The sequence below is a fragment of the Camelina sativa genome, chromosome 3, assembly GCF_030686135.1.
Source record: "Camelina sativa cultivar CO46 ecotype springtype chromosome 3, ASM3068613v1".
In the NCBI taxonomy this organism is placed as follows: Eukaryota; Viridiplantae; Streptophyta; class Magnoliopsida; order Brassicales; family Brassicaceae; genus Camelina; species Camelina sativa.
The window spans coordinates 13192932-13328582 of record NC_141882.1 but is presented as its reverse complement, the minus strand read 5'-3'; the positions used below and the strand labels follow the sequence as shown (position 1 = coordinate 13328582).

Below are 135651 nucleotides of genomic sequence, written 5' to 3'. Positions count from 1 at the left end.
AAATTTTGTTCATATGAGACAAGAGTTACTAACCCATGCCAGGGATATGGTGTTCATCAACGATCTCAAGATTCTTGAATGTATAACCAAGGAAATTTACATCTTTGGATGAGATCATCTGTGAATAAGTTTGTAAATAACTAGTTAGAATGGTAGAACTCGATTGCATATGTACATGCAAAAAAAAAACAAAAGGAAAAATTCTATACCTTTCTCCAAGGGCCAGACTTAGAAGATGTTTGACAAGTAGATGGCACCTGAAAATTAAAATATTAATCGATATTTCGCATAGCCAAGAAAGCAAAAACAAGGGTTGAGAATTATAAGAAAAAAGAAGTGTAGATGGTAATGATTAATGAACAAACCTCGTCAAACTTTTCAAAGTTTTGGGTATCAAGTTCATGCTTCACTTGTGGTATATATGGAGCATTTGACTCATATAATCGTTCCCATTCTATTCCTCTAAACCAAGGGTGTCCCTGTAATGGGAAAGCAGATCAGACATCTAACGCACATTTCATTCTAGACTTCAGCTTTTTTCTTGAAATAAAAAGAATGATGTTTAAGTACTTTAATTTCATGAACTCCTTTGGTTCCGAGCCTCTGTTCGACATTGCAGAGCAGTCTTCGGATGAGATCTTTTACCTCGATTGAGAGCTTGGCTTCATCAGGAAATTTCAAGCAGGTTTTCCAGTTTACAATCTGCAGAGATAAACTGAGCAATTGTTTGATATACTAGTCAAGCGCAGTAGGGATAGGTCTGCCATACCCATACAACAGGTTACCAAAACATAGTTCAAAACATATACACTAGTCAGATTAATCGATAGGCTAATTTTGAGGTTAATCCTCAGCACTCATTAAAATTCTTATATTAAACTGGGCAATAAAGTACTAGAAGGATATTAAAGCCAATATATGCATACCTTTCTACATGTTGCCAAAGGCTCTTCAGAGTAGAATGGCGGAAACCCCACGAGCATCTCGAACATGATTGCTCCAAGGGACCACCTATTTGAAAACAGTTTTTAGAATGTTAGCTGAATAAATTATAATGTACAGTGTAAAACACACAACACAAGGGTTAAGATCATCACTAACCAGTCACACTCCATTCCATACCCTTTCTTCAAAAGCACCTCAGGGGCAATGTAATCGGGAGTTCCTACTGTAGAAAAAGCCTGAACGGTACACGAAAAAGCCATCTTATTATGTTAGGACTATATGGAAAGGGTCCTATAAATAACTAAAATAGGACAAGACAAAAGAGATTTAAGGCAAATTAGACTTTTTCCATAGACGAATAAAAGGTTTATATAACTTCCTTTTCTAAGTAACATAAAAATATCCTTTTCACTTCATTCCCAGTTAGAAAAGAATCGTTCTTTACGGAATATTTCAGAAGAAATTCAGGTGTAACAGAACAGCAACCACGGAAAGATAGAGATAAGTGAATCTAGGCCATCCATACCAGGGTCCTTCTGTTTTGTTGCCAATGTAAGAGCTGTTCCTGCTGAGTTCGCCTAGGTGCAGAAGGAGGCTTGGAGTGTCTGTCATGTTCTGCTGCAGGCTTTGTATTCCTTTCAACAAGCTCCGCCTTGAAATCTGGAAAATTTTTGCTTTCCAAAGACTTGCTCAATCCAAAATCCGAAAGCTTGATATGGCCGTTACGAGTAATCAATAAATTATCAGGCTTTATATCTCTGAAAAATCAAAGGAGGAAACTAGAGTTAAAATTATCACAAACATATCAACTGAAAGCTAATTAACAAGCACTGTAGGAAGCACAAAATATAATACTATCTACAAAGATCCAACATTATCATGTCAATATAAGATGCCAAAATGGACAACAGAACAATGTGAAAAGATTCAAGTGCCAGTGGTTAGAACCTGTGGACGTAATTATGCTTATGGATAGACTCAATAGCCAGGATTGTCTGTGCAACATAAAACCGAGTCTCATCTTCCCGTAAGGTATCTTTTCGCATCAGAAGTGTCATCATATCACCTCCAGGGAGGTATTCCATAATAAGATACAAATGCTCATCATCTTGGAAGGAATAACAAAGCTTGACGATGAATGGACTATCGACTTCTGCAAGCACATTTCTTTCAGCTTTAACATGTTCCACCTGATATTTACGGCATAAAGGGATAAGTGTATTTTCACAGATGTTAATGATTGACTAATATAATCACAAGGGAACTCTTGGATTTGTAGAAATGCAATAAAACAGTGCATTACCTGTCCTCTTCGAAGCATCTCGGATTTCTTTAGCTTTTTCATTGCATACACGCTGCCAGTAGTTTTTTCCTTGCAAATTCTCACCTGAACAGAAACAAAATATATCAAATCAATACACCACTAAGATCACTACCGCCAACGGAAGCTTTGTTTTATAGAGACAGAAGAATAAGAGAGGCAATCACAAAAGGGCGTGAACAGATATACCTCCCCGAAAGCACCCCTGCCAATGATGCTCAGCAGTTCAAAGTCATCAACCCCCATTTTCTGTCTTTGTAGACGCATATACTCGATTTCCTTTTTCTCAAAATTCTTTAGTATATTCATTTTGTCTTCAACAGGAACATCAGCATCAGCTAGGTTTTGTTCCAAGATGCTCCGACTGTAATCAAGAGCAAGCTGATATCAGAGGGTTTAATCTAAACCAGTAAACCAATGCCTCGTCTAGAAAACAAAGTCAGAACTCACAGCAAAAAAAATTAACATTGGCGTCACAGGGTCACAAGTAAGAATCCAGAGAACGTACCGCTCTTTTCTTTCCTGAAGACTCTTCTTCTGAGTTTTATAATGATTCTCGATATACTGTTTTGCTGCAGCAACTCTCTGTTTAGTAGCATTAGATGGTGCATCATTCATAGGTGGTCTGCCAAGATTCCTCACATTATTACCCTCTTGTCCTTTTTTAGTAGGACTAGATTTATCAGGTTTCTGCTGCCGTATCTGGAACCAACTCCTTGTAGAATCCGTTGCCATTTCAAAAGCCAATATATAAAACTCAGATGTAGATCACAACACTATACACTTCATAAAACCTGCAGGAAAATCAAAAACCCCAAAATGCTTCAAAACAAAAATCAAATTCATCAAAGTTCGAGCTACACAAATAGATTGCATCCGATAGCAGAAGTTCAAATTTTTAATCTTACAACGCAGGTCAAGTTCCAAAAAAAGATTATAACTTTTCACTTCAACATCTCATAAATCGAGTCTAATCAATCATCACTCTACATAGATACACATACATCTAGTTCTGGATTGTGGATTAGTATATATACACGCATGCATTCGAATCAAAACTTGCTTATAATAAAAAATGAAAAAACATCAGAAATCAAACTAAGATAAAAGGATAGTTACAGACTCAAATCCGAAACAGGTTACGACTTACGAACGAACCAGGCGGGATTGACCAAGAAGAACACGAAAAGTCAAACTATTCGCAAACAAAATGTTTTAAAAAAAAAAACTCGATCGGAGAATCACAAATTTTTTCGAGAAGGATCAAAGAAACTTACATTTACAAAACAACAAATCAGACGTTTTTTAGTTTTTAGCTCTTTTGGCTCTAATTCGAACAATCGAAGTCTCTTGCTTACACGCATTCACTTCGAAACGGAAATTAAATTTAATTATAAAAGATCTCAACAAAACAAAAAATAAATAAAAAAGGAGAGCAAAACGGATTACAAACTAATAACGTTTCTGGGTAAAGGGTATTTTGGTCAATAGTTATTTAAATCTGGAAGCAGTAATCGCCGTTAAAAGTTATTATTTACCAGTCACGATGACTGTATTACTTGATAAAATGTAAAAACCGACACCGGTAAACTGGTTTTTAACTATTCCCGGGTAGTAACCGGCTCATTTCAATGGGGAAACGGATGACACGTGTCTATAATCTGTTGGATTTGTTTGTCGACCCGAAACGTGACAGCACGATCGTACGGAGTGGCTTTCAACGGGGTTGCTGACGTCATCCCGCGCGGATTGGATCAATTAATAACGCGTTTTATTGGTAAAGACAAAGATCGTCACCGTTCGTATGTAAGACACGTGTGAAGAAGGGAAGCACAGATTAGAACTATTGGGCAATGTAAAGGCCCATTCAGTAATAGAACGGAGTCCACTGGGCCGGAATTAGATCATAGTTGGTGTTAATTGAACAAATCGAAATGTATGGGGTCTTTTTATGCATAACTTGTTTAATTTTTTGGTTTTGATTATTTCACACTTCAGTTTTCTCTATTTTGCGGATCTGTGAGATCTAGAGGAAGAAGAAGAAGGAAGACAATGGCATCCATGGCAGGACCAGATCATCTCTTCAATCTGAGAAACCTTTTTTACGTGGGTGCTTATCAAGCTGCGATCAACAACAGCGAGATCCCTAATCTCTCCCAGGAAGATATCGTCGAGCGAGACTGTCTCGTTCATCGCGCTTACATTGCTCTCGGTAGCTATCAGGTTTTGGCCTCTCTGCTCTCCAACTTTTCGATTTGGATTTCAATTTGTGCTGATCATTTAGTGATTTACGTTTTTTTTTTTCTTTTTCAAATTTCGTCTTCGTAGCTTGTCATCAGTGAGATCGACGAAGCGGCTGCTACTCCTCTGCAGGCAGTGAAGCTCCTTGCTATGTATCTATCGAGTCCTGAAAATAAGGTAATTCTGGAGATTTTGAGATGTTTTCGATTCATGTTCTTCTGAGACGTTTACTTAGCGGAATCTAAGATTAATGTTTTTGCTTATAGTTAGTGATATGCATTGTTTGAATCTGTGATTTTGAATAGGAATCAACCATTGCAAGCTTGAGGGAATGGTTGGCTGATCCAACTGTAGGAAACAATGCTACTATTCGGTTGATTGCTGGTACTATATTCATGCATGAGGAAGACTATAGCGAGGCTCTCAAGCATACTCATTCTGGAGGAACCATGGATCTGTATGCTTTTTTTCCTTTTTGGTTGGATCTTGTCTTGGTGATTTTTAAGCTCTTACCATTACTCGGTAGCTGATTGTTGTTTCTGCATATTTGTAGGCATGCTTTGAATGTTCAGATATTCATAAAGATGCATAGAACAGATTATGCTGAGAAACAGCTGAGAGTGATGCAACAGATTGATGAAGACCACACACTCTCTCAACTCGCGAGCGCATGGTTGAACTTGGCCGTTGTATGATATGAATATCTACTTCTTCTTGTTTTCCATATAGTTTTGAGAAAGATTGTTAATGTGTTTGCTAATGTTAAACTGTTGTATGATCTTAGGGGGGTTCCAAGATACAGGAAGCGTATCTAATCTTCCAGGATTTCTCTGAGAAGTACCCAATGACAAGCTTGATCTTGAACGGTAAGGCAGTTTCTTGTATGCATATGGGTAATTTTGAAGAGGCTGAGACTCTACTACTTGAAGCACTCAACAAGGTCAGTGATGAACCTACTTTTTCTTACCTTAAAATATGTATCGACGCAATCCATTTCTTAATATCATGTCACCAGATTTGCTGCACTTGCTTTATCAACTATGTGTATACTATAAAACTCCTTACAAGAAGTCTTACACTTCTCAACTATTCGTTTGATTGGAAAATGGATAAGTTTGAAAACAAAGATGTTTATGCTCATTGCAGGATGCTAAAGACCCAGAAACTCTTGCAAACCTAGTTGTATGCAGTCTTCATGTCGGAAAATCGTCTTCGCGCTACCTAAAGTAAAAATATTCATGACCGTATGTTAAAATTTGCATAACTATGAATCACATCAGTGTAAGCTGACTTATACCTCCAATTCCAATCTTTTTTGCAGCCAGCTGAAACTTTCACATCCTGAACATGTCCTTGTGAAGCGAATAGCATCAGCTGAAGATAACTTCGAGAGAGCACTTCAATCTTTCGCCTGAAAGTTCCTCAAATCCCATGGAATCCATAAGCTTTATAATCTACCAGACGAACATCATTATCTTACAAACTTTGTCTTGAAATTATCATATATGAACAGTTTTCCGGGTGTGTTGCATTTAACTTTGATTTCTCATTGAAGCTTTTGTTGTCATTGAGTTTCGAATCCAACAAAACTAGGGATTTTGTTCCTTCAAATCCAGGACCTCCATAACTTAATGAGACAAAAGTCATACTTGTGAGAACAAAAATACACAAAGACAGCTACATCCAATGTTTGAGATAAAAAAAAAAGAGCCAGTGAAGCTTATATTATTAAGACTAATAAATAAATATCGAGAGAGAGGTACATGTAATAATGAACGGCTGCTTCCTAAAAGAACCTAAAGCCATTACAAAATGAATATCAATCAAAATTAAATCTCATCATGTGATCTCATTTTTTAATAGTATGGATAATATATCTTATGTTATATTTATATATATGAAACATCATCATCTCCTACGCTTCTGCTCAGATACCCCATCTGGAATCAAAATCTCCATCCATCAAACTATAGGAATGAACAAAGTCAGTAAGCCGAGACCGATGAGGTTAAACCGTAGCCATTACGGTGCAGCTTCTGCCATCTCCACGCAGTCTCAAGACTCTGTTTGAGATTAGTGTGCTTAGCTGTCCAATTGAGTTCCTTCCTGATCTTGCTTGGGTCACTGTAAACCTCGGCGTAATCACCTGCACGTCTAGGCAAGTACTCGATCTTGATCTCAACACCAGTTGCTTTCTTGCACGCTTCAACAAACTCTTTCACCGAGCTACCTACTCAAACACACACAGCAAAAAGAAACACTCTTTAAATCCAATTGCTAAACAGCATGATTTTTCCTCAGTGCAGTACTAATGTACGCCAAAAGTCAATACTAATACCTTTCCCGGTACCAACATTGTAGATTCCGACTTTGCGGGGTTTTGCCTTTTGAAGAGCTTTAACATGAGCATCAACCAAGTCAGTGACATCAATGTAATCACGTACACAAGTTCCATCACCTGTTTTGTAGTCTGTTCCTTTGATCTGGGGATGAAAAAGAAAAGTTCAATGAAGGTCAATGATTAGAGAAGACTGAAAAGCTTATACCCACGTGAATATAACAAGTAGACTATTTTAAATCTTTGCTTTAATAAAGGAAACTCAAGAATCAGTTGTCTCAATTATGTATTTTGCTCAGCTGGTAAACTACTTATCAGCTTTTTGGCAAACAGTTTTAAACATGTTCTACAGCATGTGCCATCCCCTAAATATACCAAAAACAAAAGACAGAACTTTTCGGACAAAGAATCTAATAGTGCCAACCTGTGATGACTGTCCAAAGAATAAAAGAGTCAAGAAGACCCTGTCCAGAACTGAAAGTGAAGCTCCGAGAAAACATGATTAACTTCAGAAAAAGTTCCTGAGTTGAAGAAAGTGATTACCTGTAGGCCAGGCATGATACCACGTGCTGCATCAAAGCAAGCACCGGAGATGCGTCCATGCTCTCGCAGCTCAGGCCTTGGGGCTTCACCCAATCTGCCCTCTGGATCGGATCCAATCACATTGAAATATCTGGATGTTAGTAGAAAAAGAACCTTGTCAATCTCAGGGAAAGTTAAGATGAAAATGCATAATACCACTAGATAAACTTAGAAGAGTATCAATAAAACCAACCTTAAGATCATAACTGCCATATCTGAGTTTTTCGAGAAATCCAAAATGATATCTTCTGCCATCTTTTTAGCCTTGCCATATGGATTGATTGGCACCTGAATTGACAGTGTTTTGGGAGTTAGAGAGCATAGAAGAAGAACCGTGGCTATAAACAGTTGACAAACAAAATTTCACCTGTGGAGTTTCCTCTGTAATCGGCATAACATCAGGCTCCCCATACGTTGCACAAGTGCTTGAATATATCAAAGTCTTTACTCCATGAGCAGCCATTGTCTCTAATACAACCAAAGTGTTTGATGTAATATTGTGATAATACCTGAATTGGCAGAACACAAAGTTACTTGTTTCAGATTCAGTCATATATTTCCCACAGGGAAAAGTTGCTCAATGTACTCACTTAAGAGGGAATTGTGTGCTTTCCCTAACATATGCAACAGCAGCAAAATGCATCACAGCGTCAAAGGCGTTTTCTGTGAATATCTTATTAACAGCCTTTGCATCTCCAAGATCAGCATAAATAAATTGAAGCCTTCCAGGTTCAGGAAAGAGTTCTTGCAAAATCTTGACTGCGCCAAGATTCCCACGTGATAGATTGTCCTGTTAAACAGAAAGATATTTACTTAATTGTGATAATCGACATTTACAATAACGCTGAACAAAGTAACATGAATCCATGTAAGCCAAAGAAAGCTACCACAATGGTCACTCGGTATGATTCCTTTAGAAGCCTTAGAGCTGCATGTGAACCGATATACCCAGCACCACCAGTGACTAAAACATGTGTAACCCCTGGCTCATGTAGAGAAAACTGCAAACACATAACAAAAAAATGAAAGAAACTTGAGCAAAATTTCACCAGTAACATCTTTCTTTCTCTAAAAACTCAAGAAAAGGACATGCTCAAGGAGTTATACCACGCTCGGAGTATTGAATGTAGGAGATTGCTTGAGCATGAAAATGCACAAGGCTGTAAGAGAAGCTGTCAAAAGAATCTTTCCCAAGTAATTGTTTTTCTTCTTAGGGTCTGCATAATCCAGTCCTGTATTCCCAAAATCACCAAGATCTGTATGTTAATATATGCATCCAAATTATATAATAAAAACCACAAAAGATTCAAACTTTGAAGCTCCAAACCCCCAAAAAAACCTCAATTATATCATCCACCAACCTTAAGTTTCATATTAAATTCTCAAAATTCCAGAGCTAACTGAAAATGAAATTAACCATTTTTTCCCAAAGTGAAATCAATAGTAAGAATAAAGAGTAATTATATCACCTCCAAGAGACATAGATCTGTTTTGCCTCCCTTGGCTTCTTGCTCGACCAAAATTAAACATATTGAATCACTTAAAGCTCGCCGGAAACAAACACTAGATGTAAAGTTGATTCAGCAACGCCCTAAATCACCTGCAAAAGCAAAAGACCAAACTTTTCATTACATTCCACGAAAATACCCAAAAAAAAAAAAAAAAAAAAAAAAAAAAAAAAAAAAAAACTGAAAACTATCTCAAGATTACAATTTTAACTGTAAAAGAACACAAACATAGACTGCAAAGGAGGAAATGAAAAGTTGAGATAACATAGATGAGAGGATGATTCACCCTGAGAAAACCTTAGAATTTAACTGAAGAGAAGCTACAAGGCAACTTAAAGATGAGAGAAGCTTCAAAAACAATTTGCCGGAAACCTTATTTGAAATAAAACACTTGGGAATTGTATTAAAAAAATTAAAAAACCCCCAGATTGGGAAACTCTTGTCGGAGCAATGTCGGTCCCATGACAAATGACAAATGCAGAGATAAAAAAAAAAAAAAAAAAAACAATAAAGACTAACCCAAAGTGAAAATTCACCAACGAAAAGATCCTGATTTCATCAAAACTCAAAGAGAGTGAAATAGAAAACCGTATGAGAGATATAGTAACTCATAAGAAGAAGCAGAAACGGAAGAAGAAGAAGTAAATAAAACGTAGTGTGGATAAATTATGCCATAAATCAAGATTTTTTTTAATATATAAATAAGAGGGACCTATAAAGAAACGGACATGGAAGAAGAAAACAAAAGAGAGAGGGGGGGCATTAATGGCGGCTCACGTGTATCAACAGCAGCAGGGCTTTGTGTGTGCAGAGAGCAGAGAGAACAGAGACGAACCAACCACAATTCGAGGAAGATGATAAGCGAAAAGAGAGAAAGAGAGAAAAAGGATTCGAATTTTCTTTGTGGGTTCTGTGGAAAGATTCAATTTTTATCAGAGAGAGAGAGAGAGAGAGAGAGAGAGAGAGGAAACGTATGATGAAGAAAGAGAGTAGTAATAGTGCGTGCGACCTCGATCGAAGGCGCGTTCCGGTGAGGGGCGACGAAGAGAGAGAGATGGCGGAAATTTCTCGGTTAATAAGAAAACAAATAAAGTAATGAGAGGAATTACGAAGATATTAAAAAAATGTATATGTTTGACTTTTATGTCAGCTTTTTTTTTGTCTTTCTCTTTAGATTCTTTTGCTATCAACATGACATGTAGCAAGAATGATGGCGCAGGCCAGTTATTACTTTTATTTGTATTTTTTAAAAAAAATTAAAACTTTTAATTCCACCGGTTTAATTTTATATTTACATTAAATATTGTGCATAGTGGTTTATATCATCACTTGGTATGAGTTTTTTTGGACCAAATTCAAGTGGTCATACATAATTCACGAATCACGATGTTACGATACTTCTCTTTTGATAATGATTGTGATGTCAGATCTTGATATATGTTGACGGTTCCAAGTATTCTTTTGGTTGAATGTTCATTACACATTTTTCATAGTATAAATGGTTTTTTTCATGGGTAAAATGTGGTATGATTAAGTTCTGTTGTTTGAAGAATAGTATAGATGATTGAGAGATGTAACAAACAATACGGGGGTCGATTGTAAGTTATGATGAAAACCGAACTTTGTCAAATCAGACGTTCAAAAAATATTTTGTTATCGAAATGTACCAAAAAAAAGTTGAAAAAAAAACTGTGACCAGAGAGAAATCACGAGACTTCTTGCTCCCCATTCATTTACATTTTTCTAGCTTAACTTACTTTTTAAAAGTTTAAAACATATTGTAATTTTATTATTAGACAATAAAAAACAAAAAAAGAATTCTAATAAAATATTTGTGTACTACAACAGAATGTGATCTAAAGTTTGTAGTTGAAACAAAATGTGTGTTAACATATGAAACGAAGTAAAAAAAAAAAAAAAGATCTTTCAAAATATGTGAACAAATACTGCTATTTTGCATTATAGTATGGAAATTTATTATTGGTTGTAAGATTTGGTAGTATTGAAAATAACAATACATTAAGCAAATAGATACAATTGAAAGGGTTATTGTCTGGGGAAGAGCTAGCTTTTTTAGGGGAGAGGGGAAAAGCACGATCAGCCAATAGGATTGTCGCACTTGTTGCGGCTACGATAACTCTGCGTGGAGTGGAGACCAACAACTCCTTCGTGCTGACATGTCGGCCAGATTTTTGTTTTTTAGTAATTTTTGTGACTTAACAAATTAATATGGAATGGTAAACATATTATTGTTGTTCTGAATTCTGATATATTATCTATGTATCGTTTAATCTGTTTACATTACATATTGTTATTTCTGGAACCAGTTTAAAATGGTTTTGTGGTCACACTTTACAAATTACCAATCTAAAATGGGAACATTCTTGTTTGTCTATGTATCACAATTTTTACCATCTTTAAGTGTTAATTTTCTTATTGTTCTTTTTTTTTTTTAATCACAAGCTAAATAAATTTCAAACATTTCTTGATTGTTGTTGGTTGATAATAGTTATTAAATAAAAATATAATATTAATTTAAGGACTATTTGTATATAATTCAATACATTATATGCCAGATTGCCAACTTAGAAATAGAGAAAGTAGATTTTAAGATTCGTTTTATTAAAAAGAAAATTTGGGAATGAGACGACGTGTAATAATAAAGTTTTTGGCAATAATAGCCAAACAAAGCATGTGTAATTAAGAAGAATTCATGTCACATTTACGGTCACCATGAGTGAAAAAACAAGTATACATTTTATGCTCCGATTATGATACAACAACGATATAAACAGAATCATTTACCATCTGATCTTTTTAATACAATCTTAAGAAATGAAAAACCAACAATTAGACTGTGACTAGAATTTTCAATATTAGTCGTTACTACAACGAAAATAAGTTTTTCTTTCTTCATGAAGTCGATGTATAATAATCAAAGTCGAATTCAAGCGATGAAACATATATTTAATATTTGTTTTTGATCACCTGAAACAAATTTAATATACTGTATGTCGCAAGCTACAAAATAATAGCCCAAAAAATTTGTGTCATATATATATATATATTTATTTATTTATAGTTCTTTTCTTTAGATTAGTTATTCAAAAAATAATTGTTCTTCTATCCACCAATTTTAGTAACAAAAAGAAAATTATGTGTTGAAAAAACCTAAAAGAAATGTGTTGTCTTATTCACATAATTTATTTCTTAAGAAATGTAAAGAATATATATATATATATATACCTTTGGTTTGTTTTAATATAAATGTTTGTGAAACAAAAATGATTTTAAAGAAATACTTAAAGGCAGAAAAGATCAGTAAAAACAACAAAAATGAATGTCAGAATCAGAATAGGGTCCAATACAAACATGGCATGATTACATGATATAGCGCCACGTACACATGTTTTGGTGTTGGCTTTTTGAAAAAAAATATCTTAACCCGACATCGTACGATGTGAACCGGCCTTCTCCCCTAACGTAACCCAATTGTAAATGCGCTGTCTCCTCTTCTCCCTCCCTTCTATTTGTCGGTTACGTTACAACTTTTGAACTCAAAAAAATATCTCACGATTTTGATTTGTGAAACCGTATTGGTGTGTATTCCACATTTTGGTGATCTTTTGTTTCTTTTTTTTTTTTATGCAGTTTAGTTACCATATTAATAATTCAAACCAAACCATGGAAAGAAAGATTGAAAAAAAAAAAAAAACATTATATATGTGAGATATTCTTCTTTTGCAAACTCACTTTAAAAACGATAAAAACTGAAAATTCCTGTTATCACTTTGTGGATATATAGAAGAATAATAATCAAAAAATTATCGTATGTCCAATAGTTACAAATCAAATTATAAAAAATGATTAAAAGCTCTTTTACAATATCTATTTGTCGCTTAGTGGTGATGATAGATGTGTTTACCCACCTGTTCTAACATGCTCAACTCTCTTATATTAAAATTGTTTGGCATCGCTTTATTTTTATCTAATTAGTCCGAATATATCAAATCATCACCACACATGCATTTTTGATGATAGATGCATGTAATGCATACATATATATTCAAAAGAAATAGCTTTGAATTGGATCTAGTAAACTAATTTTCTGGTGATTAATGAAATCAGAAAGTAATAAGTTTATGTGTGTTTGACTTCATTACATTAGACAAAGTTTGTTATTGCATTTTTATGAAGCAAAGCGACCATGCACGTTGACTCTCTTATAATAGTATCGTTCTTCGTCTACCATACAATTACATGATACATTCCACCTTCTCTAATTATATTTTGTTTATTTTTTGAAAAAATTATAAAATTAGCTCTGCGACATGCAATTTTTCTATTTCTTCACGTCTCCTTTTGACTAAATTAGTCCTTTTGGGTGGCTTGAGATTACAACGCACACTTTATCCCCTTCACGTACGTTCCAAAATTAAACAATTATTTCTGAGTTTGATGTTTTTGTGTTGTTCATTTAAGCTACGTGAATCCACTCGGTCGTACGTGTTTCAAAAGCTTAACGTAAGTTCGAATGATTGAAAGTAGGTAAAGTCATTATATTACCCTTCTCCCTAAGCATTTCCTATCTTTAAAGAAAACAGAACATGCCTTTGTTTTTAACTTTAGATTCACAAAGAATTAACTTACAACAAAACTTGTGTTCTGTTTCTTTACAAACTCTTTACAAGAAGTCAATAGATTCCCCAAAATTGAATCCGAAGACTCACTTCTCGAACCCAAGCGTCTGTTCACATCGTCCATTAACCTCAAAACTGAATCTTGCTCAAACCGGGACAAGACCCTGGACCATGCTGAAGTTGAAAATGCACGTAACTCTGTCTCCTCAATTTTGCCACTAAGGTCAGCAAGAGATGATATAGCCGACATATGATCGCCTTTCTCGAGTTTCCTAAGGAATCTTTCTTTAATTAGAGGTGATGGCGGGATTCTTTTACTTCGTCTCATGTGTTCCCATGTCGCTTCCATCACTTCCTCCTGATCACAAACAGACACACAAGTGAGAGGTTGATCAGACAAGATGATAACATAAGTCAAAATGTTTCAACTTGTCTCATTTTGGTTTGTTTTTTACCTTTCCTGCTCTGCTCGCTTCAAGTACAATTCTGAGATGGCGTTTCGCATTGAAATGGTATCCGTGACGCAACATCTCCCGATACGCATAACCGAAATCATCCCACTTCTCTTGTTCAGCACAAGCGTCTAGCATCGTGTTGAATGTGTACGTGTCTGGCAACACTCTTGATTCGAAATCCGAGCTGCTTTGTATATGATTTCCGTCTTCTGACATCTTCTGGAAAAGTTCCCTCGCTTCTTCAAACAACCCGCCTTGTAGATAACCTTTTAGCATTATGTTGCAAGTGACTAGGTTCGGGCTGCAGATCTTCTTCATGTGATCGTAAATGTAAGCTGCATTCTTGACGTTTCCCGAGTCGATGCATGCTTGGATCAGGCCAGTGTAAGTCACCACGAGAGGTTTATTTGCAACTCTACATATCTTATTCAGCTGACATTGGATTGTATGATCAAGATCAGCTTTTAAAATCAAATTCTCAATAAGCTTAATTAAGGACTACAGGATTTTCAAAAATTTACCATATCGAGCCCTTCACTACACCGTCCTGCGCTACAAAGACAGCGAGCAAGGTCGTAGTAAAGAGCAGCTGATCCAACAATACCACGGCTTTCCATATCCTCAACCGTATGTATGGCCTCATCGGTTTTACTTTCTTTCCATAGAGTATTAACAAGAACTGATCACAGGTACAAATGGTCACTCTTCAGTAAGGGAATTCAAATACTAATAATCTAAAGGAAAAGAACATTGATTTCACAAAAATACCTCTATATGCTAGAGCATTAGGGATAGAAGATTTCTGCATCTTCCTGAAGAATTCATGAACTAAATTGTACTTCTCACATGCTAACATCACCTGCTTAGACAAAGTTACAGATCCACTACTCAATAGTGTTGATATGCAATATTGATTGGTATGAGAAGAAGAGATATTTTACCTCCATAACGAGGCCATAGGTTACAGGAGAAGGTTTTTGCCCTCGTTGCTTCAACTGTTGCAAGACCCAGAATGCTCCTTCCCATTGCTTTCGTTGAACACATGCATTGAGCACCTGTGGTTAGATGTCAAGCATTCACATCAGTCAAGTGACTTTGTGTTTCCAAGAATAAGTGTAGGCTATATATATTTTAAATTACTGACCGCATTATAAACAACAACGTCTGGTTCAAGCCGCGGATCCCATTTTTCAAGTGTTGTTGGCTTGAACTTCTTTTTCGGTGGAGATCGCATTACGTCAATCACATGGAAGAGTTCCTTGATATGCCCAGCTTGTCCAAGTGTGACTGCAATTGAACGGTATGCTACCATATCCGGATATGATGAAATTTGTAACTAGCGAAGAAAGCAAAAAGATTAACTCAGATTATATCAAAAGCAACAAGAACACATACAAGCATGGCAGACGGGTTATACCAGCATAGCGTGGAATACATTGAGAGCTTCCACAGGCCTCCTTGATTTACCAAGAACGTTCAGTGCTGTTGTATAGACGATTCTGGATCCAAAATGGTAAATTTTTTGGGTCAGTTTTACGTCTTTGAATAGAGACTCTGGACTTCTATATGTTAAATCAAACGGGCTACCAATGCAAAATATCCACAGCTCACTTTTAGAATAGTCAGTAAAATATTTAATTTACCTTAGCTTGTTCGATTTGTAACGGTCTTGCCTTTGAATCCACTCGATGACTTGAAGAACTCGTCTCCAGTTTCCTAGTTTTCCTAGAAAGTGGATCAGTCTCATTACAGTGTAATCGGTATATCTGATTTTTGCACTCCGTATCGCCTTGGAAAACAACCACTCAGGCATATTGATGTCTGCACCATTTAACCTAGCGAAATAAACTTCCTTAACATAAAATTCAGCTGAATGTGATAATAATTGCATGAGAAATGGACTAATCCCACCCCCTAATTTCAGTACACTAGAACATAACCAAATCAAACTCCAATATTTACCTCAAATTCTTTTCTTCTATGTAATCTAAGAACTTGAACTAAATCTAGATAATAGCATAAACACATACACTTTTGCTAACTTCTCGATTCTGTCTTCCATTTCGACTCGTGAAGTAGCTGGCTTGTCCACTATGTCACTGGACTCATCGGAAAACTTAAAGGCAGGAGTTTCATTGGCAAACAAGCTATCATCATCATTATCTCTTTTAGCACCAATGCTCCTGGTTCTACTCAATTTGCTACTTCTCAATTCATGCCTCTCGTTGGCTAATCTCTCAATTCGCCTTTCTTCAGCAAAGAGATCCAATCCATCTCCTTTAGAACTTCTCTCGATCCCTCTCGATGTATCATGAAAATGCTGATACCTCACCATCTCCTGCTTTGGATTCTGCCTCCTGAAACTCTCATCTTCTGACACAGTTACTAAAGATTCTCCACTCCTAGTCCATCTTGCATCTTTGGCTACTCTCTGAACTCTCCTTTCTTCAACAACAAGATCCAAGTCGCCAACTTTGGAACCTCTCTCAATCCCTCTCGATGTACTAGAGGAACGGTGATACTCCTGCTTAGAGTACCTTCCACTGAAACTCTCATCGTCTTGCGCAGCCACTGATGGCTCAACACTCTTAGTCCATCTTGCATCTTTGGCTATTCTCTGAACTCTCCTTTCTTCAACAACAATATCCAATTCACCAAATTTGGCACCTCTCGATGTATCAGAGGAACGGTGATACTCCTGTTTAGAGTACCTTCTGCTAAAGCTCTCATCTTCTTGCGCAGACACTGAAGATTCACCACTCTTAGTCCATCTTGTATCTTTGGCTATTCTCTGAACTCTCCTTTCTTCAACAACAAGATCCAATTCATCAACTTTAGAACCTCTCTCAATCCCTCTCGATGTACCAGAGGAACGGTGATACTCCTGCTTCGAGTAACTTCTCCTAAAGCTCTCATCTCGTGGCACAGTCACTGAAGATTCACCACTCTTACTCCACTTCCCATCTTTGATTACTCTATAAATTCCACTTTCTTTATTCCTATTGACACCTCTCTCATTACCTTTATCACTTACCATCTCCTGCCTTGAGTATCTCCTCCTGAAACTCTCATCCTTCAGCTCCCCACTCTTACTCCTAACACCTTTCACATCCGAATCAACACTGTCACCTTTCCCACCTCCACCATCGTCATCCTCAACTTTTAATCTGTCCAATTTCTTCCTCTTCCTCGCTGTTTTAACCGATTCCATTACTTGCAGGTACTGATCAAAACTGGGTTTGAATTCAAAACCTCCATCCCCTGACTTTTGCAAACCTACCTCCTTCGTGTTCAAGTTCAAGCAGAACATTACCTTTGACATCGATTTCAGACGAACGACTCGTCGGCAATTATAGTAGCCCGGCTGAGGAAACATCGGGTTCAAGAAAAAATTCCGACTTTCATCTAAAAACGAAGCCTTTACCAAGGCATTCGTCGAAATCATCACCGCCATTTTTGTAATCTTCACTAAAAGCTCAACTGATTTTATCAGAGGCAACCGTGTCGTTGAACCCTTATCGGCTATCGTCAACGTCCGACGTGGCTTGACAAATAAAACTACGTGACGTTTCTATATACTCAAAACTAACGCCGCGTAGTTTTTTTTATTTATAAGGAAACGGGATGATGTCTATTACTGGGCGTTATCTTTTTGTATCTCATATTCTTACATTTGTTAAAAGTTTCATACTTTATTTATGTTCATTGCTTAATTCAACTGTTCTTGTCTTTCAACCATCTTTGTGTTTCCATTACAAGGATGAAGGATCCAATGCTAGTGAACGAAAGCAATTATATACCATAAAAGAAGTGACTTTTTTAGGTGTTGATATGAGTTGAAACCAACAGAAGATGATAGTGGGTGAATTAGTGACTATAGAATCCACTATGTTCTTGCTAAGAAAAGGGGTTTCAAGGGTTAAAACAATGATGTAAAGGGAGTTTAATGAGTCATGACTCGTGTTAATTAAAAGGTTAAAAAGTATAAGTTGGACCTACTTCTTTTGATGTGGTGAAAATCATTGCTTTATAGCTTTTTTTTTCTTCCTCATCTCATGTGTGTGTTACTAGAATTAAAGCTCACACAGCTTATTCTCGATCGTTGTCGCAGATCATTAAGAAAAAAGTCACAAAACTTAAATCTTTCGTTTTATTTGTTCATATGCTGCCGACTGCCGAGGGATGAATCTATTTTGGTCTTAATCGTTCTAGATAAATCCGTTACGGTGCCATTGGCTTTGGTGTAGTGGCCGAAAATGGTCAAAGAAGGGTCACGGATGCTTTTGTTAAGGAGAGAACAAAAGCGACTTCTCATAGAATATCTTACCGTTGGAAAATACAACCAAACGTCACCTAAAAGATAAAAGACAAACCAAAGAATTTAAAGTACCAAAAGACTCAAACTTTTTAGATATAAACACTTTCACTTGTTTCATAACCCATTAAGCAGGACATCAAAACGCAACCTTTTGATTAATGGTAGTACAATTGTGCAAAATCAACAAGAAGTGGGGTTTTGGAATTTTGTTTTTTTTTCTCCTACTTATGTGTATGTGTGCCAAATAAATGCATATATTTTTAATTGTTTCATATAAAAACACTTGAGAATGGACCAAAAATGAAATAAAAGACAACAAAGATGATCATTTTTTATATAGTATATTAGTAGAGTAAGTTAGGGTGCTACACAGATGCATTATAAAGCATAAACACACTTGGAAACAATAAGAAACTACAAGTGAGAAGAAGTTAAAAGTCTTCCACCGATCTTTGCAGTTTGCATTAATAATAAAAACATTCAGAAACCGAGAACCGCTTTTTTCTTCCTTCTTCCAGCCAAAAGTACTCTGAGACCATTGGACTCTCTAAAACCCTCTCTTCTTAACTCTCTCTTTCTCTCTCTTCTTCCTTCTCTGCTTCTTCTGAGATACGCTTCTCTACTCTACTCCCATGGAGCACTAATGGGTCTCTGCAATTTCCACTCTTTTCCTCTTTTTCTCTGAGAATTTCAGCTTAAAGAGTCATGGATGAGTCTTATCTAGTGCGTTTCGTGTTTCTGCTCTGTTTGGTTTCGTCCTCTGTGTTATGTTTGGATGACTCTGACCAAAACGCAACCGCTTCTTCTGCTGTTTACATTGTCACTCTCAAGGACCGTCCATCTGTTCATTTATCCGGCAGAGAAACGACGAGTAGCTCCAAACACAGCCTTACCGCTTCTTCTTCCTCCCAAGTTTACAGAACATTGTATGTCAAAAAAATTACTTTCTCTTTTTTACTCTTCAAAGTTTCAATCTTTATCACAATTTCGTGGAATCGCTGTTGATTTTTTGCGGGAGGGTTTGGTCTTTTTTCTTAATAGTCATAGGCCGACATATGTTGAAACTTGAGATTTTTCCAATTTTGGGTCCCAGATTACTTGTCTCTTATGTTCTTTGGTCTTTTCCTGAAAGTGTCAACGGATATAAAGGCATGCCTGTTGAATTGGTGCTCCAAGCTGTAACCTTTATGCCCTAATTGATGATCCTAATCTCTTTATTTATACATATAGGAACCGAAGCGCTTCTATTATTAGAGTTCATGATTCGTTGTTGAGAAAAGTATTGAGAAAGGAGAATTATCTTAAGCTGTACAGTTACCACTATCTCATTAATGGGTTTTCAGCTGTTCTTACCCAAAAACAGGTACTCACATTGTCTTAGGAACAATATATTAATGTCCAAATGTTAATTGTTTTGAGCTTATGAGTTTGAAAACCGGGGTTTTCTTGTTTAGGCTGATAGACTTGCGGCTAGGGAAGAAGTGGACAATCTAGTTCTGGATTTTTCGGTTGAGAAAGCAACTACTCATACACCACAGTTCTTAGGTTTGCCTCGTGGAGCTTGGCTCCGTGATGGAGGCTATGAGTATGCAGGGGAAGGAGTAGTTATAGGGTTTATTGATACTGGAATTGATCCCACTCATCCTAGTTTCAGTGACAAAATCCCGGGGCATACATATTCGATCCCTCCTCGGTTTACTGGCGTCTGTGAAGTTACCATTGGTTTCCCTCCCGGTTCTTGCAATAGGAAACTCATTGGAGCACGCCATTTTGCTGAGTCTGCTCTCAGTAGAGGAGTCTTGAATTCAACTCAGGACGATGCTTCGCCATTTGATGGTGAAGGGCATGGCACGTAAGTGTATATAACTCACTCAGATGCTGTGATTAATTAATTAACTGCCATATGGTTAAGTCTGATATTGGTTGATTTGTTCAGGCACACAGCTTCTGTTGCAGCTGGTAATCACGGGATCCCGGTGGTAGTTGCCGGTCATCACCTTGGAAATGCTAGTGGGATGGCTCCTCGTGCTCAGTAAGTCAATACCACAAAATGATATTCACTTTGGAAACAACTCGTTGAAAATTGAAGTCTTGTCTTTTCTTGTTAGTATTGCTGTTTATAAGGCATTGTATAAGAGGTTTGGAGGCTTTGCTGCAGATATCATTGCAGCAATAGATCAGGTAACTAAACTAAAAATGTTACCTTTGTAAGACTAACTTTGATGAACCTTTTTAACAAAAAAATATTTGACATGATTATGGATGTTTTCTTTTTTTCAGGCGGCTCAAGATGGAGTTGACATAATAAACCTATCAATCACACCAAACAGACGTCCTCCTGGTATTGCTACATTCTTCAACCCGATCGATATGGCATTGTTTTCAGCTGTGAAAGCTGGGATCTTTGTAGTGCAAGCAGCTGGAAACACAGGACCAGCTCCTAAGAGCATGTCTTCCTTCAGTCCATGGATCTTTACAGTAGGAGCTACATCTCATGATAGAGTATATACTAACTCGATAATCCTAGGAAATAATGTCACTGTTCCTGGAGTTGGACTGGCATGTAAGTCCATCTTTGTTTATAACTTTGCTTCTCTTTTGATATCCTCCTCGACATGACCTTACCGTTTCTCATTTTTTTTGTAATTAGCTGGTACAAAAACAATGCACAAACTTATTTTAGCTACACATGCGCTTCGCAATGGTACAACTGTTATGGATGCTATATATGTTGGAGAATGCCAAGATGCAAGTAGCTTCGATCAGAAGCTGGTGCAGGGAAAGATCCTTGTTTGCAGTTATACTGTCCGATTCATATTAGGTGTCTCAACCATCAAACAAGCCTTAATAACAGCTAAGAACTTAACAGCAGCAGGCCTTGTCTTCTATATAGATCCGTCCGCCACTGGTTTTCAGATGACTTCAACTCCAATGGATATCCCGGGAATTTTAATATCCTCATCTCAAGATTCTCAGGTATATTCAAAATCTTAAACTGCCAAGTTACACTCTGAACAGGAATGTAACTTAGCTCTTCCTGTGGTTTACATGCAGGCTTTACTTCGGTACTACAACTCTTCTCTGTTGAGGGAAAATGGTTCAGGCAAAATTGTTGGATCTGCGTCAGCTGCGAGAATTGTTGGTGGCATGAAACCTACCTATGGCATTGCAGCTCCTAAGGTCATGTACTTCTCTGCTAGGGGACCTGACCCAGAAGATGATTCTTTCGTTGATGCTGATATAATGAAACCCAATATAGTAGCTCCAGGAAACGCGATATGGGGCGCTTGGAGTCCTCTTGGTATTGGTACAACCGATTTTGAAGGTACACATATCCTCATTTCATTTTTCCTTATAAGATATCTCATTCTGTGTTTCTTGTAGTTTTGAGCACTTAACTCTGCGGTATTCAGGTGAGAGATTCGCGATGGAATCGGGGACAAGCATGTCTGCTCCACATGTAGCAGGTATTGCGGCGCTCATCAAGCAGAAGTTCCCACATTTCACTCCTGCAGCCATTGCATCCGCACTTTCAACAACAGCTTCTCTATCAGACAGAAAGGGTCAGCATATAATGGCACAACGCACTGTCTTAAACCCGGACATTAGTCAGTCCCCTGCAACACCTTTCGATATGGGTAGTGGATTTGTCAATGCAACTGCAGCTCTTGACCCTGGTTTGATTTTTGACATAGGTAGATGCTCTCTTTAACCCCCAAATGCTCAGTTTCTTCTTTACCTTGAGAGCATATAATAAGAGATCAACAACTGATATGAAATGTTGCTGCAAATGTTAGGTTACAATGAATACATGAAGTTTCTCTGTGGCATCAACGGATCATCTCCGGTTGTTCTCAATTACACCGGTGAAAGCTGCTCGGCGTACAACTCCTCCCTTGCAGCCTCTGACTTGAACCTACCCTCAGTCACAATAGCTAAGCTCGTTGGTACTCGAACAGTCCTAAGATGGGTCACTAATATTGCAACCACGGCTACAAACGAAACATATACAGTCGGTTGGAAGGCACCGGACTCAGTCTCCGTTAAGGTCTCACCTGCCAAGTTTACAATCGGAAACGGGCAGACACGGGTCTTGAGTATTGTCCTTGGAGCAATGAAGAATGTTTCGATGGCGAGTTTTGGGAGAATTGGAATGTTTGGAGATAGAGGTCACGTTGTTAACATTCCGGTGGCAGTCATTTACAAGATTGCTGTCTGAAAGAGTAGGTTGTTGTTATATGCAGAGTTTTTTATTAGTGTGATGATGAAACAAAAACTTGAAAGAGTTGATATTGTTTTGGAGATTAGTTAATGTATGTTTTTGTGCATTGCTTAAAAAGCGTTAGAGAGATTTTGTAGTTTGTAAATGTGTTTGGAATGATGAATTTTGTTGAATTATATCTAATCCACTCTTTTGATTCTTTGTTTCTGAAGAGGTTTCTTGTTGAATCTTGAGCTTTGTTTCCGGGAGTAACAGACACTGAATATAAATACACGGGGTATTTTCGTCATTTACTTTTAAATATATAAAGAAGAGTTAAAAAGTTATTTCGAGGGTTTCGCGGATCTACCGAACTTGTCTATCTGTTCTTCCTCTGCCTCCTTAGCCCACACAGAGAAGAAGAAGAGGACGTTGGAGAATCACACAAGCTTAACCCTTTTTCGTTTTCCCTCTCCTCTCTCCCGGTTTGGAATAAATTTTTGAAAATTTGGTGAAATTTGCTATCTTCTGGTACCTGAGGCTGCGTAGCTAAAGTGAAGCAGAGCGAGTACAATTTGATCATCGTTGTGAGTTGTCTAAACTCTTTTTTTTTTTTTTATAGTGGAATTTGGTTTTCGATTTCAACGCAAGGCGTTCGTTTCCTGGCTTAGAAGTAAAAATTGTTAGGATTCGTTATCCCCGATTGTAAAAAATCTGTTTACTTTTCTACTCTGCGCATTGTGATGGATTGTTATGTTCATCATTAGTAGGTGAAATTTAAGGACATTTTTTTCTTTTCGTTCGTAGGTAATGGGAGCACAAGAAGTTCTGAGTATTCCTTTCTGCTCAAATCCTGTTGACAACACTGAATATAGTGACACACAGTTGGTGCATGCCGTTAGAAAAGCGCTTGCATCTGTCCAAAATGTGAGTATTGCAGAGATGTTGATTCTTACAAGCACAAAGTGTGTATATATGCGTGTTTGTGTTCTTTAAAAGTGTTTTCATTTCTCAAATCCAGGGGGACACCGACCATTATACTCAGCTTATTGGAATGATGATGTACCCTAAATATTCTGATTTCGATTCAGTGGTGCAGCTTGAGGTGTGTTCTTTTCCTTCCTTATATGACAATCAATTCTTGTTTTGAGTTTGTCGTTGCTAAAAAATATCTTCGTTTTGCAGACACTCTTGAAAGCTCTATCAGGGTCTGTTGCTTGCATAGATGTAGTTCACCATAGAGATCTTCTTTCTACTGTAAAGTTCTTGTTTTTTTTTTGCATCAGCTTATAGTTGAATTCATATATTTTTAATCGTTGTTTGAGACAAGGGCCTTCTACCCATCCTCTGAATTTAATCCCATTTATTGTGAATAGATTTTTACAATGAGCTTGTGGGATCACAGACCTAACGTTATGGATGCATTGGTGGACTTAATCATATCACTGGTACACAGCTCAGCCGCTACCCCTCATTTCAATGAATATATATAATCTAGTTGAAGAGATTAACATTTTGTGCTTTTGTTGTTTTCCCATCATTAGGCCGTTACTAGTGGGAAATATCTGGACCTTTGTTTGAATATGCTCGTAAGTAATTTCTTTCCACCTCCTTCTGTGACGGATGAAAAGAAGCAGGAAGTTCGTTTGCGGGTGCATGAAGCCCTTCACAAGATTTCTTATCTAATTCCTCTTGCTCCCTCGAAATTAGCGCCTATACTTGCGCAGAGAATGCCTAAAATTCACATTAAGGACCAGGACTCTGTAAGTTTTTTTTTTTGGGTTAAAATATAGACAATGTAACAGTGAGTTTATATTGGCGGTAAACAAATTCAGAACTATCTTATTTTCTTGTAGTTGATAGTGACATGGACATATGTGGATAACCTGTTGAAGTTGGAGAGTAGCCCAATCGGAAAAGTTGTTGGCAGCATGATTTTTATGGTGGTGATGGAGAGGTTGCGAGATTTGGATGTAAGTAGATGTAAATTTGTTTATACAAATGTTGCCAGTTAGTTAAAGTGAATGATATGCTAAAGCATCTTTGTAGTTGGAAAGTGGATCGGATGATATTCTCCAAGATGACTCTAATATAGGCATGTTTGATATGGAACTTGAATATGCAGTTGAAAGCACTATGAATGAAGGAGACGAGGTAATTTTTGCTATCTATGCAGAATTCCCAAACATGACTCTATATAGTAATGATCGAGAGTTGCTAGATTACAAGGTGCCATTTTTTAACTGTGTAATGTTGGACATGACCTCTGCTTTCCTGGTGTTAGCCATCATTTATAAATTTGATACCTTTTACAGTTTCCACTGGGGGCTCTATATCAAAATGCTTCACATGGAAATGTAGTCTCTGATCTATTGGACAAATTGATGGACCTAGCTTTTGAACATCTCAATTTCTGTCATAACACTGGTCGTTTGGATGAGGTATGGCACCAAATGGTACTTCATCAACATATTTTTTTCTTTCCTTTGTGGTAGATTTATTAATCTATTGGTGGTTCTGTTTTTCATTTTGACGTAGGTTTTTGAAATCCTCTTTGAGTCGTTTGAGAACTATATTCTGAACACGTGCAAAACAAAATTTTCACAGGTAGGAATCAAAGCTATCACCTTAGATACTATAAAGTTCGTCATTGTAGGCTTTGTAGCACTCTAGTTGATTCTCGGCATTAGACTCACTTTACTTACATCTGCAGTTTCTGATGTTCTATGCGTGCTCGCTAGATCCTGAAAATTGTGGTGTAAAATTTGCCAGTAAGCTGTTGGAGATATATCTCTCCAGCAACAAAACTCGACTTAATAGGCGAGTTCATCTTATTCTTTGTGGTTAAGGTTACTCTGCATGATAATACTCTTTCTAATCACCACTTGTATATGCTTTTGTTTTCTCCCTGTACTTTTTAACAGGATGAGTGCAGTGTCTTATCTAGCTAGCTACTTGTCTCGTGGAAAGTTTTTGCCTCCTTCTTTTGTTGCTACCATGTTGAAAAGGTACAAAGAGAGATTGTTAAAACCGGAAAAAATGTAATTGTTTGATCTGATTAAGTTTCACTTTTGCTGAAATCCTAGATTGGTGGACGAGTGTGCGGAATATTGCAGAACATGCAACGATGGTATGAAGCCTAAAGCACACCAAGTGTTTTATTCTGGATGTCAGGTATAATTCAAGTTTAAGACCATCTTATGACTTTTTATTCCATAAGAAATCTTCTGTTTTATTATTGACGTCTCTAGTTACTAATCCTTTTTAATATTCTTACCCTTACCAGAAGCTTATGGGCGTTTGGAATCATGTATAACTTAAAGTTGTTACTATTCTTTGATTGTAGGCAATCTTGTATGTCCTATGTTTCCGTATGAGATCCATCCTAGACATTCCTCGCTTTCAGTCGCTGCTTACACCATTGGAGTCAACTTTATGTCACAAACTAAACCCATTGATGGTGACTAACACTTAATGATTTTCTTCTCATAGCTCAACTGTTATTTTTAAGTGGTCTTAACTCCCAAGAATCAAATGCATTAAGCTTGAACCTTTCGTTTTGTTTGTGAACAGGTGTGCCATCCGTCTGTAGTTTCCGAGTTCCTTAAACAAGCGAAAGCTGGTGGTCTGTTTGTTGTCTCAGAAGCCTTCAATTTCAATGACCTACAGGAGTCTGAGCTCTCTCGTGCTTTTGGAAGCTTTGAAAGGCTTGAGCCGTTTAGCCCGTACTTGTTGAAAATGTCTAGCAGGTTTACTCTCTTTACCCTTGATATGAGAGAATCTTTTACAAGTTTCTTGACTCACTGGATGAATTTGATGCAAATTCTAGTGCATATATCTTAATTACAGTCTTGAAATGACATTCAAGTCATTGAAAATTATGTTTCTCTATGATAAAATTAAAGTAGTTGCATTGCATAGGTTTTACTCTCTTTCTCACACGTTTTTTCTTGTCAATTATAGACTAGAAGATCTTATCTCCCGGCACTTCAACGTCTGGTCAATGCCGAAAACGACTTGTGACGAAGATGATGAGGTCATAGTGAATGAAGATGGAGAGACTGAGGAGGACTGGGACGATGAAGATGAACTTGATAAGGAGATGTCTACTCCTAAATACTCTTTCATGCGAGACACAGAGAGGCTCTTGAAGATGCCTTCAAGAATCATACCATCCACTAGTCCTCCTGAATCCTTCTTAATGTAGTAGAGAGAAGATGGAATGCAATTTTGCAAATTAGGTTTCTTATTACAATTTCTTAGCTAGATTGTGAAGTCTACAAAATAAAAGAAGCTGGGATAATCATAATCATCCATGTGGTTTTGTAGCAAAATTTTGAAGAACATCTATGAAGTATTATTGGTTTAACTCAAACTAATTAATCTTTTGATACGGTTACCGAACTTAATTTGGTTCAATTATAAGCTGATATGGCCTTTAATTTGGTTTACTTTTGTCTCTTAATTTTTGTAAATGTCCCGCAATGGTTCGAGGTAAACCGGGAAATGTCCCTCCGATTTAGACCGGTCCGTGAACCAGGTGACCCAATCTTTCCTCTTTAACCTCGCTACTACCTCTCTTGTAGCTTTCTTCTTACTTTGTTTAATTCAGCAAAAACCCTAAGAGAATCTATCTCTCAGCTTCGCTTCACTGTCAAGCTCGACACTTTTTGAGAAAAAGATGCCTCCGAAAGCCAAAGCTAAAGATGCAGGTCCCGTCGAGAGGCCTATTCTTGGCCGCTTCTCTTCTCACCTCAAGATCGGAATTGTAATTCTTCATCTTTGCTTTTTTTCATTAGAGTCATTTCGAATGGTGAATAGAAGATTTGCTCATCGCAATACTTTTTCATCCATAAAAAGTGTGTTTTTTTTTATTTCATTTTCTGAGTTTTGCTTGGTGGAGATCTATTAACTCATACAGAGGAGTATTGCTTGTTTCGTTGTTTCTGTAACTGTGTTCTTGTAGATGGTTAATCCATTTTTTCTTAGAAACTGCTTCTTTGATATAGTGATTAAGTTTGATTGTAAAATTCATGGTTGATATGATGATGATGATAATGTTGAGAATTCATGTCTTGTAACTCACCATGGGCTTTTCTTTGTTTGTGGCATCTAACAGGTTGGATTGCCAAATGTTGGGAAATCTACTCTTTTCAACACTCTTACAAAGCTTTCAATTCCAGCTGAGAATTTCCCCTTTTGTACCATTGAGCCTAATGAGGCACGTGTGAACATCCCTGATGAGAGGTTCGATTGGCTTTGCCAAACGTTAAAGCCAAAGAGTGAGGTAAGTTTTGTAGCTTTAGTTCATGACTTGCTGTTACGCAAGAGATTTTACTACCTGGATTTACTCCCATGAATGGGGCATGTTGTTCAAGCTGACTTCTGTCTATTGTGAATACCTCCAGGTTCCAGCTTTCTTGGAAATTCATGACATTGCTGGGCTTGTTAGAGGAGCTCATGAAGGACAGGGACTTGGAAACAACTTCTTGTCCCATATTCGTGCTGTTGATGGAATCTTCCACGTTTTACGTATGATTTTCCCTCTTTTTTTCCTTACTCTTAGTGCCACCTTAGTTTTTAGTGTGATGCATGGTTGAAATTAGACTGCCCATATGCTTCTTCTGTATTGAGTTCCTAAAGGAGAGACTGGTTAAAAAAATTTGTATTTTTTTCTTCTCATTTGTTCCTGAACTATAGATTTTTTTTTTTTATTATGGTTGTTGATAATAATATATCTTGGCAATTCTATTGTGGTGAGTGACTTTTTGATTGAACATATGCAGGTGCTTTTGAAGATGCTGATATTATCCATGTCGATGATATCGTTGATCCTGTTAGAGATTTGGAGACCATTACTGAAGAGTTGCGGCTAAAGGTAAACGAAATCTCTAACAGATATTGACTGGGATATCTCTGAACTCGTGAAATCCATGTTGTTATTCATTCATCCATTGTTGTTTTGGTTTCATACTGAATTCTTTGGTGGAAATTTAGGATATTGAATTCGTTGGAAAGAAGATTGATGATGTCGAGAAGAGCATGAAGAGGAGCAATGACAAGCAGCTAAAAATAGAACTTGAGCTCCTGCAAAAGGTATGCTTATAACTTGACAAACATGCAGTCTTGTTCTGTGAATGTTATTGGTCATCAACTATCTATTGGCCGAAATATGACTGTACCTCTCTGGTATAGGTAAAAGCTTGGCTGGAAGATGGAAAAGATGTCCGTTTTGGGGACTGGAAAACAGCTGATATCGAGATTTTGAACACTTTCCAATTGCTTTCTGCAAAGCCCGTTGTTTACTTGGTGAGTAGTCTTGAATCTTGATCTCTTTTTGTGACTATCGTTTCTATTGATCCCTAGGTTTTCATGTTTATTTCAACTAAATGTCTCATCTCAGCGTAAGAATTATAAAGGCAAGTTGTTTGTTATGATAACTGTTTGCTCCTCAAATTTAATTTACAGATTAATATGAATGAGAGAGACTATCAGAGGAAGAAAAACAAGTTCTTGCCGAAGATTCATGCCTGGTACTAATATATACCCTTCACAAACTATGTTAAATAATAAGTAAAAACATTTTTCCTCTCTGTTGCTGCAAAAGTTTCTTTATGGCTGTGTGCTGACACATTTACTTACTTCTCCTAACTAAATGTTTCATCGTTATGTAGGGTTCAAGAACACGGTGGTGATACTATGATTCCTTTCAGTGGCGTTTTTGAAAGGACTCTTGCTGATATGCCCCCAGATGAAGCAGCAAAGTATTGTGAGGAGAACAAACTGCAAAGGTTAGTAATAAAAGAATGTCATTAAGATGATTTTGAAAGGATCTTGCTGATATGCCTTCCTGGAAAGGAATAGTTGCTCATGAAGATGATTTTCTTCATGAACCTGTTAATTTGAATCTAATGGTCATTGCTGCTGTGACAGTGCTCTTCCGAGGATCATCAAAACTGGATTTTCAGCCATTAACCTCATATATTTCTTTACAGCAGGGCCTGATGAGGTATTAACAATTCCACTTTACCTTACATGGCTTCACCCCATACTTTAATTTCTATTTCTCTGGAATTTTCTTCGAAGCATTATATTTCTATATGTTTCTATAGTGTGTCGTCAGTGTAAAGTGTCAAGTAAGGTACATTTGCTGGAATTTGATAGTTTATAAATACATCTATCAATGATATTTTGATTTTCAGGTTAAGTGCTGGCAAATCAGACGTCAGTCAAAGGCTCCACAAGCTGCAGGGGCCATTCATACTGATTTTGAGAGAGGATTTATTTGTGCTGAGGTTGCCTTCTCGTTTCTCTTGAATCTTGGTCAATTCACTATTTTATATATCCATTTCCCTCGGCGTTTTGATGATTTGTTATGTTAAATAGTTTATAAATTCTGTATTATATTCAAATTCATCTTTGTATTGATTTACTAGTAACGGTTTGGATCTATGCAGACCTGTGGATATCAAAGCAGAATCCTAATACAAACCATATATAGAGTCATCAATTTCAGAAACAAATCAATTGTTTACCTGATTTTTCTACTTAAAATTCGATGTGATTTATTCTATTGTTGTTGATATCACAGGTCATGAAATTCGAGGATCTCAAGGAACTCGGCAATGAACCTGCAGTCAAGGTACTTGTCTATAACTCCTTTTCCTCTTAAAACAGACATGAAAGTGTTAAGGAAATTCTCCACCATGTGATATAATCCTGGTTGAAGATGGCATGGTTAAATTGATCGCTTGTTGATGAAAATTCTATATGGTTCACTGCGTTAACACTTAAGTCTAATTTACCATCCTTTCAACTAATGCAGGCTGCAGGAAAGTACAGACAGGAGGGGAAAACATATGTTGTTCAGGACGGGGATATCATTTTCTTCAAGTTCAATGTTTCTGGTGGTGGGAAGAAATGAGACCCATCTCTCTACCTATTCGCGGTATTCTCTCTGGATCTGAAAGCTTTATCCAGTTCCGAGAGAGGAACCGAACTGTATTTTCTGTTCTGAAAGTTACAGTTTTTGAGTGTATTTTCTTTACCAAACAAAAAAAGTATTTTGTAACTCTTGTTCGGTTGTTCCTTTTACTTTTCAGCTTAGCTAAGACATGTCTTTTACCTTGAGACAGAGCATTAAGCCTACTATATCGTTTACAACTCTTTCAATAAGTTTTTCTCCACTTTTTCAAAAATGTCTGTGATATAGGGCACATGTATCTTCTGTTGAAAGTGGAATGCGTTGAAGAAACCCTAATCAGTTAATCATACAAACCAGTCTATCATGGCTCTCGTTCAGAGACTAAAAGGAAACAAGTGAAGAAAATGAGAAACAAAATCAATACCTTAAAGAATAATTATATTTGCAAATGTCACGATATTACAAGCTCCAATACTAAGAGCTCATGAATAGAAAGATCATATAACAAATTAAAACAAAAGAACAAAAGAATTATTTTGGCGTTGGTCAAACCAATTGCTCCCTCTACGCTAAGTTGTGAAGAGTTGATCCTGTTTGGCTCTTTTCAGTTTCTGAGGAATCTTGATTGGAACAAGCTTGAAGAGTAAAGCTCTCTGGCGTTTCTTCTAAAGCTTGGTGCTCGAAAACGAGTTTTCTCCATTCTGTTTGCGCAGCCAAGCTTCATGAAGTTGCAAAACATACTCCAAGCTCCACAATACTTCTCCCATCATTGGCCTGTTCTTCCCTTCATCTGCTAAGCATTTCTCTGCTATCTCCCCGTACTTCTCCAACGATTCAGGACTATAGATTCCCCTCAGATTTGGGTCGATGATGGACTCGAGAGATCTCTGTTTTTGCCAGCTTAAAGCCCATTCCGCAAGGTTGATCTGGTCTTTAGGCAAAGTCGGGTTTATAACAGCTCGAGCACAAACAGCTTCGAACAACACAACACCAAAAGAGTAAACATCTGACTTCTCTGTCAACTGTTGCCTTCTAAAGTACTCAGGATCAAGATACCCGAAACTTCCTTTCACAGCTGTACTGACATGAGTATGGTCCATGGACGGTCCAGCTTTCGACAGCCCAAAATCAGACATCTTTGCCACAAAGTTCTCATCTAGTAATATGTTTGTTGTCTTGACATCTCTGTGAATGATTCCTCTCTCAGAGCCTGTGTGAAGGTAATGCAATCCTCGCGCAGAGCCTATACAAGCTTCAAGACGTTGCTTCCATGATAACGGAGGAAGGTTGCTTCCAAAAAGATGACTCCTCAGAGTTCCATTTGCCATGTATTCATAAACCAAGATCATCTCATTGTGCTCATCGCAGAACCCGATCAATGACACAAGATGCCTATGCCTAAGTCTTGAGAGCATCACGATCTCGGTTTCAAATTCAGCAAGTCCTTGCTGAGAATGTGGGGTGGCTCGTTTTATAGCTATGAGAGTTCCATCTTCAAGCTCTCCTCTGTAGACCTTACCAAACCCTCCAACTCCAATAGCTAAACCATCATCAAAGTTCTTGGTAGCTGCACGAATCTCAGCTAGTGTAAACTTCCTACCCATTGTAGATGCCGCAAGAGTGTTCAGTCTCAGCGAGCCTCCCGTTGCTTTGGCGTTTGCAGTACTGTTATTAACATGCAAGAACAATGGACGCCACCCGGGAGGATTGTTTTTGGACTCATTTGCTTTGTTTCGCCTTTTCTTGCAGAAACATACTACCAAGATTCCCAAGAACATGACAAAGATGATAGTCGCTACACCAGCACCAACACTGATCCAAATAATCCTCATCTTTGAGTCATCTACCGAGTGACCAGTCGAATCAAACCTGATGAGATGAGCAAGATTCCCATTCTTGCTGAGCTTGAAAATCTCAAGACCACTCAGAAGAGCATCAGTTCCAGAAGCACCAACAGATGTGTCAGGTCCGAGTTGAATCCAGAGAATGTCGTTCTTAGAGGAGACCGGATCAAAGTAATCTTGATATATACCTTTGTTCTTCCCTCCCGCGTGAGCAAATATATCAAAGTTACCAGCAGCCGTCTGGTTGTTTATGTATATCCTAAATATCCTCTGATTCTGCTTATCAACAACAAGCTCGCAGAAATGAAGCCTCACCAAGTAGTCGAAATTAGGATCCACTTCAAATTTCCAAGATATGTTGAACCGTTTCTCCAAGACTTCAGTGTTCGTCATCGTCCTAGCAGTTTCATAAACAAGAAGAGGAGCCACAGGCGATTCATTAGGAAAAGCATATGTGATATTTGAGCTGTTCGTGACATCTACACCAGCGTTCTCAATCACCATGTAGCTTGAATCTGTTTCCCATGTTCTATATAGCTTAAGATCTTGGCTTGGACCTAGCTTAGGACCACCAACGTTTAGCCTATACATAGTTTCGATCCCTCGTCCGCCCAAACCAAGCTCCACTTCGCTTCCACCCACTTTAGTAACTGATTCCTTGAAAAGCTTATCATCAACAGGAACTATCTCAATAGCATTGACAAACCCGAAAGACCCTTTCTGCGGCAAGAAACTTAAAACCAGTTCCCCCTGTCCGATAGGTAAAATAAACTCTTTAACCAAGGAAGAGGCAGTAGCATTGTGACTAGAGCTTTGCAAGATTATATTTTTATGCGCGATCTCTCCAGGGATGTTGATGTCACGCATCAGTCTCAGACCATCTGCATAGACGCTGAAAGAAGACTCATTCACATTGTGGTTCTCAATGGCGAAAGGGCTGAAATGGAGCCTGACAAAGTAATTCCCATGAGTTATACCTTCAAATGTGTAGTTTAACACAGTCTCGAAGACAAGAGCAGTCTTATATAACTCAGAACTTGGTTTCGAAGTGGATGCAGCAGTAGTAGTAGTAGTAGTGGCATCAAATCCTTGCAAGGTCAAACTCTTGTTGGGAGATAAATCACCAACCCATGTTCTTCCATCTACTTCAGTTGTAGTATTTGAGCCACAATCTACAAGGAAACTCTTGGACTGAGCTTCTCCATAGCCAACAACACAAGTGAAGACTATTAACACACATATAACAACTACCAGAATTTTTTTCCTTAGCTTCGACATAGCCACTCAAAGAACCCTAAAATCTCTCTGTAACTCGATCACAGCTACTTAATCTTACCAAGAGACAACGATGTTCAACTATAGAAACTCCTAACTAGCTCCTCCAGGAAACAGGGATTTTCCCAAATGTGTGTAGATTGTTTTTTACTCTTCTCTGTGTAAACTAGCCTCCACCAGAAAATTTCAGAGAAGTAGCAAGAGGATCAAAACGAGTCTCTCACAAGTTGCAGCTTTTTTGGCAAATCAATTTTCAAAAAATGCTGAAAATTTCTTGACAAGAAGGCAATGCAAAGTTAACAAAACAACCCAAAGATCCCAAATTGTGTGCCCCTTTTGTAGTAAACAATCCAATAAGCTGCTAGATCTGAAAGACAGAAGAAAGAGTTCACAAGAAGTAGTAGAAAGAACAAAAGTAAGAATCTTTCAGTGGAAAAAAAAACAAACAAAATGGAGATGGAATCAAATAGAGGAAATGAGAAAAACCAAGAAGAACACAAAGACGTTGGCTTGAACAAAAGAGGCAAAGGAAATTTGAGGGAGAAAGAAGCAGAGAAAGCTGATAGCGTTGTTATCTGGACAGAGAAGAAACGATGAACATGGGTTGTTTTGTTGGAACAGATTGGAAAAGAGAGAAAGAAAGAATAAACCTTTCTTTAAATATTTGTTTTTTTTTTAATATATTTATGAGGGCAAGTGATTCTCTTCTTTTTATTATATATCCTATGATCATGATTAATTAAAGTGATTTGTGTGTTGCTTCTTGTTTGTTTGTTTGTTTGTTCCATTTACCGAAGAGGTTAAGTACCAAGAACCGCATCACCCACCACCATTCTTCTATTTTCTTGGCACTTTGAAACTGATAGCACTCATGTGCCAACATATACTAAAAAACATGTAATCTATATATAATAACAATCTGAATAAATGCGACCAACAATTGTGTTTTCGTATTTTTTGGACATTTTCTTAAAAGTCGTAATGATTTATTAAAATTGTTTATTTATTGGGATATCCATATCTTTTGAAATATCTATATATATATATATATATATATGTTTGTTTGAACTGTTTTCATTTTTTGCAATGATACAAAACAATATAAATTTTCAATCTCAATTATTCTCTAGCATTTATTCTTTTAAAAGTAAAGAAAATCATCCAATTCTTGATTTAACAAAAGATTTTTGGAATGATGAATCTAATTTACAACTTTTAGTTAATTTTAAATATAAAAATTTAATAAAAATTGTTAGAGTTTTTTTCCAACAGTTAGATGGATTATATAGTGGGTTTTTGAATTTGACCTTTTCAATATGGTAATAAAGATGTCTTCTATTTAAAAGCAGTTTATGTCAAAGATCAAATCATATCTCCCACATATGTCAAGTATATGATTCGATTATATCTTCTAAACATGTCAACTGTATATTCTGTAATTATATCATACGCTTGCTAACCAAGCCATCTCCGTGTATATAAGTTGTACAAGTCGTTCATAATAAAATCATCAATCTCTACTAACTTATATGGTATCAGAGCTTTCGCTCTGGACCTAAAAATCTCATCTTCCTTCTCTGTTTTTCCCTTTTCCATTTGTCCTCTTTTTCTCTTACGCATCATGTCTTCGTCAAACACAAGCTCCCAAAGTCCAGAGGTTGCTGCCTCTACCGAGGTCGTTCCTCTCGCCAACACCTCGCTGCTTAACATCAACATGGCCAATGTGACCAAACTCACCGCCTCCAACTACCTCATGTGGAGCCGTCAAGTCCAGGCTTTACTCGATGGATACGATCTGGTTTCCTTCCTCGATGTTGCCTGTGTCAAACAAGATCCAACAATCACTAAAGATGGCGTTACTTCGCCTAACCCAGCTCTCACCGTATGGAATCGCCAAGATAAGCTGATCTACAACGCTCTCCTTGGTGCCATCTCCACATATGTTCAACCTCTCCTCTCTCGCGCGTCCACCACTGCTGAGATCTGGGCCACTTTGGTCACCACCTATGCTAATCCAAGCAGGGGTCATTGTAATGACCCTCACCAAGGGCAAAAATCCCAAAATAAAAATTAGAAGAAATGGACCAGAAAAGACTTAAAAAGAAAGAAGAAGTAAAACAAAGAAGAACGACCGGAAGAAGTCCGGGGAAATATTCGTGAGTCGGAGAATGGCCGAGCCAAGACTGGAGTGACCGGAGGTGCGATCGAGGCCTTAAGACCGACCAAAAATTAACGGTTTATGCGGAAATGGCATCCGCGGAAGAGACAGTTAAGTACCGAGCAAGAAGACCGAGACGTCCGAGAGATGTCCGGGTGATGTCCGAGAAAAGATCGAGATGTCCGAGAAAAATCGAGATGTCCAAGAGATGGTCGAGGAGATTGTGAGAAGTCCGGACATGATCGAGAAAACTGTCCGAGAGACCGAGAGAAGTTGTCCGAGAATTGCTGGGAAGCGTCGAAGACGACAGACGAAGGATCAAATTTTTCGGGAAAACTTTTATTTCCTTAGAATTTCGACCAATCAAATTTCATGCACAAATAATATGGAGATAGTGGAGATTAAATTAATCAAATGGAGACTAGTGGGAATTATTTAATCAAGAGGAGATAGTGGAGCTTAGTGGAGGATTAAAGAATTCAAGAAAGAATTAATGGAAATCAAGGTGGCAATTCGACATTCTCACAAGTGTTAAGCCATGCTCTAATAGCAACTAAGGAAGAGTGAGCACTCTTCATGCACTGGCCAATTCCACCGCCCAAACTCTCTTTAAATAGAGCTTCACTCTTCTCATTTTCGCTGAAGGCACAAAGGGGTAAGGAGAGAAAAACAAGAGAAAGATCGAGAGAGAGAATCGAGAAGAGACGCTGCTTGTGTCGAAGAAAAGAAGTTATTTGCGATCAGGAGAAAACCAAGAAGCGAGACGCGGTTTTTGATCGAGTAGAGACGAGAGTGAATCAGTGCTTGCGGACGAGAGCGAGATGCATTCTGACGTGAAGACTCTCTGATCCGTGGTGCGGTGAAGTCCGGTTATCATCGATGGTGAAAGGTGAGTTCTGCGGTAATGCATGTAGAGTAGATGCATGTAGTTTCGGTTTAAATTTGATGCATGCAAATATGGTAGGATTCAAGTTAGAATCACCATGTGAAGATGAACAAGTTGCATGATAAATAATTCGGACTCACTCACTAATTTGGTTAAAGGGTTGCATGCATGATCGAACCTAGAGGATTTTGTGAGTAATAATTATTGCTTAAAATCGGTTCCATGCATGATTAAATGAGTAAGATATTTTGCATGTTATTGCACAGTATTGAGTAAGGTTAGTTGCATGCATGATTAAATTGGTAAAGTTCATTTGAATTATTATCGCATAAATTCGTGGGAGGTTAGCTTAAATGCTTAAACGAATTTTAAAGGATTTAATTGGTTAACTCAAATGAACTTGCATGCTTAATTGAACTAAGAGGATTTAAGAGATTAAATCAAATGGCCTAGCATGCGTAATTTGGACTTAAGGATTTAAGACGGTTAAATCAATTTGGTAGCATGCATATTAGAACTTGTTGCAATAATTTTGCTTAAGTTGCTTAATATAGGTTGCATGCATGTGGAATAATCTTAAGTTGCTTGATTTGTGTTTCTTGCTCCTTGTTGATTATTGCATGTCGTATTCTTGCGTGATTTCATGTTTTTTTGCGTGATTTATCACTGCTTGAATTATTGTGTGTTTTATTTTAGCTTAGCCTCCTGAATTTGTTTCTCGAGTCTTAGCTAGAATAGTGTGTCGATCTTCTGTTCCAAATGCGGATGTCACGCGTGAGTTCTCGACGAATACTCGCGTGGAACAATGTCACGGCTAGCTAGCTACTAGCGTGACCGCTACATGACGATGTAGCATATTTGTGGGCTCGTGATGGTGACCTTTGTGGTCTCGGCATAGGAAGTGTTGTGGAACGGAACAAATTATCGAGGGCCCTTAGGTGAAAAGAGTCTAGGGTATTTCAAGTATTTCCTTGTTGTATTCTAGATGTCTTTGTGTGGTTGATAAGTGAAGGAGTCTAGAGTAGTACAAGTGTTTCTTGTTTATTCTAGTCGTCCTTGCGAGTCGTGTAGAGTTAAGAGTCTAAAGTTTCTTTAGTCGTCTTTCTCTGTGAGTAGCGAGTCTAGATCATTCGAGTCGATTTGTAGTGATGTAACCTCTCTCGCTTGTTTGTTGCGTTGCTTTGGTTACTTGATTTGATTACTCGCTTGCTTGCTTGTTTTCTTTGCTTGCCGGGGTAGTCGGGTTGGGGAAGTAGAATCCTGTTTAGGAGAAAGGGGTGCCCAGGCTCACTGAGTAATCTTAGATTACTCATGATATCTTTTTGTCTTGCAGGAAAGCCTAAGTGAGTCTAGAGCTGGAGCAAACATTAGGGTACCGGATAGGGTTTTTCTGTGTTCTTTGTAAACCCTATATTTTCATAAGTGATTTATGATAAATTATCCGACTATCTTTATATATTGCTTTAATGGTTTTCGGGAAAAAGCATGGCAAGTTTGCAAATGGTACTCGGCCTTGTCCGGGTCAACACAACGCACCAGGCCGCCAGGGTTGCAAAGTCTAAGTAGTCTCGGTTGCGGGTGGAATTGTGCTAGGGAGGACCGGTTGGGAAGTCTGCAGTTTCCGTCCCTCGACTGGATCGCCTCGGTACAATTCCGCATTGTGGCGTCTCGGCGCCGTCCGATGGCCTCCGTGGTCATAGAACAGTTCGGGGGTGTTACAGCCATGTTCGTCAACTCAAGCAAAAACTAGATGGTTGGAAGAAAGGTTCACGCACCATTGCGGAATACTTTCAGGGTCTCATCGTCAAGTTTGATCAGCTAGCGCTTCTGGGCAAACCAGAAACTCATGAAGATCAACTTGAATACATTCTCGGTGGTCTTCCCGACGACTACAAACCCATCGTCGATCAAACTGAAGCCCGTGACACTCCGCCTACTCTTTCTGAACTCCATGAGAAGCTGCTCAATCATGAAGTGAAGCTGCTTGCCTCTGCTTCTAATGTCCCCGCTTTTCCGATCTCCGCGAACTACACCACCAATCGCTCTCGTCCTTTCAAGACTAATCATCAGCGCTCTCCCAACAACCAGCCCACCTGGTCCAATCAATCGCACACTGGTCCAACCAACCAGCGCTCTCGTCGGCCTTATCTTGGCCGTTGCCAAATCTGTGGAACACAAGGGCACTCTGCCAAGCACTGTCCGCAGTTTCGGCCTCCTTATTCGCAGCCTCCCTTTCTTCCCACGCCATCCAATGGATGGATGCCACGTGCAAATCTTGCTCATGCCACAAGTTCCACTCCTTGGATCATGGACTCCGGCTCCACTCATCATATAACTTCAGATATCGCCAACCTGTCTCTTCACCAGCAGTATAACGGTTGTGATGAGGTTCTCATTGGCGATGGTTCTGTTGCAACCCAATTTGTGTTCTGTTGCAACCCATGAAACCCCTTTTGAAACCCCTAATCTAGCAAAGAAAACTACTCAGACATAGAGAAATGAATCATAGCAAAAGATGAGAAATTCAATGACATAAAAATAAAAAGGGTTCAGAGAATGCTTCACAAGGTAGCCTCTCTTCTCCCTCTCACAAAAACGTCGCTCTCAAAACCAAAAAGAAAGAGTATATCCTCTCCCCTAAAAACCCTAGGTTAAATAGCATACAAGTAGAGAAAAATAAGGAAAGAATCCAAATTCAAATCTTCCTATTAAAAAGCGATCTCAGCCCTCTTTCTCTCACAAAGGATCGCCTAAAATAAGGGGAATTAGGCAGGGAATCGGCGCCTAGATGCTTGCCACGTGTTGTCATGAAACCGTAGAGTTGGGAGCATGTGCTCAAAAATCGGGAGCATGTGCTCCTGGGTCTAAAATCAGCTTTTCTGCTCCAATTCAACTCCTTTCTGCTCTGATTGCTCCTGCTGTTCCAATCCTTGCTTTTAGCTTCCTAGCCTCGTATTATAACCTGAAAAGGACTCAAACAACTACAAAACTATCAAATGAACGGGGTCAAAGTGAGTCAAAACCATAACATATCAGTCACCATCGTCTGTCGCTGATGTCCCATCTCCGATAGCTTCTTCTCCGACTTCTTCACTGTCGCAGAGTGTCACGAATCTATCTCAAACGCCTCATTCCACAAGTGAATCCAATTCGACATCTCCAAGCCCAGGCCCACCAACACCAACTAGTCCAACATGCGACTCAAGTTCATCTTCTCCCTCTGCCACACGATCTCTGTCTCCTCCTGCGATGCCTGCTCAACCACAACCACTCGTGAATGTTCATCCCATGAAGACACGAGCAATGCAAGGCATTTTTAAGCCCAATTCCAAGTATTCCCTTGCTATCTCCAAACTTGAGGATGAACCACGCACAGTAATTCAAGCACTCTCAAATGAAAAGTGGCGGGGTGAGATGTTGGACGAATTCAATTCCCAGGTTTGATATTTCACTTGGTCTCTTGTTCCACCTGCTCCGCACCAGAATGTCATCGATACAAAATGGATTTTTAGACTCAAGTATACACCGGATGGATCTGTTCACCGACACAAGGCTTGTCTCGTCGCAAAAGGATATACTCAACGGAAAGGCATCGACTACATGGAGACCTTCAGTCCAGTTATCAAAGCCACAACTCTCCACATTGTTCTTCAAAACATTGTACCTGTGATGGCCAATCAAGCAGCTTGACGTCAACAACACCTTCTTGCAAGGTACCTTGACGGAGGAGGTTTATGTCCGACAACCGCAAGGCTTTGCCAATGTCAATCGTCCAAATCATGTTTGTCGTCTTCACAAGGCGTTATACGGTCTCAAACAAGCTCCTCGCGCCTGGTATAAAGAACTCAAAACCTTCCTTCTTTCTGCTGGTTTCACAAACTCTCTGGCGAATGCGTCTCTGTTCATTCTTCGTCGTCAAACAGGACTTGTTTATATTCTAGTTTACGTCGATGATATCATTGTCACAGGAAACAATGCCAATATCCTCAGTCAAACACTCCAATCTCTAGAACAACGCTTCAGCATCAAGGATCCTGAGGATATCCATTACTTCCTTGGCCTTGAAGCTCATCGCACACTGCACAGTCTCCATCTTACTCAGCGCCGGTACATTCTTGATCTTCTTACTCGCCATAACATGATCCATGCCAAACCTGTCACCACTCCAATGGCAACTTCTCTGAAGCTGTCCATATACTCTGGTACGCCTCTTCCTAATCCGACTGAGTATCGCACCGTTGTTGGCAGTTTACAGTATCTCTCCTTCACAAGACCAGATATTTCATATGCTGTCAACCGTTTATCCCAATTCATGCATCGTCCAACCTCTGACCATTGGCAAGCTGCAAAACGTGTTCTCCGCTATCTCGCAGGAACGACGGATCATGGTCTCTTCTTCCATCGGTGCAACATTGCCTCTGTTTATGCCTTCTCTGACGCTGACTGGGCGGGTGATCGCGATGATTACATCTCTACTTATGCTCACATTGTCTACATTGGTAAAAATCATGTGTCCTGGTCATCAAAGAAACAAAAAGGAGTTGCACGGTCCTCAACTGAGGCTGAGTACCGGTCCGTGGCCAACACGTCGGCGGAGGTTCGTTGGATATGTTCCTTACTTGAAGAACTCGGGTTCATTGTCACGTCTCCTCCTGTCATCTACTACGACAATGTTGGAGCAACATATCTCTGTGTTAATCCCGTCTTCCACTCTCGCATGAAACATTTGGCATTAGACTATCATTTCATTCGTAACCAAATCACTGCTGGATCACTGCGTGTTGCACACGTCTCCACAAAAGATCAGTTGGCCGATGATTTAACGAAGCCCTTGGCTCGTGCTCCATTCAAATCATTGTCATCCAAGATTGGTGTGTCACGAACCCCACCATCTTGAGGGGGGATGTCAAGGATCAAATCATATCTCCCACATATGTCAAGTATATGATTCGATTATATCTTCTAAACATGTCAACTGTATATTCTGTAATTATATCATACGCTTGCTAACCAAGCCAACTCCGTGTATATAAGTTGTACAAGTCGTTCATAATAAAATCATCAATCTCTATTAACTTATAGTTTATATGGATTATTAGGTACAATGAAGTGCAGACAGGTGCGATTTTTCGTAATACCTTTACGTAAAAATTTTGTTTTTATATGCTTTTTAAAAAATTCAAACGGTTGTATATGTTCATTATAGAGTTGTATCTTTTCATTATATTTTATTTATATTTTTTCATCACAACTTTCATTCTAATAAGTGTATGACATCATTGACGTGTGTCTATTTAAATAGTCATGTCTTCTGAACTTTCTTTATATTTGTCTCTTCATCAGTAACCAACAAGTTCGTTGAAACAAATTTTTTCATTTTATGTTGAATCTAAATAATTGAGTATTAAAATCTAATATTCAATGTTATTCTATAATCTAACTAAAATTTTAGAAATGATTATAGCAATAGAGAAATTTAATACAAATTACTGTAGAATTTATAGTTGCTTCTATTTATCGTAACTTTTCATTAAAATAATATTTTAATATTTAATATTTAATATTGAAAAGTAATAATAACAATCTCAATAAATGAGAACAATAGTTGCGACTTTTTTTAGTATTTTTTGCGAAAAAAAAATTATTTGTCTTTTTTTTAACTCAAATAGTTGTATCTGTTCATTTTAGAGTTGTGTCTTTTTGCACTTTCTATATTATTGTCTCTTCATCAATAATTAACAAATCATAGTTCGTTGCGACTTTCTATAATATAACATTTAATATCTAATATTAAATGTTATACTATAATCTAACTAAAATTTTAGAAATGATTATAGCAATATAGAAATTTAATAAAACTTACTATAAAATTTACAGTTGCATCTAATTATCATAACTTATCGTTAAAAACTATTTTAATATTTAAAATTTATTTTACCATGTTTATGAAAGTTTTGTATTTTAATTTCAATATTTCTTTGATATAGTTTCACTCTTATTAAATATATTTTTAATTATAATTATTTGATAAAAATTACATTTACTCATTACAACCATTAGTTCAATATTCTCAGTCAAGATTACTTTGTCATTATGTTTTTTTTTAATTGTAGCTATTTACCATAATTTTTCATAAATATCTTATATATTTATATTACTTTAGAAAATGTTTTTTTGCAAATTTACGTCTATTGTACATAATATTTTTTTTATAAGTTTTTATTTTGATGGTTGTGCTTTTAGTAACAGTTTCTGTTTAATGTTTATATATTCAAACTATTCTATTACATTCAAATGATTTCATAATGTATAATTTCAAATTTCAAATTTCTTAAATTTTTCTAAAATATTTTCTCCGCGACATCGCGGGGGGTCTGAGTCCTAATAGTATTTAATACCTATAATTCATTTTTGTTTGATGAAAATAACTTATTGAATTTATGTTTAATTTTACTTATGTTGGAACACCATGTGAGAAACTAGAAAATCACAAAAAAAAAAAAGGTGTTACAGACTTACAGTTGAAAACATATTATCAAAAAAAAACAAAGTCATTCTTCTTCTCACAATCTACCAAATTATCCCTCTTATTTTTAATTTTTCATTATAGTTATAAATAAATCAGCATCACATTATGTCAGTTATCTAATTTCTCTTATAAATTAGGGACAATTAGTCAGCAGAATTATTATTAGTATCATTAAGCAAAATACTATAAAAATAAATTAAAAAGAGTTTGGAAAGCTTTTCTTAAAAGAAGAAAAGAAAAAGAAAGAAGAGAAAGAGACAAAAGATAAGAGCGGTGGGCTAAAATAATAGGTGGGGGGGGGGGGGGGAAGTGGAAGTGGGTCACATGCACCTGTCCGGTTGATCATCAGCACTCATTAATAAGGTTATAACTTTAAATTACATTTTCACCCTTTCTCTAACCTTCGCTTGCGTCTAGACACAGTAAGGTCCTTTTTGTCTTTTTTGATATGGTTTGGTCTCCGTACCGTCCCTAGAAGTACACTAAAAACATTTGTTCACATATCATATTCATACTAATCACAAATCTCTCTGTACATTCTTTATTTTTATTTTTCATTACAACATTATCCTCCTTGCTTGTTTGTTTGTCCCACTATTTATTTTCTTTTTACGGCTCATCATCATATGATATCAGTAGTCTTCTCACAAAATTTGTTGAATTTTAAAAATAATTAATTGAACCGAAGAAACCATAGTTGCAACTTTGTAGCCTTGAGAGAGGATTGGATTTTTTGCTTATCTAATCTTTAACACAATCCAGAATGAGTTTGGAACAAAGCCCATTTAAGATTGTACTCCCACTTTGATATGGAAAGATTCTAGTTGTCCCAACTCCAAGTTTGTTACAAGATAGATATAGTATTAAAAAGAGCTAATTCTACAAGGCTATAAATAGTAGTATATGATAAATATAGGAAGAAGCTGAGATATTCTTCGAAACCATACTAGGGAGAAGACTCGAGATTACTCTCTGTACAATACTCTCTTAACCTCTTACGTGAGATATAAGGAATATCTGGATAAAGCCCCAAGGCTACATTTGAAAAGATGAGACAGCTAGTTTCTTGTCGAAACCTGACCTGTTCAACTCTGTGTTACATTTATAGTCTATATATATATATATATATATATACTATCAGACATCAACTCGATCGGAATTCAAAATATGGTCGAAGAGATTCTGCGTGAGGTGGAGGAGAATAAAGTAGAGCCCGGTGGCCCGGTGATCTCATAGCACACAACGTTTTGAGAGTATATGCTGATGTATCGTATCGAACATAGAGGCGATGGAGATGTATATGAAGGAGTGTGATGGAATCAAACTAAAAGCAAATTGCATGCATGTGATGTATTGCAATGGGCTTTTATGCATGTTTGCGTTCCAAGATCTTTATTGTTTTCACAAAGATTATTACATACAATAGATAACTTCTACAAAACATTATCTTATTTGTGTTTACATTACACAGACAAACCAAGAGGCTAGATTGTTTTCATTCAAACCTTAAAATGAGAATACAATTATGGCAAAAGAACAAAGTCATGTAAGGGTACAAGTCAGATTGAGGAACAAAAGAAACAAAAAAAAAAAGAATACAAATTGAAATCATATGAGGACATCAATGGGAGGTCTTGACGCAGAAGCAGCATCAACTTCATCTTCCTCAGATGATCCATACAACAAAGTTTTCACTTCTCCTATAATAAGGGTAGTGAGCAACAATCCAGAGATCAAAGCCGCAGTCATCAACATGTAAAACACAGCATCCCAGCTAACCGCAGCGATGTAACCTGTAAGAACTGGTCCAATCGCTGCACCAACTGACCCTGTTCCATCTATAATAGCAGTAACTGTAGCTAAAGCCCTTGCATTGCCTTTAAGCGATTTGTGAGTACCGAGATCAGCTGCAACCGCGGTTGTGATGAGAGCGTAAGGTCCATTAACAAATAATCCAGCTACGAACATGAGGATGATATTGACTGTCATTGAGACATGACCGTAGATTCTGTAGAGGAACAGAGCTGGGATTGTTAAGTAGATGAATCCTCCGGCTGTGATTGCTCTCCCGTCGAGCTGATCAGAGAAATATCCAGCTAAGATTCCTCCAACAACGCCTCCAACATCGAAGAGTGTCGATAAGTTGCCTGATGTCTCTTGTGACAAATGTTCACCTCCTATCTCAGTCTGGCTTACATAGAAAGGAAGCCAATAGAGGAAAGTGTAAGAGACCAATTTGGTGAAGAAGAGACAGAAGGCAAAAGGAGCAACACCGGGGATTTTCCAAGCGGCTAAGAACCCTACGGCTCTTCTATCGAATCCAGTACTCATCCTAGAGCTTAAGAAACTCTCTGTGATGGTGTTACCGAGTCTCATTGTGGAATCAACTTCAGTCCCATCTCTCTCAGCTTCAACAGCAGGAGGGTTCACAGGCAAGAATAGGTAAACCACAATGCCAAGAAACGTAATGAGCAGAGCCGGACCAACAAAAGACCATCCCCAACCAAATTTCAAAAGCCCTGTAGCTATTAAAGATCCTATGATATTCCCAATTGATGTATGAGCACTCCATACACCCATGATAACACCTCTCCTCTTCTTATCAAACCAGTTCCCCAAAACTGCCACCACGCAAGGCCATCCAATAGACTGAAACCACCCTGCTAATGTCTGAATCGCCAAGAAATAGTAGAAACTGTGGATATTTGCCCAGAAAGCGAATCCAAACATAGCGGTACACACTCCTGTCCCGACCATACCTATTGTTAGAAACGTCCTGAGGTCCAAACGATCACCCAAATGACCGGCCACAAACATTCCAACGGCATAAACAGAGAGGAAAGCCAAATCGATTTGTCCAAGCAACGCTGTTCCATCTGGACCATCGAAAGGAGCCCATCCACCATTCTTTGGCCCCTTGAAATGTCCGGTTGGTTGTTCAGAGAGTGTTCCTTTGACGATGCTGTTTGGCTTTCGGGTTGCGTGGAAGGCAATATAGGCGATGAAGGTCAAGACAAAGACCATCCCTTGGTATTGCTTGAAAGAGAGTTTGCCTGAACGCTTGAAACGTTCTAGGAAATGAATACCCGGTGGTTTTACTTCTTCATAGAGGAATTCAGATGAAGTCCACGACGCCATGTCTTTAGCTTATTCTCACGTGACCAAAACAAACCTGAACAGAGATGAAGACAACAAAAGTCAAAAGACAATAACCAAACGAGAATCACTTGTGACAATTCAGTACATCATCTCTTACAAAGAGCAAAAAACAAAAATATAGTATGAATGACCTTCGAAAATGAAGAGAAGAGAAAAGATCTCTCTACTTCTCCCCCCTCTCTCTGTTTTTTTGTGTGCAACTTAATGCTTGGCAAACTTTGGGAAGGGAAAAAGCACTACTTAATAGTTAAAGAACGTGAGAATAACTAACTTAAACTACTTAATCTCTAAGCTCCTTTGATGTATCTTTTTATTTTTTTGAGTTTGACTTTTGGCTAATATGCTTCAATTTACCATCCTCCCACTTTTTCTAGTTTAAACTTCACAACATGTACGCACATACGGTGAAACCATAACTAATCATAGCAGAACAATTCAAATCAAGAATTCAGATTTATCTGAGGAGAACACAAAGTATACGTTAGTACAAGGGAATATACCCCCTAAAACTTATATAATTACTCAAAAATAAAGGAAGCAGAGGAACCATATATAGGTTGAAGAGATGTTCTAAATTATAATCGTTGAATCAATCCTACAACTATTCTATCTTATAAATTTTGGTTTACTTGTTACTCAGCCATTATAATGATTCAAACATGGAAACATTAATGTATTTGACTTTTGTGATTCGTAGATATATCTCATGCTGTGTATCTATCACGTCACGTGAGCTGCTTCTCGCTGTTACGGGATTGCTATGTTGACATTTGACAATACCAAAGATTATGCAAGTAACCGTTTATATTATATCATTTATTCATCAGACTAAATACTTCACAAGAAACCAGAAAAAAACAATTTAAATTCATGAAAACACACACAAAATCATATTTTTAAGCATACGCCACACTACCACAGTGATTTTCATGAAGCTAAAAAAAAAAAAAAAAAATACAGTAATATATAGACTCAAATGAAATTTTCATACAAGGAATAAACTGAAGGACAATGATTTCACAAACTGTTATTCTATATACATAACTCAGTAGGTAGCATGTTTAACTATTACACTTGCGTCACAGAATTTAATCATTGAGAACTTACGAATCGAGAAAAGACATAAAACTATACCAAAGTAGTACAAACAAAGATATGCAGTGACATGTGGCCTACGATGCTACAACTGCACCAAGCAGTATACCATGAAAGCAAGATAATAATGTCAGCCCAAAACTATCTACAGCGCGGTAAAGTATCACGCGGATTACACAGCAAACACTAATTAAATCACATATAAAAGTGGATTAGTTGTTGCAATAAAATGACATTTAGGATAAAAAAAACACATACATACAGACTTAGACTACAAGAGGAGAAAGAAACAAAATAGCTCACGTCTTAGTTCATCAACTTGCTCATCAATTCCATAAAATCGCTCAGGTTCCCTACCCAAGAGCTCCCAAAGCTTATGAACTCCAAACGACACAACTAATTCAGCCATAACCCAACTCACGTATCTTTTTGATATTTCGGTCCGGTTTTCTAAAAACCGGTCAAGAATGGAGTGTAAATTAAATAATACCGAAACCGAATGATTTGATTATTCCGGTACAAAACAATCGAACAACCACACTCGTCGGAGTCGGACCATCGGAGGCGTTGAATTGGAGAACAGACGAGAGTGGACTCTTTGACTCAGGAGGACGAGTCAGTCACACACAACACAGAGCTCCATTTCCATTCCATGAAGGCCAAGAAACGATCGCGCTTGAAGAAAGGTGAATACAGCGCTGCCCTGAAGAATCTTCTTCTGACAATTGAATTAAAAAAATCCCTAATTCTTCTTCTTCTGCAACTCACAGGGAAGATACTATCGTCGGTAAAGAAAGAAAACGGTAAGAGTCCCAAGATCGGTAAGTACTGGTTTCAACGTTACGATCTCTTCTCAAGATATGACCAAGGTATCGAGATGGACGAGGAAGGATGGTACTCTGTCACCCCCGAAGAGATCGCTATCAAACAAGCTGAGAGATGTCGTGGCCAACTCGTCATTGATTGTTTCTCAGGCGTTGGTGGTAACACTATTCAATTTGCCAAACTGTAAGCTTTTTTTTTTTCTTTTTTCTCTCAAAGTATGATTTTAATGGCTGTGAGATGTTTTCTAAAGCAGTCTTTTTTAAAAATAGATGTTCTTCTGTTGTTGCTATCGACATTGATCCGGTGAAAGTTGAATTGGCAATGAACAATGCAATGGTTTATGGAGTTGCTAATCGTGTTGATTTTCTCATTGGTGACTTCTTCCACTTAGCTCCATCTCTTAAAGTAATCTTCTTCTTCTTCTTGTCTTTATCAGTTTTATCTGCAATCTTTTGTTTTTTGACCCTCTTGTTGTTATGCTAATCTACTACATTCACATAGGGAGATGTAGTGTTTCTTTCACCACCATGGGGAGGACCAATGTATAAAGAAGTTGAGAGTTACAAGATGGATATGCTCCAACCGAGAGATGGGTACATTTTGATAACTGACTCTTTACCTATTGATGTAGTTTTGTGTTCAATATACTTCTGGAAATGGATATACACCGGTTGGATCGATCTTGTAGTGAAGTTTTGTTTTTTGTGTAGGTACACATTGTTTAAGATTGCGCTGTCCATTACACCTAACGTTATAATGTTTCTACGAGGAATGTTGATGTAGCCCAAGTGGAAGAACTCGCTTGGCTCTCGTCTCCTCCTCTAACTCTTGAGGTACTCTTATTTAATGAACACTAGGAGAATTAACTTTAATTCAAACTCTTTTCTTGACAATTTTCATATGTTGTGATTTCAGATAGAAGAAAACTTTGTTGGAGGCAGAATGAAAGCCATAACAGCTTATTTTAGTTGCAATGCAGAGTAGTTGAGAAATGGGAATCATTGCTTTAAGTGAACTATCTTTTTGCATTAGGCAATAGAGGATTTGATCATTGAAACTTATCATTCAATATCTATTCTTATAAAATTTCTCGAAAAGATTTTTTCCTACTAATATTAATCCTACTTCTAACAAGGACACAAAAGTGTCATTTGAATATTAGGTTGTCTTCTATTAATTTTAGTTTACTTGTGACTGAAAAATAGAACCTTAGAAAAGGATTAACCACACAATGAATGATGAGATGAACAGTCAGATGATTAGTCCTCCGTATCAGAGGGGGAGCTGCGGGTTCCGCAGTACGAGGCAAAGGGTTAAGGTTCCTTTTGAGAAATGTAAGAGTGCATGGAGTCAACACCTCTCAAACTTCAAAACCAAGCACCTTGATCTCCTAGAGGATTTGATATCCCACTTATGAACTTCCAGCCTCAAGGGTCCTTCCAAAACTGGTTCTGCAGCGCTATCAAAACGCAACACAATGGACAATTAGGGCCAAGGTATGGCATCTATTTCATTGTACATACCATGTCGTTATCTTGCATTTTCCCGATGTTAAAGGTCTGACTTGCTTATTTACTCATGATGTTTACTGGCGATCTTGATAAAGTCACACCTTGTGGAGTTTGAATTTTGCATTTGTTCGTATTTGTTTGAATTGATTGTCCTAAAAACAAAAGGTTGGATAATTTTGCTGCCAGTCTTACTTGTTATATACATTTTGCATATTAGGATTGACAGATACTAGTATATTAGTTGCATTTGCACATTGCATGTTCTAGGATGAGATGATCTACCCTAGAGAACAATGTTTACTTTAAGTGACTCAAATTCTTTAAAAAAAAAAAGCTTAGCTAGTGGGAATGCTAACCGGAATGAATGGAAAAGATGTATATAAGTCACTTGGTTAAAGGACTTGCGACGCCACAGAACTAGGAGGTTTCATGATATTGGTCTTATAAGCGGTTTTAATGTTTTGTCATTCCATGTCTCAGGGCATTGAAAGAGAAAGTTGAGTTGATTTTGATCTGGTGAGGAGATATCCTAGCACATGCAAACAAACATATAATCTGTAACGGGTTCTTGAGCTATAGATCATCTGACAACATTAGTTGTGAAAGCAAGCTTGCCCATTTTCCGGAGGTTTTCCTTTTGTCAAAACTTAAAGCAGAAGCTTTGATGTTTCTCTTTCTCACGTCCCAGTCCTTCAAACTTGCTTCTTCACGATATCCATCTATAGTGTGTGGATAAGTGTATCAACAATATACTCCTCTCAAATATTTCACCTAGAAAAAGAAAAAAACGTGTATTATAGAGATTTTGCTATAATTGTTGTTTATCCTCTCTCTGTGTCGTCGTTGATTGATAAACATAAACCCCTTTTTGAAAAATATATATTTCCTGAAAAAGTCAATTAGGCTCAGAGAGAGATAATATCATTCCACGAAAATCCCCGATTCCCAAAAACCTGATCACCGATCGAAAGGCTCACTGACTTTGTCTCAACTCTCGAAGACCCATTTTCCCCATTTTCCTTTGATCTCATCTGGGTTGGTGTTATCTGCGAATGAGGAATCCACATAGCAATGGAAACCTTCGGGATGGAGGAGAAGCTACGGACGAGAACGGCTTCGGTCATGGCGTCATTTTAGGCCTTGATGGTGGCGCCACCTCAACTGTTTGCGTTTGCGTCCCGTATTTCCCGTTCGGTGGAGATCGTTTACCGGAGCCTCTTCCGATCCTCGGTCGTGCCGTCGCCGGCTGCACCAACCGCAACAGCGTTGGAGGTACCCTCTCATCAATCCTGAATTTTCAGCTTTTCGTGTTGGAGTTTGTTGAATTGCGATCGTTTTAGCTATGGGCAATAAGATATCTTCGGTTGATTGTGACTTCTTCAGAAATGAATGTTTGGGTTTGATAACGATGATCATGATTCATGAGTGTGTGTGTGTGTGTGTGATATGAATTAACTAAGTTCTCCTGCAATGTGGTTTTGGTGTCTTGTTTGATTCTGGAATTGAAAATGGATGTTGTTCTTAGCTCTGAATATAAGCATTGTGATGTGTTTTTGCATCTAGTTGTGTGGAATTAATCTGTTTTGTGTGTGCGGTATTGGTTTTGCTTGCAGCAAATATTTGGATATAGCTGTGGCACCACCACTTGGATATTTCTTCTACCCTATTAAAGTCACCTTTCAATGTGCATCGTGTATGCAGAAACTGCAGCAAGGGATTCACTAGAGCAAGTGATTTCTGAGGCACTTGTACGATCGGGTTCTGATAAATCAGATGTTCGTGGTGTATGCTTAGGTGTTTCAGGTGTAAATCATCCCTCAGACCAGGACAAGATAGAAAATTGGATAAGGTGTGGTAGTAGTCATGTCTAGTGTCAATCACGCTATGGGAGCTTCAGGTGTATGATTTACCCTCTTATCATAATCTTTTGCAGGGACATGTTCCCTAGTCATGTCAAGGTATATGTTCAGAATGATGCTATAGTGGCGCTAGCTAGTGGAACCATGGGAAAGCTCCATGGCTGTGTTCTAATCGCTGGTACAGGATGTATAGCCTATGGCTTTGATGAAGATGGCAAGGAGGCTAGGGCATCTGGTGGTGGACCAATCTTAGGCGATTGGGGAAGGTAATTTCTCTTTCTATGTTGTCAATTTCAGTTCTACGATTAAGGAGACTTTGTCATCACATGTTTGTCTGGAGAGACACTTATAATATATGGAGAGTGTTGACCGATGATTGTGTGAATGATGATGTGCTTATTTACAGTGGCTATGGAATTGCTGCACAGGCCTTAACGGCGGTGATTAGAGCTCATGATGGTCGTGGCCCACAGACGCTGCTTACTAGTACCATCTTAAAAGCACTTGGACTTACCTCTCCCGACGAACTCATCGGGTATCTTCTTTTTCAGAACGAATGATGAGTCGGTCTCAATAATGTGTACCTTTCTATAATTTCTTGATACCCATCACTACATTCAAAGATCTTCAGAACTCAAGAGAGATTACTCCCTTTCTTTTTAGTATCCGGTAAGAAGAAAACCCCAAAACCACATGAAAATGCTAGTGTGATGTTTCTGGATGTAGGTGGACTTACGCTGATCCCTCTTGGGCACGTATCGCTGCTCTTGTTCCTCAAGTAGTATTTTGTGCAGAAGCTGGTGATGAAATTTTAGATAAGATCTTGGTTGATGCAGCTGAGGATTTAGCTCTTAGTGTGAAAGCTGTTGTACAAAGACTTGGTTTATGTGGCGAAGGTGATATTACATATCCAACTGGCGCTGCTTTTTATTCTATTCTTTGCCACTTGGTTCCTTATAGTACCAGACTTGTTGCAGATGGGACAGCTTCTTTCCCGGTTGTAATGGTGGGCGGAGTTCTAAACGCTAAACGGAAATGGGACATTGGAAAAGAAGTCTCAAAGCGCATTAACCGATTCTTTCCCGGGGCTCAAACTATCATACCAAAGGTGCAACTTTCTACCTCTTAATCATTATCTTTGTCTCCCTCTCCCAATAACTGATTGAGTGTATACTGATATGTATCTTCAGGTAGAGCCAGCTGTTGGAGCAGCGTTGTTGGCCATGAACTTCTTAACAAGTTAACAATATTACCAGTCGGTCACGTAAAGCATTATTATTTGCAATCAATGTTTCTTAAATTTTCAGACATGCCATAGTGATATAACTTTTTTCCTTACTGTAGTTATGGTACATATGTACAAGTGCATAAGAATCTTTTTGTCAAATTCTAATTCTTGTTATTGATGATCTGTCTTTAGTTTCTAAACATACCTACTCAACAAGGAAAAGAAATACATTGATAGAGGATTTGGATATGTACAACATAAGTATAATGAAACTTGTGAGAAGAATTGGTTTGATCATATGAAACTTGGTTAGAAGACTGATAGTCTCTTCGATTCCCCTCTTAATTATCTCCGGACAAGCTTCAAGATCTCGATAATCTGCAATGTATGAAAGGATGAAAAGATTGATGAAAGCATACCTTACATTGCAAACTTCGTATAATAAAATTATGAGAATTTATGGAGGGAGAGAAAGGGATTTGCTTACGCCAGGGTAATGCTTCAGGACTAGAGAATAATGATCAAGAGCTATATAAATTTTCTTAAGAAGGTCCATAAGAGATTCGATTTCATTGCCAAGGAGAGCAACCTATGATTCAAGCAGCAGAGGAAAAAGATTATCAAGCTACCAAATGGGCAAATAATGTTAACAACACAAATGCAAAGGACAATACAAAGAAAAAGAATCTTGGGTTCACTAGTAAAATCCGATTCAAGAGCTAACTCATACTCGTTGAACACCACTCAGGTAATTATGAAATGGGCTAAGGTAAACACATCTGTGAAGTGTGAAGACTAACCTCAGTCTCAGCCTTTTGGAGGTCACAAGTCTTCTTCTCCATTAGTTGCTTGAAAATTGATTCTCTTGTCTTGAGTTCATCAACTTCATCTAAGAGATCACTTAATTGGCTTTGCATACTTTTTAACCTACAAGTGAAAGAAATTCTCATATGCCTACTGAAACAGATGCTTAGATAACTTATTGTCTATGTCTAACGAAAATATTATAAGCAAGCAAAGATTGAAAGTTGAATGTACCTAGAACTTGTCTTTATCGTCTTTTCTGCTACCATGCATTCGAGATTGTCAAAATCTTTGCTCCACTTAGAAAGATTCAGAACCATCGATACAAACTGATTCTTAAGCCTCTTTTGCTCTGCCTCCATTGATGATAATTTTAGCTCGGACTTCACTTTCTCATGTTCGGTTATCTTCATATTGTTTCTAGCTAACTCAAGCTTCTGTTCCAACTCAGATATCTCCATCTCATAACCTTCTGTTTTCTCCAGAGCTCGAGCTGAAACAGCTTTTACTTCTTTCTCCTTATCTTCAATCACTATAACTTGCTGCTCAATCTGATATTGCAGACTGTTAATCTGTTGAAAGGCTATCTGAAGTTTCTCCCTCTCTGTAGCCAAATCATTCTCCTGTCTCTGAAGTAAATTCTCTTTCTCCTTAACATGACATTCCAACAAATGAATCTCCTCTTGTAATATTTCCTTCTCAAGCACCTCTGATCTCAAAGCTTGTTCCTTTTCTGCTACATTCATTTTCAATTCTCCAAGCTGCTTCCTTGAAAGCTTCTTTGTATATTACCGCGCAATACTCATGGACAGAAGCTTCAGCATGTGAATCTTCAAGCTTACTGATCAAATTTCGATGGTTTTCCTCAACCTGAGAAAGCTTTGATATCTTCTTGCCAGCCTCTAAAAGTGAATCTTTAAGTTGGCAGTTCTCTAGAAGCAGAGAATCCAATTGGCTCTTGACATCGTCATCGTTCGTAGCTTCAAATACAACAGACTTCCCACCTTCCAATAACACCTCATCCAACCTCAAAATGATATCCGGGAGATTCTTTCGCAGCACATCAAAAAACTCCTTGTCTGTCTTCAAAGAAGAAAATGAACCACACTTCTCCAACTTCAAGCACCTTCGCTTAATGCTAAAGTATTCTTCAGTCATCTCTTGATTCGTATAATCATGCTCTCTTTTCAACTCAATCATCTCGGTCCTAAAGTAGTTGATCAACTCTTCACGCGATAGCTGTCTCAAATCTTCCAACTTCAGAGGCGTCAACGTGACAGATTCTACACTGCTTTCAGAGTGTTTGCAGAACAACTGATTAGCTCTTTTTTTACCCTCCAAAGCCTCAACGTCCCCATTTTCATGACTTGTACTAAGCAACTTAGTAAGCAACTCTAGTTCCCGGCGCAAGCCAGCAATCTCTCTAGTCTTCTCATGCAACAAACTATTCTTACTACAAAATTCCATACTTTGCTCTTCCTACAACCAATGTCCATACTCATCTTTACACGCTGTTTGGTCAAGAACCAAACGAGAGTGCAGGGGCAAAGTTTCCTCATGACAATCAAAATTAGGATTCTCATTCTCCTTAATGACAATGTTAACAAGGATTGATCCATCATTATCACCCATCATAACCTCTTCATTCATGAAGCAAATACCCTACAAAAAAAGATTCAAGAAGATGAATGATAAGAGACGCTTTACAATAATAACCGGGAAACCAAATAGCTTTAACACTAACCGGGAAACTAAAATTAAAAAAAAAAAAACTAATTAAGAAACTCTGTGAAATCTCACTAATTGTGCGAAAGAAACCAAAATAGAAACAATTGATAAACAAAAGGGTAACTTTTCTCTAGCTTATAAACTTAGTGATCTGAAAAGAGGCACTAATTATGATTATGAAGCATGGACACAAAAAAATATCCAAAAATGACCATAACAAGAAGTGATTAAGCAACTTACAGACTCTATTTTTCCCTGAGAAAGTGACGAGAAAGTCCAATTTCAATTTCGAAAGATCTGATCTTTAGGGTTTCTGATGACGAGGAAGGGAGACGGAGAGAAGATGGACCGACCTCAACAAAAAAAAAAAAAAAACTACTTCGGGAAAAACGGAGCGGGAGTGTTAAAATGAACATTGAGACGCTTTTATTCTTTTAATACGGAAATGCCCCTTTGGGTTGTTTATTAAAGCGACCCTTCATTAATCGTGAGTTTTGATAGATTATATTAGACGAAAATCTTGTGTTATTTAATTATTAGTATAATTTTTTTTAGTAATAATATGTGTTATTGATTTTATGATTTATAACTATTAGTTACAGTTAGGGGAAATCAAAACATATGGATTTTGAAATAATATGCATGTTTTATCCTTCCATTTGAATCTTTCTATTTTACACATTCAAATTCATTTAAAACATAATGTGTATTTTGAAATCCAGAATTAAATTATTCAATGAATAACATGAGATTTGAACAAGTATTTGTAAATCATATAACCAATAACACATAATTTTGATAAGTATTTTAAAATCAATGATTCAATAATACATGATTTTTGATTGGATTTCCAAATCCATTAAAATCATAGAACCAATAACTTATGTTATTAAGTTTAGTGATTTATTTTTGGATTTTAAATTCCTCTTTATATTTTAAATAAATTTGTGTGAATTTGAAAGTTAAAAAGAGACAGATTTATATTTGTGGATAAACATGTTATTTCAAAATTCATATATTTTAGTTTTAAAATTAAGATGAGTTTTTAAATTCTATATAGATTTACAAATCAACGATTATACTCTTTTCATATGAAAGGACATTACATATTACATGCATTACAATTTTGTAGTGTGAAACTATTAGAGAAGCCACACTTTATTATATGAATGAGATACAAGATATATATAGGCTGGTACACAAGGGTTTTACTATACAGTAATTACAATTATATCTCTAATATACATTTCTCTCTTACATAAACTATATTATACATGTTATAACAAGAGGTTTAGGGAATTGTTCTCTTGTATTATTCATTTGTTGCATAGGATACAACATATATATAGGGTACAATATTAGGGTTTAGGGTTTATACTAATGGCCGATAATGGGCATCCATACAACAATATAATTATTCATAACACTCCCCCTTGGATGACCATTATAAAAATGTAGTCCTAAATGCGCATATGAGATGCTACCTCGTTAAAAACCTTACCAGGAAAACCCAGTGGGAAAAACCATGGTTAAAGGAAAAATAGTGCAACGCGCTTTTACTCCCCCTCTTGAGTACATCACTTGAAATCTTCGAAATGACCGATCCAATACAATGAAGTAGCTTCTTAAAAGTAGTGGTTGGAAACGCCTTGGTAAATGGTTCGCCAAATCTTCACTTGAACAAATTTGTAGGACATGTATATCACCGTTCATCACCATTCTTCTATAAGATATTGTTCTCTTTAATGACCCATCTTGATCATTATTTTCGTCTCTCACGATATCATCAATATATGTGAAAATAATTTGAAGATAATAGTCTTTCACCATTGGAATCATAATATTCCTCTCAAGCAGTTTATCTTTCACGTGTTCTTTTGTTGTCTCGTTAAAAACCTTTCATGGAAAAACCCAATGGGATAAAAACCATGATAAGGGAAAAAGAGTACAACCACGCTTATGATCATATTTCTCCCCCTGAAAGCATCATCTTCAGGTTACGTATTATGATCATATATATCAACGTTATGAACTGTTATAAACAACGCTTTCAGGTACAAACTCATATGATCATCATATATTCTCTCGGGTCTTTAAACTTCAAGTCATTTGAACCCTTTCATATAGAAGATCTATTTGCACTTTAAGCCCAAATCTTCTTTTACATACAATCTTCCAAACAATCTTCTTATACATATGAGTTATTCATACTTCCTCTGTAAAGTTGTCTCTTTAAACTCTTATTCTTAGTATGATGGTACTACAAGACCATTTTTCTATGTAAGATGATGTAAGCAACTTGAGATAACATCTCTTTCATCAGATGTTAAATCTATAAACTCAAGAAATTTCATGAAAGATCTGGTCTTATACAATCCGATTTCTCCATCTTTCAGGAGTAATATTTCATCATTGATTGTTTCTACCCAAAATCAGATAATAGTTTCATCATCAACATATTTTGCACTTGTTCATGTATCTTTCTTCTAACAAGAATCACTTGTAAGTGCAAAAGAGACAAGAGACACATACAATTATTCTTTTAACGAGGTTCAGCGAATGCCTACGTCCTCAAACTTTGTTGAAAATACTTCTTTAACATAATTACAACATTTGTTCAATCTTGGATTTACACAACTCTAAGATATTGTCTTAGATTGTTTCCGATTTATTTTCAACCCACTATAAGATCATTAAGATCAATAACAATGATCTACACCCATGATTCTCTCATAGAGATAAACTTTCACCATTTTCTCCTCAAAGGTGTCAAAAGTCTACAAAACTTTTTCTCGAGAACTATAAAATATTGCTTCTAACAATATGATCACTTTAAAGGAAACTTCTGACAGTTTGAAAACCTTCTCACTAGACTGAATCAAGTCTTACTCTTATTTTCAAACTCATAAGAGATCTAAAATAGTTGCTTCCACCAAAATAGAGTGCATTTCTCATAATAAATATCAAGTATTTATGAGAATCATTGTACTACTACATATACTTTATTTCTCATAGAGATCCTCTTATGTCCCACTCATTTTACAATTTCAAGTGTAAGGACTACAAGTCCAAATATTATCTCTTTAAGAGACTTGAACTATTTCATAGTTACTTCTTTCAATGATTAACCAATCATTCTTTGTGTACACTTTCCAATAAAACTTTCTATTAACCGCGGTTCATAATCCTCGATTTTATCAATAACATAATCAACTGCAATACTGCATGCAAACATATTTACGACTTCAATTTGCTTATTGGTTCCTTTTCATTCTAGGCATGACTCAACTTGTTGAGATTTCCTTTCATTATGATTCTCAGGTACCTGAATTTCTTTCTTACTCATCTCTACATCTCTTCTAGAGATTTTCCATAACTCTTTGCTTCCTCGGTGCCATATTTTCTTTTCCGAGAATGCTTAAATTTTGAATCATAAGTCTATCACACTTCATGCGATCTTTAGACTTATTAGCAGTTGATCTTATCTTTCTAGGACATTAATTGGAGCACAGCTGGTATATGTGACTTTTTCACTCAAGGTCAGAAAATGGTTCTTGCATGCTTTTAGCATCTTTGCAAACTTTGCCAATAAATTATCTTTTTTATTTTCTAGTGCACATTTCGTAGTATGAGGATCAAGATAATTTCTTACAATATATTTCTTTACCATCTGTTTATTTCTCCCCCTCATGTTGGAAAGACTGACTCACTGAAACAACAATCTCTCCATCTCAAGATATTCAATCATCAAGAGAGATTTATATCCAATATTTCAAACATTCTTTCAAATTTCATTTTATATCATTGTGGTGGAGCAACCAACATGTATAACACATTTAAATGGAATATATCTGGTTTCTGACCCAAACCAATTGTAATGGGGAGTACTCATGATTATTCGTTGGCATGATGCAAATTACTTGACATATAGAGTCATTTATGTCAATTACTTGGCATGGTTTCACCACCATTGTCAATTAACCAAATACTCTCGCAAACTCCATGTTGCAAGTTAATAACAAATATTTATAGTGCATGACCAGTCCACAATATCGTTTTGTATACGTACCAGAAAATTGACATTATCCAAATTCATGGGATCGGGTAAAGCACCACACATCAGAAATCACTAAGAAAACTCTTTAGGTTCTCTAATGAATATTTTCACAAATTTCTGATTATTCTTTTGCATCATTACTAAATCGGAATGGCTTAACCGGTCATGCCAAACAGTGAGATTTTCACAATGCATTTCATCTTCTAGATAATGCATGTAATCTCTAAAATACTTTTATTGTCTTGGGTAATAATACTTATGATTTCAAAGTATTTCCTTCGCTTATTGTCTCAACATGATTACTTTTCAAATCCTCAAGATTTGCTCTATCATATGAGTGATGAAACTCATTTTGGGTATGAACATAATCTTATTTATGTTCCATCACCTCTTGTGGGATTCATTAACTCTCCCCTCGAAATGATGACACTTCAATGATGTGTGATTGATTTTAGAATTTTAGATTCTACATTATATTTAAATGAATTTTTGTGGATTTGAAAGTGAAAGAGAGAGAGAGATTTAAATACGTAGGTAAAACATGTTATTTCTGCATAGATTTTCATTTAAAATTTTAATAAGAATTTTCAAATTCTGTATATATATATTTACAAATCAATGATTATAGTACTCTTTTCATATGAAAGGACAATACATATTACATGCATTACGATTTTGTAGTGTGAAAATATATTGTCCTACAAGTATTGAAAGAAATAAAATTTGTTAAAAGATGTATTATTCTCTTTTGAAATACTCAAAATTTTGAGTTTTATTTTATTTATGAAATGAGAAATTTCTGAAAAATATGACTTATTTAATATGTTACTAAAAAAATACATGAACTTGTTACCTTATGAGAAAAAAAAAACAAATTAATTCATAGTTTATATTTGAACAAATTTTAAGAAATACAAGGGTCATGTTTATGGGAACATTAACCATTTTATGGGAGTACACCACTAGACAGAGCGATCGATCACTTGTCCTACATTAACATATGAGTGTTCTCTATATCTATTAAACAAAACAGAGGATAAACACACTTTAGTCACAAATCACAATGTTTATTATGGGCATGTTTGGTTTGGCTAAGCCGTCGTATTCACATCACAAGTCACATAGACTAATCAGAATTCACAATGTTACGGTTTATATACAAAAATCACAAACTTCCTCGAGACAAGAATACAAGATAAAGCAATATTCTTTTTGAAATACTATGATATAATAAGCAAAGTTTGTGAAGAAGAGCGTAAAAAAATTGATGAGAAAAAGAATATTGATGGAGGCAAGGAGAACAATGTTTAATTATTTCAGCAGTAGTAATTAATTATGGCGAGGATAATTCGGATGCTAGCATGTCGATTATGGCACTTTTCACGTTGTCCGTACCTTCAAATGATACTTGAAATTTGTCCCAAGCTTCATTTCCTCACTTGCATCATTGGTTGGTCTGGTTCATATATATGCAAAGGCCCAAACATATATAGCCGGCAGAGCCCTCTAGTTGAATTTGACTTATGTCATCTTTTTAGCAATCGAATACTACCTTGGGTTCGTAACACATTCTCCCTTGTCATGTGTAGCCATTGGGTGTCCATTCGTCTTCAACAGCACCACATGCATCAAAATCAATACTCTCAATCAGTTGCGTCATCTGAATCTTCCAATACCCATAATTATGGAGATTGAGTTTCAGCGGTTTCATCACAGTCACAATCACAATTCACACATTGTTGCCAGTTATCCATACGCGTCACAAGATCTCACTTGTTGTTGCAGGAAAAAACAATTCGTACAAAATGTGTTTGTTCTAGATTTTACAATAAGATAATCTTTTAAACGATTATAATTACACATATTCGGAAGTTACTCGCACCTAGTCTTTTCTTAAGTTAAAATAAACATAGATCGCTATTCAACATTTATATTTTATTTAAAAAGGTACTTAACAGAGTAAGTATATATCAAGTACGTACAATGAAAATCAACAACCCTTTGAAATAGAAACACACTTTGACAAGATAGAATACATATATAGGCACACATTTATTTGAGTATATATAATTCTTCCATTATTTTGTAAACAACCTAAACTTTCACTATTTCGTCCAACAATACTTTGAAATTCTCAAATCCTTTCGTAGAGACATCTTCTTGGATAATTTCTTTAAGCTTCTTGGCATTTGCCTTCATCGTCTTACCATCATCATGAACCGAAACTTGATGCAAACACTTCTCAAATCCTTCTTTCGTGAAGACTCCATTATTCACCATCATTCCAACCTTCCACACAACCTCCACTGCTCTTCCGTTGAGTCTATTATCCGCCAAAATCGGTCTGCCGATTATCGGCACACCTGCCGACACACTCTCCAATACCGAGTTCCATCCACAATGTGTCACATTCACACCCGTTGCCTCGTGTTTCAGCAGTTCCACTTGGGGAGCCCATGGAACCACTATCCCTTGCTCTCTTGTCCGGTCCAGAAACCCTTTTGGTAGATGAACCATGTTCTTCTCCTTAAGCGACCAAACAAACGGCACTTTGCTGGATTCCAACCCTTGTGCTATCGCCACAAGCTCTGCAGGAGGCGGTTCCATGACGGTGCCGAAGCTAATGTACGCTACAGAGGCAGGTGATCTCTTCCCCATCCAAGCAAAGCAGCCATGAGGATCGCGCACTAGTGTCTCTCTCTTCAATGTAAAAGATAATAACGTGGGAGGGGGGATGTTCAAGAAACGTACTAGTTTCGATCTTAGGTTATGGGCCAATGTAGGTTCTAATTCTTCAAAGGAACTGATGAAAACGGCAGAGGCACGAGGTAAAACAAGACTCATTTGGTGTAGAGCCTTTGGGAAAACAGTGTCCAAATCTCCAAATGCAACTTCCTCTGGTATATCTTTAACTCTGTAATTCTCCATTCCTGGTATAAACCCTAATGTCTCTTCCGTACGCACATCTACTTACGTATATAAGGAAATAAACAAATTAATAACCATAACTACATATAATATTCACGAATCACGAGTGTAGTAGCTGCATTGTTTAATCATTAAAACCCTAAAATGCTAGTTTTTTTCTTATCCACTTCTCTAATATATAACCACGAAGCTTTTAGTGGCTGAGGTTAAAATTTTGTGGCTATATGTTGTAATAGTCACGAATGGTCACTAAAAAAAATCATGGTTATAGCGTCGTGACTTCTTTTTTTTCCTGGATTTTTCGCAGAAAAAAAAAAGGTAAGAAAAGAAGAAAGCTAAGAGTACCTCCATCAAAGAATCTTAAACAAAATTGCTTAACACATATTTTCTTATTAATTTTGATAAAAGTTAGATTAAGAACTTCTTAAGAAGCTGTAAATTTTTATTGGTCCATTGAGAGTTGCTAAAAAGTTAGATTAAGAACTTTGTCTTATTCTTCTTCTCCCCAAATCTCATGAAAGGATACAAAGTAAAACACAAATCAGTCAAACATGTTTAAATTAAACTAAAACTCATACATAAAAACAAAACTGAAACACTTAAATTCATTCATAACAAAGAAACATTAACCGATTGTGATTATATATGAAACCAAACAAGTTAAACGGTGAGAACGGTTTGAATATGAATCTGCAATTCCCAGCTATATATAGGCTTATCAGCAGCTTCTTCCACCTTGGCTAAGAGATAAAATCCTGCAATTTCAGCCAATTGAATCTAGAATAAGAACCAGAGGTAAGAAAGCTATAACTGCAAAAGCAAACTGAAGATATATATCAACATAAACCCTTAGAACTAACCTGCAGCCCAAAGCCAATACGTAGAATGTGTATACATTGGAGGTAATAGAATAAACATCAAGGGAATGGCAATGCAATGAACAAACTGTACTAAAGCATATGTTTTAAGGTCATCGAAAAACCTGTAATATTACAGCCTCTCATCAATCCTCTCGATTACAAAGATAGCCATGATTGATGTGAAGGCAATAGTTATTTAATCCAAAAACGAGTGATCAAAAACAAGAGACAATAAGCAAGTCTCAGAGAAGAGAAGAGAGAACGAAGCGTACAAGAAGAAGATCCTAGAGGAGAGTTGCATGGTTAGGGTGAAGATGATAGTAAGAAGTTCCAAAAGCAACACCAACGTTGTTCTAAGTCTGAATCAAATTTGAAGAGTCAGAAGTCTATCTTCTTTTCAATATTCCAAATCGAAGATTCGACTTCAATAACAAAAAAAAACCAAATCGATAAGAAGAATCAAAACAACAAACACTAGTAGAAGGAGTAATCAAAACTAACCTCATTGAAGAAATCACCCATCCCAGAAACAGAGAGAATGGTGAACCGACGGAGAGAGAAGAGAGAAAAACAATGTCAAGCTTTCCATCACTGCAACGATAAAACAAATCTGGCTTTAAGCACAATATATGGAAGAAGCAGTGATGATCCTCAGCGAAAACAAACAACCCAATTCCAGAATATAAACATCTAGTTGTGAGTAAGATTTGTATACAGAATCAATCAACATAATAGAATTTGGTGGAAATAATAAGTCATACCTGTTAATATCAGCAATCAAGGGTGTAGCATAAACGCTAGAAGTGACTTCACTATGCCATCGCAGCTCCAATTTCTTCGGGCACTGAGTATTCAACAAAGCATCTTCATCACTCACAACGAAACGACCCTGAAAAAAAAGGCTTAAATCGGAGAAACCAAACAGAGAGAGCCTTACGACTTACGAGCAAATAAACATATCTCCAACAATCAACGCTACCAGTTATGAAACAAAATAAATATGAAAGATTCGATCAACTCTGCGAATACTAATTCTCTTGCACAAATAAAATTAAAAAAAAAATCGATTCAGGTTCCTGAACCCAATTATGTGGATGAGATTTTGAAGAACCCACAAAATTTGGGGTTTTGGGAATTGGGATGGGGAGTGATCGACAAAGAGAATGAGAGAACAAACCTTGTGAAACTCTTTCGGGTGTTTGAGTCGCTGAAGCAGAGATTCTCACAAAGCTCTTGAGAACAACCTAGATGCAATCAGGCGGAGACAAGAACGACGGTGAACAAACATTTGGCGGTGGATCGTAAAACTGAGAGAGAGAGCATATAGGCGACACAAACGAGGCAAAGAAAAAAAAATCTCCTCAACCAATCAGGAGTTGACACAACCTTGATCCCTAGTGATCCTTAAATATCTAACATAAGGATCAATCACTAGGTAATTTTGTTTTTTTTCCATTTATCTGATTTATTTTTTTACCTAAGCAACTCTTAAGATATAGTTTACAACCTTTGATGGAGATACTCTAAGGGTCGTAAGAATGAAGAAGAGAAGACAATTATTGCTTTGCTTGGAAAAAAGAAGAAGAGTATTTGTGTCTGTTAGCTTTAGTGTTATCAACGGTGGATAATCAGTTACACAGTGATCCTTATATATGTGGACGAAATTAGTATCTTTGGTTGCATTTTGTATATGTTTTATTATCTATTTTCTTCTTTTGTTCAATATATTTATTAATGATTTATGGTTTACAGTTATAATTTTATAGAGTGATGATTAATATTTAAAAGTAATTATTATATATTTAAGTTATTGTAATGATCATATTTTTTTTGGGGGTTAAAAATTGATTATATTTGAAATATTTGTTTGGCTTTTTAAAAAATTGATTTTATGTAAAGTATACATGTAAATGGTTTTATATATTAGTTTCATGTGAATATAATCGTTTAAATTTTGGTTGTATGATTTACAAGTGTTGTATTTTAGTTTTAGGGTATAATTTTAGTTTTAGGGTATACTTTAGTAATTAGATTTTTGGTGTAAATTTGGATTTTTGTTTTTGTGTTTATAATTTAGGATTTTTAAAGTTTAAAATATACTGAATATTTTTTTTTGAAAAATAAAATAGACACTGAAATTTGGGCGCTTTTTGTAGATACTTAAGCTAAGATTAAGTTATTTGATATTTTCGTGACTATAAGTAGCCACGATGTAATCGTAAACATAATTTGTGAATTTATTTAGTCATAACATTGTCACAAATAAAATTTGTGGCTATAATTAGTGACGAAATTGTCACACATAAAACTTGTAGCTAAAATTAGTCAGGAAAAGTACAAGAAGCTACGAAACAGTAATGTTATTTGTTAATGATTAATATTGGTGGCTGATATGAAATTAGTCAAGGAATTTTGTGGCTATATCGTAACTATACGATTTTTTTTACTAACGTGTGCATAAGAGTCCTTAGCTCCTAGCTCACTATGTATTGGTACTTGGTACATTTTAAATTCATTTGGTATGATGTCAATATATACATATATATATTAATATATATCTAATGAGTTATATGCTATATAATTTTATACTTAATATTTTAATAGATTTTTACGTATTAATAGTTATTACGGTTCTATTATTGTTAATATTATAAATTCTATAATAGATATTACTAATTCAAAAAATCGAATATGAAGTGTAATTTAATATGATTTAAAAGTTATTAATAAAAAATATTCTAATTTAAGATAAAACTTAAAATATGTATGACATTACAAATGTTAAACTATATCACAAATAATATTATAATATGGAGGTAGAAATGTTTTTAAAAAAATTTAGACACATATACACTAAAAATAATAATATTCTATTGATAATATATTCAGTGGATCTCTCCCCAATGCATACGTTTTCATAAAAAAATTTATGACTTGGGTGAGACGCTCACCAATGCAGATGATCTAAGAAAGTAAGCATTTCCTCACCATATATACCTTTGACACCAATGGTTTCTCTGATGCGATCAGTGTAGAGATGAGCACAAAGCGAGTTTGCTCCGCCGGCCCAGAACGCAACCCAAGTCGCCTTCATCTCAACAGCCATATCCGCTGCGAACCAGAAGAAGGCATCTGTTAGCATGCATGTCACTTTCTTACCGACTTCCGTCTCTGCCGCTGCAATTTCTCTATGGAAAGTCTGTGGGGCCGCTTCGAGAAACATCTCGAGCATCTCCCGTGGACTCCCGGTGAGCACGGTGCCCTCCGGAACACCGTCATCGACGTCGTGGATCCTGATGTTCTCCGGATGATCGGAGGAGAGCAATGACGCGTTTGATCTTGCGGTATTAAAGAAAGAAAAGATGGTGGAGGGAGCAGCAGCGGCGAGACGACGCGTAACGGCTAAAAGAGGACCGGCATGAGCGCCAACGGGGAAAAACCCGAGAACTGCCACGTGGGAGTCTCTGATTGGCTCGGGTAATTTGAACATGATTCCTGAAGTGAGTGACTATGAAGGAAGCAAACACAAAGAGGGTCATTATATACGAATATGAAATAGAGCAAGTGATATATGGCTAGTGAAATTAATACTTTTGATGGTGAGTAGTTGGTACCTCTTCAAGAACGCTTACCAAACTTAGAGATAATTGCACTTGATAACAAATCAAATTAAGCGCATATATACTTTACTTATATAGTTATATACCTTTTTAGATTTTTATTTTTATTTCTTTCTATGAAGTATAAACATTGCGAATAATGCTAATTGAATTAATTTAAGATCTCTCTTTAGACTGCATTTGAATTCTTCTTCGTTTTGGTCTATTTTCTAAAACCAACTTCTCTCTCTATGACTATGTGATCTGTAGATTTTTAATGCTATTAGAAAAGTCTAAATACTTTCTATGTACATCTTTTTATATGTTTTTTTTGTTGTATAGCAAAATATATTTTTGAACTTTTTGGCTCGTGAAAAAATGATGTAACTTTGTTTAGGTATAAAACAATAATATATTTAAATTGAGGGCTCTGTAATTTTGGAGCACTATTAATTTTTCTTTTTTTATTTGTAGAACAACATATAGGCTTCAATTGGTGACCATATTTTAGGAAAAGAACAAGGAAGAATGTGATATTCATCTCTATTCCACAATTTTTTACCATTTGATAGTAATAATTTTTCTTTTACATTTCTTTACATTCTAAAAAAAATAAGGAACAATAGAACAAAAGTGTTCCTCCTCAAAATTGATGAGGAACAAATAGAACAGAAAAAAGAACAAATATTAAAATTCGTTTTTATATTTTAAAATAAATAAAAAATAAGTTTATTAATAATATTCCATTTTCTAATATAATAATTTTCATATTTTCATAATGTATTGACAGAAAAAATAATTTTGATATGAAGTTCATGTTGAACTAATCTTAAGACTATTTGAAAACCATATATGAATAGTAAAATACATTTAAAAGACTCATGTTTATATCGTAAATAAAAACTAAAATTTTTTTAAATTACCCTTAAAATTGTAATGTAGATTAATATTAAATATTAATATTTAATATGACATATCTAAAATTTAATTTACAATTTAAAAAAAATGAAAAATTCATTGTATATACATTAGAAGTAGTATTAGTATTAATATTGAATTTGATTTATTTAATATTTACTATATTTAAAAATAAATTTTTATTGTTTGGTTACCATTTACTATTTAGTTCATTCTCTGCAAATTTTTCTTTCATTCCTCAAAAACTGTTTATTCTATTCTGTATTGTTCTTTTTATTCCTTTTCTTTTTGTTCTTCTAATGGTTACCAATAGGACCCATAGAGTATCATTGGACATTATTTGCTCTAAATTAAGATTAAAAACTGATGACAATATTTAGAGTACTGATGCTCTAAGTATGCTATTTCACAATCATTTCAATAGATAAGGTTGAACACAGTAATTTTATCAAAAAGAAAGGTTGAACACAGTATGCTAAACTTTTTAGTAAAATGTGATGTGTAACAGTTAGTCATGGGTATTCGGATCGTTTGGTTTCGATTCTATTTGGTTCTAGTTCTTTCGGTTCTGGAATTTAGGATTCACATTACTGAAGTCATCTTAGTTCGGCTTCGGTTTCGGTTCTTTTGGTTTTTTTCGGATAATATTTTTGGATGTTTTCGAGAACTTCAGATATTTTTGAATATTTTGGATATTTCTGATAGTTTTTGGTATTTGGGGTATTTTTAATTATTCAATTTTAAATTAACTAATATTTTGGATATAAAATTATACTCTGGATACTTTTTGTAGTCGTAATATAATCGAAAAGACAAAAAGAAAAAAAAATATGGAGGCACAAGTTACATTTTACTATTTAGGTTGCACATGTTAGCGTAACTTACCAAAGTTAACTTCTACCACCTTCAATGGAGGGTTATTATTTTTAGGCTCTTATCATTTTTTTTGCATTAAATTTTGTAGTTTTTGAAAATATGAACCTTTTGGAAGGTTAATTAAATTATCTCCCTCCAATGGTAAAAATTTAATGGGATCTAAACTATCAAAAAAAAATATTATTTTCACGATAAAAGTATTTTAAGCAGAATTTAATTTGTTTAAATGTTTAAATATTTTATATTTTATAAAATTAGGAAATTATTGCGTTTCATAAATTTTTTAACATACACAATATAAAAACATATTAAAAATAGAAGTACAAGTCATAAATGGGGAAAGAGATTAGTTGTAATATATTAAATTTCCACCCAATAAAAAAAGTGACACCTATAGAATAAGAGTTGACTCTTAAGTTTACTAAACCAGAGTTGTCTCTTATTTTTTCTTTCAATTTTGATTTTGATTTTCTCATTCCTTCTAGCATAAGAGCTCTTCCTAAATCCCCCATTGGAGATGCTTTCACCAAAATTAACTTATTAAATATAAACAATAATATATATATATATATATATATAAAAATTAATGTGAGTAAACTATTTTGACAATGGTTTTCTTTTAGAACTAAGAATTTGGCAGAGTAAAGTTATATATATGAAAAACTAGATTAGTACCCGCGGTACAAATTATTTATAACTAAAATATTTAAATTATAAATTGTATTTATAAGTTTAAACCATATAATACTGAAGTATAATTTATTTTTTACATAATATTTATTAATCAATTTAATTAGATATGTCTATTCTTGGATACCGATAGTGTTAACAAAATAATGAAATGATGTTTTACTCGTTTAACACCAAATTAATAATATTTTAAATTTATATAAATATCAACAAAACCCGTCCTGCTATATAACTCCGTCCCGAGATATTTTAACTCGCACTATATAATCTTAATTTTTAATATTTATTATTTTGTATTGTAAATATTAGATTGAGTTGATATGTTATTTATTAAGGTTGTAACCATTTACATTTTATAAAATTGGTGTTTCTTATAAAGTTTAAATATTTATAATATTTAGAACTCTTAAAACGGTTGAGTATTTTCATATTTACAGTTCGTAAAAGTTTAAATATATTATTAATATTTTAAAGGTCTTCTAAATTTTTTTAAAAGTTGAAATATCTATAATATTTTAATATTTGAAACTTCAGAAATATTTATAATCATTTCAAGATAAAAAAGATTGGAATACTTCTGGTCAACCATGTTGGTACTTGGCAGATTGCCGAGATTGTTTTTAACTGCAAATCCCAAACAATCTTTTGGGATAATCTTACACATGAAATATTCATCTTTTATTTATAACAAAACAGGAAACAAGATATATTTTGCTGAGATTTGATATATCAAATATTAACTTCTAAATATTTATTTAAATGTACATAATCTCACAATAAATACAATAGTTCATAACCATTGTAATATCTCAAATTACGACTACAATTCTATATCAATAAAACAAAATGATGACTCTCCCCCTTTCTTTCACTCCCTTAAAAGATCTCAAGCCATATAAAAATTCTTGCCGTATTCAAGTTAAAATTCCTGGCGTATTCAAGTTATATTCTCTAAACAACTTACTCTATCAGAATTTCTAATATACCTTATATTTTTACGATACCATTAATGACTGCTCTATGTGCAAACACCTCTGGAAATTATAAGTCCTTAAATTCTTGACCACTGGATCAAGCAATTTCCACATTTTATTATGATCGAAAATTTTCAAAATGTTTTGTTTAGGAGAAAGTACAGAACCTAACTAGTTGGAAAGGACATATTGGTCATGACTCGATAATTTACTTTCTATAAATTAGAAATCTTTGCATTTGTATAACCTACTTGTGACTTTTAGCCATCCTCCACAAAATATATGTTTGCAGATTCTTCTAAATAATTTCTAAGTACGGGATAAGATTCATATATGTATGTCCATGGATCATAACCAACAAGTGAGCAAGTCTTAACTGGTGTTTGCAAGTATAGTTCGATGTTCACTTTTGGTCACATTATAGTTCCGGTTCTATGGTCTTGTTTGTGTTTAACCTCATCGACACTTTTTTACAGTGGAAGGATTAGACTTTGCTGTAAGGCCTGGCTAATTGCAAGCCACGTAGTTTCATTATTTTATGATATGGTAATGATCATCTAAAGCGGAGGTATATATCATAGTTTATCTAACATAGCAACAATACAAATTGTCAAATTAATACAAATGCATGAACATGATCCAAGATAAGCACTGAAGAACATAGATGGTATTATCAGTATCCTTCTCTCAAATTTTTGACCAACTTATATCAGACGGTCCATTGTTTATCAAACGATTCTTTTTTCAGACGGTCCATTGTCCTTAATTTCCGAGCTGAGGCAAGACCAATCAAAAGGAGGAGCCGCATAGGGTCCCTTTAGTATACCTTCAGAAATCAAGCTGTACGCAGCCTCAGTCATATGAACACCGTCCCAAGTCACATACTTTGAAGGATCACTGCAACCTTCAACTACATCAGCCCCACATTGCCAAAATGAGGTAAAATTGTAAGGTCCTCCTACGCCACAGCAAGCGGACAAGGGTCTGTTCATGAATCCTGATTTCATAGATAACTCGGTTGGCAAATTGATCAATGTACTTGTTGTGGAGATTCAGTAAAAAGATCAAGAAGGCTAACCGAATTTGGTTGGTTCTTGGTAAATGCGCAACAGCGCGTTGTAGTAGTCAGCATATATGATGTTGACATGAGGGTACAACTTCTGGAGTCTGTTGAGTTCTGCTTGAAGCTGCGCGTCGTGGTTTTCTCCAAACTTGTTCAGCCATGTCAAACATCCTGTCAAAGGATCATATGCTTCCATGTTTGATGTTTGATATGATGTCAAATAGATTGCCGAGCATCCGAGTGGGAAATCTCCGGGCACCAGAAATGTTCTGCCCCCCATACCGATTAACTCCTGTGTTATAATTATCAAATATTTAGTCAGTCAATGTTCCAAGAATCTGATGAGATATTCAAAAAGAGAAATATTTACCGTGATTGAAGAAGAGATAGCAGTAATAACCATGGGAATCAACTCCTTGACCTCTTCAATGCTTTTGCCAACTAAGAATGCGTAATTATAGTCGGTCCCTCCAATTTCTCCCATGAGAATCAAAGCATTTTCTATCATATCTCTGCAGTCTAAAACAATTTTACAAATGAGCTTGATTCATTGCATCAGTCGAATGTTATTAAGCATAAACAAAAACAAAACGAATGTTTTATTTTTCTCTTTTTTTTTTTTTGTGACTCTACCAAACCAAAGCAGATGAGTACCAATCCCTTTATAACTAAAAGAGAAGTACAAAAGTGCTTCTGGGTCGGGTCAATTTTACAAAAATAACCCGAAATTAAAGAGTTGGATTCGGTTGAGAATTACCTGCTGCGTTATAAATGGGTTATCGGGTTTTCCAAAAAATAAATCAAAAATATAATAAATTCCCTCATAAATAAATCATAATAATTACGATAATATATATTTTTCTACAATTTAGGAAACTAACAAACATACATAATTAATATATATCAAACTGTATAACATAAATAGGAAAACTATATCGTCCAATATAAAATCCTACCAGAAACATTCCTAAAAAAATCAAACTTAATAACAAGATAATTGATTTCACAAATCAGTAAGATCTCAATCTTTGATATATGTAATAAACTACTTTAATTTTGATTATATATTAGTATATACTTCCTGAAATAAAATTCATTTTAATATAATTCATAAATAATGATAATATAATTAAATAATTTTAAAAATCTGAAACATAAATTTTCAATTATACAACTATATATACAAAAAGAAAAAAAAAATACTAATGAGAATTACTGAGATGTTTATAATTACATTCAAATTATTTCTATCAATTTTGTTATCATTCCTAATATGTATAATAAAAATACTAATGATAATTAAAAGAAGATATGGAAAGATGTTCTGAGAAATTCCAAACGGAAAACGTTGTAACATTAGCATAACTTATGCAAAATTATTATTCAATTTGGAAACAACCAGTAAATACAGTTTAACAACCATCTATGATTAGATTTCAAAGATTTTCACATATCTCTATCAATTTTGAATTACCTAAACAAATGGAAAACATAAGCATAATTTAACAACCATATATGATTAGATTTCAATATGTAATACCAAATATTCAATCAGTTAGTTTAAGTAATTAAATTAAAATCCGAAATTACTACTAATATTCTAAATATATTTATATAATTATTAGAAATCACTTAAATTTCTCTACAAGCCAAAAAAGATTTTTCTAGAAGACTTCAATTTACTAACCCCAAAAATAGACACCCATTCCTCACTATATAAATTCATACGAACAAAACATCAATTGTTTCATTCCACCTTTTCTATGTTTTTGTGATGTTTTTATTTATTTATGATTTTGTTTACTATATTCATGTTATTTTATCCAATATGATACATATTAATTTTTTTAATATTTATTTTACAGGAACATCAAAAACATTGTGAATCTATCAAACTGATATGTTCTTATGTGATACGGGTATGTACAAAATTTCATTCAATATTTTTTAATTATGATGCTGATTGCGACTATCAAACTCAATTATGAATGATTAATAATTTTTATTGTATTCAGGACATATGAAGCATTACAAAAGTTATCAAATTACTAAAAATTTTATGTGAATCAGGTATATACATAATTTGACTTAATTTATGAACTATTTTACATTTTTGTAAATAATTTAACTTAATATATGAACTATATTTTTACTTTTATTGTTTTCCCTTGCTGTAAACTCAGGATAATCTAAAGAAGAACCATGTAAAGATCTATCCTAAGCAAAACTCATCAACATAAAAAAATAAAACCGAAGTTAGAAAATTATAACAATACAAAATAATAGATAATTATGATGTAGTGAAAATTGCGAGATTAGTAGTTTAGGATTTTATTTATTTAATTTATTTTCAGTTCAAGAAATATGATTTTGATATTCTTAAAAATAATCAATGATAAAATTTTGGCTTTAATGTTTTGCTAAATTTCAATTTAGATAAATTTGAGTAAATGATAAATTGTTTTGCTAAATTTGAGTAAATGATAAATTAGATTAAAAATTTTGGGTAAATGATAAATTGTTCTTATGGTTCATCACATCATACATATTAGTGTAACTTTTACAAGCGGAATATTTTTATAATATTTATGTAGATTCCTATTTTCTACTACTAAAATGATCAAATTGAATTATTTATTTTTTGTGTTGTTAGTATTTTTCTAAACTTTTTAATATTTATTTTATCAAAACTCATTTTATTACCATTTACTCTCTTTTTTCCCTACTATTCTTTTATCCAAACTCATTACCCCAAATATATGATTTAATATAACCAACTGCAAAAATGAAAATATAGTATATTCTAATCTATTAAAATTGTATATATATATATATATATATATATTAATAAACAATCATTCGCGCTGTAGTGCGGGTCCGATTCTAGTCCTACTTTACAATGGGAACGGTAATATATCAGATTTAATATTTCTAACCATATATAACAGGAACTAATTTAAAGGCCACCGGTTTAATTAGTTCATGAGATCACCTAGTTTTAAAAGGAGTTAAACTAAAAGGAGTCAATTTTCCCAACCTGAAGGAGAGCCACATAGTTTAGGCAAACTCTCTTTGAAGCTACTAAGCTGAACGCCTAGACTAATGTTGGTGTAAGGAAAATGAATTCCTCTCCCTTCAAGAAAAGAGCGTTCCAGTGCTGTTGCTCCCGCTACCGCAAAGTTAACACCCTTCTTAAAGTTTGCATTTTGAGATCCATAAAAAGGAGGCACAAGCGGTAAATCCAAGAATTCAGCTGTGAACGTACAGAACCATAGAAAAGAGCATGAGGGAGCTTTAAGTTGAGGAACCAATAACCTAAACTTAATGGTTCTGTATCTAGATGAACCTAATGGTTCCGCATTTAGATGAACTTAATGGTTCTGTATATAGATGAATTTTAGGATTTATACAATCAAACTTACTATTCAAGTAAGAGCATCAAGGAAACGTAAACAAAAAGAAAGGGTTGAAGAAAATTAATAACTCTTCTGGTTTCATCTTCCTATACACAATACACACTTAATCAAACCTTAAATAAAGTCAACGGGCACAATAAACAGTACCCATGAAATCGATAATGACACGGCCGTTTGAGAAACGACCGGTGGGATGGTGGAAGAAGGTCTCTCCATACGGTGGAAACGCAAAGTGAGGGAGATTGTTAGGATCTGAGAGGCCAAGCAAGTTTCCAGTGTCGGCATGGGAATCTCCGAAACTGATGATCGATTTGAATTCACGGCACTGTTTCACTTCTAATGAGCTTACGACTGTGGTTAGCAAAGTGATTATGAAGAAGGTTCTAGTGAGTTTCTTGAACAGATAAAAATATGGAGGCTCCATCGGAGAAGAAGAAGACTGGACAAGGAAGAAGCAGAGCAATGTGTAGTTCAGCAGCAATGAGGCACTGCTTGGGATATATTCACTTTGAGACTAAAAGGGACCGTGTCTCGCCGTCTACTCGTAAATTCAGAACGTAACGTTCAACGATAAAATATCTCTTCCTAGAAATTGCGCGACATATATTTAATTCTATTTTTATGAATTATGATATATCTTAAAATTTAGAATTATATTTTTTAAATAGATTTTTTTTAAATATGAAATGTTTGTTTAAAAAATGTTCAATATGTGGTTTTTTATATATATGGTTCTTAATGTTTTGATGCAAAATAATATAAACAAAACATATCAGAAATTATTTAATCAAAGTAATTAAATCCTTCAAAGTTTTGTTGCTTTGGATTTTATTGTGTTTGATAAATTGTTAGGTTCTTATACCATTTTCAATCCCACTCTATTTTAAAATCAATACTCTATTATAGAGTAACATTTGCTCTATGCAGAAGTCGATCAATTAGTATGGTCCATTAACCAATTTACACAGCCCATCACCAATTTGCTACATGAGATAAAAAGGAAATAATTAGAGGTGACACATGACAAATAGATATAGCTTTCTTAGAGCCTACTTTATTATATTAGATTGGTTGTATTTGTTATCTTATTGTAATTTTGTATACTTCTGGTTCATATTAATAAAGTTTGGTAAATGTTACATAGAAAAAAAAAATATATATATATATATATATATATCTAATATGAGTAAACTATTTTGACAATGGTTTTCGTGTTAGAAGTTAGACCTAATAAGACTTTGGCAGAGTAAAAGATATACTAAAAAAAAAAAAATTGTTGAAGATTTGGTAGTATAAAGCATATGATACCTTAACAATTCATAAGTGACTGGATGCCACTGTTGTTGTTGTTTTGCAGAGACATGATAAACGTATTTTTGGTCCATGATAAACTTGTGGTTCATGGGAGTTCTCAATTTCTCATTAGTCGTTAATATGTGTCAACTATTTATGGTTCATCCCGTCGTATCCTTAAAATAATAATAGACATAAAGTTTTGGTTGGTAAAATAAGTGGTTAACAGGCACATAATTATGGTACATCCCATCAGTGTCGTGCCTAGGTTCTTTGGAGCTTGGACAAAACATAAAATGTGGCCTATATAATTTAGTTAAATATAATTATTTCTAACCTAGATATAACCATAGAGAATAAATGAGCAACGATCCAAAATTATGGGTCTAAATGTGTATAGTGACATGAATATTTCAAGCAAAATACATACGCAAAACAAGTTAAACCTACTAAATCAACAAAATATTTTTAATAATGTGGCTGTGGTCAAATGTCCTTTTTTATAAAGGGTAAGCACCGCACTGATCTCATCCCACTGGATTGTGTGTTCATACATAATACATGCTTTTAACGTTTGAAAAATCATATTGTGTTTCCAAAAAAAAAAAAGGAGGTAATTTTCACATAATAGACATAGACCAATATATATTTGTATCCATCATTTGGCAAAGTTAAAAACACTTCTCGTAAAATAGCCCTAAAGTAAATTTTGGACAAAAACCAAAACAAAAGAGCCATAACCAGCATCCAAGGAAAGGGGTTAATAACTTAATATAGTTCCGAAACTTAAAAATTCAAAGTGAGGTGGAAGATAGTTCCACGAATGATTGGGAGGCAGATTATGACTCCGATAATAAACTTATCCGGACCGGCGAGCCCCACCAGACAAATGGCAAGCTCGTAAATTCAGAATCATCAGTGCGAAGTATTGTATGATTCATGACTCATTCTTCATGCGAGGAGTTACCGATCCATATTTGCTTTGCATACATGATTTTGGAGTAGAGATTGTGATAGTTGAGGTTCACTAGGGCTATGCGGGTGTCATTTCAAGATAAAAAAGATTGGGATACTTCTGGTCAACCATGTTGGCAGATTGCAAAAAAATATGCTCGAAAGTGTACGAAGTGCATCACGCTCCATTAATCCATCAACCTTCCGAAATTTTTGTCCTTAATGACAGCTCCTTATCATTTCATGTGTTGGTCAATGGATATTATCCAATGCGCCGGTCAACCAGAGGTGTCTAGTAACTCCTAGTCTTGACTGATTAATTCTCGAAGTGGGTTGAAGTTGAAGCGTACATATCAATCAAAGATCCGAAGGTCAAGATTTTCCTATGGAAGAATATTATTTGTCGGCATGGAGTTCATCTCTATGGGTCTCAATTCATCTCTAGGGACTTTGAAGAGTTTTGCGCGGATTGGGGGATATAAAGTAAGCTACTCAAAGCCCAAGTATTCTCAGGAGAACAGGCAGGCAGAAGCAGCTACCAAAATCATCTTAAGTGACTTGAAGAAGCGGTTAAATGCTCATAAAGGCGAATGGTATGACGAACTTCAACCGGTGGTTGAGTATACTTGGAAAAGCACATGGAGAGACTCCCTTCTCTTTGGTAAAGCAAATCTTGCAACTGTAAACCCATTTTTTAAATCATCCCAGTACGTAGGAATCTAAATCCTCAAGAAGATCAACAACATTTAGATTCTCATTATCCTTAACGACAGATTAATAAGGATTGCTACATCATGATCATAAGAACCAATAGTACCATCATAATAACCTAAAACAAACAAAGAATGTTTTTACGGCTTTAAATTGTAATGAATAATGATCACAGAGAGCTAGTCAAGATTTGGAAATGAGACATAACTTGTCCTCGAACTTCATCTCTTTTCACTTTCCCAGTTGTTGTCAACGGAAACTGCTTCTCCCATCGGACAAACCTCTTCGGTATCTTAAACCTGTCCAACAAGTTCATCAAACTTATAAGTATATATATTTAAGAAAATTTTATTCGTTTAGAAACTAGATTATCAAAGATATATTACCTGGTTAGGTTCTGTGTTCTACAATGATGCTTGAGTGTCTCACTTGACAGTTCGAAACCTCGTTTGCGGTTTTCAACATCAGACCATATCCAATCCTCTTGTAAAAGAACACAAGCAACGACCATCTCCCCAAGACGAGCATCAATGACGCCTATCACCACAGCAGAAACAATCCCAGGATGCTCTACTAGAACAGCTTCAACCTGTGCATTCATTCCATGTAAAAATGCACAATTTGAGGCTAATATCGACCAATTTCTTGTATTGGAAGCTAACCTCTTCGGGGTAAACATTCTCGCCTCCAGTTTTGATTCGGCCATTGGACCGGCCTATAAGCCATAAGTTACCAAACCCATCAAAGGTCCCTATATCACCTGTGTCAAGCCAAGCTTCATTGCTTCTGGATTCTGATGTTGCAACGTTTTCTTGAACTAGTTGATGACCCCAATATCCAAGCATTGTGTGTGGTCCACGAGTTAGAATTTTCCCGACCCTCGATGAATTCTCGTCGAGTTTAATCATCAGTTCGATATGCGGCGCAGGCTTGCCAACGCATGTACCTTGCTTTGGTTGATTAACCAAAGGATATGTTACTTTCAAAGACTCTTTAGTTGGATCATGGAGAGTCATGAAGGTCAGCGAAGAGCACGCCTCTGTCATCCCTTTGAAACCAACATCTCAAAGAGTTTAGTGTCCAAAGATTCAAATAAAAATGGTTGTTTTGAGGAAGCCAAATGAGGAGGACTCACCATAAGCTGAGAGTATTTTCGCACATGGGAAGATTTTCACAGCTTCTTGAAGGAGTTCACTTGATAAAGATCCCCCTCCATTTAGTATCTTTCTCACGCCAAGGTTTTCAGCTCCATTCTTCGTTGTCCTTCGAGTAATAGTAATTTAGCCAACCAACGGTTTTAAAGACTAATATTTACCCCAAGCAAGGAATTATTCATTTCTATTTTTACCTGTTGACACGAATAAGATCGGCCATCATAGCTGGGACGGTGATGAAGCAAGTTATACGGTTTTGTTGCATAACTTGAAGGGCTGTTTTGGCATCAAACTTGGGGAGCAGAACATGGGATGCCCCAACCATTAGCATGGCCATAGCAGATGACAGACCGCCGATATGAACTAATGGTGATGTATGCAAATACACCTGCAGAGAAGGTTAAGAGACTCTTTACTTAGGGAAGTATTCAGCTTTATAAAATTCATTGAGGACAAACAGGTAAAAAAAGCGTACATCATCCTCACCGTAGCCAACAATAGCAATCTTAGCTAGAGACTGTGTAATGAAAGCCAAGTGGCTTATCGTGACACCCTTGGGTCTTCCCGTTGTACCTACTCCCATTAAGAAACAATAAGAGATCAAGTAAACTGACGACTATGTATTTATGGAAAATACAGAGAAGCAGAAGTAAAACATGTTGTACCAGAAGTGAAGCATATCACAACAGCATCATCAGGAGCCCAAGCGTACGTTGCTAAGGAAGGAACCAGCACATTCTGTTTAAGCATCTCGGTTGTCAAAACTGGCCAGTAGTAACAAAAAAGAATAAAAAAAAAAACAAATGAAGTCACAGTTGCATCTCCTTTGAGTTTTAAGGTACACTATACAAATGAAATCATACACTGGTTATGTTCATTTGCAAAATCTGTAGAGGTAGACTCCATCAACACACGACATTTCAACGAAGGTATATCTTCATTCTGAACATCAATGCACCACGACGAGACACATGTCTCATCGGTAACCAAAAGGACAGGTTCTACTAGCAGCATTGCCATTTTTGCTTCTTTCAAGCTCTGCCCTTTCACAAGAACAATAGATCATCAAGAACGCCAAAAATGTGTCAGTCAGGAACTTTCTTTTAGACATACATACACAATCTAACTAAAAAGAATGTAATAAGCAGCAGACACTGACCCATCTGTAATTCAAAGGAGCAACGATTCCTCCAACCAATGCAACAGCCAATAACCACTCCAAGAACAAATCACTGAATCCACCAAAAAAAAAACAAAAAACAAAGACCAAAACTTGAAATAACATAACATTCAACGGTTCAGATAGAAGTATCGACACAAAACAAATCGAATCTAAGACCCAAATTTTAAGTTGTAACTCCTTGCCGGTTCAAATTTAATTTACGTGTTGGACCTGTTCAGAGCAGCAATAGAGACGACATTTCCGTTGCGAATGCCGAGACGAATCAGACCTGCGGCGAGGCTCAGTACACACTTTTAATTATAATAGGCTCCAAGAATAAATAAATATGTCGAGATTTAGTTGGGCTGGCTGGGACTGACAGGATGATAGAAGCTACTGATCGTTTCGATGAAGGTGAATGTCCTTTTGTTTCCAAGCGACGCAAATGACTTGACGTAGGCAATCACCTCCAAATATGCTTAGTTCTGTTTAAAAAAAAAAAAAAAAAAAAATAGAAATATGCTTTGTTGATTTTATCGGAATATCAATGCTCCGTTAGTTAAAGTGGTAATCATCAGGATTGATTTCATGTTTCAGCTTTAGTCCTGATGATTATGACGTTGCTAGACCAAAATATAGTATCAGATATTATTATATTGGATCATCGATTTTAAATCAAAAAATTAGACTATCTCAGTCACTTGCAATCGAAAAATTAATACATATTCTTTTTGCAAAACATCATCGAAATGAATGATAAATATTACACACTCAACATGAAAAATCACATTTTCTAATCAAATTAGATAATCATGTTTGAAACTAATAGTAGTATTGTCTTAAAAGCGAGTTCGATAATTTTAAATTAATTGGATATAGTGCTTTTTTGTAATATTATTGAACTTGGTTTACTAAAAATACATGTCACATTGACTCATGAAAATTAAAGGATAAAGGAACAAATATACACTAAAAGAAAAAAAAAATACTCTATTGATAATATATTCAATGGATCTCTCACCAATGCATACGTTTCCATAAAAAAAAATTATAACTTGGCTGAGACCCTCACCAATGCACATGATCTAAGAAAGTAAGCATTTCCTCACATATTTACCTTTGACACCAATGGTTTCTCTGATGCGATCAGTGTAGAGATGATTCTCTTGCCCAACGAAAAGCTATGGATTTAGTTTTTAAAATAAATTTGAAGAATGAGCCAATATTTTAATATGGCATCGAATCAAAATTGACATGGATCGTGCAATCGACAATACAGGAAAATCACAATATCAAATTGAACCGAACTCAAGAGAGTGAGAGGTAGGACATGTGAGGGAAGAGAGCAGCGGCAACACCGTTCTAAAGGCGGACCTCAGCGGTTTTGGTGACGGAGATGGAAGGGAGATAGAGGTGAGTGGTGGGAAGAAGATTCCGGTGAATGAGGAATCCAGTCCGGTCGAGACGCAATGTTCGATTTCGATAAACTCACTGTCACCGGTGACAACAGTTGTTATTAAAAAATATTGAATTTCCAATGAACTTTCTTAATTTTGAAATCAAAATTCACAAAAATAATTTTTTAGCTTGAAAAACCAGGTGAAGAAGAAGATTTTGGATCAGATTGTTTACAGACAAGTCGGGTGAGTTTTTAATGTTTGTCTGGTTTAAAAAATAAGTTTCATACCGTATTTTTATCGGTTTATATTAGGTTTGGTTAGTAAACCGTTTAAACCATAAAAATTGGAGAAATAGTAATACAACTATGGATTCGGATAGAAATAGATTGAGCACTTAAGTTTGTGGGATATATAGAACGAGATCAAAGTTCTGGGTGGATTTGGTATGATGCGATAGTTCCGAGGGGGAAATAGGACGTTATTCCTAAAGATACCATAACAAATTTGGAGATGGAAAACTTGGTGGCCAAGTTACTCCGTGTGTATTAATAATTGAGGGGGAAGACGTTGTGAACAAGATTACCAATTCTTCTGTCTTAATCTCTTGTTTTTCTGCTAAGAACGATAAAGGTCTCTGCTTCTCAACCAGCCATCGCAGCTCTGCCTTCGTAAACCGGTGTTGGTAGAGCCTCTCCCCATGTTTTTAATGGCTCCTCCTCTTCCTTGCTGCAAACTCCTCCTTGCGTCATGCTCGTCGCTAAACCTTGTGGAGCGGGTCGTCTCGGAAAACTAAAATATCTCTATCATACCAGTGAAAAAAGTACTTATGATCATTTGGCAAAAATGGCGCCTCTTGAGTTGGTGTATAGGCCTACTATCCCATGGCAGACTTTCTACCCTAAAGAAGAAAGTGAAAACCAAGGCGATGTTACTGATGCAATGGTAACTATTGGTTTATCTCATGACTGGGTAGCTTCTTTGAAGAACGGAACTGTGCGTCTCCAAGACGATCTAAACCCGGCTGCATGGGATTCAGATCCAAAACGTATCTCGTTGCCTCCTCTTGTAACTCTGCGTCATTGCCAAACCCAAATCGTCACCAACGTGGCAATGTCCACACCTTCTCCAGACGAAGAGGATTGTGTTGTGGCTGCTAAGTTCTTGGGACCTCAGCTCAGCTTTTGCAGACCGGGTCAAAGGAACTCCGAATGGATCAACGTCAGAATCGAAAACCCCTGTTTCTTCTCCTCCCGAGTCATGTTTTCAAAGAAACATGACATGTTTTGCATACCCGGATCTGGAGGCCACCTCATTGCATCATGGGATCTCCGCAAACACAAGCACACACCCAAGATTCAGAAGTTGCGGTATCAAGGCTTTCCCGAGCTGACCAAGACCAAACGGGAGCTTTTGAATTCATGCACCACGAGCGAACGCTTGGTGGAGTCACAATCCACGGGTGAAACATTCTTGCTTAAGTGGTACCAGAAGACCTCCGAGGCCATTGACACCATAATGAAAACAGAATATTTAAAGTCTGAACCTTTCTGTGTCCCTGCTAGCTCCTTTCCCGGATTGCTCCCCAACAAAGTCCTTCTCTATCATTTCGTCGAGGTCGGACTTCGGAGTAGTCGATCTGGCTGAATGCCACTGCGAGTGCAAGGGTGGTTCTGGTTCAGCCCCGGCTCATACCCATGGCGAGAGGGGCAATGGCCATGGGACAAAGTTTTTTTTTTTTTAAATCATTAAGCTAATGGGGACCAGAAAAAAACAAAAAAAAAATATTATGTTGAAAAGGGTCTTAAAACAATTGTATGCCTAGGGACAAATTTTTTTTTGAGACGGGGCTGTTCTGGTTCATCTAGATTCGCATTCTATGATGTCTTCTATTTTTATATATTTAATCTTTCAACCATTTACTCTGGATCTGTATTATTTCCCTAGCTTGCAAAGAAGGCCTGATTTGCTTTTAAGACTTGGTCTAGAATGGATTTCGGGAATACAGGTACTTTGCTTTGCTTCTTTGAGTTAATTAGTGATCCCAACTGTTTCCCAAGTGGCATTTTTGGTTTCTCTCTTTATATGCATGTGATCTTGGAGAAACTTTCCAGTTGGTGTATCAGTTAGCAGAAATTACTATTGGTTTGGTGATACAGTTACAGACCGCAAAAAAAAAAAAAAAAAAAAAGAAAAAGCCATTTGAGGAAGAGTCTTTTGTATAAGTTGCTCTTAGAGTCCTAAAACAACAAATCTATGGTGTGTGTAGGTTATATCATCCAAAGTTATCATAAGTAAAAAGCCATACATTCATGTTTAACTTTTGGTGATTGCTATTTGCTAGCGTTATATCCACTATGAATTCAAGGATTACATCGTTTGTTACAACAAGAAGATCACTCACACCATCCCTCTCAAGGTTTAAAACCAAACCTGAGATTACACAAGAGAAACAAGTTAGGAAGAAGAAGACTTGAGAAATAATTAAGCATAGAATCAGAGATAAACACCCTCTCTCTCTCTCTCTCTCTCTCTCTCTCTCTCTCTCTCTCTCTCTCTCTCTCTCTCCAGCTCTCTTTCTCTCCTTGTGAAAGCGCCCAAAGGCGGCTTAGTCAACGAAGAAGCAGAGGCCTCTGTTTTATTCGGTTACGTGACTACCCTAAACCCTAACGACTTCACACGTGTCGACGACCGTGTGACCGATTAGGATACATCTTGTGAGACTCTGTCTCAGTCAGCACCTTCACTTCATTCCTTGAGTCGAACCTTCTGCGTCCACTTTGATACACTATTAGCCAAAACTGCTTTTATTCTTTGGTTTCCTTAGCCACGTCAGCTAGTGGAGCCATCAGGACTGTGTTCTAATCGCTTGTACAGGGTGGACCAATCTTAGGTGATTTTGATGAAGGTACATATATATATTTTTTTCCCGTGTTATGGTTTATGTCAATATCAATTCTACAACTAACAGAGAAAATAATCACATCACAACGTCCCTACTTTCGCATCCTCCTATCTAGTGAGGTTTGTTTTATCACCGGTTCCATCTTGCTAGGGAGATATTAGTTTTAATTTTACCTCGTATAAGGTTTCACAGATGCATGAATCAAAATTATAAATATTGCAGCTATAGACTTTTGTCATCACATATATATAGGTGGACTTACGCTGATCCACCTTGGGCACGTATTGCTGCTCTTGTTTCTCACGTAGTATCTTGCGCAGAAGCTGGTGATGAAATTTCAGATAAGGTCTTGGTTTATGCAGCTGAGGACCGTATGAATTTCAGATAAAAGTCTAAAACTATTATACTAAGCCCGTTAACCTCCGCATACTTGATGCCTAGATTAACATCACTAATCCTTTTGACAATTTGGAGAATAATTCTAAACCCTTTACATTTTTTTTCATCAATTTAATTACGCCTTCTTCGTTTCTTTTTTTTTCTTAATTTTATTTACAACATGCATTTTTATTTTAATATGTCATGTGCTTTTCTCCGTACATACATGCATGTTTGAATCTCTTACATATTTCTTATTCGTTGGACTAAAATATACAATATCAAATAGTTAAATAAAAAAACATATAAGGGACGTGACGTATTTACTGTCCCAAAATAACATACCATATTTCTCTTACTATTTTTTTAATATGATTATCTTTGTTGATAACAGAAACAAATCCGTTCATTTTTTTGTCTAAACCGAATTAAAAACAAATCAGATACAAAATTGGTAGAATATGGATATTGAATGTTGATAACATTTCTATAAAAAAAAAACATTTACAAACATAACTTCATATATACATAATATATTATAAAGCAAACTTAGTTTTTGAAATCAATCTGGCACGTACATGCGGGTCCAAATCTAGTGACAAGTAAAAATGGAAAAAGTCGACATCTTTCAAAAGTTTGACATCTTTATACACGTAATCAAGCAAAAAATTCACATCTTTGCCACAATACATCCAAAAGTCGAGACCTTTTTGAGTTAAATAAGAAGATTTTTGAGCAAGAGAAAGAAGCAGAAACACATACCAGTTTAGCATTAGCCCTAAGCGCAAGGAGATGATGTTGAATTGAAGAAATCATTTTTGAGAGAGAAAAAATGACGAGAATGGTGAAAAGATGATGAGAGAAAATGAGGGAGTACAAAACTTTTGTCACCTACGTAAGCAAATAGACTACAAAAATTGCTTTTGATTTTTGATAAAATCTTTAAAACAAAACATTTTCTGATTGGCTAATTTGTTTTATGTTACTATTTGTTTAAAACCACATTACAACAATCTTTCAAATTTTACCTTGAGGAGGAAGCATCTTCCTAACTTAAAAAACAATTAACTGAAGACATTATAAATTTATTCATTTTGTTACTTTTCTATTCCTTAGTTTAATTATATTATTAATAAAATAATTAAGTAGTAGTGTTTAGAGTTGTGATGATACACTAAATTTGGTGTGATACTATAGCATCACACTATAATATTGTCAATTTTAAATTCAGTTGGAGATATTTTCGTTCTAAAATTACACGAAAATAGTGTTTAGGAATCCCATTAGAGTTTGGTCTAACAGTTTCATATCATTATTCTTATTTGAGTGGCATTTCATTGTAATAATCTCTAATTCTATGTCTACTTATTAAAAATGTTTCTCTTTTAATAGTATAGATTAGGTGTCAAAGAGGTGACTTTTTGCTTGGAAGTTTCGGTTTTTAGTTATAGAAAGGCTGTTTTTGCTGGATTAGGTGTAAAAAGTTTTGACTTTTACTTGGTTTGAAGTTTGGTTTTGAAAGGTGTCAATTTTTTTTAGAGAGTAAGAGTAGTAAGAGTATTGAGAGAGAACAACATTGTTTATAGTCGACGAAACGATAAGGTAGTTTTGCATTAGTTGATGAGACCTTAAAATGATTGCACAAACTCAGAAATCAAACTCAGACATTGTTCTTTTTGCATTGTCTTAGAACAAGGCTATTGAGAAGAAGGATACAAAAGCTTCTGATGGTTCAGATGGTCTGGAGGAGCTGGATGGTTTGAAGGAGGAGCTTGGTGATACTGACAAGAAAGATGCAGATGTGGAGCTGGATGAGAAAGCTATTTCTGCGGTTGCTGAGAAGGATGATGGTGTGGAGGAGAAGGAGAAAAAGGACAAGGATGATTTGAATGAGGAGCTTGGTGGTGCTGACAAGAAGATTGCATATGCGGAGCTGGATGGGAAGACTATTTATGTGGTTGCTGAATACCTGTTATTGAGATTTAGTATGTCTAGTTCCTTAACAAATGATTAATAAATGAAAACAGATTATTGAAAGCACTAGGATTTAATCCGTGGTACATCACAAGACAATTATTTAACTTTATTTATAATGATGTTTGATTTTAATGGTACTTAATTTAGTAATAAAATTATTTCTTTTTAATTTTTAGTATTTTTTATATTTAAGCGGTGATACAATTATTCTTAAAGTATTATAATTTTATCAGGATAAAACACTAAAATTATGAAATATAACTGTTTGTATAATGTATAATTAATCAGAATAATATTTTGTATTTATTTAAAATAATACTATTATTTTTTGTTTAATATATAATTATTTAATTTAACAGATTGTTTATTTTTTAGTGTATACAATTTAATGATTGATATTTTTTTTATTTTATTTTAGGACACATATACAAGAAACAAATTTGCGATTAATAAGAACTTTTGGTAGAATTAATTAGTTTCTATAAGAAAATCGATTTTGTCAATTTACCAAATTTTACTTATTGCTTTTATTGCAATTTTGTAGGGACTAAAATTTTAAATAATCAAAATTAAAAAAGTATTTTGTAGGGATTAAAATTTTAAATAATCAAAATTAAAAGGGTATAAACCAAAATGTACTTCAAAAATGTATATATAGATACTTGATATCCATCATATGCATCGTTTCAAGCATACTCGATAAAGTTATCCACCAACCATCATTCTAAAAAAAAAACTCTTAACCATGAGTAAACCACAGAGAATTAATATAATATTTTTTCCAAAATCTGTTTTGAAAAAAAAAAACCAAAACAAGAGCTACTTTCGTTGCTTTTTTATTCATTGGTTAAGGTCGATAAATTGACATAACGATAGGTGTTAGTTACTACTACTAGCAGTGTCTTTTTACTTTTTTGACAAAGATTAGTACTCTCTAGGAAAAATTATATAGGGGATTGCGTCAATTAACTGTAAGTATCGAAAGGGTAAGCAAAATCATTTGGCATACAACTTGGAAAGAAATAGTTTCCCCCTCGATATATATTGAAACAATTATTCATATAATTTTTAGATATTTCTTTATTTTCAATCTAAAAAAAAAAAAGCTTTTAAAGATTCTTCTTCTGTTCGTTGCTTTCAAGAAATAGACAACCTTGTATACCACTCAACTATAAATTCTAGTTTCTTGGTATTTTACCTTTTTCTACATCAATCTTTTTTCTGAAAGCTTAGTAAATCACTATAGCTAATATATAAATCGATGACAGAAACTCGCTCTCGACTCGAGAGTGTGGTCGTATTACAACAAACAATCGAGTTCTTTTTTACTTTCTTGTAATTGTTAATAACCCCGTGAATTTAGGGCCAATCCCCGACAAAGAAACTCACGAGAATAATTTTTTAACAAATTCAGACAAAGCACAAGAGTCGAGAGAGACTGTTCCCTAAGCCAACGTGGAATAAAAAGAAAGAAACTATTTTGTCGTGACAACGATGGAAACGACGGCGTTTACCTTTGTTGGCATTGTTTGCAATTGGACAATGAAGAATACGCACACATCACGGGATGATCATAACTTTAAAAAACGAAGTCGTTTCGTCGTGTTTGGATTCTCTTATATAAAGCATTCCTTCACGGGAAGGTCTTCTTCCCAAAATCCAAGTTGTTGTAACTCTCAAGCCTAAGACAAAAAAAACACCAAATCACAAAAATGGTTCCACCGTTTATCATGTGTTCAGTCATGATCTTGTTCATCGTCATAGAACCAATGACCATAAACGCTAGAGAATTACGACCTTCCGATCACGGTCTTGAGTACTACTACGAACCAACAAGAGAGTCTCAATCGGAGATGACCACATTCTTCGGACCACCTTCTCCAAATGAGCTGACGCCGCCGACGACATCTTCTTCATCATCATCATCACCACCGTCTACCAGCTCGATATTGCCGAGTGCGGTGAAATCCCCACTAACGACGACGACAACGTCATCAAAAGTTCGGGACAACGATGATGATGAACACGTGATGAACCACGTGCTGGTAGTGGGCAGCTTGGTGTGTGGACTCTCCGGTGTAGCTTTGATGGTCGCTTCTGCTCTCATTTATTTTCTTGGCTACCCGAAAACACAACATGCCTCTGTTAATTGCGATCACATTCATAATAACAATGTCACTAATACCAAGTAGAATTCGTTGTCTATATAATTTGGTCATATGATTCAAGAGAATAAAGATTTTGTTGTTATGTGAATCATTATTATTGTGTAGAAAACAGTTACACTCATAATGTATTTTGGTTATTGGATTATTTTTGGTCTGTTTGGTTATTGTGAAATTATTTGAATTGGTTCGGTCGGTTTAGTTACATTTCGTCAATTTGGTTCCGGTTTTGCTTAATTAATCAATTAATAGGAGTGGCAAAATCAATAATTAAATTAAGAAGTCTGTGAGAGAGCGTCGCGTCAGTTGGAGGAGTCCAAAAGAGGGGGAGGAAAGGAAGAAGCTTGGCCTTTGAGGAGTTTCAAAGGATCGTGTTGCTGCGCTTACTCTATTTATAAAACCCCATAAGCTCATCATCATCTTCTTCAGTCAAATCGATTATATTGAATCTGAGTACCCTCCTTTCTTCGATTGATCACAATGTCTCACTCTGCTGTGGTGTCTCAGGTCAGATCCTCACTCTTCTTTTTTTTTTTCCCTGATTTTTTTAGTCAACGGTTGCTTTTAAACTCTTGATCCTTGTGATTGAGTATGGCCGGAGAATTATTTAATCATCTGTTTGTTTTTATGGGTTTCCCCTTGTCTGTTTTCGGAGAAAACGAGGGAACTATTTGAAATAGATTGGATTTGGTGGTTTTATGATCTTTGATCTGGGTTTAAGGCTTTTGTTTTACTTGATTAACGATCTTATAAGAAAAAAAGAGAGTTTTTAATCTGATGGAGTTTGAATTTTTGTTTTTCCAATTACAGGCTGGTGCTGTCTCAGTTTCAATCGGAAACGAACGTTCTCTTAGAAGATCCGTCTTCAAGGTGATGATGATGCATCCTAATCTCTCTTTTTAACATAAAGATTCTAGCTTTAGCTGTGTTTGTTCTTGTACACATAATTAAGCTTAAGCTTGAGGTGTTTTCTTTTTTTGGCTTCCCCTGGTTACTTTCCTTGAGACTGTGTTTGTTTGTTTGAGTTTGATATTAAACCATGGCTTGCTTTGTGCTGTACCATTTTTCATTCTTCAGCAGAACAATAGCATAAGCTTCAACAGCAAGTCATGGTCATCTTCCTTAGCATTGAATCAGAAGACAACAAACGTAAGAGATGCAAAACGGTACACCAACAGGACAATATGTATGTCGGTTCAACAAACAAGTAGTTCCAAGGTTATTGTCTCTCCTATTGAGTTGGAAGACCCCAAGGATCCTCCTTTGAACTTGTACAAACCCAAGGAGTCCTACACTGCTAAGATTGTCTCCGTGGAGCGAGTCGTTGGTCCAAAAGCCCCAGGAGAAACTTGTCATATTGTCATCGATCATGACGGTAACCTCCCTTACTGGGAAGGACAGAGTTATGGTGTGATCCCTCCTGTAAGTCATGTCCCTTGTGCTGTTACATGGTTTCGTTGTCTTCGAATTGTTTACCACCATTCTTAAATCTCTTAAGTTTATTTATGAATTGGATCTTGTGCCGTGTAGGGTGAGAACCCGAAGAAACCGGGAGCACCACACAATGTTCGCCTTTACTCGATTGCATCAACGAGATATGGAGATTTCTTTGACGGCAAAACAGCGAGTTTATGTGTACGCAGAGCTGTTTATTACGATCCCGAGACTGGAAAAGAAGATCCTTCGAAGAATGGAGTCTGCAGCAACTTCCTCTGTGATTCAAAGCCTGGAGACAACATTCAAATCACCGGTATGTAAACTAAATCACATGCATAAAGACCTTTTGAAATAAGAGTTTTTTTCTTTACTTAATATACTTTTTTGAAACCAGGTCCATCTGGGAAGGTAATGCTACTACCCGAGAAGGATCCAAAGGCGACACACATAATGATAGCCACAGGAACAGGAGTGGCTCCTTACAGAGGCTACCTACGTCGAATGTTCATGGAAAACGTCCCAAACAAGACATTCGACGGCTTAGCTTGGCTCTTCCTAGGAGTAGCTAACACCGATAGCCTTCTATATGATGATGAGTTTACCAAGTACTTAAAGGACCATCCGGAAAACTTTAGGTATGATAAGGCGTTGAGCAGAGAGGAGAAGAACAAGAAAGGTGGAAAGATGTATGTGCAGGACAAGATTGAGGAGTACAGTGATGAGATCTTCAAGCTATTAGACAATGGAGCTCATATTTACTTTTGTGGGCTTAAAGGAATGATGCTTGGGATTCAGGATACACTAAAGAGAGTTGCAGAAGAGAGAGGTGAGAGCTGGGACTTGAAGCTTTCTCAGCTAAGGAAGAACAAGCAGTGGCACGTTGAAGTCTATTAAGCCGCCCAAACTTTAACCTTTCTTTCTCTTCTTCTTTTAATATGTCTTTGCTGTTTCTGATTTTGATTTAAGAATCGTAATAAAATTGATATTGATGTTGTCCTATAATATTCAAACATTGATAATATCTGAAATTTGTTGGTCTGACTAAGCGGTATTTGGGCAGTGATCCACCGCCTAGCGCGTTTAGTCGAGGCCTAAACGGTTTTTAAGTGATTTAAGCGTTTACAATATAAAATATTATATATATATATAATTATATCAAAATATATGTTATAAAAATAAAAAGTTATAAATTATAAACAAAAGTAAGAAACATACATTTATTTAAGTTATATTAACAACATATAAATGTTTATAATTACATATATAGATATAAAACATAATAATTTAAATATATATAATTTAAAAAACCAAAATAAATATTAAAATAAATTTATGTAATTTTAAGAGACCCCTTTCTAGAATACTGATTAAAACTAGTCTGCATCAAACCAAACCGAGATTAGTTTGTTGTCTCTGGAATTCGAACAAACGCGAACCGGTTTCGCTATCGATGACTCACACAACAGAAGAAAATACAAATAAGTCACTCGGGCAGCGGGTAGAGGGTAGGTCCCGTGAGAACTCGTGGACTTGATCAGTTAAGTGAGAGACTTCGGTCAGATCTGCCCGTAATCATCTGCTACGTGCAATCTGAAACGCTTCTCTCTTTCTCCACTTGTACGATCGATATTGCGTCCGCATCAGTTGTTACAAACCTTGCCGTTCTCTTACCTGCTCAAGCGTAAAAACGTCATGATGTTGTAGACTGATGGAGAAGGACGCTCTGAAGTTTAGGGGATATTAAAACTCGAGTTAAGGGAAGAAAACGACACTATCTCTCTCTCTCTGTGTTCTTCATTTTTCTTCTCTTCTTCAAGAAGAGGCTCTAATCGACATAGAAGATTGCAGAAGTTTTTTTCAATATTAGGTAAATTAAATTTTTTTTTATCAATCATGTTTTTTGAAATTCTTAGCTTTTGACTTTTTTTTTTTTTTTTTTTTGGGTTACAAAATGGCTCTGTCGTTTTAGAATTTTAGTCAGATTGTAAGAATTACAAGGTTTTGTAGTTTGGAATTGGTTCCTTAAAAATTTTATTTAGTAGGCTTCTTGACTTGTTTAGTTTGAATAAGAGGTTAATGGTTTTGTGGGGATATGATAATTCTGGTTCTTGAATTTATTTGATAAGCTTTCAAGAATCATACATATATACTGACTCTGTTCTTTGGAACTTTTCAGAAATACTGCCTCGGACATTAAGCTCATGAGTCATGACTTCCTCAATCCATGAGCTGTCTGGTTTTGCTCTCTCTTTCTCTTCTTTATTCATTTTATGTTTATATATTTCTTATTTCATGTTAATTCTGTTTTCAGAACTTGATCCATAGTTTATGTTCTTGTGGTTTGCTGTTACTGATTCTTGAGTTGGTGCTCTCTTGTTAATTTTGGTGTATTCTTTGTCCAGGTAACATTGTAAGTCATGAGAAGCAAGAACAGAGAGATTCTCAATTCCAATCACCAACTCTTCCTGGAAGAAATTATGAATCAATGGCTACAAGTTTAGTCTACTCAGAGCCGGTTCCTCCTCCTCACCCGGGGAGTACACTTCCCATGGTAAAACATCTCTCAGCTGCCCCAAAAAAACCAAACTGTTTAATCAGAACTATATCTTTGGTTTAGTTTCTGGCACCTTTCTTACTCTCTGTAAAAAAAAAGATATGTTTGATCACATCAATACTTAATATGCCAAGTCTTTTTGGACCCCTTACATTTGAAGCTAATCCGAGTTGCTCGTCATATGTAGCCTTAGGCCTTCTAGTTGATAAATTTACTTCTTGACGCCATTACCATCACCTTTCTGCATTTTCATACAATATAGAAGTAACGAATTTTGTTTTGTTTTGTGTGTGTTTGTGTATTGTTAATACTGAAGGCACCTGGACAATACCCATATCCAGATCCTTACTACAGAAGCATCTTTGCACCGCCTCCACAACAACCCTATGCAGGGGTATGGTGTATTAACTACAACGAGTGTTCTGATCCGGATAAATGTAGTTTACAGTTCAATGATTAATAATGTTAACAGCTTATTACAAATCATTTCAGGTACATGTACAGTTAATGGGAATGCAGCAACAAGGTGTTCGGTTACCATCTGATGCAGTCGAGGAACCTGTTTTTGTAAACGCAAAGCAATACCACGGAATACTGAGGCGAAGGCAATCTAGAGCAAAACTTGAATCGCAGAATAAAGTCATCAAGTCACGTAAGGTAAAAAAATACTTTAAAGAAAAAGTTCTGTTATGATTCCTTTCTTCATTTGAGTAAATCTTTGAGAGTGTATCTCGCAGCCATATTTGCATGAATCTCGGCATTTGCATGCGATAAGAAGACCACGAGGATGTGGCGGCCGGTTTCTCAATGCCAAGAAGGAGGATGAGCATCACGAAGAAAGTCATGAAGATAGTTCCAACCTTAGCTCTGGTAAATCCGCCATGGCTGCTTCGAGTGGTACATCTTGAGAAGGTCCCTACACGAAAAAGCTTTTGTTGTATTTTGGCTCTCTGCTTGGTGTCAGCTCATCTATATCTTTTAGTGTATGATATATATATATATATATATATACAAATCTTTGTAGAAAAGGTATAGGGTTCTTGGGAGCAATTAGGTAAAACGTGAAGTGGGGTTTTTTAGACTTGTGATTATTAAAATAAAACCCACTGAGGAAGAAAGGAAAAATAAATAAAGGGAAATGTCATGATGTTTTAGTTAAAGATACAATGCTACTGATATTATTGTTTTGTTGTAAGAAATTTTGGTAATAAAACGAAGAATGGAAGAATCCACAAACAATGTGACATCAAGGGTTTTGGGTTTATTGCGTTTTATGTAAAACTACAAAATTTGTTGCTTCAGAAAAAAAATCATTTATTAACCCACAAGTTTGTTGTATATGTAAAAGCAAAACATCATAAAGTAGCACTCGTATTGTAATAATTACTAATTAACCTAGAGATGGAGAGGAACTGTATTATGATGTTGAAGAAAAAGCAATGTTTTGACTTTAGAGATCAACATTGTCACAGAAGATTTGACATTCGTATTTTTTTAAGGGGAAAAGATTAAGCCCATTTTCTTCTTTTCTAAATTATCTTTCCTATCAGTAAAGATCATCCATACTATTTTTTTACGAACTATGGAGACAATTAAAGGCGAAATGTAAATAAAATTTGTGTGTACTTTCTGTTTGCTATTATGATATTTTTATGATAATGGATTACGATGTTTTTTTCATTCATAGTCAAACACACAAAAGATCATATATAATAGTATTTTTTTGGTTCTTGACACATGTCGTGAGTTTTATTAAGAGAACCCTGGTTTGTATTGTATAGTTTCCACCGTGACACACATACATAAAAAGTTAGAGACAATCACAGGAGTCAAATAAATAATGAAGCTATTAACTGAAATGTATAAAAAACAAAGTACTCAAAAAAAAACTGTAAAGAGCTCTATGATGTAGCTTTTTAGTGGCGCGAGATATACTCTCCTACGTATAAAGTGTGTTAATAATTGATTATAGATAGTCTTGTTCTTTCTTAAACAGAAAAAGAAGAATTTAATATGAAAGAGCTTTAGTAACACGATTTCTATCTTTACGAAGTATTTGATTAAGATAATAGTAATTGTTAGTAGTAGTCGTAGAGATACAAATCAAAATGCAAAAAGAAAGGACAGGGTAAAGTGGGTATATATATATATATATCTGCGAGACTGCCATGTAGGAAATCAAAGCGCATGCACAAAGTAAAGAACTCATGATGAGACTTCACATGACCTTCTTCTACATCCCTTTTTATTATTTACTTAGACATTTCCGTATTTAATGTATGTATTTATATATTGAATCTGGTGTATTCCTCCTTTACGAACATGCATGTATTAATGTATATATCAATATATTCATGATGTCGTTTTCGCGAAGATAACAACAAAATATATCGTGATGATTGATTTGGTGCTTGGCTGCTTGCCGTACATGTCGATATTGGATGTAGTCAGTATGTTTAGCTTGTTTCTTATGTTTTTTCTGTAGGATTGAGTGAGGCGTGAGACCAACCGTTCTCTGGTTAAACGGAGATATTGGAGAAAGGGAAGCAACCCACCACTTGTATTGCGACTGACTCCATTTTGTATTTATCGTTGGGGATTTATATTTGGCATACAGAGATTTTTTTGGATTTAGTTTACGCGGTTCTCGACGAAATAGTTCTCATGTGTTAGCAGAGAAATGCATTGAGGTCATAATTTGAAATTCAAACATGATCCTAATAGTTACAGTTTAAATTTCCGTTAAAAACAAAGAGGTATAAGAAAACCAAACAACTATACTAAAGAAGCAATGTTTGGACAAATGGATACAAAACCAATTAAAAAATCGTTACCAGACAACCAAATACAGGTTGTACCCCCCAGCAAAGGCAGAGCTGTGTCTTTGTTTTCTCATATACTTTATTATTCAAACAAAACTTTTTTAGAAACAAGTTAAACAAAAGAACTTAACGTTAACTAAAGAAAAACATATATCACGCTCCTCACGCGCGTAGTGACATTTGTACATACTTGTCATGCGCATCATCTTCCGCATGGTTACAAAGAAAAAAAGATGAACATACGATACAAGAACATGCCACCCACCACGGTTATGATATGTACATGCACATACATACATTGTTACATACATCATCGTTAGCATCATCTTATGACAATAAGAGAGAAGAGGGTAGAGAAAAATTTGATGCTATGTTTGGGGTAGGCCACTGTCACAGAGCTTAAAGCCAACTGCTTTATTTCCCTAAGTTAGCAAATTACCCCATTTCGTCAAAATTCCGTTTCTTCTGACAACTACACTTGCGTTTTACGGATGATGAAAATTGTTTAAAAAACAAAGTTTTTTTTTCGTCTTATTATTATTGATTTTAGTGACAAGCACATTAATCAGTGGATTTTTAATAATAATTGAAAAATGTCTTTAAATTTTGCAGAGACAGCCTTTGCGTGTTGGCTTTTCTAATCTATTTTGTGTTTATTGCAATTACTTGTTGAGTCTGAATGCTAGTACTAATTTGTTGAGTCTGAAAGTTTTCAAATCTAATGCCTTAAGTAACGGTTTCAATCCGGTCTTTTTAAGGACCCAAATCTCCGGTTACTTGATTTGATTGATCGACGAACGAATTCTTGGCGAAAGGATCTGCTTATTCAGCATTTTGATCCTGTGGATGTCGCTCTGATAGAGGCAATTCCTCTAAGCAGCTGTTCCAAGGCAGATTATTTAGGATGACACTTTACTAAAACTGGGAAATATACGGTAAAATTTGGGTATGAGACGGAACGTTTGGATGTCCAAGGTCCTTTTCAGGCATTCGGATCTGGTCCAGCAATCACTCCCCCTTCTTGCTAGGGTTTGGCAAGTAAAATGTCCACCAAAACTACAACATTTTATGTGGCAAGTTTTATCGGGTTGTATTTCGGTATCGACTAATTTGCGTCGTTGGGGATTGAGTTGTGATGTCGTTTGTACACGGTGCGGGATGGAGGAGGAGAATATAAATCATGCCATCTTTCTATGCCCGCCAGCCCGACAAGCCTGTGCTTTAGCTCATGTACCAGTGGGGCCGCAACTCTTTCCGACGAACTCTGTATATGCTAATGTTGATCATTTTCTAGATCCCATAAGTTCGGGTTCACAGGTTCAGGTTTTTTCTTGGATGATGTGGTATATTTGGAAAGCTCGAAACGCCCGTGTTTTTGAAAACCAGGCTGAACGCCCTGATGAGGTTGTCCGGGTGGCGGAGGGTGAGGCTTTGTCCTGGCAGGAGGCTCAGGTAGATGTCGAGGGGAGGAGTTTCCCTCCACTACTACGGGTCTAACACATGGGTATAGAAGGGGTTTATCTCTTCCTACGATTTTTATGGGACAGAGATGTTATGTTGACGGCTCTTGGAAAGCGACAGATGTTTTTGCCGGTGCAGGATGGTGTTGTATTTCATCAGAAGGATCGCCCCCAGTGCTTGGAGCGACAAATTTCCGGCGAAGTTTATCCCCGTTACATGCAGAAGTTGAAGCCTTCAACTGGGTGATGCGATGTATGATTGGACATGACTTCCGGGATGTGGATTTTCTTACCGACTGCTCCGACTTGGTGAAGATGGTGTCTTCCCCAACTGATTGGCCAGCTTTTGCAACATATTTAGATGACATTCGGATCGACAGGGAGGAGTTTTTTTCTTTCTCTTTGATTTATGTTTCTCGTAATGCTAATGTAAGAGCGGATTCTTTAGCACGTCAAGCGCGTGTGTCTCCACATCATATTTTGTTTATAGACAATTTTCCTCTGATCCGCTCGTCTGAGCTGATTCTTTTGTTAAAAAAAAAAAAAATTACTTTCAATCCTTTTTCTTTTGTCAACATCTAAACTTTTTATCTAAATCAAGAATATTGAAGACATACACATTAATGCCGAGAATTTGGTGATGGTGATATGAAATCAAATTAGAGAAGTAATTGATCATCTATCTCATAAACTTATATTTTTTTTTGGTAGGACCTCATAAACTTATATTGTCAAGAGCTCTAAGAAAAAAAAATCTAAAAAAATAAAAATGGAAATGATTTTACTTCATATACATTAATGCAACCTATAAAATTAAGCTTTATATAATAAGATTTAAGTTTTCTTTTATCACATTTAAAAAAAAAAAGCTTATGCACAAAAAAAGTTTTTAAAAATTATTTTATCTTCAGTAGTATATGTTTTTAACCAAAACATTGAATTCATCCTACTATCAAAATTTTACTTTTAAAACCTATGGGGTTGAATGGTTTGTGGTGATTGGAACAGATAAATCTGTTTGTGAATTAGACATTCTTATTTACTATTCATCAATTATATTGGTACATACCAAAGAAAATATAAAAAATCCATTACATACCAATTCTACAAACCATTTTACATACAAATAAACTTCATCGCTATAATTTGTTATCCACCTCAAAAATATATAGTGGACTAAACAATTGACTGATTAGTGGATTTTTCTTGCAACATCCATTCAAACCATATATTGTTAAGAGCTCTAAACAAAATCATTATAAAGATGGAAATTCTTATAAGCTTTGTATAAAATGAAAGCTTTCTCCTATCATAAATTTTTCTTAGAGAAAAGCTTTTGCATAAAAAAAGTTTTTAAATTTTACTTTTTCCTCAACAGTCTAAGCTTTTAAACCAAAACATTGAATTCAACCTACTCTCAAAATTTCACCTTTAAATTTTTTTTTTTTACAAAAAAATAAATAATATTATTACAAGTTTAGTGCTTCTTGTTGTTTCTTCCTTGTCCTCTCTCTCTCTCTCTCTCTCTCACAAAGATCTTTACTTTACTTTTCCAGTATTCTCTCTCTTCTCTCTAGTCTCTACTTAGCTGCCTGCTTTAGCTCCTTTTTACCTCCTCTTTCATCTCTCCTTTTGCAAATGAGAAAACCCAAACTCTTTTCCCAAACCATTACCATCTCATGAACAATCTCAAAGGTGGCTCTCTCTACTCAGAGAGCCTACCAATCTAACTCAAAACTCTTTTTTCTCTACATCTCATCTGGGTTGGTCTCTCAATTATTTCTACCCTCAAAGTATCGATTTTTATATCTTCTTTCTTTTTTGTTTTTCTGTGTGTGTAAACCCTCTCTGTAGAAGTTATGATGGCTCACTCCATGGACGATAGAGACTCTCCTGACAAAGGTTTTGATTCCGGCAAGTACGTTAGGTACACGCCGGAGCAAGTTGAAGCGCTTGAGAGAGTTTATGCTGAGTGTCCTAAACCTAGCTCTCTTCGAAGACAACAGCTTATTCGTGAATGTCCCATCCTCTGTAACATCGAGCCTCGACAGATCAAAGTTTGGTTCCAGAATCGAAGGTGATTCTCTTGTTTCTTTATTTAACTGCTTTAATGGAATGCTTTTGTGTTCTTTGATTGTTTCTGAAATTAAAAATTGACTTTTTTTGTTTGCTTGTATTTGAAGACAATAATGTTAAAACGCCTGTTCTATTCTCTGACAATGTTTTGTTAAATGTTCTTGTTTTTGATCTAAATGGTGATTTTAAAAGCCTTTTGAGTTTCAGATCTATGTCTATATAATTGAAAGATTTTTTGTTTTTTCTCTTTTAGCTTAAGGCTTTGTCGACACAGTTGAAAGTGAAAATTACAAGAAAAAAAGTGACAGCTAATCAAACTGTCTTTGATGAGCTTTAAAACGTCTTATGTTCTTAAAAAAAAAAGTTGTAATATTTATGCAGAGAATATGTTGGAAATTACATAATCTTTTTGTTCTTTATGTCATTCTGGTATGATTCTTAAAGCAAAAAAGTGTGTTTGTTTCTTTAACTCTCTTTCTGTTCATTCTCTATTATTTTCAACACATTTATCATACACTATAGTTTGTCTTTAAGCTTCTTTTTTCTTTCTTTTGGTTGTTTGTTGACTTTTTAGATGTCGAGAGAAGCAGAGGAAAGAGTCAGCTCGTCTTCAGACAGTGAACAGGAAACTGAGTGCGATGAACAAGCTTTTGATGGAAGAGAATGACCGTTTGCAGAAGCAAGTATCCCACTTGGTTTATGAGAATGGATTCATGAAACATCGTATCCACACTGTAAGTCCTAATCATATCTCTTACACCTTTGATCCCCATTGCTAATAGAGACTTCGTTTTAAAAGTTGGTCATCTTTTTGATGCTTGTGAATGGAATTTGTTCTTTAAGAATTCTCTGTTCTTAGAAAGTGACTTTTGAACTCTCTTTATTGTCACTTAGGCTTCTGGGACGACCACAGACAACAGCTGTGAGTCTGTGGTCGTGAGTGGTCAGCAACGTCAGCAGCAAAACCCAACACATCAGCATCCGCAGCGTGATGCTAACAACCCAGCTAAGTAAGCAAGGCTCTTGTTTTTTCTGTTAGTGAATTTCTCTTTGTGAGATTATGTGAAGAAACTAACTTTATTTTTTGTAAATGTCCTTTGTTGGTAGTCTTCTCTCGATTGCGGAGGAGACCTTGGCAGAGTTCCTTAGCAAGGCTACAGGAACTGCTGTCGACTGGGTCCAGATGATTGGGATGAAGGTAAATAAGTTGTAACATTTTAAGGTTTTTTATATGTGAAAATGAAGTGATTTTTTATAAATGTTTTAATATGTATTTTCATGGTGATGTATGTAGCCTGGTCCGGATTCTATTGGCATCGTAGCTGTTTCACGCAACTGCAGTGGAATAGCAGCACGTGCCTGTGGCCTCGTGAGTTTAGAACCCATGAAGGTAAATGTTGTTTGGTTTTTTACTTTAATACTGTTTTGTAAAAAGGAAAACTTCTGTGAAGACACTCTAAACTTCAAATACTGTGTAGGTCGCTGAAATCCTCAAAGATCGTCCATCATGGTTCCGTGACTGTCGATGTGTCGAGACTCTGAATGTTATACCCACTGGAAGCGGTGGTACTATCGAACTTGTCAACACTCAGGTCTGTTCTATAAATATATCAGTCTTGTTTTTATGTTCCTTTAAAATGTACTGATCATTGTTCATGGTTGGTTATCAGATCTATGCTCCTACAACACTAGCAGCAGCTCGTGACTTTTGGACGCTGAGATATAGTACAAGTCTAGAAGATGGAAGCTATGTGGTGAGTCATATGAACTGGTTATGTTTGTTTATTACCCTGTTTACTAGATTTTCCTTATAATAATTGTTTCCTTCAGGTTTGTGAGAGGTCACTAACTTCTGCAACTGGTGGCCCTAATGGTCCGCTGTCCTCAAGCTTCGTGAGAGCCAAAATGCTGTCAAGTGGGTTTCTTATCCGTCCTTGTGATGGTGGTGGCTCAATTATTCACATTGTTGATCATGTTGACTTGGATGTAAGCATTTGATTTGTAAAAAACACATCAGCCCTCGTAGGAGTCTCTTCTATTATGTTGATTGCTGAATTTCTTTGGTTTGGTAGGTCTCAAGTGTTCCTGAAGTGCTCAGGCCTCTCTATGAGTCTTCCAAAATTCTTGCTCAGAAGATGACCGTCGCTGTAAGTTCCTTATGAACCTGACCCTTTCCTGACCTGACTAGGCCATATGTGTCTCTGAGTTTTACTTCCACATTTCAGGCTCTGAGACATGTGAGGCAAGTTGCTCAAGAGACTAGTGGAGAAGTTCAGTATAGTGGTGGACGCCAGCCTGCAGTTTTAAGAACTTTCAGCCAAAGACTCTGCCGGTAATATATCTCGTCAATAAGCTTAGTTTTATTGTTCGGAGCATTGTCTAATTGCTTTTGCTTATCTTGAAATTCAGTGGTTTCAATGATGCTGTTAATGGTTTTGCGGATGATGGATGGTCTCCAATGAGTAGTGATGGAGCAGAAGATATTACAATCATGATCAACTCTTCCTCTGCTAAATTCGCTGGCTCTCAATACGGTAGCTCATTTCTTCCAAGTTTTGGAAGCGGTGTCCTCTGTGCCAAAGCTTCTATGCTGTTGCAGGTTTGTACACTATGATTTGACATTTTTGAAAAGACAAAAGAGTCAGTTTCTTCAATTCCTAACGCCATTCTCGTCTCTTATTATATTCCCTTGAAGAATGTTCCACCCCTTGTACTGATCCGTTTCCTGAGAGAACACCGAGCTGAATGGGCAGACTACGGGGTTGATGCCTATTCTGCTGCATCTCTCAGAGCAAATCCTTTCGCTGTTCCGTGCGTCAGAACTGGTGGTTTCCCTAGTAACCAAGTCATTCTTCCTCTCGCACAAACACTCGAACATGAAGAGGTAAATAGATTTTCAAGATCATTGTCCTTGTTGTCTCTTCTTTGACCATGCCTTTAATCCTATTTTGTTTACTCGTTTTAGTTCCTCGAAGTGGTTAGACTCGGAGGTCATGCTTACTCACCTGAAGACATGGGCTTATCTCGGGATATGTATTTACTGCAGGTTTGTTTCATATACAAGACTTTCTTGGATTCTTAAAGTTATGTTATTGAAATGGAAATTTTGTTTCTTTGTTTGCTTTTGCTTAGCTTTGCAGCGGCGTTGATGAAAATGTGGTTGGAGGCTGTGCTCAGCTTGTCTTTGCTCCTATCGATGAATCATTTGCTGATGATGCACCTTTGCTTCCTTCTGGTTTCCGTGTCATACCGCTCGAACAAAAAGTGAATCCGGTAATCAGAGAACTTTTCCAAAAGACATTTAAATATCCTGGAAGAGCCTCAACTGACACAAAATTCCTTTTTTTGTATGTAACAGAATGACCATCAATCTACAAATCGAACACGGGATCTAGCGTCATCTCTTGATGGTTCCACCAAAACCGATTCAGAAACAAACTCCAGACTGGTCTTAACCATAGCCTTCCAGTTTACATTTGATAACCATTCAAGAGACAATGTTGCTACAATGGCCAGACATTATGTGAGGAATGTTGTTGGTTCGATTCAGAGAGTTGCTTTAGCCATCACCCCTCGTCCTGGCTCGATGCAACTTCCCACTTCCCCTGAGGCTCTCACGCTTGTCCGTTGGATCACTCGTAGTTACAGGTACTATTTGTAGAACCTTACTCTGAAGGACTTGCAACAACAAGGTGTTATCTATCTCATTCTGATTGAATGAAACGTTTTTTTTTTCTTTTGGATGTTTTAGTGCTCATACAGGGGCAGACCTGTTTGGAACTGATTCTCAATCCTGTGGAGGTGACACATTGCTTAAGCAACTTTGGAACCACTCTGATGCTATATTGTGCTGCTCCCTCAAAACCAACGTAAGATTTCTGTTCTTGTGAGGTGCTCAATCCGGTTCTTGGGAATTGCTAAGGTAAATTGTCTGATAAATTTTGGTTCTTAGGCCTCCCCGGTATTCACATTTGCAAACCAAGCCGGGTTAGACATGCTTGAAACAACGCTCGTGGCACTTCAGGATATAATGCTCGACAAAACTCTCGATGACTCTGGTCGTAAAGCTCTTTGCTCCGAATTCGCTAAGATCATGCAGCAGGTTAACATTTTCTAGCTAGTCATTTTATTAAGTTTCCCGGTTAAGTTGTCATACTAAGTTTGGAATGAATCTTTCAGGGCTATGCTAATCTTCCGGCGGGAATATGTGTGTCGAGCATGGGAAGACCAGTTTCGTATGAGCAAGCGACGGTGTGGAAAGTTGTTGACGACAACGAGTCAAACCACTGCTTGGCTTTTATCCTCGTGAATTGGTCGTTCGTTTGAAAAAATAAAATGGTTGATTATGTTTAGATATGAAAGTTAGGATGCTGTTTTGGTAAGGTTTGTTAAATTAGACGGTCCATAACTCAATATGTAATATTGAAAAATGTGATGATGATTTCTTTAATCAATTATGACACTATGTATAACGACAATATTCTGTGCTTTAGTGCTTATGTTATTTTTATTAGTATTTTCACTTGTTTCGATTTTTCTTTAATGTTGGTAAAGTTTACTATCATATTTTATCTACTATTTTATATAATAAAGTATGTATATATTTATTTGCACAAAAGATAAAGTATGTGTAAATTTATTTAGTAATTTGCAGTTATTCATTATTGTTGTTGCAAAAGTTTTATGGATGAGGCTTATTTTGCATTTGTAAATATCTAAATTTATAACAAGAAGAGAGAATACGGGACTTGTGATGGGTGAGTGTATGCATTATGCAACATGAAGAAAGCATCCAAAGTGTGGTTTGTATCATTGTATGCATAAATAATCATCCAGAGGAGATTGGATTTGAATGAATCTTTGACAATAAATGATGTATAATCATTGCTATTTGATCTATTAAATTGGATAATGGTATCTATCACAAGAAAAACTAGTCATGATGATGCTGTTCTTTGACTTAATAGGCAGCAGAAGGAACCTATAAAACTTTTTTTTTTTTTGGGGTAGTCTAATTAGTAATGGAAGTTAATTACTGTAATGTAGCTAGCTTTCCTTTTGAGCAGAGAAGAAACCTACAAACTTGCAGGTGACAAGTTAACAAACGTTATATGCCGACAAAAGAAATGAATTTTTTTGTATTTGCAAAATAATAGTAGTAACTCTCTTTGTGTTCTTAAAAGTTAATTTCTTAATCCGCTGTCTAAATGTCAAATCGATGTTTGCCCATTTAATGATTTCACCATTCTATTTTACAATTTTTGCTGTTTCGTAGTAACTGTTATACATTATACTCTTATAACTAAACTGCAATTTTAACTATAAAAATTTACTATAAATGAGAAACAGCTCAATAAATGAAAAATGTAGGGTGGGTGATTTGACCGCTGCGTGATTAAAAAGAAAAAATGTGGGATAAAGAAGTTGATTTGTTGCGTGTGTGGTGAAAAAATAAAAACAAATAATAAAAAAGATGGGGGATGAAAAGACAGAAGAGATTCTGGTTGGGACAGATCTGGCTTTTGTGTAAGGAAATGCCTTACCCGATTCTGCCTCCCTTGGTTTCTTTTAGTCAACACCTGCTTATGTCATCCTTTTCTCTTCCCATTTAATCCTTCTCCTTTAGTTACCCACATATTCAATTGAGTCCATTGCATATACTGATATACCGACCGGCTTCAAGGACCAAGCATATGTATTCACTTTGAGTATTAGTCCGACCGGTTCCGTTATATAAACTGAAAGACCGATTTGAATCAAAATGAGATTTGATTTGATATACAAGGAAGGAATATATAGTTTGCACGAATATGACTTTTAAGTTGATTTGATTTTTTTTCTTGACACATCACCGGCTATATAACTCTTTGGTTATATATCTGGTTTTATTTTTACCAATGTCAGCAACTAAACCTTAGTAAAGAATATTTGAGCCCGGGACCATATATACAGAGTTCTTCTGGCGCATTTTTATATATATGTTTATTTTAAAAAAATCTAAGTAGCTAATTATATAGTTGTGGGAGCATATTTTTCTGATTTTTCATTAGAAAGTTGGTTATTTATATTTTTTTTTTTGCTGTTGCTACTAAGATCAGTCAATCCAAAATCAATATATGTTATTTACTTATTTTATTTATACGAATGATAGATTTATCAAATATTAATCATTTAGATATATGCGAAGGATTATTAATCCTACCTGATATTGGTTTGGGTGAGAAGAACATTTTGAAAACGAATTGCACGTATTAAGAATCTGGTTTACTAATATCTCTCAGACCTAATATCTGGTTGACAAAAAAAAAAAAAAAATCTGGTTTACTAATATCTCTCAGACCTATTAAAATCCCCGAAGCCGAACCGAAATTGACATACTACCAATTGGGGGACTTTAACAACCAACATGTCAACATGACATGACATCCATGATCCATCCATACATATAATACAATGCACATGCATGCATAGTTTAGTCTAGGTTAATAGGACCCGCTAGGTATGACACACTAGAACATATATATACATGTATGCATTCTGCGTATAATTTGGCTTTCCCAAATTGGGAAATTATTGAATTTCGCTCTGTGGGTGCAGCAGCATATTTAAACCCTCGTTGAAAGCCTAGAAGAGCTAATTTGGGTTTTGTTTAAAATTTTCAAAGGATCTGTATGAGTTTTCTTTTCTTTTTTAAATGAGTTCAGGTTCAGAATAATGTTATGTTATGAATCCAAAATATTTTGTATACTCTCTTTAATTTAATGTTACAGAACGCATATCACGTTACGAAAACAATAGTTTGTGAGCCCCGTTACGATGAAACCGGTGGTGAATATTGACATTTTATTAAAAAAATTGGAAAATTAGGGAATAATAGATTAGCTTGTTTAATAAGTGCAATTATATAGTACAAGTATAGAACAGAACCCTACTTTTGTGTTGTCTTTTGTGTTTTGTCTTTTCTCTCTCATTTTTTGTCTACTACCATACTCAAAAACTCTGAAGAAAATATTATATATGTAAAAAAAAAAATATATTACTCCAGAGTTTTGAAACTAGGGTAATACTATTTCAGTATTTTCTTCTTCTTCTTGGTAAAGCAGTAAACAGAAACTGTTGGGCAATGCAGTGATATCTTATTGGCTCTAAATGTCAGTTTGACTCATTTAATTTTTTATTTTTTTAGTTTATTTGACCCCATTTCAAACTTATTCATTTTCACGTTCTCCTGAATAGTTTTTTTTTCACCAGTGCACTGCTCTGTTGTTTCTTTTGGTTTCTGGTAGTTGTTGTAGTAATTATTGTTAACATTAAGGGAGTCGTCTGAGAGATATTAAGATAGTGACCTTGAAAGTGTGTAAATGCAACAGATCATGGTCTATAGGTCCAAAATCATTTGAAATTTGAACGTTGATACTATTAAAGTTTATGTGAGATGTTGAAAATGTAAATGTAGGTTTGATGATTGAAGGGCTTTAGGACATTGAATTTTGTGCAGCACCAAAACAAGCAATACTTTTGATTTTTTTTTTGGTCATAATCCGTTTGCTGCAAGGTTGATGATACATTGTCGTTTTACTACTTTTTAAGCGGGTACATTGTAATACGTACAGATCAACTCGTACAATGATTTCGATTTTTGTTTGACTCTTGAATGGTCAATTTCAAACCGTTGTAAGCGATTACTAATTTATCTTGACCAAATACATTATACATATTAAGATTGGTTAAGAATCTCAACTTAAGAGTTAAGAACTTTTTTTTTTTTGATCAAAGAGTTAAGAACTTAAGATACATGAATAATATAACCTTCTCATATAATTAGCGTTTGAGAAACAAAATGCCCAAAACAAATGATGATTATTAGTAAATTGACAATAGAGTGTAACGTATTACTTTAACATTTTCATTTTGTAAATACTAAATTAAAATATTATTATTAAATAGATAATCAATATAAAATCACACTTCGGATTTTGTACCCTTCAATTATCTGCTAGCACTCTTCTGAGACTGTTCTCATGAATATTTTAACACTCTTTTGGGCCTAGTAGCCCAGTTAATAATAGCTCAAGTTGGATATCCCCGACCCTTCGCACTATCGCATCATGTCTGTCAGCCATTGAGTTTCACTTACACGCTAACAGTTTACTATGTAATCGAATAATGAAATATAATCGATTTGACTAACTAAAATGCAAAATAGAAACATGATTAAAAGAAGAGGAACATTTCTTGATCATTAACGAAGCTACTTTAATCAACAATAAACAGATAGATCCCAAAAGTTTCTAAAGTACTTTACAAATGTTTTTAAAACCTCATCTATTATGGTTTTTTTTTCTCTATCAAGAATCTCTTAAGAAGAAGAAGATGCAGCTGCAGTGTGTTTCTTGGGAGTTTTTGTCAGCTAATAGCCAGGGATTTCACCTGGAACTGGAGCCAACTCGTTCTTACTGAATTTCTCCTCGTCATAAAATGTTGCACGCACGGTCCTTCCTCCAAAGTATCTCCCATCGAGATCCACAAGGGCTTTAGTTGTTTCCTCGGGTCTTGAAAACTGAACAAAGATTCTGACTGCTTCGTGTACAGGGAAGTCCTTTTCAGTAATTTCAAATATCAGAACACGAGTGACTGTACCGTATTTGCCACACTCGCCTCCTACCTCGTCTTCTAGCTCATCATCTACTTCTCCTGGCCCAACCTTCAGGTGGAGATAAAATAGGTGATCGGTCAATCAGAATCACTTGTTATAGTGAACAACAATCAGAATCAGAAAGAGTGATACATATGTTTATGAAAGTAAATTCTCTTTGGTAAGACAATAGATGTGAAGAGGCATTCCTATGTGAAGAGGCATTCCTATGTGAAGACTCTCTAATATTTGGCAATCCAATCCTGAGTGCTCAAATTAGGCTAGCCTCAAAAAACAAAGATGGTCCCAAATTCTATTTGAGGGGAAGATACTGTAACTTTCGTACGTTGCTTTCAAAGAATAAACAATCTAAATTCCATAACAACCTGCAATTCACTAAGCTAACATTAACATAACTAAAACTATGAGCTACTAGCTCCAACGACAATTAATTTTCATTGTAAAATTGCCAAAGCTATTTCTTTCAAGATACAAGCTTGAAAGAATCAAAGTACCACAAAAGCTCCTGCTCTCCCGTGGCAGCCTTACTAAATCCCGTTTTCAACACAAACATCTTCAACAGTATTACATCTCACATTCAATCCCCGAAAAATCAAGTGAAGGTTTGGGTTTGTCAATCTAACATGCTGCCAGCAATTTGATCTAACTACTTATAAACTAAGACCACATCAAATCCTGGAAAAAAGCCATATCATTCTAGCAGACCGTTCTAAACTATTGTAGCAAAGCGTGTCCTAATACAAGAACAAGTTTGAATTGTAACTATTTCTAAACTAAAAACCAGATAAAATCTTCTCATTATCCTAGCAGACCGTTCTAACTCATTGTAACACACTAGAACAACAATGATTTGAATATTGAATCACTGTGGCGTCCCATCAAAATCTGAAGTCAAAGAATGCATACGTTTAAGAGGGTGTATTGATGAAACGCATACCATGTTTCTAAGAAGCAGAACCCTGGTTGGTTCACCATTGATATTAACACTCTTAACCTTCTTCTCCACAGACTTGTGCTCACTAGCAATCACAATCACACCAGCTCTACGATCAGTCTTCTTAGCCATCAACGGCGTAGTGATACCTTGCTCTGATTTCCCAAGCCCTTGTCCTTGTTTCCATCCCATCTTCGCCATCATCCTCTGAGCAGCTGTCATCTGCCCACCTGCTCCAACTCCTAACCCACTCGTCTCCGATTTCCCAATACTAAACCCGTCAACATTCCCAGGCGGAGGAGACGAAGATCTCCGCTTCCCACCACCGCTCATAGCTGCGCGTCTCTTCCACGCTTCCTCACCTGAGATATTCAACCGAGACGGATCACTGTTATCTCTCTCTCTCTCCTTCTCCCTCTCTTCCCTTTCCCTCTTGTCTCTCTCCTCTTCCTCTTGCCTTCTCTTATCCAGCTCACGCTTCATCTCAGCTTCCATAGCTTTCCTCTTCGTCTCCCTTTTATACTCCTCGTAATCGTTAGGTCTCGCTGGATCGTACTCTTCAATTACAGATGAAGTCACACAGATCAACGCTGGCTGCGAAGGTGCTGACTCGATCGCCGGAGTAATCAACGAAGAAGAAGAAGAAGAAGGAGGAGGAGGCTTGTAGGGTGACGACGAGACGATAGGTTTGGGTTTGTTTGAAGGTCTTAGAATCGTTTGCGTCGGAGCAAAAGCCGGTGGTTTGCGAAGCGTAGGCGGAGCCATTTTGGTATTGCTTGACCAGACGGAGGAGGAGTTGCCGCTGGGTTTCTCATCATCGGACGGTGGTGGAAGGTCTCCGTATAATCCACCAAGCATTTTTTTCCCCACTCACAGCTCTTGATTTCACGGTTTGGTTTCAATTGCTCAAAATTAGGGTTTTTTTTTTTAATTTTTCCGATCAAGTTCTTTTTTAAAAATAATACCAAATAAATAAATAAATATAAATAAATAAAAAGCTTATTACTGTAAAAAAAATAAAACCGACTTTACAAAAAGAGAAATAAATAGATATTTTAGCGACCGCGTAGTGAATTGTTTCTGGGCAATTTACAAATCTTGCTTTAGAAGCCAACGTTTGTAATTGATTTTGTCGGATAAACCCTAGGAAAGTCTTTTTTTTTTTTTCCGTCTTCTTGCGTTTAATTCTTCAGGTGCGATTCACGAATCCAGATTTGGGTTTTATTTTTCTATGATCGAGAAACTTCGAGGAGACACCAAATCCCCAGATTTTTTGCATCTAGTTTTCTCTGCTTCTTCTTTACAGAAATAAAAATCTACGGACTTTGAAGCAAATTATTTTAGGGTTTTTCTCCTTTATCGAATTTTAAAGCTGGTGAATTGCATATATATATACATATGATTGTTGTTTAAAGCCTTGATTTCGAGTGTTTAATTTCTCGAGTGGTGTGATGAATGGTTAAAAGGTTTAATCTTTGGATTTGCTTCTTTCTTCTGCAGATATGGTTGTGATGAATCCCTCGTTGTGTGTTGGTACACAACCGCTTGTGTTCCTCCCTCCTCCTCGCCTGAATCATTTTTCCAGTAATGGTATATGTCTATCTATGTCTATGTCTATGTCTAATTTCAACAGATAAATTGGGGTTCATGTTTGCTTTTACTAGCACTTAGTTTATAATTGGTGGGCACTGATGAGGTTGAGTTTTGGAATTCTCATTGATAAAATTGAAGAAACGAGAGTTAATATTATTGATGTCTGAGAATTGAATCCTCACCTAGTGTCGTATCATTGATCCTTTCTTAGTCTGTTCTTCTAATTTTGAATGAAGTCTAAAGCTCTTGTTATACTCGTCCTCTGTGACACAGGAAACTTTCATAGGCGTTATCCTACGACAGTTTCTATGCAACGCCAACCGTGGAGCCAGAGAAAATTTCCTTCTGTCCAGGCAGTTGGAACGCGTGCAGTGCAACCTGTTGTCGTCTCCAAGAATAAAAGATCTGTCTTTATATGTAACTCTGCGCTGGTATGTTCTGTTCTCTCTGTTTTGTTACTTGCGAGTTAGTTCCATCTCTTTGCATTTACTGTTTCTATCTTAAGTTCCTGTGTTTGTAGTCTTTGGCTGTTGGGATAACTTATTGATTTGCATGTCATCATCATACACCATTTTGCTTATTTGATGAAGAAGATCCTTTTGCTCTTGTGGTCAATAGTTTATTTGTCCGGTATTATCTTACTAGGTGTCTCTTAATAGCCAGCTGTTTACGTATTCTGATTGATTTTGCTGCAGAATTCAAAATGCAGTCAAGGGCAAACACAGACAGTTACACGGCAATCACCAACGATCACACAAGCTCCTACTCATGGTAAATCATTGCATCCTTCTCCTTGTTAACTGTATTGATGTGCGTTTTCATGTTGAGGAAACTATTTTGTGTTTCAAGCAAACAAGAATGGCTTTAAACCATATGATCTGTCACGATTCTAGCAAATATTGAACTGTGTTTTAGAATTCATATTGTGGCTTGCTATGGTTCTTATTCTAGTTCCTAAAACCAAGATGGACTGGTCTGTTCTAGTTGGTACCTTCAGAACTTAACTTTTTAGCATTTGCGTAAATATCAGGAAAAGAGAAATCTCCAAAACTTGATGACGGTGGAAACGGGTTCCCGCCTCGGGATGATGGTGGTGGTGGTGGTGGCGGAGGTGGTGGAGGGAGCTCTTCAGGTGGATTCTTCCTTTTCGGGTTTCTTTTGTTCATGGGATACTTGAAAGATTTGGAGGGCGAACATGAAAACAACCATTAAAGGGGCGGGAAAACATGAATGCAGAACAGAAAAATCTCAAGACAAGTATTCTCCAAGAGAAATCGTGTATCTGAGACGATAGATTCTAGTACTAGCAATAGGCACAGATCTTATGTTTTCTCAGTTGTGTTATGAATCAGATTCTTGCTCATCTTACACAAATGTTCGAACTATGCAACCATTAATGACTTAAAATTTACTCCTCTTCTTTTGTTTAAAAGTTTGCCACCAGACTATTCTTTTTTTGGGAGATGCAGAGAAATAACAAATGAGTGACTAAAATTTTTACTCTTCTTCTTTTGTTCATTACCGGCAAGCAATTGCCAAAAGAACGCCACTTAAAAAACAATTATTTTGCTTAGTATATGCATCTGGGAAATAAAATCAAAGCGTTTTGCTGAGAGGTGCACCTCCGGTCTCACATCTCTTGTTTGCTGATGACAGTATCTTCTAGACCTGCGAATTCGGTTAGTTCGGTTTTTTCGGGTCGGGGTAATCGGTTTTCGGTTTTTTCTGAAATTTGAAAACTATTCCAAATAGAACCGATTTACTCGCCGGTTCGGTTCGGTTCGTTAACGGTTTCTTTGGTTATTACACTTCAGTTAGTTTGGTTATTGCAAACAAAAATAATCAACCAAAACAACAAATATTAAGTTCTAAAATACACTTACATCAAAAGTTTAACATCATAGAAACAAAGACATTAAGTTCCAAAAAACATGAGTACATATCCCTTGATCAGAATTTGTTCAAAAAACATATGACAAATGACAAGATACCAATGTTCACTAAAGTTTTTAAGAGATGCATTTGGTATGCTGTCATTGTTGAGGCAAAAGAATAGTTAGATAGAAAGGTTTTTGTTCAAAAGATTTAGAGAATAAGAGACAAGCCTTTATGCCCTGTTTCTCCTAATTTCCAACTTAAGAATCCACAGATGGCTGTCCATGAACCTGTGAAGCTGCATAACAAAAAAAAGAATGCAATTAGGAATAAGTCAAAAGAAAAATAAACAGATTAGATAAATGAATTACCTAATGACTCGTGGAACTCCATTTCTTCAAACATTTGAACCAAATTTGCTAGTTTGTCCTCATGAATGGTATTTCTCAGCCATTTTGAGTGCAAATTAAGGATTCTACCATGTGTGGTGACAAGCAACTTCGATAAGGGTCCAAAATACGACCGCTTGTGCTGAATGCAGACTCGGATGCCACCGATGACACTTGAATGGCAAGCACATCTCTTGCCAACTCTGCCAAGATTGGGAATTTAGAACTGTTCTTCCTCCACCATGATAAAACATTGTAATCCAATCCCAAATGATATTGGGTTCTTGGCACAGGTTTCTCCAGCAAGTACATGTCAAGCTCACTACTAGATTCTTCATATGCGGCATCCAAAATCATGTCAGAGTACAATGAATCCATCCTTTCATAACAATCATCATCGGACAAATCAAACATTGCACTTGTATCTACTGATTCTCCATGATCACTTCTGGCAGCAGTACTACTCTCACCTTGAGAAGGGGTTGAGCTAAGATTCGACGCATACTCCTCATATAGCTTCTTCATCACACTCTTAATTGATGATCTGAGATGAGTAGCTTCGACACTATCTTTCCCATAAATCTTGCCGAAGCAAATACTAGCAAATTGCATCTTGTTCCTCGGATCAAAGACCGAAGCAATGATCACTAGTGGATTCATGTTGACAAGACCATCCCAATACTTCTCAAACTTGGACCTTTGCTTTGGTCTTTAAGAGTGAATCAGAGTTGCAGCTTAGATTGATCAAGTTTCTCTCGATAATGACGATCTCATTTTAGGCAATAGAAGATGTCACTGATTTTGTTGCAGAAAAAGCTATGTGCAATTGAAAAAGATTCTCAAGAATTTAACTAACCTTTGCACTTCATCCCAATTAGAAAAATTTGGAGGACCAATACGTTTCTCCCCTTCAACTTCATCCTTGCCATTATCTTCTTTCTCTATGAAATACTCATTGTACAACTTATCTTCCAACAACATCTTCTCAAACGAAACTTTGAACTTGATTGCGGATGTGAGCATAAGATAGGTGGAGTTCCACCTAGTGGCAACATCAAGACACAAGCTTCCTCTACTGCAATTTCCAGTCTCAACCCTCAACAGAAAATATTTGAATCTATCACCTGAATACCTGCAATACTTGATTGCATTGCGGATTGCCATGATACTCGGATTTGCTTTAGCTAATCCATCTCTGAAAATCAAATTTAAAATGTGAGCACAACACCTCATGTGAAGATAATCCCCATGTCCAACTAATGCATCAGGTCCTCTCATCACCAAAGCATCTGTGAACAACCCTAAAGCTTTATCATTCGCTTTTGCATTATCAACTGTAACCGTGAAAACTTTCTCAATTCCCCATTCTTCGAGACATCCAATCAAGTGTGATGAAATGGTATCTCCTTTGTGATCGGTGACAGGCTTGAAGCTAATGATCCTCTTCTGCAATTTCCAATCTCGATCAATCCAATGATCTGTGACCACCATGTAACTACAAGAAGTGGTTGGAGCGACCCATATGTCGGTTATCATCGACACTCTCTGCTTTTGGTGACCAAACAACTCTTTCAAAGCAGCTTTCTCACTCAAAAACATCCCATAAGTATCAGAAGTGGCTGTCTTCCTGCAATGAACTGTGTACATGGGGAGATTGTTGCTGCAGAATCTCCTAAAACCTTCTGATTCCAAAAATGCAAAAGGTAGCTCATTAAGCACTATCATCTCATTCACAGATCTCCTAAACAGACCTTTATCATACTTCACTGCTGTCATAACTCCACTACTATCACTACCCAACACTTTCTGATTACCACTCTCCTCATGCTTCTTAAACAACTTGCACCTACTAAGGTGACCCTTCATGGCACTTGTTCCATTTCTTACAGTATCACACCCTATCTCTTGGCCACAATAGAGACAATTGCTGAGTGGAACATCCGAATCCCTCTGGACAAAATGTTGCCACACGACTGACCTTTGAGCTGGCTTTTTTCTTGCTTTGGCTGGCAAAGTAGAACTTGCTCTTGATCGTTTCCCTCCAACTGACGAGACTGGTGGACCATCGTCTCCTTCAATCTCTTCACCCAAATAATCATTGTTGTCTTGAAACGATTCTGAATCCATCTACAATTGGCAATACAACTTGAATTAGACACTTATCTACAAGTTTAATAAGCATCAGTTACAGAACATGTACAAATTATGAGATAAAGCTTCGAGACAAAAAAAACTTACAGTGAAGAACGATGATGAAGACTAGCACTCTAGCAGAGAAGAGAAGATCTAAACAGCTTAGATCGGAAAACACAGATGGGTTGATGCTTCAAACTTCGAACAGCTTGCGTCGCTCAGCCGCTTGAGAGAGAACGAAGAGATTAGGTTTAGTTGTTAATTAAGAATGTTTTAGCTTATATACTTAGGTTTAATAATCGGTTAACCGTCGGTTAACTACCTCTGAACCGAACCGAATGTAAAACCGAGCCTAAATTATTTCTATTTCGATCGGTTCGGTTCGGAATCGCAGGCCTAGTATCTTCTTCTCTAAGGAGAGGATGAAGAGCTTCATCAGCTGCTCAGTATCTTGGATGAATATAGTATAGCATCAGGACAACGAATTAATTACCAGAAATCGAGTATTTATTTTGGAAAACAAATTCCACAAGAGCGAAAAGAGACTATTAAAACTCTAATTGGTATTAATTCGGAAGGGGGTGAAGGTTTTTATCTGGGCTTACCAGAGGCTTTTGGAGGTTATAAGGTTACCATACTTGGATATCTTAAAGACAACCTCCAACAATAGGTCTCAGGCTAGCAAACAAACTTTCTTTCGTTTGGTGGTAAGGAGATTCTCTTGAAGGCGATTGCAATGGCCTTGCCTACTCACACTATGTCGTGTTTTAAACTCCCAAAGAAAGTAAGTCAACAGTTAGTTTCGGTTATGGCTGACTTCTGGTGGAGAAATAAACATGATTTAAAGGGCATGCATTGGAAAGCTTAGGAACATCTCAGTAAGTCTAAACAGGAAGGAGGGCTGGGGTTTAAGGATGTAGAAGCCTACAATATTGCCCTACTTGGGAAACAACTATGGAAGATGCTGACTAGCCCTAACATGCTTATGGCAAGAGTCTTTAAAAGCCGGTACTTTCACAATTCGAATCCTCTATTGGCAAAACTTGGATCCCGACCTTCTTTTGCTTGGCGCAACATCTATCAAGCACAAGAGTTAATAAATCAGGGAGCACGAGCTATCATTGGTAATGGTGACTTGGTAGATCTCTGGCAGCATCATTGGCTCCATTCTAAACCTGCTAGGAGTCTCAATCAGATAATATTATCCTTCCAGATTTGCGCACTGTTGCCTCATCCTTACTGAAGGTCAAAGACCTTATGGAGGAGACTAGAAGGGATTGGAGACATGATCTTTTGGAAACTTTCTTTTCTCTGGAAGATAGAAATCTGATTGAGGATATAAGACATGGTGGTAGTAATAAACGGGATGGCTTTGCGTGGGATTATGCTAGGATAGGACACTACTCAGTAAAGTCAGGCTATTGGGTACAAACCCAAATCATCAATACCCGAAAAGGTCCTCAAGAAGTGACTCAACCAAGCCTAAATCCTATTTTTTGACTAGTGTGGAAAGCAAAAGCAAGATCCAGCACTATCTTTGGCGATGTCTGTCCAATTGTATCTCGATGACAAAAAATCTATCTCATCGTCACCTCTCTAAAGATGATTATTGTTCGAAATGTCCCCATGGAGAAGAAATGATAAATCATCTCTTAATTAAATGTACTTCTGCCAGCCAGATTTGGGCTCTATCTCCATTCCCGGCACCTCCAGGAGGAAGTTGGACTGATTCTATATATGCAAACATGTATCATGTCCTGAATGTCGCCTCTCTCTATCCACATCGGGAGGACTTGGATAGAGTAGTTCCTTGGATATTATGGAGATTAATGAACTGCAGGAATGACTATGTCTTTAATGGAAAGGATTTTAATGCCCATGATACAGTGGAAAAGGCATTGGAGGATGCTGATGAATGGAATCAGAGGAATGAATCAGAGCACTCAACCAATGAACATCCTCTGCCGAGACGGACTGAAGACGCAAAATGGGAACCTCCTCCAAAGGATTGGGTCAAATGTAATACTGATGGAACATGGAGTAGAGCGGGAACCATAAGCGGTACGGGTTGGGTGTTACGGAATGAGTATGGTGATGGCCTTTGGGTGGGCGCTCAGGCAATTCGTTGTGCTATATCAGTGATGGAAGTGGAGCTGGAAGCAATGAGGGCCGCAATAAGTTCAATGCTCCGTCTGAACTATGGGAGAGTCATTTTTGAATCAGATTCTTTGGGAATGGTTAATCTACTAAATAGTGAGGAGATTTGGCCAATATCTGCTCCATTACTCCAGGACATAAAGAGTTTGCTCCCTTCCTTCCAAGCGTTCCAGATGGTGTATATGCCAAGAGTGTGCAATAATGTGGCAGATCGAATAGCGAAGGAATCTCTTTCTTTAGGGAACTATGATCCTAGTTATATTCGATAATGCCATTATGTGTTAAGCAGCTTGTATTGTTGGAAAAACAGAGTGTAACTTGATTGGTGAATGAAAGTTGTTGTTGAACCAAAAGAAAAAAAATCAAAGCGTTTTGAGTCACCGATTCTATTCGTATCTCTTTGATTTTCTCGTCCATCTCCGGTTCTCTCGTACCTCACGTACGATCCGCCCATGGTCCCTGGGTACATCGACCATTTGGCTGGTACGCGGCCATTCCGTTCCTATGGTCCATTTTACATCTTTCTCACCATTTTCCACGACCATCTTCCTCTTTAGCCCTCTTTTAGACTTTTCACCATCGTCCTTGACCATCCATCGTCCAATTTTCCGGATAACTTGACGACTCACGTCTGTTCTTTGGTTCTTGACCGTTGCTCGACTTGGTAATTTTTTCACAAGTCACGTGAGTCATTCCTTGTAATTTTATTTTCTCCACGTCCTTCAGACACGTTTCTCTGTCCGTCCGCACTTCTTGATACGGATCACTACAGTTACGGTAAGTGGTACGATGAGGTACGCTAGCGATAGCGACAGTGGTATGAGGATGGTGCGTACGTGGAACGAAGATGGTACGTACGGTGATAGGTGGTACGTCAGTCCACGATGGACGGTACAGGATTAACACAGTATCATGCACGATGGGTGGTACGGATACTGATCGAGGATGGACGACAAGGTCTTGGAGTACAACAACACTTGACACAATGGATTGGCGGAGCAGTCTTTCCGCGGCTGTGTGACTAAGGAACAATAAAGGGTGGTTCTTTATGAGGAACTTGCATGGATGCGTTCGGGACAGGAGAGTGGCTAGATCAAATGGACCGCGGTACGGTTAGATGATACATGCGATCCAGAGGCTACAAAATTATAAGGTACGCAACAAGGTAAGATGTGTTCTTATCATTGTGGATAGGTGTTTAAATGGGTTAAATCATGATAAGCTCCAGTTTATGCGCGAATAAGTATATTTTAGAGGGAAGTTGAATCGTCGCCCAAATTTTTATACTCTGGTAAGACCTTATCACCACTCGGCTGATGGTCGAGGGTTTAGATTTCGGGTTGGGGTGTTTTAACATTATTCATCTACATATGTCTATATGTCCACGTAAGTTATTGAGATAACACGTATGAAGCTCTCGGTTATTGAGATGGCAATAGTGTCAACAATTTTTACAAGAGAGACGCACGACTCATCATCATTGACTATTTTAAGAGATCGTTTATGAACAAAATTAAGACAATAGTACTGAATTGTTTGGGAGAGTAACTGTATAGCAAACTGTAGTGTAATATGCCGATGCCTTTGTAATATAGTATACTTTTATCGTCACTGATTTAGGTGAAAGTGCATATTCCGGATCACAACTCTGGATAAGGCAGAACGTTGTGAAAAGTATCAGAGGTTTGATTTGTTGACGTGGCATGAGACGATGATGTGGCGGAAGCTTGTTGGACGAGGTGACGAGTCGCACGATATGGAAGGATGAGCAAGCTTGGCATACTCGAAGATATGTAGAAGATTGAGAGAATATTTTACAAAGGAGATGAAGAAGTAATATTCTTGGGGATCAAGAATATTTTCTTTTTGTTAGGATGCATAAAGATTTGGTTAGAGATCTTTGATGCAAGTATAAATAGACTAGGACTAGCCACAAAAAGAGATAGCACTCGTGCAGATAAAGTTGTGAGATTTGTAACCTTCTAGCAATCACAAAAATGCTTAGAAGGTGAGGGTGTTTATTTCTCTTAGATTTATACAGGGTGTTGTGTTATATAGATAGGAGAAGGAGTTTAGTTTCAAGTCTTGTAAGAAAATTATTTCTTTATAAGATTGAATAAGATGCATTTGTTTGGCACATTTCCAAGCGGTGTATCTTTTGTGTGTATCTATACCCTAACATTAGTGATTTATATAGCACATCAATGTTAGAGCTATATTAACGTCACGCTATTAATAGTTACTAGCTACCCTTTGGAAAACGTTTTTGTTGATTCCAGTAGTTGGGGTTTGAGGAAGAAAAACAACGACAAAGAGTTTTGTTTTTGTTCTTTATCTTTTTTTTTTTTTCTTTTGTTACATCAGTATTTGGGTCTGATCTTCTAATTAGACCTTTTATCTGTTTTGAAGAATATACCTTATTGTTTGTTAATGAAACAAATAATCACAACTAACCTTTTTGGAAATTATTTTTTGTAATAAATATAATAAATGTAGTTAGAAATATATATTACAAAACAACAATTTTTACCCAACCAAAAAGAAGATTGGAATCCAAAAAAAATTGAGTTATGGCAAAATAAAGCAAAATTATAAATAATACTAATTGTAGTTAATCAATTAATTAATTATACATATAAAAATTTCAAAAATAATTATGTTTTTTACGCTCGCCAAACTATCAACTGATTCGATATCATCAATTTGACTATTTAGTGCAACTAACTTTTTTACTGGACTAAATGTTATACTATTTATATACGTGTATTAGATAGACTGCATATAACTATAATTTACTCCAGTTTTAATTCATAATATAATTTCATAACACATTCAAAATACATACTACTCACTATCAACAACGACAAGTATCCAATCCATTGTAATCAGAAATATTCTTCTGCGCTATAATGTGTAAGGAGTAACACATCCTGTCCGGTCCAAAAACAAATCAAGATGGGCCTTTTACTGCAATTTGCCAACTTACTTTGGTTACTAACGGTAACAAAGGAGAAAAGTTTTATGCTCTCTGTCCTTTGTTTCGTACGGTCAAGACCCTACAAACACCTCACACTATAATCCAAATGCATAATCGATATGCTGCTCTTGTGTCACCAATCTCGTGCTTTTGATAATGACACTTGTCAGAGATCAACTTTATTGTTACAATCATTAGGTTATCATGTGTTCTATTATAAATAGACACATTATGTAATTTGAGAAGAAGCAAGAATGAAAATATATTTTTGAGCAGCTTCCTCTGTTTCTTTACTCTTGCTTTCAAAAAGGAGACTATTTTATTTTATTGTGGATAAGCATTCAGACGGTGCCGAGGTATGAATTGAAAAAAAGGTAAACAAAGGAATGACACATGGAGAGAAGAGAAGAACTAGGAGGAATATAGATAATGCCCAAGCTTATCCAAAAATGTGTGAGAGGAAAGGTTGGAGTTTGGTCTCAGTTTCTTTTTCAAATAGTTAAACTACTTGGAAGCTGTCGTTTCCTTTGACTTTGGTTTTTCTGTTCTTCGAGTTCTATTTATTATCATCTCACCGATTTATTTGTTATACATGATATAGATAAATTTTTGATTGAATAAGACTGCCAATGTATGAGAGAATTCACCGAATCTGTTGTAAGTGCATGCACTATATATATATATACATATATTTTTGAAACTTGTTTTGCATTAAATTAAACATGCACTATGTTTTGATATGGATGTTTTCTGTTATTTTATCGGTAAACTTAAGGATACAAACGGTTGGAGTGGAGACTGACCATTTCTTCGGTCATAAATTAGACAAGTGGATTATATCGAACAAATGAATATGCTCTCTGATATAACAAATTAGTGGTCCATAACCTTTCCGTTTCTTATTTTTTTTCTATGTTAAAAGTTGTTATTTTATTTAAACAACTACTTATAATTTAATTGGTATTATTTTCAATCCATTTTACAACCACTAATCAAAGCCATCGTCCAACTGCTTTTAACCAAAAACATTTTTGACAGCTTCCTGAATAATCACCAATATGTTTAAGTTTATAGATTTGGTTGTTTTCTCAGTATAATAGACTCATATAACAGTCATATCTGTGATAAAACATTTGTCATCTCCTAAATACTAATAGTAATAGTAATATTATTCACTATATTTATCCTCCCTCCTTTAGGAGAATAAAATGTTTACAACTGTAGTACTAAATTCGAGACGTTAGTCATACAGTATACTAAAACAAACCCTTTTTAGAATTATATGTCACAAATACACTCTTTATTTAGCTATACTGTTTTGGTTACTGTATCATAACACCCATTACTATTAGTGTACGTTTTAAACTAGTAAAGACATGTAAATTAGGCAAAGAAGTCCGTACATTGTTTGCTTATCAATGTATCGCTCCTTGGATGCTTCCTCGTTCTTTAACTTTGAATTCAAATAATTCCATAAATAAAAAAAATTCATCCCTTGAGGGAAAAAATAAATTTTAGTGCTATATAAAAGAATATATCTCATCCACGTATAGTATATTTGATTAGTGATAGTCTCAAGATTTATTCCTAGATACCAATGATACCTTCTTTTTATGTACACCACCAATATGATATGATCATATGAAACAAGCAACCATCGACCGGTCCATATTTGATTATACAGATGCATTAACACTATTATAAATATGATCACATACAAATAATGAAATACATATCTAAAAAAGGATAATTTTACTACTAGTAAATATCACAATTTCAGTATTTGGAGTAGTTTAGAAAGAATCCTACGACGTGTACAAACAATTATAAAAAAAATCATATGCATAAATGTAAACATTTACGATTTTTCCTAGTTCGTATATGTTGCTGAAAAGATGTAAACTTACTAAATGTTGCTGATGTGTTTTCAAAAATGTAAAATTTTGAATATTCTCTAGTTTATGTTCCTTCGTGAAAAAATGTAAAATTACCAAATGTTACCGATGTGTTTTGCAAAAATGTAAAATTTTGAATATTCCCTAGTTTATGCTCCTTAGTGACAAAATGTAAACTTTTTTTTTTTTTTTGACAAAATGTAAACTTAGCAAATGTTACCGATGTGTTTGCAAAAATGTAAAGCTAATGTGTTTGCAAAAATGTAAAACTAATATCACACATGCATATATTATATATATAAGTACTATATGTGACACAATTTTTGAAAGAAGAAAACAAAGATTGGAGATTGGTGGTGTGGTAAAGAAAGATGAACTGGGTTGTAGCAACAGAATACATCGGCATCGGTACGGGCATTTGCATCGTGATTATTGCTTCGTACTTGTATGGCGATTGGTTGCAGAAAAAAATATGTCCATGTTGTCGTCATAACGATGATGAATCTACTGCGGAACTAGTATTCTTATTTTACTATGTTCAGCGGTTATTTGTTACTTTTCTTTTTATATTATCTATAAAATAGCAGATCGATATGTTTTGCAATATTGTAACGTTGTTCTATTTATATTAATTGCATTGATATTTATTATTCATATTGATTTTTTGTTTTTTCCTTTGAGTTCAGTATTCAAAATTACCGATTTGTTTATTATATTTAATTGATAAATTTTGAACCTGCCCTTATTAATTACTTACTTTGTTGAACATTTGTGTGTCATCTATGGATAATAGAAAGAAAAAAGAAGAAGAGTTACGCGAAAAGTATTCATAACTTCTTGAACAATGGATATAGTACAGGATGGGTTTTGTATAAATATAAATCAAAAGGAGATGGTGTTACATGTAAGAATTCCTTTCACGTTTAAGTTTAAAAAGAGAAGTTTATTTCGCCTTTATAACAAAATAGTCTTTCTCCTTAATTCTTTCCCAAACGTTATTTGTATAAAAAATAAAAACAGTGACATCTTATATTCCGCTAGAAAGAATGAAATGAAAAACTCTTAATGGTTTAAAAAAAAATTAATAACATGTGGCAGAGAAAAAAAAAAGAACAATTTGCTTGTTGTTTGATTAAAAATAAAAAATAAAAAAGCAAACAAATTTTAGTGTTGTTGTTGTAAATTATAACTACCAAACACTTATATGTGTTTATAATACTATGAAAATAAAATGGAAAGAGAACAGAGAATAATAAAGAAAAAGAAGGAGGAGAAGCACAAGAGTGAGAGACACTTTCTTTGATCAAAGACAACTTATACAACTTATATATATCATTCTTCTTACAACATTTTATTTATAGTGAACTCCAAAAAACATGAGTCACACACTTATACACTTGGTAATGACAAGTGGTGAACTACAAAAGACAAGTGGTGTGTTGTGTAATATTACATAAACAAGTGTCATGACATATGTTTTGTGATGGATTAATCACATTTGTATTTTATAACAAGTCTCGTGTTTACATTGACGCAGTTGGAAAAATATCAACGTACACTACTTGTGATCAATATCAAACTGTGTGTTTCCTTATGAAATAGTTTGTAGAAAGCATGTGTATTCATGTAGATGTAGAGTTGTATATATACAAGTAGAGATAGAGATAGAGCTAAATCCTAATGTGATAAGGACTAGAGAAGCTAAGAAGATAAGTAGGAGAAAGATATAGCATTATCTAAATCTATGTAGTAGTTATCTTGATACTCTCCCGCAAGCTGAAAGTGTGAGATTGCGAATACCCAGCTTGGAAAGCAGATCAGCAAACTGTGGTCCATGTAGTGGTTTGGTCAGAATGTCGGCAAGCTGAGTCTTGGAGGAAACGTGTTCCAGCTCGATGAGCTTGTCGTGAACGGCATCACCAACTTGATGGCAATCAGACTCAATGTGTTTTGTCCTTTCGTGAAAGACCGGATTAGTGGCGATGTAAATGGCCGACTGGATATCACAAAATAAGCGCATAGGACCAGGATATGAGACACAAAGAGATTCAGTGATCTCCTTAAACCACTTAAGCTCACAAAGTGTATCAAACATTGCACGATATTCTGCTTCAGCAGACGAACGAGAGACTGTTTTATGTTTCTTCGTTTTCCAATGTATCGGAGAGTCACCAACAAAAACAATGTAGGCACTGAGTGAACGGCGAGTGAGGGGACAAGCAGAGTAGTCGGAGTCACAAAAGGCAGAGACACAAAGATTCGGACTAGAACTCAGTAGAATTCCCTGACCAGGACAGCCTTTTAGGTAACGAACGACATGAAGAGCAGCTTCCCAATGTGCCTGTAGCGGTTTATGCATAAAAGAAGCCAGCAGCTGAATAATGTAACCAAGTTCAGGACGAGTGTTAGCCAGATAGATAAGGTGACCGACAAGACGACAGTACCGAGGAACATCAACAGATGGACCTTTAGCAAGAGCAAGACCATGATTCGGCTTGACCAGAGTTGGAGCTGGCTTGCAGCCTAGGAGACCAGCTTCAGCAATAATACCCATAGCATATTTGCGTTGTGAAAGAAAGAAACCAGCGTCACTCCTGGCAACCTCAATGCCAAGAAAATATTTAAGTTTACCGAGATCTTTCATATGAAAACACTTATGAAGATAATCCTTAAACTCCTGGAGAGCCTTAGTGTTGTTGCATGCAATGACAAAATCATCAACGTATACCAGAATGTGAATGCAGACGGAGTCCCGGACCTTGGAAAACAGAGAGTAATCCGCATATTTTTGAGAGAAACCGAAGTCGCGGAGAGCCGTGGCAAGCTTAGAGAACCAGCAACGCGGAAATTGATGAAGGCCGTACAAAGATTTCTTGAGACGACACATGTTGGATCAGAACATGGATAACCTTGAGGGAGTTTCATGTAAACTTCCTCTGTGAGATCACCATGAAGAAAAGTATTGTGGACATCCATCTGATGAACCTCCCAATTCTTTGCAGCATCAAGTCGAAGAAGAAAACGAACCGTCTTGAGCATGATAACATGAGCAAACGTTTCTTTGAAATCGACACCCTCTTGTTGATTGTTTCCAAGAACCACCAAACGAGCCTTATGACGTTCCAAAGAACCATTCGAACGAAACTTGTTCTTATAAATCCATTTGTTGCCAAGTGCTTTCTTACCAGGACGAAGAGTCGTAATATTCCAAGTGTGACTTATGTCGAGAGCATTGATCTCGTTGGATATAGCATCACATCAAACCTTTACTTTTGCGGCATCTTTGTAGAACTTTGGCTCATCCGAAAGTAAGACAGCTGCCATGAACAACCGATGCGATGGAGAAAAATGAGAGTCAGAGTCAAAGTCAGCTATAGGATAAGGAGTCGTACCTGAGACCCTTAGCGAAGAACCAAGATCAGAAGAGGTGAGTAGCGGGACGAGTTTATTATTTAAAAGAGTAGAATGAGCCACATATTCACGTAACAGAACAGAGGGCAGTTTGCGATGATGTCCTTTACCAAGGATTTCAGGTAGACCCGGAGAAGAAGCAGTCGGAGTAGGTGGAGAGGATGGTGCAGGAGGTGAAGATGGAGACGGAGAACCAGGTGCAGGAATATGCGGCGAAGATGTATCTGGTGTAGAGATTGTCGAAGATGAACCAGGAAGTAACCAATCATTGATCGTTGGATCACAAGAGTTCATTGGGGGCGTAACATAGTCAGGATCATCAACACCAGGGAACACATCCTCTGAGAAGATAACATCTCTACTAGAGAAAAACTCATTGTTGTGAATGTCGTAGAGATGCCAAGCCTTCTTACCGTAAGGATAACCAACGAAAATGCACTGCCAGCTTCGGTCTCCAAACTTATCTTTATATCGGGAGCGACGGTGTGAAAAACAAAGGCAACCAAAGACGCGGAGTTGAGTATAATCAGGTGGAGTGTTGAATAAGACTTCATAAGGTGATTTTCCCTGAAGGACTTGAGTAGGAGTGTAGGTGCAGAGTTGTATTTATACAAGTAGAGATAGAGATAGAGCTAAATACTAATGTGATAAGGACTAGAGAAGCTAAGAAGATAAGTAGGAGAAAGATATAACATTATCTAAATCTATGTAGTAGTTATCTTGATACCTTAATTTTTGACGTGGAATAATATGATCATCGCGCGTCGACATAATCCGAGAACTTCAGCATCGCCATAGCTTTCGACGAAGGGTGTCCTAATAGGAAATGCCAAACATCAAGTGGTTGCTTGTCAATGTTTGAGCCATTGCCGCCGTTGCCAATCAGCGAAAGAAATAGAGTCCATTCATCTGTTCACCTGCCCCAATCAGCGTCTGTGTGATGTAGTCCTGAACAACACAAAGCTTATCAGACAATTGGAAGATACATCCCCTATTGATAGTAAGATTTTCACCCAGGGTATCAATTCCCTATGCAGTTGTAGTACAAATGGTTATCAATCCAAATGGTTGTTATGCTAGCAGATTGGATATGATCAGAACTATTCAAGTCAAGCCAAACAATAGTTGGGGTTGATCTAACAATCCTAAAATAAACCAAAAGAAAGCAAAAGAACAAGAACCACACGACATAAGCACTCAATGCAAGCATTCGATTACAGGATTGGGTGGGGTGATCGAGTAAACAAGATGAACAAGAACAGCTCGAAGGTATACTCGAAGCAGGTGATCGTGTATCTGTTCGGGTAAGGGATCGAGTGATGAATTAAAATGTAAACAATCTAAATACGAAAGCTCCTAAGGATGGGGTACTCGACTCCTAAGTGTTCCTAACCAGTACGGATGTCCTACATGCCTCAAGCAGATATTCCCTAGACAATGAATCTCTAAAATCTTGTTAAAACACTCTCGTGATAGAAACAATCAACCTTGGTCACTCCCCTACCCAACTCTCGTTGGAGAAACATGACCAAGCAGGAAGTACAAACCGATTCATTATTGTCAATAAACCCCTTACTCATCTAATCTCTTAGGCTAAGTGAGTAAATCTCTAGCATTGATTGATTCAAGCATTTCATCTACACCTCTCGATGGTAAAACACCATAGATCTAATCTCAACCTCTCAGTCTGTTGATAGCATTAAGAACACCAATCTAGAAGGGAATTTATAAAACATAAATAGAAAAGCTAAGACATCCTAACCGATCAAGAACAAAAAATTGTCTATCCCATCCCTAGAAACTTTACTACACTACTCAGATCTCATTGCAGAAAACATAAGAACATAGATAAACGAAAATTACATTATATTAAAAGTAGAAGTAGAGTAGAAGAGTATAGAGTAGAAATCTAAGAGAAAATGCAAAAGAAAACAAAATAAATCCTAACAAAAGTGAAAAGAGTTTTTGAGTCGCTCTCTATCTCTCCCAGAAGCTCTCGCTCTCTGTTCTGAGAGTCTGCGGCGTGCTCGTTTGCGAGGAAGAAGAGGGGGGTTTATATATGGAAACCCATTAACCCTAGCTTCCCAGTCCTGCCCGAGGGTCTGCTCGATAGGGTGCACGAGGATGTGCTCAGGTTGCTCTTCGGCTGGACTCTCGGGTTGTTCTTCCTGCTCTTGGATCCTCCTCGATCGTGTTGGGGTTCGGACTGTTCTTCCCGCTCGATGGCTCTTTCGGGTACATGCTCGGATTTGTCCTTGTTTCTCCCCATTTTAGGCTCTAAAGCACTTGTTTTCATCCAAAGTATGCAAATGCAAGAATGCAACACCCTAAATGGCCTAAAAGTGAATTCCTACAGTTAATGACCTAAAAATGCTAAGGTAAGGGTATAAACAATGCAAAATATGGACAAAAAAGGATGCTAAAAACATGTAAATTAGAGAGTTATCAGACCCCCAAACTTAAATCTTGCTAGTCCTCTAGCAAGGAAGTAGGGGGGTGCGGTTTGAAAACTGGGACTCATAACCTTTATATGCTAAGCGAAGGATTCAAGCTATAGTCCTTAAAGATAGTTTAATGGTGCTAAGATCAATCAACATACTTACAAATATTTTTCTATGCTTATTACCATGCATCGATCTAGTTTAACCTCCATCTAAAAGTAAAGAACATCTCTTTCATATTCAATTAAGTGTTTGGCGAATTCTTGCAAATGGAAATGAATCAAGCTCAATCGGTTTCAAGGGTAAGGGTTTTGGTAAAGTGGTTTCAAACAAATTCTTTGGGTGGTTTTTTCTTAAAAGAAGGAATGCTAGACAGTTGTGAAAACTATCTAAGATTGAGAACAATTTGGGCATACAAAGCTTAACTCTTGATAATCTACCCTTTTCTCATTCACTCTCTTTCTCCTTTTTTTTTTTTTTAATCAAACCCCTAGAATCACACTACCCACATCCTTAATTTTAACTCTTTTTTTTTTTACTCCCTAAGGTTTAAACTTTGAACTTCTAACTCTTTTTTTTTTCTTTTTTTTCTTTCCTTGCTAAACTCCTAATATGTATATATATTTCTTTTCTTTCTTTCTAGGAGACTATAACAAGATCTTTTTCTCTTTTTGTTTTTTACTTAGAGACTTAGAGCTGATTGATTCTAACCTTAGGGACTTCTTTTCTCCTTTTTTTTTTTTTATTCCTCAACCCAACCCCTAAATAAACATTCTAACCACCTATCTTTCAAAACCGAATCTATTAGCTAATTCAAATTCTAACTTAGCTAAATCAAGAGGCAGTTCTTTGTCGTTCTCAATACTCTCAAGGTTTCACAACCTATAGCACAATGAAAAAGACCTCACTCAACAATTCACAACAAGGTTTGAAAGAAAGGTTTGGGTTCATGGGTAGGACAAATGAATCGGGTTAAACGAAAAAGTTGGTAAAATGGAGTGCTAACCCGAATTTAGAGTTACCATGAACGAGTATTCCGGTTCCATAAGCAAGACAATTAAAGTTCAAATTAAATCCAATAATATAGAGATGTTCAAACAAGTGGAGGAAGCATTCAAAAGACACAAGGTTCTAAGCAAAATTTTTTCATTTTTTTCCCAAAGATTGATCTAGCAACAATGAACTGTGACTAAGGGCTATAGCTTCAATCCTAAGGATTGATTTTAAACAAGGTAGTTTTAATCATTGTCCCCTAAGATGCATATGCAACAATCCTATATGAAACAAACTAGACTCAATCCTAAGATGTAAATGCAATTACATGAACATTTTTTTATTATTATTTTTTTTTTAAAATTTTCAATTTTTTATTTTACTTTAATGCACATAGATGCAGACTCAACTGAATAAAAATAGCATGCAAAGATTAGAAATAAGAAAATTAAGAAAATAAAACACAATGTTAAAAATATTCTAGGACCCTCCCCAAACTTAAATTACACAGTCTCTGTGTAAATAAAAGTTGGAAAAAGAATCCAAGAATCACACAAAATGAAGTAAACTAAATGCAAAGTTATTTACAAAGATCGGATGAAAGTGGTACCTCATGGGTTAGTGAAGAAGGAGGTTGTAGCAGCCTCCATACTCGCCAACATGTAGCCAGGGTCATCTTCGGCTTCAGCAGGTGCCGGTGTTTGCTCGTCAGAGAGCTCAATGATATGCACGGACGACTTACTCGGACCAGCATCCGAGGGGTTAATCGAAGGTGGGATCGCGTAGCTCATCGGGTAGGGCATCAGGTAGTACGACGGAAATGGCGGAAGAGGTCCAGAATGATCACCTGTGTAGCCACTCGCAGGGTGCATCGTATACGGCATTGTGTATGGCATTTGGTAAGGCGGAGGGAAGATTCCAGAGTAATCACCCGATTGTGAGCTCGATGGGTGCATCGGGTAGTTCATCGTGTACCCCCTTGGGTTAGGCGTCGGATAGGCGTCTGAATGGCTTCTCCGAGATGCTGCAGGTCGGGTGATGTTCTCCTCGGCTTGGGGCTCGTATGATGATGCTCTGTAAGGTTCTGGAGGTGGCAGTCCTTGAGTTCCTCCTAGCGGTCCGCTTCTCCCCATCCAAGTTGGCGCGTATGCCGAGTTAGGAGCTGAGGCACAAATTGCCTTGTCTTGCAGCTCCTTGATCTGACCTCCCATAGTCTTCACCGAACTGGTGAGATCCTTCACCTTTCTCACCAAATACTTGTTCATCCTCTTCAGCCATCTGATTCTCTTGTGGGATTTCCTCACCCCAACTGGTTGCTTTTGAGAGCACACATACTCCTCAAAATCGAAATCTTCCGAGCTATCTCCCTGTCTTTGACCGGTTTCTTCTCTCTTCTCAGCTTCAGACTCCTCCTTCAGGTTGTACAACTCCTCCAAAGGTGGTGCAAAGTCGATGTTGTCTCCTAGCCGAATCTTGGTGCATAATACATTGGTAGGATCATTTGGGCGGCTCCGGCGGTTGGGTGGACGAACTTGAAGAGCGTCATGTCGTTAGGCCTCTCATAGGCCAAAAATCTCGCCAACACGAGGTAGTCGATGTCCAGCCATCTCGGATTGTGTACCACTCCCTTCAAGGGCACATCCCATGCCACCAAGATCGGTGTGACCAATCCTCCAATGGAGATCTCTCCGCCTCCTTCTCTTCTCTTAACGGCCCATGACTTGAGGTAGAGGAACTGATCGAGCAGCACAAACACCATGCTAGTATCCGCAACATCTCCAACTAGCAATGTACCATCCCTAGCATTGTCCAAAACTCCACACAATGCAACATCCAGCAGCTGGAGCTCGTGGTCATTCACATTCCCAGTCTCCTTTCTAGCAAAAAGAGTGCATGCGAGGGACTTGTGAAAATACCTCAAGACAGGGCTCCTTATTTGAGCGGATTTGGAGCTTGTGGACTTGTAGGGTAGCTTGTCTCCTATTGTCAGCCATAGGGACCTCATTTCCTCCTTGCTAACCTCCATTCCTTCTCCATCACCAGCGTTGAAACCATATAGCTTCTCCATCTCCTTGAAAGTGAGCCGGTACTCTTATTTTCTCACAGAAAAGGTGACGAACCCGATCCCCCCATCAGGTAGCAGGGTCGGGGGATCCTCAAAATTGTGCAGCTGAAGTGTGGAGAGAAAGTGGACCGTCTCCTCCACATAAGCTTCAAGGTGAGCTCTCATCATTTGGCCTAGGTGGCACATGTCGAACAGGAACTCGACATCTCTAGCGATGCCCAACTGCTTCATTGTCTCACGGTGAGGGTATCAGATACCAACGAAGCTCATCTTCCGGAAAACCTTGAAGAGTTTTGCCGAAGTCTCCACTTCCTTCTGTTTCAGCCACCGCGAGGCTTGGCGTGTTCTTTCTCTCTGCTCCTCTCCTCTCTCTCGGTTCTCCTCCTCTCCTTGTTGATCCTCTTCCTCAGCTGCTCTCTCAGCTACCTTCTCAGCCTTCTCTAAAGCCGGTCTTTTCCCTCGTGCAATTGCAGCTCTGCTCCTTGATTGAGAGGTTTGGATCTCCCCTTGCTCTTCTCCTCCAGCATCAGAATCGACCTCCATGGGGTCGGTAAGGGTTTGTTCGGACGTAGACAGGTCCCTACGTCATGGAGATCGACAAACAGCACTCGCCATTGGGCTCGGTGAGCGAACTCGACGGTCTACATGATCAGTTGCTCGAGCACCTGATTGGGTGGCAGATCGGGTTGAGCATCGGGTTGGTGAAGCAACCGTTGGCTTGGGAATACGAAACATTTCCTCTCCCTTAGTACTCTTGAGGTTCGACGGCATCACCTCCTGTTGTAGCAGCGGTGGAGGTTGATCTTCTTCCCTTCCTTTGGTAGGTTTTACTGTGTGACTCCATGTTTGAACCCTTGAGAAGAAAAAGCTAAGTCTCGAGGTCAATAGGGTTAGTCTCAAAGTAAATCGAATGAAACTCGAGTTTGAGAGAGAATAGAAACTTTGGAATGTAAAAACTCTAAGGTTGAGAGAAACTTATCGGTGATGGTTGGGGAGAGGGTGTCGAAACCCTTAAATAGGCTAGGGTTTGGTTGGTGGGATTCACCGAGAGTGGGCTTGGCTTGTGGAATTCGGACTCCACTCGCCACCCGAGCAGGGACACGATCAGGCGCGTCGAGTACGGTGTCGGGTTGACCCTCGGGTTCCTCAATTTCTCTTTCTAACTTTTCCATTTTTTTTTTTTAATTTTGCAAAAAGAGAAAAATAAATAAAACAAATAAACTAGAATTAAAAGATACCTTTGGGACTTCCTCCCAAGTGAGCTTGTTTAAAGTCACTAAGCTTGACTCTTCATGCTCCTTAAGCATGGGTTCTTTCAGGGAGAGGTTTTGGAATCCTCTCCACTGTAGCAGGCTGGTTCAACTGATTCTCCAGGTTTTGTCCAGGTTCCAAGGCAAATGTGGTGTTGACCTCCTCAAGATGTTGCACCTTCCTCTGCTTGGTATTAGTGGAAAAAGCTTGACCATCAATGGTTAGCCTCTTAATCCCCTTCTTCACATCAAATTCCATCTTGAAGTGCTCACCATGCTCTATTCTGATCTTCCCTTGCTTTACCTCAATCACAGCACCAACTGTTGCCAAGAATGGTCTCCCTAGGATAAGTGGATCGTCTGGTTCTTTATCCATGTCGAGGATCATGAAATCAGTAGGGACTTCCACTCTTCCAATCTTGAGAGGCAGTTTTTGTAGGATCCCAATCGGATGTGTGATCGTTCTGTCAGCCATAACCAAATACAAATTACTTGGTTTAAAACTGGTGAATCCCATCTTATTGGCTACTGACAGCGGCATAATGCTAACCGAAGCTCCAAGGTCGCACAAAAAATTCTTGAAAATCCGGAGTCCTATCGAGCATGGCAAAGTAAATGAGCAAGGATCCTCCAATTTTTCGTCAATTCGCAGCTCAGGATCTAAGCACACTCCACTCCTGAGAATTTAAAACCCAATTTCCTTGACAGCTTCCTTAACCTCATTCTCAAGCCGAGCTGCCTCCTTGGCGGATTCCTCTCGAAGTTCGTGTGGTGGCAAAAGCTTAGGAGGTGGAGTCCTACGCTTGGCCATTCGCTCTGTAAGCGCCTCCAGTTGGATGTCAAGTGCAACATTGAACCTTTCCTCTAATTCTCTTTCTACTGCTACAGGTGGTTGAGGCTTACCTCTCGTTTCAACATCTACTCGATGAATCATCCAATCACCCTCATCGGGTAGGTCACCGGGTTCTGCTTTGGGTGGTTCTTCGATTTGTGATCCCCTAACCAGTGCTCGATCATCAACTCGATCTGTCTCCTCGGATGACGGCTAGGGTTCATACTCGGATATGTAGTACTTGGCCTAATTTATCATTGAGTAATCCCTATCCTCCCCATCTTGAACATCACTGTCCTCAGTGAGGTAATCCTCATAGTCATCATCAAGGAAGATGGCTTGGGCAGTGGCGTAATCCTTAGGGTTTTGAACTGCTTTCCCTGGGAGTTGGTTGATCTTTGGAGCCGGTTGGTTGTTGTGGTGGCCTTCTAGATATCGAACCTTAGTATTGAGCGACTCGTACTTTGCGTTCAAATCATTGTATCCTGAGTCGATCTTGTTGCTCATTTTGGCAAAACGTTTTGCGATGTCCATAGATGCTGAAGCCTGATTCTGAATCATTTGCTGAAGTAGGCCATGTAACTCAGCTTCTTGTGATTGATTTTGCGTACCTTGAGGTTGTTGAAATCCAGGTGGTTGGTTGTAGTTGCCAGAGTACTGCTGCTTAGGTGCATAGCCTTGATTGTATTGGGCGAAAGGCTTCTGTTGTACCTGGTTTCCTTGAACCGCAGATGGGTAAGTTTGGTCATGAGGGTTAGCAACATTTGGGTTCCGATAAGATAGATTTGGATTAGGCTTGTAGTTGTGGTACCCATTGTTGTAACCTCCCTGATTGTTGATGTAGTGAACATCCTCTATCTGTACAGTCTCCCCATCTTGTTGTAAAAACTGCTCTTCCTCAGATAATGCATGAACATGCTGCTGCTGGTTGTAAAGCTTGTCGAGCTTGTCATTGAGGGCTTTCATGTCCCTCTTGTACTTGGCATCTTCCTCTCCCGTAGATCGCACAAAGCGATCATATTCCTCATTATAATTGCCATCAGATTGAGCCAAGTTCTCCACTAGGTCCCAACCTTCATCAACATCCTTGTTGAGGAAGTTACCATTGCTTGCGGTGTCCAGCAACATCTGTATCTTGGGGACCACTCCTCTGTAAAGTGTACTCAGCAATGAAGCATTGCTGAAACCATGATGAGGACATCTGGTAGTGTATCCCTTGAAACGTTCCCAAGCTTCACTGAACGTTTCATACTTCTTCTGAACAAAGCTGGAAATGTCATTTCGCAGTCTTGCTGTTCTGGAGTTGGAAAAGAATTTGGCCAGGAATGCCTTCTTGCACGCTTCCCAAGTGGTGATGGATTCTTTGGGCAGTGATTTCTCCCAGATGTGTGCTTTGTCTCCCAAAGAGAATGGGAAAAGCTTGAGTTTGAATCCATCTTCACTAACTCCATTTTTCTTTGTGAGGCTACAGAGCCTATCAAATTCATCCAGATGATCCAATGGGTCCTCCATTGGAAATCCATGAAACTTATTACTCTGTATCATCTGGATGAGACTAGTCATGATCTCAAAATTGTTGTTCTGCACAGCAGGTGGCACAATGCCATTCCTTTGAGTGTGAGTAGATGGAGCGTCTCCTGCTCCTATGTTGGTCCTTGCTTGAGGAGCTGGTGGACCGTTTTGATTGTTCATTGTCTCCTCAATGATTGTTGGTTGCGTTTGAACTTGTTGTTGTCTGAGTAGCCTTGGTCTGTCGATGTTATCAATGAAATGACTCAGGTGCTGGCTACCTTTGGATCGTGATTGCATGCACAGGAACGTGATCGAGTGTGTACTCGAGGGTCTACTCGATCCAGGTGATCGAGTAACGGGTCGGGTGGGTGCTCGGGTTGTACCTGAGATTGAAAACAACCAAGAACGAAAGCAAACAAGTCAGACTCCAAACCAATATAAACAAAAGAACTTGATCTAGCAAGTGCTGAAATCTAAAACGTAGCAAAATAAAATCAAGCAAATGGCAACGACGCCAAATTGATAGTAATATTTTCACCCAGGGTATCAATTCCCTATGCAGTTGTAGTAAAAATGGTTATCAATCCAAACGGTTGTTATGCTAGCAGATAGGATATGATCAGAACTTTGCAAGTCAAGCCAAACAATAGTTGGGGTTGATCTAACAATCCTAAAATAAACCAAAAGAAAGCAAAAGAACAAGAACCACACGACCTAAGCACTCGATGCAAGCATTCGAGTACAGGATCGGGTGGGGTGATTGAGTAAACAAGATGAACAAGAACAGCTTGAAGGTATACTCGAAGCAGGTGATCGTGTACCTGTTCGGGTAAGGGATCGAGTGATGAATTAAAATGTAAACAATCTAAATACGAAAGCTCCTAAGGATGGGGTACTCGACTCCTACATACCTCAAGCAAATATTCCCTAGACAATGAATCTCCAAAATCTTGTTAAAACACTCTCGTGATAGAAACAATCAACCTTGGTCACTCCCCTACCCAACTCTCGTTGGAGAAACATGACCAACCAGGCAGTACAAACCGATTCATTATTGTCAATAAACCCCTTACTCATCTAATCTCTTAGGCTAAGTGAGTAAATCTCTAGCATTGATTGATTCAAGCATTTCATCTACACCTCTCGATGGTAAAACACCATAGATCTAATCTCAACCTCTCAGTCTGTTGATAGCATTAAGAACACCAATCTAGAAGGGAATTTATAAAACATAAATAGAAAAGCTAAGACATCCTAACCGATCAAGAACACAAAATTGTCTATCCCATCCCTAGAAACTTTACTACACTACTCAGATCTCATTGCAGAAAACATAAG

General features: G+C 36.6%; 20 protein-coding genes, 1 non-coding gene and 4 pseudogenes across 48 annotated transcripts in view; 14 read left to right on the top strand and 11 right to left on the bottom strand.

Annotated features, from left to right (window-relative positions):
* The window catches only part of LOC104777096 (uncharacterized), a 4370-nt gene extending 634 nt beyond the window's left edge, over positions 1 to 3736 (bottom strand). Inside the window, exons 1-12 of one of the 5 annotated variants that reach the window (XR_015592273.1) lie at positions 3544 to 3696; positions 2775 to 3060; positions 2456 to 2630; positions 2249 to 2332; positions 1894 to 2135; positions 1472 to 1703; positions 1102 to 1181; positions 927 to 1011; positions 571 to 715; positions 366 to 479; positions 210 to 257; positions 34 to 118 (exon numbers count right to left, since the gene is read on the bottom strand). Coding sequence is in view for 2 of the 5 variants with exons in the window: in XM_010501305.3 (XP_010499607.1) it covers positions 34 to 118; positions 210 to 257; positions 366 to 479; positions 571 to 702; positions 927 to 1011; positions 1102 to 1181; positions 1472 to 1703; positions 1894 to 2135; positions 2249 to 2332; positions 2456 to 2630; positions 2775 to 3001 (1504 nt within the window). In the remaining 3 variants the exon portion in view is untranslated. Of the gene's footprint in view, positions 1 to 33; positions 119 to 209; positions 258 to 365; positions 480 to 570; positions 761 to 926; positions 1012 to 1101; positions 1182 to 1471; positions 1704 to 1893; positions 2136 to 2248; positions 2333 to 2455; positions 2631 to 2774; positions 3061 to 3416 lie in introns of those variants that run through there. The other 4 variants (XR_015592274.1, XM_010501305.3, XM_087503936.1 and 1 more) reach the window with 4 other exon arrangements.
* A 415-nt stretch (positions 3737 to 4151) lies between these two features.
* LOC104777095 (coatomer subunit epsilon-1) lies at positions 4152 to 6118 on the top strand. Its single transcript, XM_010501304.2, has 7 exons — positions 4152 to 4489; positions 4595 to 4684; positions 4813 to 4964; positions 5061 to 5196; positions 5292 to 5447; positions 5654 to 5733; positions 5829 to 6118. The coding sequence occupies exons 1-7, from the start codon at positions 4319 to 4321 to the stop codon at positions 5920 to 5922; spliced, it is 879 nt and encodes a 292-aa protein (XP_010499606.1). The 5' UTR covers positions 4152 to 4318; the 3' UTR covers positions 5923 to 6118.
* Positions 6119 to 6214: 96 nt separating this feature from the next.
* Positions 6215 to 10138, bottom strand: LOC104777093 (UDP-arabinose 4-epimerase 1). Of its 5 annotated transcripts, none has more exons than XM_010501299.3 (10): positions 9713 to 10138; positions 8897 to 9027; positions 8535 to 8659; positions 8315 to 8428; positions 8018 to 8217; positions 7795 to 7936; positions 7621 to 7715; positions 7389 to 7518; positions 6846 to 6990; positions 6215 to 6737 (listed from the first exon to the last, which is right to left on the bottom strand). In XM_010501299.3, the coding sequence occupies exons 2-10, from the start codon at positions 8955 to 8957 to the stop codon at positions 6493 to 6495; spliced, it is 1257 nt and encodes a 418-aa protein (XP_010499601.2). In that variant the 5' UTR covers positions 8958 to 9027; positions 9713 to 10138; the 3' UTR covers positions 6215 to 6492. The 5 variants fall into 5 exon arrangements, with proteins under 5 accessions (XP_010499601.2, XP_010499602.2, XP_010499603.2 ...); XM_010501300.3 differs by having other exon boundaries at positions 9455 to 10020; XM_010501301.3 differs by lacking the exon at positions 9713 to 10138 and adding an exon at positions 9233 to 9456.
* A 3387-nt stretch (positions 10139 to 13525) lies between these two features.
* On the bottom strand, positions 13526 to 17719 carry LOC104777092 (pentatricopeptide repeat-containing protein At1g30610, chloroplastic). 2 transcript variants are annotated; one of them, XM_087503914.1, is made up of 9 exons: positions 16061 to 17719; positions 15674 to 15851; positions 15448 to 15529; positions 15175 to 15366; positions 14972 to 15085; positions 14799 to 14889; positions 14552 to 14709; positions 14031 to 14462; positions 13526 to 13933 (listed from the first exon to the last, which is right to left on the bottom strand). In XM_087503914.1, the coding sequence occupies exons 2-9, from the start codon at positions 15841 to 15843 to the stop codon at positions 13577 to 13579; spliced, it is 1596 nt and encodes a 531-aa protein (XP_087360040.1). In that variant the 5' UTR covers positions 15844 to 15851; positions 16061 to 17719; the 3' UTR covers positions 13526 to 13576. The 2 variants fall into 2 exon arrangements, with proteins under 2 accessions (XP_087360040.1, XP_010499600.2); XM_010501298.3 differs by having other exon boundaries at positions 15674 to 15865; positions 16061 to 17656.
* Positions 17720 to 18633: 914 nt separating this feature from the next.
* LOC104778961 (subtilisin-like protease SBT2.1) lies at positions 18634 to 22746 on the top strand. Its single transcript, XM_087503908.1, has 10 exons — positions 18634 to 19274; positions 19579 to 19711; positions 19803 to 20200; positions 20285 to 20380; positions 20457 to 20529; positions 20629 to 20911; positions 20999 to 21324; positions 21403 to 21673; positions 21762 to 22043; positions 22146 to 22746. The coding sequence occupies exons 1-10, from the start codon at positions 19054 to 19056 to the stop codon at positions 22565 to 22567; spliced, it is 2505 nt and encodes an 834-aa protein (XP_087360034.1). The 5' UTR covers positions 18634 to 19053; the 3' UTR covers positions 22568 to 22746.
* A 154-nt stretch (positions 22747 to 22900) lies between these two features.
* On the top strand, positions 22901 to 26924 carry LOC104777091 (RNA polymerase I-specific transcription initiation factor rrn3). Of its 4 annotated transcripts, none has more exons than XM_087503902.1 (16): positions 22901 to 23136; positions 23357 to 23476; positions 23571 to 23654; positions 23735 to 23806; positions 23926 to 23997; positions 24094 to 24312; positions 24406 to 24522; positions 24675 to 24778; positions 24865 to 24990; positions 25088 to 25156; positions 25263 to 25369; positions 25474 to 25557; positions 25636 to 25723; positions 25896 to 26009; positions 26123 to 26298; positions 26513 to 26924. In XM_087503902.1, the coding sequence occupies exons 8-16, from the start codon at positions 24686 to 24688 to the stop codon at positions 26754 to 26756; spliced, it is 1101 nt and encodes a 366-aa protein (XP_087360028.1). In that variant the 5' UTR covers positions 22901 to 23136; positions 23357 to 23476; positions 23571 to 23654; positions 23735 to 23806; positions 23926 to 23997; positions 24094 to 24312; positions 24406 to 24522; positions 24675 to 24685; the 3' UTR covers positions 26757 to 26924. The 4 variants fall into 4 exon arrangements, with proteins under 4 accessions (XP_087360028.1, XP_010499599.1, XP_010499598.1 ...); XM_010501297.3 differs by having other exon boundaries at positions 24599 to 24703; XM_010501296.3 differs by having other exon boundaries at positions 24599 to 24778.
* A 172-nt stretch (positions 26925 to 27096) lies between these two features.
* LOC104777090 (obg-like ATPase 1) lies at positions 27097 to 30747 on the top strand. Its single transcript, XM_010501295.3, has 12 exons — positions 27097 to 27317; positions 27669 to 27836; positions 27958 to 28081; positions 28336 to 28427; positions 28547 to 28645; positions 28745 to 28858; positions 29018 to 29082; positions 29224 to 29340; positions 29483 to 29558; positions 29752 to 29844; positions 30141 to 30191; positions 30375 to 30747. The coding sequence occupies exons 1-12, from the start codon at positions 27231 to 27233 to the stop codon at positions 30471 to 30473; spliced, it is 1185 nt and encodes a 394-aa protein (XP_010499597.1). The 5' UTR covers positions 27097 to 27230; the 3' UTR covers positions 30474 to 30747.
* Positions 30748 to 30878: 131 nt separating this feature from the next.
* Positions 30879 to 33745, bottom strand: LOC104777089 (putative receptor-like protein kinase At1g30570 pseudogene; annotated as a pseudogene).
* A 10883-nt stretch (positions 33746 to 44628) lies between these two features.
* Positions 44629 to 46564, bottom strand: LOC104777088 (putative glycerol-3-phosphate transporter 3). The gene is made up of 2 exons (XM_010501292.2): positions 46456 to 46564; positions 44629 to 46337 (listed from the first exon to the last, which is right to left on the bottom strand). The coding sequence occupies exon 2, from the start codon at positions 46301 to 46303 to the stop codon at positions 44774 to 44776; it is 1530 nt and encodes a 509-aa protein (XP_010499594.2). The 5' UTR covers positions 46304 to 46337; positions 46456 to 46564; the 3' UTR covers positions 44629 to 44773.
* Positions 46565 to 47929: 1365 nt separating this feature from the next.
* Positions 47930 to 49357, top strand: LOC104777085 (uncharacterized; annotated as a pseudogene). Its single transcript, XR_015592267.1, has 6 exons — positions 47930 to 48105; positions 48190 to 48427; positions 48514 to 48649; positions 48746 to 48837; positions 48955 to 49077; positions 49160 to 49357. The product of XR_015592267.1 is annotated as an uncharacterized LOC104777085 (transcript).
* Positions 49358 to 49599: 242 nt separating this feature from the next.
* On the top strand, positions 49600 to 53042 carry LOC104777087 (uncharacterized). 2 transcript variants are annotated; one of them, XM_019243744.2, is made up of 8 exons: positions 49600 to 49740; positions 50236 to 51027; positions 51457 to 51604; positions 51689 to 51880; positions 52021 to 52149; positions 52341 to 52510; positions 52592 to 52722; positions 52805 to 53042. In XM_019243744.2, exons 2-8 carry the CDS (start codon positions 50808 to 50810, stop codon positions 52856 to 52858), a joined length of 1044 nt encoding a protein of 347 aa, XP_019099289.2. In that variant the 5' UTR covers positions 49600 to 49740; positions 50236 to 50807; the 3' UTR covers positions 52859 to 53042. The 2 variants fall into 2 exon arrangements, with proteins under 2 accessions (XP_019099289.2, XP_010499593.2); XM_010501291.2 differs by lacking the exon at positions 49600 to 49740 and having other exon boundaries at positions 50888 to 51027; positions 51369 to 51604.
* On the bottom strand, positions 52991 to 55261 carry LOC104777084 (WPP domain-associated protein-like; annotated as a pseudogene). The gene is made up of 4 exons (XR_015592266.1): positions 53881 to 55261; positions 53643 to 53769; positions 53330 to 53431; positions 52991 to 53220 (listed from the first exon to the last, which is right to left on the bottom strand). The product of XR_015592266.1 is annotated as a WPP domain-associated protein-like (transcript).
* Positions 55262 to 61525: 6264 nt separating this feature from the next.
* LOC104777083 (flavonol-3-O-rhamnosyltransferase) lies at positions 61526 to 66910 on the bottom strand. The gene is made up of 2 exons (XM_010501288.3): positions 66217 to 66910; positions 61526 to 62397 (listed from the first exon to the last, which is right to left on the bottom strand). Exons 1-2 carry the CDS (start codon positions 66707 to 66709, stop codon positions 61526 to 61528), a joined length of 1365 nt encoding a protein of 454 aa, XP_010499590.1. The 5' UTR covers positions 66710 to 66910.
* On the bottom strand, positions 62831 to 64841 carry LOC109124773 (uncharacterized). Of its 8 annotated transcripts, none has more exons than XR_015592265.1 (6): positions 64397 to 64748; positions 63981 to 64063; positions 63721 to 63810; positions 63492 to 63641; positions 63220 to 63341; positions 62831 to 63114 (listed from the first exon to the last, which is right to left on the bottom strand). XR_015592265.1 is itself a non-coding variant. In XM_087503842.1 (6 exons), exons 3-6 carry the CDS (start codon positions 63723 to 63725, stop codon positions 63020 to 63022), a joined length of 309 nt encoding a protein of 102 aa, XP_087359968.1. In that variant the 5' UTR covers positions 63726 to 63810; positions 63981 to 64108; positions 64397 to 64841; the 3' UTR covers positions 62831 to 63019. The 8 variants fall into 8 exon arrangements, 4 of the variants coding, with proteins under 4 accessions (XP_087359968.1, XP_087359978.1, XP_087359973.1 ...); XR_015592263.1 differs by having other exon boundaries at positions 63981 to 64121; positions 64397 to 64745; XR_766203.3 differs by having other exon boundaries at positions 63981 to 64108; positions 64397 to 64727.
* A 3856-nt stretch (positions 66911 to 70766) lies between the features above and the next one.
* LOC104777081 (GDSL esterase/lipase At1g28580-like) lies at positions 70767 to 75338 on the bottom strand. The gene is made up of 5 exons (XM_010501286.2): positions 74903 to 75338; positions 74377 to 74592; positions 71710 to 71858; positions 71355 to 71631; positions 70767 to 71273 (listed from the first exon to the last, which is right to left on the bottom strand). The coding sequence occupies exons 1-5, from the start codon at positions 75177 to 75179 to the stop codon at positions 71005 to 71007; spliced, it is 1188 nt and encodes a 395-aa protein (XP_010499588.1). The 5' UTR covers positions 75180 to 75338; the 3' UTR covers positions 70767 to 71004.
* Positions 75339 to 77811: 2473 nt separating this feature from the next.
* Positions 77812 to 81130, bottom strand: LOC104778959 (2-succinylbenzoate--CoA ligase, chloroplastic/peroxisomal-like). The gene is made up of 11 exons (XM_087507281.1): positions 81110 to 81130; positions 80261 to 80340; positions 80027 to 80099; positions 79731 to 79905; positions 79533 to 79631; positions 79343 to 79440; positions 79062 to 79255; positions 78849 to 78976; positions 78376 to 78761; positions 78100 to 78302; positions 77812 to 78012 (listed from the first exon to the last, which is right to left on the bottom strand). The coding sequence occupies exons 1-11, from the start codon at positions 81128 to 81130 to the stop codon at positions 77883 to 77885; spliced, it is 1587 nt and encodes a 528-aa protein (XP_087363407.1). The 3' UTR covers positions 77812 to 77882.
* Positions 81131 to 81283: 153 nt separating this feature from the next.
* LOC147946881 (uncharacterized) lies at positions 81284 to 83160 on the top strand (annotated as a pseudogene).
* A 5238-nt stretch (positions 83161 to 88398) lies between these two features.
* Positions 88399 to 88999, top strand: LOC104777080 (uncharacterized). The gene has a single exon (XM_010501285.3). It carries the CDS (start codon positions 88399 to 88401, stop codon positions 88876 to 88878), a length of 480 nt encoding a protein of 159 aa, XP_010499587.1. The 3' UTR covers positions 88879 to 88999.
* A 23-nt stretch (positions 89000 to 89022) lies between these two features.
* On the top strand, positions 89023 to 91329 carry LOC104777079 (ferredoxin--NADP reductase, root isozyme 2, chloroplastic-like). Of its 2 annotated transcripts, none has more exons than XM_087503827.1 (5): positions 89023 to 89358; positions 89662 to 89721; positions 89932 to 90273; positions 90382 to 90601; positions 90683 to 91329. In XM_087503827.1, the coding sequence occupies exons 1-5, from the start codon at positions 89332 to 89334 to the stop codon at positions 91180 to 91182; spliced, it is 1149 nt and encodes a 382-aa protein (XP_087359953.1). In that variant the 5' UTR covers positions 89023 to 89331; the 3' UTR covers positions 91183 to 91329. The 2 variants fall into 2 exon arrangements, with proteins under 2 accessions (XP_087359953.1, XP_087359949.1); XM_087503823.1 differs by having other exon boundaries at positions 89929 to 90273.
* Positions 91330 to 91909: 580 nt separating this feature from the next.
* On the top strand, positions 91910 to 94078 carry LOC104777078 (nuclear transcription factor Y subunit A-7). 2 transcript variants are annotated; one of them, XM_010501282.3, is made up of 6 exons: positions 91910 to 92155; positions 92465 to 92524; positions 92691 to 92839; positions 93159 to 93236; positions 93335 to 93499; positions 93580 to 94078. In XM_010501282.3, exons 2-6 carry the CDS (start codon positions 92497 to 92499, stop codon positions 93748 to 93750), a joined length of 591 nt encoding a protein of 196 aa, XP_010499584.1. In that variant the 5' UTR covers positions 91910 to 92155; positions 92465 to 92496; the 3' UTR covers positions 93751 to 94078. The 2 variants fall into 2 exon arrangements, with proteins under 2 accessions (XP_010499584.1, XP_010499585.1); XM_010501283.3 differs by having other exon boundaries at positions 91935 to 92155; positions 92465 to 92519.
* Positions 94079 to 98432: 4354 nt separating this feature from the next.
* Positions 98433 to 103716, top strand: LOC104777076 (homeobox-leucine zipper protein ATHB-9). 2 transcript variants are annotated; one of them, XM_087503807.1, is made up of 18 exons: positions 98433 to 99201; positions 99775 to 99934; positions 100095 to 100210; positions 100308 to 100398; positions 100495 to 100590; positions 100679 to 100792; positions 100871 to 100954; positions 101031 to 101186; positions 101273 to 101347; positions 101426 to 101532; positions 101610 to 101799; positions 101896 to 102084; positions 102166 to 102246; positions 102333 to 102473; positions 102559 to 102848; positions 102952 to 103069; positions 103153 to 103302; positions 103380 to 103716. In XM_087503807.1, exons 1-18 carry the CDS (start codon positions 98984 to 98986, stop codon positions 103524 to 103526), a joined length of 2523 nt encoding a protein of 840 aa, XP_087359933.1. In that variant the 5' UTR covers positions 98433 to 98983; the 3' UTR covers positions 103527 to 103716. The 2 variants fall into 2 exon arrangements, with proteins under 2 accessions (XP_087359933.1, XP_087359937.1); XM_087503811.1 differs by having other exon boundaries at positions 98614 to 99201; positions 102333 to 102464.
* Positions 103717 to 107414: 3698 nt separating this feature from the next.
* Positions 107415 to 109759, bottom strand: LOC104777075 (DNA-damage-repair/toleration protein 111). Its single transcript, XM_010501280.3, has 2 exons — positions 108794 to 109759; positions 107415 to 107904 (listed from the first exon to the last, which is right to left on the bottom strand). The coding sequence occupies exons 1-2, from the start codon at positions 109646 to 109648 to the stop codon at positions 107611 to 107613; spliced, it is 1149 nt and encodes a 382-aa protein (XP_010499582.1). The 5' UTR covers positions 109649 to 109759; the 3' UTR covers positions 107415 to 107610.
* Positions 109760 to 109803: 44 nt separating this feature from the next.
* Positions 109804 to 111815, top strand: LOC104777074 (uncharacterized). Of its 3 annotated transcripts, none has more exons than XM_010501277.3 (5): positions 109804 to 109983; positions 110291 to 110380; positions 110657 to 110814; positions 111079 to 111154; positions 111414 to 111815. In XM_010501277.3, the coding sequence occupies exons 2-5, from the start codon at positions 110293 to 110295 to the stop codon at positions 111593 to 111595; spliced, it is 504 nt and encodes a 167-aa protein (XP_010499579.1). In that variant the 5' UTR covers positions 109804 to 109983; positions 110291 to 110292; the 3' UTR covers positions 111596 to 111815. The 3 variants fall into 3 exon arrangements, with proteins under 3 accessions (XP_010499579.1, XP_010499580.1, XP_010499581.1); XM_010501278.3 differs by having other exon boundaries at positions 109815 to 110165; XM_010501279.3 differs by having other exon boundaries at positions 109830 to 109937.
* Positions 111816 to 115741: 3926 nt separating this feature from the next.
* On the top strand, positions 115742 to 117206 carry LOC104778957 (uncharacterized). The gene is made up of 4 exons (XM_010503359.2): positions 115742 to 115918; positions 115963 to 116205; positions 116285 to 116337; positions 116456 to 117206. The coding sequence occupies exons 1-4, from the start codon at positions 115742 to 115744 to the stop codon at positions 117204 to 117206; spliced, it is 1224 nt and encodes a 407-aa protein (XP_010501661.2).
* A 16778-nt stretch (positions 117207 to 133984) lies between these two features.
* On the top strand, positions 133985 to 134091 carry LOC147946880 (small nucleolar RNA R71). The gene has a single exon (XR_015595602.1). It is a non-coding gene; the product is annotated as a small nucleolar RNA R71 (small nucleolar RNA).
* Positions 134092 to 135651: the final 1560 nt, after the last annotated feature.

Excerpts from the sequence above, each read along its gene's own strand:
- LOC104777083 (XM_010501288.3), bottom strand. The coding sequence starts at position 66,709 with ATGTTCAAATTACCCGAGCCAATCAGAGACTCCCACGTGGCAGTTCTC. Across the intron at positions 62,398-66,216 it reads AGAAACCATTGGTGTCAAAG|ATGTGCGTACGGAAGAGACA; the intron begins GTATATATGGTG and ends ATACGTAAGTAG.
- LOC104777080 (XM_010501285.3), top strand. The coding sequence starts at position 88,399 with ATGGTTCCACCGTTTATCATGTGTTCAGTCATGATCTTGTTCATCGTC.
- LOC104777095 (XM_010501304.2), top strand. The coding sequence starts at position 4,319 with ATGGCATCCATGGCAGGACCAGATCATCTCTTCAATCTGAGAAACCTT. Across the intron at positions 5,197-5,291 it reads CATGGTTGAACTTGGCCGTT|GGGGGTTCCAAGATACAGGA; the intron begins GTATGATATGAA and ends GTATGATCTTAG. Across the intron at positions 5,448-5,653 it reads TACTTGAAGCACTCAACAAG|GATGCTAAAGACCCAGAAAC; the intron begins GTCAGTGATGAA and ends TGCTCATTGCAG.
- LOC109124773 (XM_087503842.1), bottom strand. Across the intron at positions 63,342-63,491 it reads TCCTCTAGGATCTTCTTCTT|GTTTTTCGATGACCTTAAAA; the intron begins GTACGCTTCGTT and ends GTAATATTACAG. Across the intron at positions 63,115-63,219 it reads GTATTGGCTTTGGGCTGCAG|GATTTTATCTCTTAGCCAAG; the intron begins GTTAGTTCTAAG and ends CTGAAATTGCAG.
- LOC104777092 (XM_010501298.3), bottom strand. The coding sequence starts at position 17,484 with ATGGCGGTGATGATTTCGACGAATGCCTTGGTAAAGGCTTCGTTTTTA. Across the intron at positions 14,710-14,798 it reads TAATGCTCTAGCATATAGAG|TTCTTGTTAATACTCTATGG; the intron begins GTATTTTTGTGA and ends ACCTGTGATCAG. Across the intron at positions 14,463-14,551 it reads GTAGTGAAGGGCTCGATATG|CTGAATAAGATATGTAGAGT; the intron begins GTAAATTTTTGA and ends ATCCAATGTCAG.
- LOC104778957 (XM_010503359.2), top strand. The coding sequence starts at position 115,742 with ATGCTGACTAGCCCTAACATGCTTATGGCAAGAGTCTTTAAAAGCCGG. Across the intron at positions 116,206-116,284 it reads CAGTAAAGTCAGGCTATTGG|TGTGGAAAGCAAAAGCAAGA; the intron begins GTACAAACCCAA and ends TTTTTTGACTAG. Across the intron at positions 116,338-116,455 it reads TTGGCGATGTCTGTCCAATT|CCAGATTTGGGCTCTATCTC; the intron begins GTATCTCGATGA and ends TACTTCTGCCAG.
- LOC104777074 (XM_010501277.3), top strand. The coding sequence starts at position 110,293 with ATGGTTGTGATGAATCCCTCGTTGTGTGTTGGTACACAACCGCTTGTG. Across the intron at positions 110,381-110,656 it reads GAATCATTTTTCCAGTAATG|GAAACTTTCATAGGCGTTAT; the intron begins GTATATGTCTAT and ends TCTGTGACACAG. Across the intron at positions 111,155-111,413 it reads CACACAAGCTCCTACTCATG|GAAAAGAGAAATCTCCAAAA; the intron begins GTAAATCATTGC and ends CGTAAATATCAG.
- LOC104777087 (XM_019243744.2), top strand. The coding sequence starts at position 50,808 with ATGAGGAATCCACATAGCAATGGAAACCTTCGGGATGGAGGAGAAGCT. Across the intron at positions 51,605-51,688 it reads AAGATAGAAAATTGGATAAG|GGACATGTTCCCTAGTCATG; the intron begins GTGTGGTAGTAG and ends AATCTTTTGCAG. Across the intron at positions 51,881-52,020 it reads ATCTTAGGCGATTGGGGAAG|TGGCTATGGAATTGCTGCAC; the intron begins GTAATTTCTCTT and ends GCTTATTTACAG.
- LOC104777091 (XM_010501296.3), top strand. The coding sequence starts at position 23,360 with ATGGGAGCACAAGAAGTTCTGAGTATTCCTTTCTGCTCAAATCCTGTT. Across the intron at positions 23,998-24,093 it reads TGGACTTAATCATATCACTG|GCCGTTACTAGTGGGAAATA; the intron begins GTACACAGCTCA and ends TCCCATCATTAG. Across the intron at positions 24,313-24,405 it reads ACATTAAGGACCAGGACTCT|TTGATAGTGACATGGACATA; the intron begins GTAAGTTTTTTT and ends ATTTTCTTGTAG.
- LOC104777081 (XM_010501286.2), bottom strand. The coding sequence starts at position 75,179 with ATGGAGCCTCCATATTTTTATCTGTTCAAGAAACTCACTAGAACCTTC. Across the intron at positions 71,859-74,376 it reads ACTATGTGGCTCTCCTTCAG|ACTGCAGAGATATGATAGAA; the intron begins GTTGGGAAAATT and ends AAATTGTTTTAG. Across the intron at positions 71,274-71,354 it reads CCAAGAACCAACCAAATTCG|GATTCATGAACAGACCCTTG; the intron begins GTTAGCCTTCTT and ends CTATGAAATCAG.
- LOC104777079 (XM_087503823.1), top strand. The coding sequence starts at position 89,332 with ATGTCTCACTCTGCTGTGGTGTCTCAG. Across the intron at positions 89,359-89,661 it reads ACTCTGCTGTGGTGTCTCAG|GCTGGTGCTGTCTCAGTTTC; the intron begins GTCAGATCCTCA and ends TTCCAATTACAG. Across the intron at positions 90,274-90,381 it reads GTTATGGTGTGATCCCTCCT|GGTGAGAACCCGAAGAAACC; the intron begins GTAAGTCATGTC and ends TGTGCCGTGTAG.
- LOC104777088 (XM_010501292.2), bottom strand. The coding sequence starts at position 46,303 with ATGGCGTCGTGGACTTCATCTGAATTCCTCTATGAAGAAGTAAAACCA.
- LOC104778961 (XM_087503908.1), top strand. The coding sequence starts at position 19,054 with ATGGATGAGTCTTATCTAGTGCGTTTCGTGTTTCTGCTCTGTTTGGTT. Across the intron at positions 19,712-19,802 it reads CTGTTCTTACCCAAAAACAG|GCTGATAGACTTGCGGCTAG; the intron begins GTACTCACATTG and ends TTTCTTGTTTAG. Across the intron at positions 20,201-20,284 it reads GATGGTGAAGGGCATGGCAC|GCACACAGCTTCTGTTGCAG; the intron begins GTAAGTGTATAT and ends TGATTTGTTCAG.
- LOC104777075 (XM_010501280.3), bottom strand. The coding sequence starts at position 109,648 with ATGCTTGGTGGATTATACGGAGACCTTCCACCACCGTCCGATGATGAG. Across the intron at positions 107,905-108,793 it reads TTCTGCTTCTTAGAAACATG|GTTGGGCCAGGAGAAGTAGA; the intron begins GTATGCGTTTCA and ends CTCCACCTGAAG.
- LOC104777090 (XM_010501295.3), top strand. The coding sequence starts at position 27,231 with ATGCCTCCGAAAGCCAAAGCTAAAGATGCAGGTCCCGTCGAGAGGCCT. Across the intron at positions 28,082-28,335 it reads TGGAATCTTCCACGTTTTAC|GTGCTTTTGAAGATGCTGAT; the intron begins GTATGATTTTCC and ends GAACATATGCAG. Across the intron at positions 29,083-29,223 it reads TTGCCGAAGATTCATGCCTG|GGTTCAAGAACACGGTGGTG; the intron begins GTACTAATATAT and ends ATCGTTATGTAG.
- LOC104778959 (XM_087507281.1), bottom strand. The coding sequence starts at position 81,130 with ATGCTTACTTTCTTAGATCAT. Across the intron at positions 78,977-79,061 it reads GATCTTATTCGTGTCAACAG|GACAACGAAGAATGGAGCTG; the intron begins GTAAAAATAGAA and ends TATTACTCGAAG. Across the intron at positions 78,013-78,099 it reads AGAACACAGAACCTAACCAG|GTTTAAGATACCGAAGAGGT; the intron begins GTAATATATCTT and ends CTTGTTGGACAG.
- LOC104777076 (XM_087503807.1), top strand. The coding sequence starts at position 98,984 with ATGATGGCTCACTCCATGGACGATAGAGACTCTCCTGACAAAGGTTTT. Across the intron at positions 101,187-101,272 it reads TTGATCATGTTGACTTGGAT|GTCTCAAGTGTTCCTGAAGT; the intron begins GTAAGCATTTGA and ends TTGGTTTGGTAG. Across the intron at positions 103,070-103,152 it reads GCTGCTCCCTCAAAACCAAC|GCCTCCCCGGTATTCACATT; the intron begins GTAAGATTTCTG and ends TTTGGTTCTTAG.
- LOC104777093 (XM_010501299.3), bottom strand. The coding sequence starts at position 8,957 with ATGTTTAATTTTGGTCGAGCAAGAAGCCAAGGGAGGCAAAACAGATCT. Across the intron at positions 8,429-8,534 it reads CATTCAATACTCCGAGCGTG|TTTTCTCTACATGAGCCAGG; the intron begins GTATAACTCCTT and ends ATGTGTTTGCAG. Across the intron at positions 6,738-6,845 it reads CAATGTTGGTACCGGGAAAG|GTAGCTCGGTGAAAGAGTTT; the intron begins GTATTAGTATTG and ends GTGTTTGAGTAG.
- LOC104777078 (XM_010501282.3), top strand. The coding sequence starts at position 92,497 with ATGACTTCCTCAATCCATGAGCTGTCTG. Across the intron at positions 92,525-92,690 it reads CTCAATCCATGAGCTGTCTG|GTAACATTGTAAGTCATGAG; the intron begins GTTTTGCTCTCT and ends TTCTTTGTCCAG. Across the intron at positions 92,840-93,158 it reads CGGGGAGTACACTTCCCATG|GCACCTGGACAATACCCATA; the intron begins GTAAAACATCTC and ends TTAATACTGAAG.